Below are 144,179 nucleotides of genomic sequence, written 5' to 3'. Positions count from 1 at the left end.
TGAGCAAAAAGCTCAGAGTAAAGGTGTAGTGTTTATTTGCTTGAAAGAGAAAGCATCAGAAGACATTTGGCTTTAGGGCTCCAGAAAATAGCAGGAATGCATCTATGCCTTTTATGATTTGACCAGCTATTACCTGTGTGCCAATCCCAATGCCCGTGACTAGAGTTACGGTAATTCCTCCTCCTTAAACACTATGGAGCTCCACGGGATTACAAACAGAAGTGCTCGGGAGGACCAAATGCAACTCTGCCATGATCCTATGTGGGTTTTAATATCTCCTGCACGCAAGCATCCTTCCTGCTTATTCTGCATCTGAGGAAGCCTGCACCAGTCCAAAAGTCCTGGGGAAGCTAAATGGCCATCTAATACTACCGACATCCAGATCACATGGTCAATTCTTCCTCCACCATCCCTTGTTCCCCCTGCAAATGGATACACAACTTAAAATGTCAGGCAGTTGTTACACTTTTCCATGCTATTCAGATTTGTGGATGTGCAAATGCTTGAATGGGCATCTAGCTTAATAACTTAAATATGTAAAAAGATCAGTCTACCGTGCTATCTGTATGTTCCAGAGACAGCATCCATTATATCGAAATTTCTGAGGCATGATACTAAACATGTTTATTTCTAACAATTTGGACCTTTAAAAATTCTCTTAAGTTTTGTCTATAAATATGCTGAGGACATATTGCTTTGATTTCCATGGGATTTTTGTTATGTAGCCCTGAAAGCCAGGATATTAATGGTCTGTGCAACAATCAGAAAATACCAAAACATAATACTATACCATATAAAATAGCCGAAAAGATGATAAAATGCAATGAGAACCATTGCAGCAGAACACAGTGCTCCTTTCTCTGGGCCTTGTTCCCTTTAAGGATTTAGAAATACCAGAGGGAGTTTAGAGGAGAACAAAAGTGAAACAATAAACTCTCAGGGGCTGATACATGAATTGAAAGTACATATTGAACTATAAGTCCACGCTATACACATCAACAGCCAATATATGTGCACAAAGTATTTAGTTCCTATTCTCAAAAAAGGTCTTGCGACACATGTTTTTTAAAAGCCTGGTAGTCTGAAATGTGAAGAAGCAAATGTAAAAAATATTTATGTAAGCAAAACTGTATTGGACAAGAGACAACAACAGTTAGACAGCATACACAGCCTACAAATATTGTATGGGGCTGGAAGGAATTGTTTGTATTTTCTCATTTTCTGTAACAACAATGAGATTACTTTAAAAAAGATTTTTCACTTCTTTCATCAGATGATGTTTATAGCATTGAAAAACATGAAAATTGGAGAAAGGCAAACAATGCTGATTTGATGGTATTGAAAGGTAGTAAAACACATTAGTTCCCGTTGGCAGGGACCTACAGTGATCATCTAGTCCAAGTGCCTGATGGCTCCAGGGCTGACCAGAAGTTAAAGGCTGGGACGAAGGGCATGGTGCAAATGCCTCCTTTTAAGGCACTGACAGGCACGGGGCATCGCCCACCTCTCTAGGACGCCTGCTGCAGTGTCTGACCACCCTCTCGGTAAAGAAAGATTTCCCACTAGCAAGTCGGAACCTGCCCTGATGCAGCTTTGAACTCTCGCGTCCTGTTGCTGGATGCCAGGGAGAAGAGCTCAGCACCTCCCTCTCCACTTGCCCTCCTCAGGAAGCTGTAGGGAGCGATGAGGTCGCCCCTGAGCCGCCTTTTCTCCAAACCAGACAACGCAGTGTCCTCAGCCGCTTGGCATCCATCTGCCAAAGATGGGTCCTTTGCAAGCAGAGCAGGAGAAATGCCAGCGCCAAGGCTGGCTGTGGAAGAGCGGGAGGAAAGGCTGTGCTCGAGGGCAGCAGCATGGTGTCACGGTTCCCTGGCTGCTTTCCAGCCGGGCAGCCCGCCGCATGTGCTGGTGCCTGCCGTTGTCCCTCCCCAGGCGCGAGGCTTTGTGCTTCCCTTGCTGAACTCCTTGGGGCTCCTGGCTTGGCGGGGTCCGAGCCTAGGCTGCTGCAGAGAGCAGCACCAAGCCGTGACTGCAGGCAGGAGGAGGGCTTTGGGCGGCACCACAGGGAGGCTGCACGGGGCAGCGCAGGCTGGGAGGAGAGCAGAGCCGCGGGATGCGGGGGCAGAGGGTGCGGCGAGGAGGAGGCCAGGCGTGGGGTGATGAGCGGTGGGGCAGGGGCTGGCCCTGGAGACCTCCCCAGCTGGAAACCTCTGCCCCGGGACTGGCTGCAGAGATGCAGGTCTGGAGCTGGGCAGCACTTGCCTTCGGGGGGAACAACGAAATTGCACCTGTCACATCCAGCAGGTCCCCTCAGCATTAACATCCCACGCCTTCTTGCAAAAAAGCCCCGAAGGGCGAGGACAGCAACGCCAGCTGCGCTGTTAGTAACACTGAGAGTTTTTCTGCAGTTTTCACGCATTGATTTTATTTGGGTAATTGGACTGGGGGGGCCGGGAGCCCTTGAGGGCCGGCGCATGCCCCAGCTGGTGGCCCGTTCCTGGTTTGGCCATCCCCCGAGGCAGGCTTGGGGAGCCCTGTAGGGTCACCGACGTGGCCTGGGCCTCTTGTTGGCAGGAGAGGCCTTGGAGCTGCCGGTCGTCCTCTTCGGGGGTCGCCGTGGCCCCCCAGGGGAGCGTTGTCTGCCCCGGCTGGAAGCGGAGGGCCCGGGCAGAGCCTCCCCTGGCTCCTGCTGGGGCTCTCCTTGCTCCGCAGGGATGGCAATGGGAGCGGAGGGGTGGCTGCCGGGACCCTCACCAGCAGCAGCGGATGAGGTGCCGGGGAGCTCGTCCGCGCTGGATCTCGCAGGGCTGCTGGAGGGGGCTGGGCCGGGGGCGAGGGAGCGTCCTCGGGAGGCAGCGGGGCTGGGGGCACCCGCGGGGCTGCCCTCCCGCCCCCCGGCAGCACGGGCGTCCCGCCGGCGCGGCAGACGGTGGGCCTCTCTGCTGCGCCGTTGCACAGCGACACGTGCGCGCTGCTGCGCGAGCGTCGCTGTGCGGTCTTGGAGGGAGACCCCCAGCTCTGCATCCATCCCCTGGTTGGTCGGGATGCCCGCGGTGGTGTCCTCCACTGTGGCTGCCTCCAGCACCCTGCTGCCAAAGAGCTCCTCCTGCTCCTGATGGACCCAGTGCTGCAGGGTCTGGAAGAGCGTGAGGTTGTTCTGGAAAAGGTTGAGCCAGTTTGGGGGCTGGAAGACACCCACGGGACGCCTGGGCACCCCTTCTGCAGCCCACCGCTGGGGTGCTCCAGGGTGATGGAGGTTGTGGGCAGCTGGGTGTCTGGGAGCTCGTCCCGCCTGGCGGACGACGACTGGTGGTGTCACGGATGGCGTGATGACGTGCTCCTTGTAGTCGTCGTCTGCCCGCACCGAGTGCAAGATGGAGACGATCCTCCTCTTGCAGAGGGGGCACTCGGGCTTGCTCTCAGCCCACCGCAGGATGCACGGGTAGCAGAACCGGTGGAGGCACGGCGTCACAAAGCTGGCCTCCTCCCAGCTGCCCAGGCAGATGGGGCAGCGGTCCTCCAGCTCCGTGGCCATGCTCTCCACGTGCTGCGGTGGGCTGGGGGGAGCTGGGGGTGTCGTGCCGCTCCCTCTCACCAGCGCTGCAGCAGCGGGTGTCACGCTAGAAAAGGAAGAGAGGCCACAGTCGTTGGCTGGCCTGGGGAGGGGTGGAAGAAATGCCCAGGTCCCTCCAGAAGGAAGCCCTCCCAGCTCCCCAGGGTGACGTTTCCCCGCCCAGCTCACCTCTGCTGCTGCGAGCGCGACTGCTGGCTGCCCCACCTGCCTGAAGCTGGCAGGGCCAGGGAAAATCCTCCGACGGCTCTGGGGTCGGGCACTGAGAGCTGCAAGAAACAACTCCCCGAGAACGACACCAGCACCAAAGGCCTCGCTCAGCACTCCAAACCTCGCAAACTGCTCAGCCGGAGTGTGGGCACGAGCCGGCTGGCTGAGGCTCGGCGCCCGAATATAAGCAGTGAGGGACGCCTGGTCACAATCCATCGCTCGGGGATGTCACAGTCCATCGCTAGGTGACATCACGGTCTGTCTCTGGGGACGTCTCAGCCCATCCCTCGGTGACAACAGGGCTTAGCGCAGCGCCACTGCCCGCTCCGTCCCCCCAGCTCTTGTCTTGTGCTCGCCATCGGTGTTTGACGCCAGCCACCGAGGCGTCGGCCGTGTCTTCCCAGGGCCCCGTCAGGTCACTCTGGCCGTGGCAGACGTCTCCAGGCACACAGGGCAAGAGGGTTCACTGGGTAACACCTCGTGCCTCCCTGGGAGGCGGCAGGACAAAGTCCCACGGGCTCTCCCCACACCCCAGCGCTGCTGGCCAGCCCTCTGGGCTCCCCTGCTTCCTTCCGTGGGGGGTCACAGGCAGCACTTGGCTCGCTTTGGCAGGTTTCCTCCTCTCTTTCTCGCCTAGCCAAGGGCGCAAGGGTGATCCCCTCCGCTCAGCACCCATCAGGCCTCGTGCGGGCACTGGGTCCTCTCTGGGGTCCCGGAGACAGGTTGCCAAAGCAGAGGGGCTTAGGGGAGGCAAGGAGGGTCTGTGGGGCTGGGGCTGGTTCAGCACGGAGCAGAGAAGCCGTCGGGGCACCTCACAGCACAGCCCGGTGCCTGTGGGGAAGGCATCAAGGGGATGGGGACAGGCTCTTCGCAGCACTGCCTGGTGGGAGGGTGAGAGACCGTGGCATCTCCTGAAACTAGAGAGGGTCAGGCTGGCGATAAGGAAGAAGAACCAAAATGCCTGTGAGGATCATGAAGCACTGGAGTGGGCTGCCCGGAGAGGTTGTGGGACCCCTGCGCCTGGAAGTCTTCAAGACCTGAGTGGCCACAGCCCAGAGCACAACTGTCACAAGCCCGTGAAGGGATGCTCGCTGAAGTGCTGGAGGAGCAAGCGTTGCCAGTGGGAAATATCACAAAGGTTTCCACCTTTCATCAAAGGTGCAACAGCTTCTGGAAGGTTTTGGCTTTCTGGTTTCATTTTGTTCAGCAGCTTTCACAAACATTTATCTAGATTGGGGTACAATAGTTCAGTTGGAATGGACCTACAACGATCATCTAGTCCAACTGGCTGGTCAGTCCAGGGCTGACCAAAAGTTAAAGCCTGTTATGAAGGGCATTGTCCGAATGCCTCTTTTTAAAGTACTGACAAGCATGGGGCACCAACCACCTCTCGAGGAAGCTTGTTCCAGTGTTTGATCACCCTCTTGGTAAAAAAATGTTTCCGAATGTCAAAAGGCCAGTTCTTCACCCAGCACAGTGTGCGCCTCCCCATCTCACTGTTGGACAATTTGTCCAGAAAGATGCTGTGAGGGACAGTATCAAAAGCTTTGCTAAAATCCAGAAAAGCCACATCCACTGCCTTCCCTTCACCCACTAGGTGGGTGACCTTTTCATAGAAGGATATCAGACTAGTCAGACAGGCCTTTCCCTTTGTGAACCCATGCTGACTGTGCCTGATGATGGCATTGGCCTTGAGATGCCTTTCAGTGGCCCCCAGCAGGATCTTCTCCATCATTTTTCCAGGTAGTAAGTTTAGACTAACAGGTTTCTAGTTTCCTGGATCTTCTTCTAAATTGGAATAACTTTCGCTAGCTTCCAGTGAGTGAGGATCTCCCCAGACTCCGAAGACTTCTCGTAGATGATTGAGAAGGGTCCTGCCATCACATCTGCTAGCTCATTCAGTACTCCGGAATGAATCCCACCAGGTCCCATGGACTTAAGAATATTCAACTGATAGAGCTGGTCCCTTACAACTTCCGTGTCCACAAATGGCAAGTCACTGTTCCTGCAGTTGTGGTCCTTCAACTAGAGGACTGGACAGCCCAAGGTCTATCATTACTGTTAAGACTGAGGCAAAAAAAGCACTGAATGCTTCCACTTCTTCTGCACCTCTATTTGCCATGGGACCATCTTCAACAAGTAGGGGTCCTATATTTTCCTTGGATGTCCTCTTGCTATTAACATACTTCAAAAATCCTTTCTTGTTGTTGGGCACAACACTGGCCAGTTTCATCTGTCGTTGACGTTTGGCCTTTCGTGTCATCTCCCTGCATTTGTGAACCACATCTCTATGATCTTCCTGCGAAGCCTGACCTTGCTTCTGGAGATCATCCAATCTCTTTTTCCTCCTGAGTTCCAAGAGGAGTTCCCTGCTGAACCAAGCTGGTCTTCTGCCCTGCTTGCTTGACTTGCGACACAATGGGATGGCCTGCTCCTGTGCTTTCAAGCGGTGGTTCTTCAAGGCTGACCAGCACTCGTGGAGCTCTAAGTCCTCAAAGGCAGATTCCCAGGGGGCACTCTGAAGTAGGTCCCTGAGTAGCTTAAAGTTTGCTCCTTTGAAATACAGGGTAGTAACTCTGGTGAACTTTTTTCTCATTACACTGAAAATTTTAAACTCAACTATTTGTGATCACTGTGGCTAAGAGAGCTACCTACCAGCATATCTCCTATGAGTCTTTCTCTATTCACCAATGACAAGCCTAGGAGGGCACCTTTCCTAGTTGGCTTGCTGAGTACTTGCGACAAGAAATTATCTTCAACCAACTCCAGGAATTTCCCAGACTTGCTTTTAACAGCAGTATGGTATTCCCAGTCTGGGAAGTTGAAATGTCCCATAAGGACAAGGGCTACCAAGCCAGCGATTTCTCCTAATTGCCTGTAGAATAACTCATCAGTGCTAATGTTAACAGGTATGGAAGGGAGGTACAGTCTTTTGGTTTATGCATTAATCTACAGCAATTTTTAGATCAACAACAAATTTAACTGTAAATCCTGGCGACATAGTGTGAGATACATGGAAATTAAAAGAATGCCTTGTATCTGAGAGTCCACTATAGAATTTCCTATGTCTATACTGGGTCCCTGGTATGTGGTTTATGTAATATCTACGCAGTAGTCATAGTAGATGACATGCAGAGGGAACAATAACTAACTCATCTACAGTCTGAATTCTATATAAACCACTTTGTTTCATCAGAAGTTTCTCATCTTCTTAAGAAGTGCAGGATTATGGTTGAGAAGGAAACTGACTTCTCTACCTTAAAAAAAATGCTACAAACTCCTCATTTTATGTATTATGATCATGCTTGATGTGATCATACTTAACAGTTAAGTAGCATGTCAGATGATTGTACAAAAAGTCAGTTGGCTGTCAGAAGATTACTTTTTAAGTAGGATGTGATATAAAGAATTTGCGTAGTAAGAAAATCCTGAGAGCTTCCTGGAGCCTTATTATTACTATCTGTTACAATCTGTCCATGTGACAGTTGCTAATCTGATGCTTTCACTCACTAGCTTGGTTTCATGCAAGTCTGCATTGTTTGTTAACGTTTATTTTTCTTCTGATAATCCTGCTGACATAAAACTCATGCAATAATGCTCCTTACGGTAGATAAAGTTCATGTGTGGCCTCAAGAGATTACGGAGGGACTCCAGAGACTCCATGCCAGAGTCTCCTTTCTCTACACTATGTCTTTATAATGTAGCTGGAAGCAGATTTTTTTCCTAAAAGAGCTTTGGAGTGTATCATCACGGTAACAATAGCCTAAAATACTGCCACTGCTCAAGAGTGATTGCTGCATGTACCCCAATCATTGACTAAGATGTTTTTTCCCTCCTGTCGATTCCCATGGGCAGATCTCAGAAAGCTTCCTCCAGTACCAGCAGCGATCTAGTTGAAGCTGTTTCATTTTCCCATCCATTGCAGTTAGTTCAGATTCCAGATGCTCAAATTTTCCATAAGTTGCTGAAGCTATCTCCTAAAATAAGGAAATCACAGGGTCATTAGTTCAGTCCCATGAGCAACCCTTCACTAAAATCTCAAATTAGCCGAGGCCAGTTCTCTCGACTTCAGCATCCTTGTTCAGTTTGAAATGTTTCTTTCTTCAGTTACCTGCATCTTTATTGTGTTTATCTGTACCTCCTCAAAAAGCATTTATGGGTATCTAAGCATAAATGAGTAATCCTAATTAAGTTTAAAAAACGAAAATATTTAGAGCTGAGCATAAAGAAACTTGACTTCCTTGTTTACTCCTGACCTCCAGACTGTATCTCTCAATATCACTTTGAATACTATTATGTGTTCTTCTATACACAGAATGCTTTCCATCTAAATTTTTTCCTGACTCCTGTGTAGTGAGATAATCTCAATTCTGCTACCTTACTGTGGCTTTAATTTGGCATAAATTTTCCGGCAACATTGTATTACTTGATATTTACATCAGACGAAGGAAATGGGATCCAGCCTTCAAAAGGATCTCATTTTGTTATGGTAGAATCTTTTTGTGCAATGTAATAGGGGTGCTGGCAATGGGGAGAATGTAAAAAGACAAAGCAACAACAGTGTATTCTTCATCATATAACTGTGGTTTGATAGCTTGGGCCATATTTGTTATTTATTATACAAGTCTTTCTTTACAGAATGTGGTGTAATAACTAGCTTTCAGTACTATTTTCTTGGATTGTCTCTGTTAAATATTTTCTGCACCATTTCTGAAAATTCTTGGCTCCAAAAACTGTAGTTAATTATGTTGTAGTTACTTCGTAGGAAAAAAACCTTTTTGTTGCCACTTGAATCTTTTAGAACAGGAAGTAAAATGTGCTCCTTAGAGAGGTACTCCTTAGAGAGGTACTCAAGGGTTGGGACAAAAGGCTTCTTTTTTTTTTTTTTCCTGAAAACTGCATACACAAACTTTTTTTACTCACTCTCTTTCCAGTATCCCTGATTCAGCTGAAGCTACAGTCCTAAAATATCCACAGGGCAGTTGCCTGCATATGGCAAATGGTTCTTTTCCTGAACTGCAGCAGATTCTCTCATTGGAATTTCAATCAGGACCATTCATGGTTATTAAAGCACTTAGGTAAAGGAAAAAAGAAATAAAACTACAGATGCCAGTAGTTTTTATTTAAATTCAAGGATGACTAAAAGTCCAAGAGTAGTTTGCAACTCAGTAAAAAGATTACTAAATCTGAGATATGAAAAGCGGGACAGGTTACTGGAATATGAAATGCTTTTCTTGGAAATGATACAGTGTATGTGTTTGCCTATCTGTCTATTTATACCACGAAACATGACCCAAGCACATTTTTCCTGAGCAACATGTTAAGTGGTGCATGGGTTTTGAATACATATGTAATGGTGAAATACACTCAAAAGCTCCTATTAAGAACAGACTCAGTTTTCACTCAAAACTTGTCAAAAACCCTAAGGAAACAATAATGATAATCAATAAACAGGTTTGTATAACAAGTTTTGAACCTGAGTTGAAAAGAGGATGTTTTGCATATGGTGCTGAGTAATTTTTTTAACATTGAAAGTGCATTTCTATAGCACTCCAAGCTATTTTTTCACAGTTTGATGCAGAAGACGGTGTCTGTTCAAAACTTCTGCTAAATTTATGGCTTAGTACATTTCTGAAGCATTCACTAGAGAAATGGGAGCTCTTCTGTTCTTGTCTGAGACCATTTTACCACTCAAAGGTTATGGGAAAGAACATTAAAATGGGGTAAAGAGCAACAGAATATGCAATGAAATCAAAAGAATTTCTCTCAGTGTAGCTGATTAAGTACAGCATCAGGCAGAAAGTTAAGTAAACATACAGTCACAGAAAAAAAATCCTACACTGGGGGAAAGACTCCTTTCGTTCTTCTTATAAGAAGAATTGCTGGATGGCAAGTCTAATTCTCACAAGAACTTTGTTGCAAACTTCGTACTCAACATTTGGAGCTTATCCTGTCAAGCAGAAAGTACAACCACATGCAGCATGAGAGAAACATTTCAGTTTGTATGACAAATGTCACTTGAAAATGGGCTTTGCTTTTAATTTAGAACATTGTAAACACATCAGGAGAAACTAGTTTTGATCATTTGCCAAATATTGCACAAGTATTTAGCCTAATAAATAGCCTTCTATAACAGGAAGTGTACTGTATATTTTATGTATTCCCACAATTTTTAAGAGAAAGTCTCATCCCTTCTGTTTCACAGATGTTTCTAGAGAAAAAGAAAACTAGATAAAATAGCATATATTATTATCAAAAAAGCATTTCAATCATCAGCTAAAGATTTAGGGAACATTAAGAGTACATTATAAATAAGAGTACATTTTAATTAGAGGGTTTTGCTCACTGATTAGTCTTTCAGACCCCAGGTTAAAGTCATGCCTTACTGAATAAAATATGATGTATAGTTAAGAAAATAATCATAGGGTCTATCATCTCATTATTTTCATTGTGTAAATTACAAAGTAAGGCATATTCCAGCTGTTAGGAAAACTAACTGGTCTAGTTTCCTATGTCATTATTAAAGCATGTGGATCAGACCTACAAATGTACAACGTACCAAATATTCTGTCTCATGCTGCTGTTACCAAGGCTATGATATGCATCGAGATCTAAGGGTTTTGTTTGGTAAACTTTGCACTGGACTCTCCCTTTTGTATCCAAAATGTCGCAGGAAGGAAGCAAGCCCAAACAACCTCTACGCCTTTTAGGTGCGGCAAAAGCTTATGTTCCCTTACCATCCGGCTTGAAGGGCTGATAGTATGGAACAAGCAAAAATAGTTCCAAACATGGGAAGAATATTTCTACTTCTAACCCTCCAAATAAACTGCACGGGGGGTGGTGGTACATGTTAGATCAAGGAATGCATGATTATCTTTATTTCCGTTTTCACAGGAGAAAGATGTTCTGTGGTTAACAGAGGTGACTTCAACTAAATTCTGCAGCAACTTGGTGTGACTTTGGGGAAGGTACAGGACAGTATGCAGACTGCTCAGCAAGTCCTTGGAATCAGTTAGTAATAATGTTTTGGTGCAGATAGCGAAGTATGCAAATAGTGAAAGGGTCTTTAAAGTTGGATTCCAAGCAATGAGTTTGAGAATGTTGAGAGTGCAAAGTAAAGTGGATCAGAGTGACCACGACATGAGAGCTGATCACGTTTAAAAAGAGATGGAGCAATGTGAAATTAAATCAGCCGACTGAAAAAAATGCAGAAATCAGGAAGACGAGTCAAAGAAGTTCAGGAGAATTGGCAAAGAAGTGATACTAAGGATGCAAAGTAGGAGACGGGGAATGTAGGAAGGGAGCAATTTGCTTAATGATGGGTTTCACTGCCACCATGCATAAGCAAAAGATACAGAAGGTGGAAACTAGGTTCAGTTCTGTAAGCACATATGAAGGTCTGAGGTGGAAAATGAGTTAGATACATCAACGGGAACAAGAAGCATATATGCACATCAGCACTATAAGACTGAGAAGGGAATTGCTGCTCTGCTACAGGACAGAAAGGAGGAACTTATGATAGATAATGAAGACAAAATTTAAAGGTTTAATATTTTTGGATTTGCATTCTCTAACAAAGTTAATGCAAGCAGGTGGCCAAGACAATACTTGTACAGGACAGCGTAAGAATACTTCAGTGAGCTGGCTGCTTTCAAATTGGCAAAGAATTTCAACTTTGGATTCTTACAAAGTAAGGATTTGTGAGATTCTTGCTTAAATGATTATCCAAAGCTACCTCAGATATTGCAGTAGCTGTTCTTGAGCAATGGGGTGATGCTCTGGGAAAAAAAGAAATATATTGCTTCTTTCAAAAATGGGAGGCAAACTGAAAAATTATGGATCAATCTATCTGTAAACACTTGAAAGTTAGTGAGGAAACAGGTGAGAACAAACAGGAGTTCACCATGAACACACTAAGCTATCTTACTCTACCACAGGGGAACAGGCTGTGGGGCAGGGAAGAATAAATAGATAGTATATATCTTGACTGCTGTAAGGGTCTTCTGTCTCACATGACAAATGCACAGTAGGCTAGGGAAGTGTGGTCTAGATGAAATTGCTAAAACAGGGATGCAAAGCAGTAGTATGACAATACTTTGTGGTGAGTCAATAGTTTTTCATCACTAAACAAAAGCTAGACCAAGTGGGATTTTGCAGTAGCCCGTGCCTACTTTAATCTGTTAAATATTTCCATTAAAACTATGAAACTGTAATAATGTGTTTCTTAAACTTGCAGACAATTTGGAGCTGAAAGAGACTGTCTGTAAAGTGGAAGACAGGTTTAAGATTCAAAATGGAGAAAGGATGTGCAAGTGAATGGATGATATTCAACAGTAAATGCAAGATACTATATTCAGACAAGAATGTTCAATCCCACAATTGCATGATGAGCAGCAACTGGCTGACGACAGGCCTCCATGGGAGTGACTTGTGACTTGTAATGGATTACCAGTTGATCATAAGTTAACAAAATCATGCTGTTGCAAAAAAGCATATTGCAGCATATAAACAGGAGAACAGCTTACAAGATGCAGATAGAAATTCTGCATTATTAAGGCTTTGGGTGTTTTCAGTTTTGGACACTACCTTCAAGAAGAACATGAAGCAAAATCCAACCAATGGCAGCGAATCCAGAAACAGGCCATGAGAAGGAGCTCATCAAACACAGGACTTACAAGAAAGACTAGGAAAATTGCAATTAGTTAACCTAAAAAAGGAAAAGACTAAGGCATAATACAGACAAGAATCTTCACGTACATAAAATGTTGCTGCAAAGAATAAGGTAATTATTTATTGTCTATTCGAGACGGATAAGATGAGAAGTAATAGGCTTCAACAACAGTAAGAAAAATTAGAACTGGACATTGAGGAAAACTCGCAGAAAGGGTTGAAAAGCACTGGACCAGCACACTTTTGAAGGCTGTGAAGTCTGCATTGCTGGAAATTTTTAAGAGAACCTTAGATAAGGATCTGTCAGGATGTTATTTTGGGGGGGGAAGGGAATAAATAGGTCTATTCCTTGAGGCTCTTTTAGCCTGCCTTTGTGCAGTTCTGTAGTCTGTCTTGGCCCTAGTTTCTTATCTCCTTAACAAACCTTCTCTGCCTCAGAAATCGTTATGTATAAAAATTAACCAATATTTGCCATGTACTTGGGAATAGTGCTGATCGGATTGCTGTCTTATGAGTACAAAGAATCAATGTTTAGATAATCATCACGGAATTCATGTGCTTATCTATAGCTATACAAACCATGTGTGTCCCTACTTAGGAACATAGGCTCAGCTCTATGTGGATTTACCATTGCCAGCAATATCATAGAATCACGGAATATCTCAAGTTGGAAGGGACCCATAAGGATCATTGAGTCCAACTCCCTGCTCCTTGCAGGACTATCTAAAACTAAATCATATGACTAAAATACACGTAGTAGTGGAGGTGCTGCAGGAGTCACTGGTACGTAGAATAAGGAATCATATTCCCAGTCCTTACTAAGAGGGGGCAAGATGGTTGTATTATTTCAAGTCTGGCTTTCATTAGATGTTAGTGTTTTACTCTTCCCTCCATCTCCATTTCATCAAATCTTTTATTTTTTGCAGCTTATCACTATCATTACAAATAAAAGCTTATGGAGTGAAGTTTAATATAATTGGATGACACGTTTTCTTTTTACAACATTGAAAAATGCATATATAGCCATTACGATTTGCTCTGGATCGGACTTCAGCCACTATTGAAAACTTACTGTTCCCTAATAATACATGAAAATGTCACATAGTGGTTTAGCTACCTCTCCTCCCTGAGTGCTTTTTGAATTATGGTTCTGTTTAAGAAATATGTCTATTATAATCACACTTTTTGAAGGGACTATTTCGCTTATGAATTATTTTCATTATCTTTTAGAGTTGCTATCACATCTTGACCTGTATCCAATTCCTACCTAATTAAACACTTTACCAACTCATCAATTCCTTTTTGAAACGTCAGATTATTACTATTATTTTATTGCATAGCAACAAGAAACCAATTGGTAAGAAGACCCAATTGTCTCTTGAAAAAGCTTTAGCTCATTGGATCAAAATTTGCATACAGATCCAACTAGGAACTTGATTTAGTTAAAAAATGCAGATAAACAGAAGACTGTGATATTTCACATCTATAATGTGAAAAAGCTGTACAGTCCAACAAAGATGGTTTTGAAACTTATTAGCTAGGCTGTAGTAGTAAAAAATGTATGAATTACTTTTGGAAAATGTAATTCTTAAGAATAGGACTTTCTAATTCCTTTGACTATACATTAATTTCTTCTGAGCCTTTTCCTTAGTTTGATTTCAGACAATGAATCACAGACAGTACAGTTGGAAAAATCCAGTTAAGTCGCATCTATCATTAATGCAAAAGAACATATTCTTCACTAATTTTCCAGGCTAATCTAAAAATTGTCAAATTATTGGATTTTCAGTTCATACTGTAGTAATTCCTGTACTTGTTCTCATTGACACGGAAGTTTAAATAAAAGTTTTCTTTTTCTAACCGTACCATGTACCACCTTGAACATAGATCTGCCTAGACTCAGTACCTTTACTTTCCTTGTCACTTTTACATCTGTCACCCCTTTTCAGTTACCTTATCTGTTAAAGAGCACGGCTTTCTCAGAGTGAGGAACTGAAATTCTCCAAAAATAAGACCTTTTTGTGCACTCAGATTAAAGCAGTTAAAATCCATAGTCACCTTCAAATGCAAGGGATTGGAATTGCATTGTGTCTTTCTAGTAACACAGTTGATGAGAAAATACATCTAATTTAGCAGAAAGGCAGAGAAGGCAGAAGAAATATTCAGAATTCCGATTAAAATTATACACAAAAAACTAAGGAAACATTTTTTTCAGGATAAAATAAAGTGAAATCCTGGCCCTAATGTTGTTAAAAGGAATATGGCTATTGAGTTCAGTGGTACCAGGATTTTACTGTGTTTATCTTGAATCTTACTCAATACTTTTAAAGTTAATTTCATGTGAGGACACAGTGGAGGTCTCTTACTACTTTGTCATAGAGCTGAATGAATAAAAAGATTATCTTGCAAGAATTGTCCAACAATAATCCAATTTCAGTTGTCTGCTTTAATTTAAAACCCCAGATTAATAAATTTACAGTGTTCTGTAGTAAAAATTTCCAAGGTACATGAAAACTGAATGTGTTTTTCCTGTTTAGTTAGTTAAAAGATAGCTTTTTTTGCCAAAATTTGTTTTGTTGTTCATCTGCCAAGTCTTGTAAAAAGAGTTAGTTTCTTTGGAAATCTTTGGAAACTCCTAAGTGTATAAAATAAAAGAATTCAGTAGCATTATAGCATAACAAAAAATATACCCAGTAATGTTAAGGCATAACTGGGGAACTGAATTTGAGCTTGCTAGGAAACCATTTAAGGGAAAAAAGCATTAGCAAATGCATGTCATTTTGCTTGTGTAATTTGTCATTAAGAAGAGAAAAATAAATATGTAGGTCAGAGGTGAAAGTTTAATTTTACAAAAAGTCCTTTCCTGTATTTTTAGCACTTATTAGAAGGGAAAATTGCAGGTCTTACAATCTCTTTTGGAATTTTCCTGGGAGAGGATGAAAAAGTATCCACTCCTTTGTAATAACAGTCTTGCAGGGGTATTGGAATTGTTGAGATCAGACAGCATTTACTTCTTTCCACTGGACCTCATGGAAACCCTGTTACCTACGATTCCTGTACACAAAGTTTTCTCAGAGAGGCAGACTAAGGGAGACAACAAGGTCACCTACAAACTCCCTGAGAAATTTTACAAGTCATTTATGATTGACAAGCCCAGCATTGCAAAGAATTAATTGATCTTGCACTTTATTGCTTGAAAGCTTTTATGAGGTGGGTTTGGTCAACACAAATTGAAAGTTCGATTGAGTTTCCTAATTCTCTTCCCTTCATCCTTTTATGTCTCTCATATGGATAGCTATGCCACCTCAAAGCAAAAGATTTTTTCACATTTGTCTTTAAGCTCTTGCAAACTTTCCATGTGAGGACATGACCTGAACTGATGTTAATAAATCGTAGAATGTTATTCATATTTTTGAGAATCTTGCACAGCTATATGAATATCTTGTTACTTTAGAGCAGTTCATTGTTCCACTGAGGGGAAATAAGCAGCAATGTATAAAGACAGTGCTTTGTTTTGGTTGTTATAGTCACTATATACAAAATGTAGCTTAAAAACTGGTTTCGAACAGAATAGAAAAAAAAATTAAGATATTTGCATGTATTTAACTCCTGCTATGACACTGCTTCAATATTACCATATGGCACTACTTTTATCCAGAACATACCTGTTTTTTCATGTGGCTCATTTCTAAACTGTAGGCCCTCCAAGATGGAAATACTGCAACTTAGCCAGTTTGCATGACTTTTGATGGAAAGATGAAAAGTTAGCAAAAGGTACATCCTTGGCATTCCAGTGATGTCACTGATGAAGTGTAGTTCTCTGTAACAAGACATGCAGACGACACGTGAGGCTAGCTGGCATATCTTTCAAGACAATTAATTTCCTCCAAGGCTAATCTTAGAAATGACTGGGACATTCTAATTTAAACTTAGCCAAAGCCTGAGGCGTGCATTCAGCATGGCAAATCTTAGTCTGACTGGCTACATTCATCACAATTGTAAACTGTTTTGTGATGTGGGCAGGTGGACAAATGAAGGTGGCATCTGACTATAATATGAAATAGTTTTCTGCTTTTGCCCTTCACATACGGAAAAAAAGCAGTGGGTCTGGATGAATAGTTCTGTGCCAAAGCCAGCTTCCAAGTAGTTAAATGTCTCTGATCTATTCTGCATCCCACACACAAGTGTGTGGGGGAATGCTTGTAAATTTAATGAAGTGCTGACTGAAAGAAGTTTATGCCGGACTTCCAATTAGATACTAATAAGCTAACCTTAGGTAGCATAAACTCTTTCTTATTATGAAGATGGAATATGTTAGCTATAAGCAACCTCAGAGTGCCAACTTTATAAGATTGCCAAGACTTCTTTTTTTTTTTTTTTAAACAGAACAAGCTTTTCCTTTTAACATCTTGGCTCAATTCACTTTTTTTTTGAAGTCAGTGTGACCCTCCCCATTGATTCCAATGGGTTTTAGATTGGGCTTTTAGATGTGCAGCTGTTGCTAATACAGGGTAAGTATTCAAACACTGCACAAAACGAATACCAAGAAGTGGTTTATAAATTTATCTTGTACAATAATTTAACCCAGAGGATAGAACCGAGGACAAGAGGATATCTATTCTTTTCTCTTAGATCTCCCACATCATATGTAAATGGTGCTTCTCCACCTATTCAGGTCTAGTTGCATGCTCCAACTATCTCCTGGTTCCAAGTTTAGGCAAGATCTGGGCATATTTGTCCCTTTATTAGAAAGTGGACAGAATAGAAAGGGTCTACAATACGCTTCACCTGCATCTTTTATGAGGTCCACCTGTATGATACATCTTTAATGTAAGCACAGTGGCCTCTGTTATTCTGTACAAACAGTATATTTGTCAGTTTTCTCAGCCATGAAAAGTGAACTTTACTTCTGAATTCTTCAAGAAGTGAGCTGGGTACCATGACACAGAGCATTTCAACACCCAACTTTTATGACACCTAGTTGCTCTGCTGGGTTCTATAGGCTTCTGGAACCTACACGTCCACGAGAAAGGTGGACACTTGAGTGTGGGATATGCAAAAAGCAACATAAGCAGCAAACAATCTAAGCTAGCCAATAGGGAAATACTGAGGAAAACAATATATTTTAAAAATTTTATGTTATTCATAAGGCTCCTTAGTCCTATAATTATGAAAGAAATTGCTTTGCCACTCACCAGGATTTTTACAAATATATTTGGAAGGTTGCAGCACCTTTTGACATCTTTTTCCAAAAATTGCTCTGACTTCAAATCGTTATCATTAATCTGTTTCTTACCTTTGTTGCTTTTAATAACAGTGTAACAGCTGGCTACACTCTATACTGGGAATGGAAAAGTAACCCACTTGGTACCACTGAGCATCTTGTAAGTGCATTTTTTCTCCAAGATATACTGTATCTGACAAGTCTGACAGACCACATAATACAGCCAGCAAGAAGTTTTCAGTCAGCCCATGAAACTGAAGTCTCAGACACAGTAAAAATAACTAAAAAGATGCAAAATCTGACCTCAGAGAAATGTCACTTTGTGAACATGCCAAAATTAATTTGAATAAATCTTTAAATGGTACTTCAATTGATTTTTCCAGTAATGAACAAAGAGCATATGCACCATCTCTTAATTAAAACTTATTTATTTTCCTATTCTTTTCATTAAGAAAACCCACCTATCTTCACTTCTTGTTCACTATTGTGGCTATTTTGTGTACTTCTGTTTTGGTATATGTGATAGTTCAAGGTGTAAAAGTTTAAAAAGCTTAGTTTTATGATACACTTGTATATGTTTTTTATATATAACCCAAAAAACATCACTCTGTATTTGAAAGAGAAAATTTTAAAGGAGGATTTTCCTCCAACAGACTTAAATAATAAATCGCCTTACTCTTTGTATATCCCTGTGCACTTTTTCCTTTTAGCTTGTTACCTAAGCTTTGCTATTTGAACAATGGTTTTCTTCTTCTCTAGCCCCATTTTCTTTTTATATTTGATCCTGTCATGAAGTTCTAACTGCATTTGTGACATCAGTCATTTCCATGGCAACAGACTGACGCTTTAAACGTAGGATTATGATGAATTCAACACAGGATTGAGTAAAGGGAAAACAAGACTATGAGCAAGCAAGATTTTACTAGAGCACAACAGTGTTCTGCTAAAAGTATGGAGAAAGGAATATAATATACACTTCCACTTTTTAACATTATAGTTCTGCGTGATGGTCCATACATTGTGGTTATTTATTTCAGATGTTCACAATATTTGATGTAACATCTGTGGCACGCAGACGTTGCCAAAAGTTTCAGACATATTCATTAGTCTTGTTCTTATGTATCTAATGTAAGACACAGTGGGTTTTCATGACTACTGGCAGTTGTAAATAAGCTCAATAGAGGTAGTAGGCTCTCATCACCTCTGAAAAATCATGCTTAAAACCTTTCAGGTTGAACTCTGAAAAACTGGAACATAGGCAACTGTTGGGAAATATGGCTGTACATTAATTTGTCTTAGTAAGTTTATGTTAAGAAATGCCATAGGTTTAACATATTAAGAGTCATAAAAACACTTATTTAAAAAATACTTTTAGTCCAGCACAATCTAATTCATGTAATGAAAGAAATATCCTGTTTTCTGTAAATGACATTCCCTTTAGCTGAATTCTGTTATTATGAAGTGTTTTGAGTATAATGCAGACATACCACGGATGTGGATTTCTGTTGGTCAAATTCCTCTTTCACATTTTCCAGGCTAAAGGGCTACTGGTTGCATTAGAAATTTTACTAAAAATCTTATTCCAGGGTCAAAGCAGACCCTGCTAAGCAGTGACTTCTCCTCAGAGGTTCCATCTTGTTCCCACCTGATCCTATACTGCATAGCTCAACTGAAGCTATACTGACAAGGCTCTTATAGTCACTGAGGAACCAGATGCTGGAGTGATATCAAAACTACAAAGAAAACTACAAAAGCTTTATTCTATAGTTAAAGAAGCTATGGTATTCTATGTTTCTGTGCAGTGGCTACTGGAAGGATGATTGCCAATTTTAGTCTGGCTCTGCCCAAGATGCATGAATCCAAAGAAGTATGGCACGCCTCCTTTAAGCTTCACTGGCAGAAGGTGCAGGATGAGGGAGGAGAAAGATGCCAAGGATACGCCATATCTCTGTTGCAAGAAATATCAATCCTGAGGTCATAATTAGAGTCTGATTAATACATGGATTAACACCAAGAACTGTCCCAATATACCTAATTGTATTAAATATGTACTCCAGTGCTCACAGTTTACTAGCTCTTCTGAACACCTTGGGAATTTCTTTCACTAAGTAGTTTTAAAATACTGTTTCAGAACATGGAAAATCCCATTCTTGTTAATATTTTTACTTCTTCCACCTATTGTTAGACTGCATATACCACAGGAAAATGTTTGAAAGACTTCAGTGAAGAAGGAAAGCATATTCTTAACTTTTTTTCAGGTATACTGTTGAAACTGCACAAATGCTACAAAATTTCTGAGTGTTATGGGCCATTTCTTAAGTAGAAGACTGTGCCTAACATTGTGGCTTAGTCTTTGAAACCTAGTTTAGGTTTTTTTAAGTCTGCAACTTTATTGACATGCTTAGATACATAAACCTTTTTTTTGCCAGCTGGTGCCAGGGCTGATAAGACACAGTATATTGTGTTCTGCTCAGCAGATAAAACATACTTCACAGGGCATAAGGCAAGTGGAATATAGTTTCACCTTCCAGACATAAAGTGACATACACAAAAAAATGCTATCTAGAAAGAAAATGTTAACTATGACTCTGAAGACAGGTTAATTTTTGTAGATAATTTTTCTTTAATTGATGCTTAATTTTCACAAATTGCAAAAACTGCTTCCTAGATGAGATCCTCATTTTGAGGATCTACAAAAACATGTCTTTAAAGAATGTTAAGAAATCAGAAATCAGAAAATTGCTGTGTTGGAAACAGCTGTTTACTGGCATTGGTGAATAACTGTATTCAGTTTATGCCTAGGCACATAAAATACTAGCTACTTAGTACGCATTTTTCTTTTATTTTCACATACCAATTGCTCAGTTCGTTGTTCTTGATCTTAAGGGTCTTGCTTTCTTACATGGACAAATGACTTACACTGTGGTGTTTAAGTAGAAAAAAAGGTTATGATGAAACCATTTTGACAAAACATAAAGTTCTCAGCTTATGTAGATCCCAATTCATCTATTCTTGTATTGATGTGAAACATAAAGACTGTGATTATTTAACATTTTGCTCTGTCCTGGAAATTCGGGTCATAAGGTCATTCAGAATCTTTGACATTAGGAGAGTTCTTCTATATGACAGAATAAGCTTTCACTGAAAATGCTTATTCAGCTTATCAGACTGTCTTAACTGCATCAGTACGTAGAGTAAAGAATGCAGGAAAATACAGTTAAAGTTAGTTCGTAAAAGACAAGCTAGTCTAATGAAACTAATACAAGATCAAAAAAAGCCCCCAGTGTTTTCCCCATATGGCATGAAAATGAATGTGAGGCGTTTCTTAGAAAGAATGAAATATATTCAGTAGATCTTTGCACAACGTACTGTTAATAACAAAAGACTAAAAAGGAAAAGCAATGAACATAAATATGTTTTACATCATAACAGCTTCAAATTTATCTTCAGAGTGATTTGTGCATAATGCGTCATATTTTTCAAGCAGTAACTATGCAACTGATTTTCTTCAAAAATGCTGCAGCTTTTAGCAAAAAGGTAAATAATATCTTAAACCTTGCATATTACCTACAGTACATCCACTGTAAGCTCAGTTATTGCGTTTAGACATAAACGACCTTCAAAAAAAATTAGAGAAAGAAATTAGCTGAATAGAAGGGAAATGTACTTATGCCATTCAGAAATGTAATATACATCTTAACTCCTGGCTTGCTCATGAACAGTAAAGAATTACATCTCACAAAAACGGGCTATGAAGTGCTGTTGATTTTTCTACCATTTTTTATAATGTGAGCATAAAAGACCAGGTTTCTCTCAGCTCCTAGTAGGGACCTGGATTTAATGACAAATGTATTGCCTTTAAACAGTACAGAGTTTCTTGGTAAGTCCTTTCCACTAGAAATCACATTACATCAGGACAGACGCATTAAAATATTTTTCATCTCCTGATTGTAATGATGACAGTAATTTTTAATTTGTTTCATTGAGAGTTCTACTAAAATGTCCTTCATTACTTTAATTCAAAAACTTTTAAACAAAATGTTATTCAGATGAATTGCCCCTTTATTTCACCGAAAGCTAGTCTGGACAGAAACCCCACTCTCTCTGCATTTAGATATTGTTTTTATTAAGTTAGTAATTCTTTGTTCCAAAATGCTTCCTTCTCTGGGCTAATACTTCGTTCTATTTCATTCTGGTAGATAGCATAGATTGGACAGGATTGTTTTACTGCCTCCTTAGCAGCAGCCCAGATGATAGCTTTTTACCACACATAAAGCCACTCTGATAAAACTGGGAAATCCATTTTCTACTAGAATTTCATATCAACTATCCAAATGCCAGTTACATCAGTACTGTTCTACCTGGTTTCTGTGCTTCTTATGCATCTTTCACTGACCCCCCCTCCCATATAATATACGAGAGCGTGCCTTCTCAGTTGCCAAAGCAAAGATCCTCTAAGATACAGTTAACAATAAGGTTGGCTCTGGAGTTCTTCAGAAGGATACAAAGATGGAGGGGGAGTATTTCTTCATACAAAGGCTTGTCTAGAAGCCTGATCAGAAGAAAACAAATGATTTTAACCATCTTTACAAATAGCTGAACAGGGTACATTCACTGTAAGAATGTAAAGATGTTGCAGTTTGGTTGCAGTTTGCCTGAATGCATAGTTATTTAACTGAGTCGGTGAATGTCTGTTCTGCTGAGCGACTTTAAAAACACAAGAAAGCTTTCTAAAAGCTTTGGCGAAAGGAGACGTATCAGCATTCAAAGACTTGGAGTTGTAATTAGACACAAATATCTCAATTTTTAGGAATCTCCGCTGTTGGTCAATTCTCTGTTTCCACTATCTTTGCTTACATCTAGCCCCATAGAAATAAACACCTTTATTTCATGCCCTTTTGGGATAAACTGTGTGCCCTGCCCCAAAAGAAAACATTCTATATATTTTCTTTACTAAATACCTGCTCAATTCCTGTTATAAGTACCTAAGGCCCTTCTTAGGCTCTGATCTTCCAACATTACGTGGTTGTAGCTCTGTGGCAACTACCGCCAATTTACCCATGCAAGGGGCCTTGCTCAGCACGGTTATGTTCCTGTAATTGTTTTAGCATTCTGCCTTGTTTGTGATCCGCAGACAATTTGGTTGTTTCTACCTTCCATGTTTGGGAAGTAGGATTTTAAGAAGTCCCTTGTGTAATTGGCTCACATATGCCAGGCGCTTGTCCACTACATCAATCCAATGCAGGTGTCTCCATTTTCAAGCTGCAAGAGTATAAGCACAAATAAGTGGGGTTGACATGAATTCAAAGACAAAATCTGTCCTGTGCCCCGAGGCACAAGTGACATATAGGTATATTTTTCAACCACATGTGTTGGAACCAGGTAACAAGTGCCATGTAAGCAAACCTGTAAGCATACCTAAGTAGGCTGAGTTTAGTAAGAATAATTTCTGAAGAGAAAAAGAAAGCTGTAAAAACATCATCTATCTTAGCATTATAATCTCAAAGCTGCACTGAGCAGAAAGAAAATAGACAATCTAAGGAAACAGCTGCCTGCAAAACATATTGAATAGGCATGGTGCCAGAAAGGGAACATGCTGTGTGTGCTACATGCTTATTAATAATACGTAACAATGAGGGGCTTTTTTTCAGCAGTATCTGTTAAAAGAAGATCAAAAAGGCTTTAAAAAAAGTTAAAAATCAAGATTGGAAACGCAAGTGTGCTAACTGAATAACATAATAATCAGTAAAATTCTGCCATTAATAAAAAGCAACTATGTGAAAATGAGAAGAGACAAAAGCTCCTGGCGGGTGGCATTGAAATTGAAACAACCTTTATAAACCAACTTTGAGAACAGGTAGCTAATGGATCTCACTCTCAAATATCAACAGTCACTTTACAGAGACAACTAATTTCCAACTCGCAAGAAAGACAAGTGATTTAGTGTGAAAAGCCAAAACTGGGTGCTCCATTTTTCCCCTAAAATGTGTTCCCTTTTCACTTTAGTTATACATTGCCACTGATATGCTCATCCTGGGAAATAAAACTATTCGTTACATGTCATCTACATGCACAATGTAAGAAAATCAAAGCAACTTAGAACTAGGTGAGATTCTTTCTTGTCCTTATTCCTGCTTCATTGTACATACTGTCTGCACCTTTTCATTGTTACCTGTAAAGTCGCATATTAGTATAAATACACATGCAACTATATTTCTGCCTCATTTCAAATGTTTTATTAGTATTTTTAATAATACTAGATGCCTAACTGAACATCCACGAGTACTTTCACACTCCTTGATTTTAGGTACCTAATCTAGATCTTAAGTTTAGAGGCCACACTCCTCCATTATACTTAATTGAGTGAGATTGCTCCTCTAGCAAGTGAATCATGGCAGGCATGCCCTGCACAGAAGCATGTTGAATAATGTTCTGAAGTAACTTCTCTCCACTAACCATGTAGGCAGTCTCCCAATTCCTGCACCTACACACTGTGTTGCCTAAGCTGCAACAGTACTGCACCGAAAACACAGAAAAAGAAAAAAGACCCCCCCACCCCAAGCTCCAAATCCCCCTCCCTTCAGACTATATTTTCAAACAAAAGCCATGAGCAAAGCTAAAAAAGGGGCTGCACATCTCCCTTTTCAGTCTTAGTCCTGTACACTGTGAGAACCTGCAACCTGATGTCAATGGGCTATCCAGGGTAATTCCAAATGTAAAACTAATTAGTAGGAAACACCTTCAAGTTTTTTCCCTTGGATTAATTATGATTGACTGACCTTATTAAAAGTAACAGCTGAGTGCAGAGAATTGCTGAGCTATTCTCCATCTACGCTGGCTCTATTTTCATTCACGCTAACATTGCTTATCTGGGCATAAGGGAGGCTGAGTCAAGATTTATACAGTTGTGCTAAATCAATTTATTTTACCCATCACCACCAAGTATCAATATTTGGATTTCTGTGTGCAGCAGCAATCAGGTTACCAAGCAATGTCGTATGTTATTTAGGTAGTTACTTAACAGTTTTGTTCCAGTTGCTCCATTTTTTTTTCTGATTAAGATATATGTTTAAATAATAACCTGCATGTCAATATACTTTCCCTCTGTAGCTAAATGTGCTTTCCATGTACGACTTTGACTTTAAAGCTGTGTTGTTAGAACTAAACCACAGTGAAGAAAACAGGGAACAAGCAAATATGGAAAACTTTGCTTTCATCCAAGAGTCCTGATTCATACTTGAATGTCAGTGCAATGGGAGAAACTGACTATACAGTATTACAAAATGCACTGTAGTATTAAATTACCAAAATAAAACACACTTAAATGAGTAACATGCAGTTTTAAGCATTAATAGAGAAACACAGTTCAAAGAACAGAATGACCCACAATAGCAGGCATCCTTATGTCTCGTTGCCAAAAATTTAAAATTTTATTTAAAAAAAAAATTTACTCTGTAGACTGCAAAAAACCTTCAACAGCTTTAACTTTGTTATGTTACAATGATAGCTATATTACCACTCTTCACAACCATTCTGTTCTCAAAAAACACTAAAGAGGTCACTGGAAATAAAACTTTTTATCTGGGTGTAAACATTCCTTAGCAATGTAGGTGTGGGAAACTGCAGAAAAAGTGAATAGAAATCAAATTTTGTTTTCACTTCTTATGCTAAGAAAGTAAAATCAAACAGTGACGGTATGAAAGAAAATTGTACTTCTAAAGTTCTTTCAGCTTTAACCATGATTGTGGGTGTTTGTACAACAGATACGAGGCTATTGGGCGTGATTCCATACAGTGACCTCTGCTCAGGAAAGGGTTTGCTAGTCCTTGAGTCTGGGAACCATTGCAAATGACAGCTGTACAGGGACAACACGTCTGCCTTCAGCTTCAAGGCAACATTATGATACTGTATTGAATATACTTCTGCTTTTAATGTCTTTTTACCTTACCTTGTGTCTTTTAGAATAGTGCTGTCTCTCTGTTTCTATGGACATAATTGGGTATGATCTTTCAAAATTCGTTCTCATAAAATAAAATGTTCGACTGTGAACAAAATTTCCAGGGCAGGCATTCTTTATTCCTTTCTGCTGGAAAAGTCTTCAGCATACTGCAGGCACTACTGGAACAGGCTGTTAATCACAAGCTATAGTCCTGTTTAAACAGTAAAACATAATAAATGCAAGGCAATGGTCTGCCTGTTCCTCCCCCCCCCCCCCCCCCCCCATTTGCCCTTCATGGTGCTCTACAAGAACAAATAGGACATTTTTAGACTTTCATTTCTCCAGAAGGCAGGCAGTGGAGGAGCTGCTGAGCAACCGCACGAGGGAGAGGAATGCAGTAGCTAGTTTTCCCAAACAACAACCAAAATGGCTACATCTGAGCCTCTGCTCAGAAGCAGTACAGCTTTATCCCTCTGATTAAGTAACATTGAGTTTTGAAAACCGGGGGAGGGAGGGACTCAAAGGCATGTTTTCAATTCTCAAGGCCTAATTCTCTGAAGTAAATAAATGTGAAGAAGACAAACTTCACAGCTTTAGGAGCCTCATTACTGTTCTGGATTAACTGCAGCTATAGCAACCTTTCCCAAGTCCTGTGTAAGGAGTCAAGTGAACTTCTTTATTTATTTATTATCTAATACATACATATACTCTGGCCCAACCAAATGTTATGGTAGTGACACATGGATGGGTGAAATTCTACCGTACTTCTGAAAAAGGTCATAGTGGTCTTGTAACATGTGAATTTGCAACTAAAGATGGCAACCATTGCCTACCTCCACCCTTACTACTTATATCCTTTGACTCGCTTCATGCTGGTGGGCCTGTCAGTGTGCATGGAGGACAAGGAGACACCACCGCGGTGTTGCTTACACAACTAAAGCCAGATCTGAATACCAAGTCGTATCAATTTGATCCTTACTTTTGCAAAGCAACAGTAATTCCGAGTGCCCAAAAAGAGGAGGGCGGGTGAAGAGTGAGAGGGGAAACCAATGCAAGGAGCCTTTTATGCCAGCGCACATAACCAGGTGCTACCTGGTTCACGTTATTGACCGTACTTGCTTTGGTCAGCACTGAGGCCACCACCGGGCCTGGGCACGGCTGTGACACCTGAAAAGAAGGAAGAGCCGGCGAGTTCACCTGCATTCCTTCTGGCACCACCTCACGCAGCACAACAAAGCCGGAGCACGTTGCCTTTAAGATGGGATCTAGAGAAGTTCACCAGAAATAAACGTGCTGCACACCCTCCACCACTATCAAGGTCTCTCAAGAAAACTAACCAGCCATTTTTAACGGTGAGGAACTCTTCCGCGCCCCACTGTATTTCAAGCGGCGTGCGAAACCTCTCGGGTCTCTTCCGGCTAGCAGGTCTCCCCTCACCACCGGCACCAGCCAGAGCTGCCCCAGCCGCCCCCTCCCCGCGGCCCAGCCTGCAGCTGGCGACGTCCCAACGGCTGCCGGGCGGCCGTCGAGCGCGCGAACGGCGCGCGGGGTCCTCGCGCCTCAGCGGCAGCGGCACCGGCGCCGGCGGGCGGGGGGGAGGGGCGCGCTGGCGGCGGCCCGTGCGTGCCGCCGCCGGTCACGTGGGCGGCGGGCCCGGGGCCGGCGGTCGCGAGAGGCTGAGGCGGCGCTGGCGGCGCAGGCAGCAGCATGGCGGCGGCGCTGGGCGGCCTGGGCCTCCTGCAAGGCCGCGTCAGGCTGGCAGCCGCAGCCGCCGCGACCTCCTCCCTCGGCCGTCCCGGCCGCCGGGCGCCGGTGAGGGGAGGCGCCGCCGCCGCTTTCCCCTCGGCCGGGAGGAGCTACGGTTCCGAGGCGAAGGAAGAGGAGGAGCTGCGGGTCCGGTACCTGGATGACGAGCACAAAGGTAACGAGGGGAAGGCGGCGGCGCGGCGGCCCTCCCCCCGCTGCCCCGGCTCCGGCAGCGCCCGGGCCGCCGTGCCGGGGCGAGCCCTGTGGGGCGGCTGCCGCGGCGGGGCTGGGAGGGGGAGGTCCCGGGGCGAGCTGCCCGGCGGCGAGGGGCGGGAGGAGAGCGGCGGCTCCTCCTCCTCCTCCTCGGCACCTCGGCCGGAGGCTTCGTCGCAGGGTGCTGGGAACTGCCGGCATGGCAGCTGCAGAACTGCGTCAGCCTGGTCTCTCTTGGCTTTTCTCTTTCAGAGCGCTGCACTGGATGTACTGTGTGTGCGGGGTGCACCTTTCTGAGTTGGCATCTGTTGGCCACTTTAATGGGAGAAAATGAAGTTTAGCAGCAAACTGCTACAATCGTGCTGCTTCCCACACCTGTTGTGGGCTTGTGTGCAGGGGCAGACAAGGACACAGAAGTTGTATCGACGTTTTCTGTTCTGGAAAATGTGGCGTCAGCACTCTTGCTCATCTCATGCTGCTTTCCTAGTAACCATCTCGCCCTCCTCCTTGCTTTTAGTGCTGTCAACTGCTGCTGACCTTGTTCTACTCAACTATACCAAGAGCCTTGTTTTAACCCACCTGGTTAAACTATGAAAGAAAATCCGTGCTCCAGAGTGATCTGGAGCCAGTGCATCACAACATGGACACTCTGTACTTCCTCTTCTGGTTTGGTGCTCACCAGATTTTTGGAGGCGCTCTTCCTTTGGAGGTGTTTCACCTCCTTTGGTGTTTCTCACTTCCTTCCCATTTGGGTGCATCAGGGCTAGGAATGGTGGAGAAACAGTAAGTGCAAGCTCCATTCCTCAGGATTTATTTTTAGAGCCATGATGTTATACCTACTTTTACAGAGAGGGCCATACTGTGGAGCTCTATTCATCTGCAGCACATGAATCTCTTTGTGTGGATAGTATGTCTTGGAATAACCATATGTTGAGACGGACAATTCAGTTTATGTCTTTCAGCATGTTAACTCGGTTGTTTCAGACTTGCTGCAAATTCAGGCAAACGCTTGAATTGAGCGTGCATATGCATAGATTTGTATACATATATGGAGAGGTAACTTTAAAACTTCAAATTTTAGTATGAGGCTTAGAAGATGATTCTTTTTCAAAGGAAAACTGAAGTTCTGCTTTCTCCTGAGGGCAGGTTTTTCTGTCACTGTTAAGGGTCAGTAAAGCTTATGATGTAGTCTGATCCTGAAATCCACTTCTGGCTTAGTGATTGTTCTGTTCCCAACTCTTTCCAGTTCCTTTAAGGCGTACTTCTTTGGTCCTGTTATCTCATCCAACTGTGGAACTCGGAATTAGTTTTAAACATCTATTTTGGTTTTTTGTAAGGTTATTTTAAATTGAGGAAGAGGCAAGACCGGAGCAAAGAAGAGTTTGTAAAACGTTGGAGGAGTGGTTTTGCTTGTTTGTTTTGTGCTTTTCCAACAAGTGGTAGAAAACACTTGAGTACTACTGAAGATCATGATTTTCATTTCTGCTATTACACGACAAGCAATAGAACTAGGTACTGTGTTCCAGCTGTTGAATCAGCTAGGAATCATTGCTTTCATTGTGTTATGAAGGTGTTTCGTACTGTGTATCTATCCTAAGTTCATTGCTGAGTGTTTTTGATGCAGATACTGTAAGTTTGATTGTGCAGAAAATTGAACGAGGTTTTTGAATAAAAGGTGCAGAGATAGCTAAAGTTTTGCATGTCAGTAGCCCACCTTTTTTTTTTTCTGTTGAAAAAATCTTTCTGAAGTTGTTTTTTCTTTCCTTCTCAGAACATACATCTTTGTTAAATGTGTCAAAACATGGAGATGGCATTTGGAGTGTTAAATCAACTGTGGCTGTCATAAGGAAGGATTCAATCAATGTATTTTTAATTCATGAATTCTCTTCAGGAGAAGGGATTTTCTTTGCCTTTCAGATGGACATAGAAACAAATACTGTTTGTTAATGAAGGATAAGATCAAGGGTCTGGAAGTAAGCCAGAAGGAGACATAAGCTTCATATGCCTCCTTCAGCAGCACAAAGAGCAGACCACATTTCTGCGAAAGAAACATGTCTCTGCTTCCTCCCTGCGCTGCTACTGCACACCCTCCCCCTCGCCTTGTGTGTCAAGTTCAGCTGTCTTTATCTGCTTACACCACGTAATGCCCCTGCTGCATTAGGACGCTAACTCCATATAAGCTCTTGTGGTCTTTCTTGCTCTTCTCTAACCCTCTATTCCTTTTTTCACCAGTTCATGTTCTAGACCTTCCCAAGTGGGACCCTGGTACTGTTACCTCATCATGTTCTTCCATTACATACTTGACTACACACAGGGACAGACCCTGTCCATCTGACTACCTTTTACAGCACACACATGCTCATTTATGCAGTGATTATGCTCTTGTCCATGCCTAGTCTTTCCGTGCCACTTGGAGAAGGATGTATTGCCCAGGGGCTTTTATAGCTGAGGATGCTGGGGAAGCAGGAAAACTGACAGTAACTGCCTCATGTAGAGGCATATATCTTGTAGCTCTAGACAAATCTTTCCCTGCAGGCAAAGTAGCAAACTGTCCTGCTTCATAACACTTTCACCTGATTTGTATACCACAGTTTTTGGGAAGTTGTTAAACACAAACTGAAATGAGACTATATTTGGAAGGGCTAGTTATTGAAATTTTAATTCAAGGCTTTTCACCTTCCAAATTTGAACGGGAGTACAAAAGATGTGAGATTTTTGAAGAATGTGATTGTAAGATGCCTGTGTATTCTGAACAACATGTTGCAACTCGTGAAGCTTCTAGTATCAGTTTTCTTTGAGTATAAGTGAATGTCAGTGCATTAGTATTTTTCTAATTAAATACATATCTTTTACTTTATTTAAGATTCTATTTGATTATCACTAGGGCTGAAATATATTGCAACTATTGACATTTGAGAACTTGTAGCCAAGTTGCATTAGTGATCTCATTACAAATTTTAATGAACTTAGGACTTTTGCTCTTTAAGTTACAGATGGAATTAGGAGAAATATCTCTGTAGTCTTGACTCAAGTGTTGCAATGTCACTTGCTGGAATGTGATAGAAGTATTTGTAAAATTTAGATTTTACACTAGAATGACTCTTTGTGCTTATATTTTCCAGCTGGGTTTAGTTCAGTTAGAGTATATGAGACGGCTTTTTCTCCTCATCAGTTAGAATTTTGGCATACATAGAATGGGCAGAACAAATAGGGTCTCAGTTGAAGTTGCTTGTTCAGAGGTTGGAAACTCATAGCTAGCTGATAAATTGGAAAAGCTTTCCCTTCTTTTGGTCTCTTTAAATAAAGCAGGGTTGAGCAGAGGAGATCTACTAATTTAAGAAGTGCAGGAAGGATTTTTAAGTGGTGTTTAGAGATAAAAAAGGTGCAGATATGGGATTTTGAAAAGTGTTGGTGTTTTTTAAAAATACTGGCTAGTACACATCTGTATGATTTTGCACTTAAATGCCTCTTGATAAGGCACTCAATGGAAACCACCAGAATTGTGCATGATATACTGACCATAGGTTCTTGTTCTGCTTAAGAAACTATTTGAGAATAATAAACATCTTAGTCAGCTTGTGTGCCTTGGTTTATCTGAGTAGTTAAGTGAGACAAGCTTAAAAATAACTTAGCTCTCTTTGATCCTCCCTCCATTTTTCACGGCATAATTCAGATTATTATTTTTTATTTAGTTATGAAAAAGTACATTTGGATAGATCATTTGTGTGAGTGTGTATACTTAATATAAATAAATGTATTTCCGTAAGTACTTTTTATACAGATGTAGTGAATCTTCCTAACTCAGACAAAATTAATGATATGAGTGTAAAGACAGGATTTATTTGTACGTAACTGTTTAAATGTGTTTCTACCAAACATTGAGGATGAATATTTTTTGAAAACTAAAAAGTACAAGATAAAAATCATTATTTAAAGTAAGATTTCCTGTGTGCTGATAAAAACTGTAGCTAAACCATGATCTAATCACTTTACTTAAATTGGTCCACCCTGTTTTGTACAGTATAGAAAGAAATATAATATTCTCTCTCAGCAGTTTGAAGTAATGATAGCATCATATATTTTTGCTATCACTCTTAAAATAAAAGAACCTTTCAATATGAACTACTTATATGCAAATCCCAAATTTAGCGTACACTGTGAAATGGGGATGTTTCTGGGAATTTACAGCTATTTTGAAGCTATCTTTTGTATATGTATGTTATCTTTATCTCACTAAAGGATGTTTTTTATTTTTATTATATATGACTTTCATACAGGTTTCTCTTAAATATTAAGAATTATATCACAGGCATCTTTCTCTTTTGACAAAGGTGGCTTATAAGCAGGGAACATATTGTATGTTTGCATACGCTCTTCCTCTGATGGTTGGCTAGGCAAGTAGTACAGAAGGATATGACTGCTTATATTAGACAGCATTGGGAGTCATCCTAGTCCCTCGGAGAGCCTAGCTAATAGGATGAAAGTTAGGTTTTAATATGTGGATGTAATTTTTAATAGATGCACATTATTTGCTGAAGAGTGTTCTGAAATGATGTGGAGATGACTCCTAGGAAAAACTGTGAAATTAATATTGAGTTTAGCATTATGTGAATGCTTATTCCTTCTTAGTATATCTGCCACTTCTTTGACACCATACAGATACTGGAATTTTGTTATTATTTCTATGGTATTTATTGATGAATGTGACGATGACTTTGACTTTTTTTTTTTCTTTCACAAATAGATTTTTCAAACAATTTTTTTTTTTTTTGAAGATTTTGGAAAGCACACCTATATATGGGTGCTTTAGGAGGAATGAACCATGATTAAATGCTTCAAATGACGATGTAACAGGTATTTTAAAATACATAAAAATAATCAGGTTTTCTGTATGACTAACTATATTTGTCAGAATAGTTACCTGTATGGGAGTATTGTCTGAACGTTTTACGGGGGTTTTTTTTGTCTTTTTCTTTTCTTTATAATTGAGTTAGTGGGGCTCTGCAGTATTATATGAAGCCTGGTTATTCCTTTTTGCCCTGGCTAGGGAAATATATTGTATCTAAAATTGATACACTCATGTGACCAGGGGTTTAAATCTTGTTGAATATGCAAAACAGGGAAGACTTACTTTAAACAGTTTTTGCCAGGAGATTCTTGGGGTGGGCTGGGAAGGGGAGAAGGATTAAATTCTCTGCTGGAAATCAGGAAGTCTATTTTTTCAATTTCTGTTTTGTGACTTTGAGCAGGTAGTTTCATCTGTCTGTAGTTTGGTCTCTCATTAATACACTGGGAAAACTTCCCAAATCTTACTGCAGTATTTAAAAAACCTAAAAATTTGTTTTAAGGATGCCCAGGTACTATAGTAATGGCGTATTAGGACAAAACTGACTCAAACGAGAATGCAAGGAATGTCTTTTTGTATACATCACTGCAATATGTGGTTTTTCTCTTGTAAACCTTTTATGCTTTTCCTGTTGCAGTTCTTGCTTCATCTTTTTTCCTATTTAAGAAACAGAACAGCTGTGTGGGTGTCATCTGTATTTACCTCTTATTTTTCTGGAGAGGGAGGCAGAAGTGGTAGATTTATGACTTGATATGACACTGCTAAGAAGTATCAACTTGTATGATTTGTCTTCAAGGATCATCCCTTCGTAGGAAAAAATATTAAATGTGCTTTAATGTTAATTGGAACTTCCTTCTGAGTAAACCATTATTGGTGGCGGACCAGTCTTCGGGCTCTGATGGGAAGAAGAAAATTACAAGTGTAATTAAAAAGCGTCACTGCCATTGAAAAAAACATGCTTCTAGAAAGGACTTTATTTCCTAACTGTAGAACCGTTTGGGATGATAGCATCTGTAGTTTGTTGAAACATTGCATTTGCAGTGTGCCTTAGAGTTGAAAATCAAAGCCAGGTCAAGTGTCTTTTTTTTTTTTTTTTTTTTAATGTGTGGTGCTGCTTTTGCCTAATTGAACATGTGGAGTACTTGAATTTGGAGTAGTCCTCCTGAAGAATAAGTTGTGACTGTAGAAAAAAACCTCTACAGTCAGAAGCACTGCTTGAACATTGTCCCATTTGCTTAACAGAACATAAACAGGTTCCTATGTAAGTGCTGAATGAGGACCCTTGCAGGAGGTCCTAGATGAATATCTCCAACCATGGGGAGGAACGGGTGGGAATTTAGGCTTACAAAGCAAGGGAGTGAAGGTCATTTGGGTCAGGCACGCTCCTCTCCCCCTTTAGGAAGTAACTGTACATAGCAATGGATTGTTCCTTGGGAGCAAGCAAGAGGCATGTGTGCTCTCCTGCTTGGGTTTAACCATTTTTATTTGAATCTTGAGAGTGGTAGCTGGCGAATGGAGGACTTTGGTTCCAAATTGGTAGCTGCAGAAGGAGCAGGAGTGCTCTGTAATCTCATCTTGTGTGCATGCACGTGCACATACATGCAGGAGAGAGAAGAGGGAGGGGAGTGGGCTCAAGCACTAATAGGTCAGTCTTTTGGGAGGATGGGTTTCCCTGAAATAAAAGAAGTGGTATGTGCTGAGATGACAAGTGCCCTGTGGAGGCTATGAGAGCCAGATTACATATAGATTATATGTGCAAAGCTGAGTGGTGAAGTAGTAAATACCCAGGCGAATACCGAGTGTCTGGAATTTGTTTTTTCATCTTGTAGACTGATGGCAATATTGTGGGCATTTTTGTTTGAGATCGAGAGCTCCCTTTATGTCTTTCGTTCCTGATCCCTGTCATAGATGTTTGTCTTTCTCCCTTTACCCCTGCATTCTCCAAGTAAAAAAGAAAAAGTCTTGATTGATAAGACCTTACCAGACCTGGATCAACTTAATAGAACTGTGTGCTGGTGTTTAGAATTCAGGGAGTTCTAGTGTGTTCGGGAAGTAATTGTCTAAAAGATTGCTATAGGCTTGGTAAACTTAGACATTACCAAGATAAACTTTTCAGAATTTTCCTGTTTGATAATCATGCCTGTTAAGCTGAGGGGTGTGAAATGAGGACAAACAAACGGTGTTTCTGCTGCACCATTCAAACCAATGCACATGTAATCAGTCAGTGAGACAACTGGTCTCTAACTGGACTAAGGGAGCTGTGAATGTGTGATTAGAGCTGTGTACCAAGCACTGAGCGCAGTTTTTGTGTCTTAGGGGAGAATTTTTATATGATTTCTTTCTTTTAAAAAAAATCAGATTTCCCTTTGATAGCATTCTTTCTGTGTTTGTGACTTCCTTTTACCTGTTTCAGAGTTGCTAGTCTTAGCAGTGGTAGCACTTCTTGCTTTAAGAAGTCTCTGAAGGCAGGCTGTCTAAATGTGGAAACATATGCTTTACTGTTAAGTATCTTTCCTGATTGCATGTCAGCACTTCACACACAAACATAAAATTTGTGCATGCAATTGTGTAATTATACATTCAGCCTTTGTAAGCACTATTTCCATATGAAGGTGTTAGGGCCATATTTTTGTTCTTAAAATAAATGTAATTTCTCTTGAACATTTGAAATGTTTAACACTGGAAAATGTAAGTCAATTTATTTTCTTTCAAAAACTCAGTAGTTAAGTGATTACACTAACATTTTTGCTGCAGTCCTCAATGATGCTTTTTCTATAATTTCAAAATAGTAATTTACATAGATAATATTTTTACTACATTGTAACCATGATACATTTTTTCTTCCCCTCCAGGAATTGTGGTGCTTGGATTAAACAGATCTCATGCCAAGAATGCACTTAACAAAAATCTTTTAAAAATGGTAAGTGAAAATAATAGTTTTTAGTATAAAGGTGAAGTATTGGAATTAAGTACTTTAAAAAGTGTTTGGTTATTCCCCTTCCTCCTTTTCTCTGTAGATGTCAAAAGCTGTGGATGCTTTGAAATCTGATAAGAAAGTACGAACTGTTATATTCCGGAGTGAAGTCCCAGGGATATTCTGTGCTGGTATGCAAACTTAATTTTCCTGAGAAGCTGGAAATCTGTATCTAATATTGCACAAAAAAAAGCCCAGATTCCAAGGAAACATGTCTTTTGTATGTATTTATCTCAGTAGCAAAGAAAACATTTTTGTATTTTTTTTCCTCAATTGCTAACAAGAACAGAATATTGGTTTTATTCTTTCTGTGTCATAAAGTATTTCAAAATACGTAACAGATTATTCATGGTGGTGGAAAATTATTTAATTGAGCTCATAGAATGTCTTGCATGCAGTTCAGAATGAGGATCAAATAATGCTAGAGGCTATGTAGAAAGCTGTATCAAAACCATATTTTAAACACATTAAAATTAACTTTTAGCTAAAGAAACATACTTAGAATTAAAATTCATTATGAACGTGACTGTTACTGCAGACTGAATGTATTCTCAAATTAAAAAAAAATAAACAAAACCACACACCCCAACACGCATGTCAAGCAGTACATGTGTCCTGCCAAAGTCCTCAGGAAAACAAAAGCTCTCAACTACCAAACACTGGGAAACAGAATTTGTCAACATGTCAAAATCAATTGAAGCAACCGTGTCTTTTGTGATATCAAGTGAATAGTCTCCTTATTTTCAGATGTCACATCCAGTTCTTACTTTGTTCCAGTTTAATTTAAATCAGTCTGAAACTGAAAACAGAAGTCAGTCAGTTTCTTCTTTCTAATATACGAATAGAACTGTCAGGAAAGAGGAGGAGATCAGTTCCAAAATCTTTCTTTTCTTATCATTTATGCAGTCATTAAGCTTACTAGCCACACATAACATTATTAATTCAGTTTTAAATGCAAAATAGTTTTTCCAATTTTTACATATGTAACATACCTAAGTACTTTTAGTTGAGTTTAAAATTCTTTTTTGTCGCTTTTAATAAGTCTGTTTTCATCCAGATAGTTTGTCACTTATAATACTTGTGAAAAAATTGTCTTGAAAAAAGGAGTAATCAATCCAGCATTTACTAATACATGTCAATAGGTTAAATATGCATGTATTAATCAGCATATTTAATTTAAAAGTTGTATCTTGTTTTCAAACAACAAGTTTTAAAGATCAGTAACTAATAATATTCTTCAGGGAAAGAAAAGTTCAAAAGCTGTGGTTTCGAAACTGATGAAGAATGCAGCATCAGAGCAACACATGCAAATGGAGTTTCGAGTTAGATCTTATGTACTTCATATAAAAAGGTGGCCATTAGTTGAGATTTTTTATCGACTTTTTTACTAATTTTTTAATTTAACATTTATGAATTTTATGGTAGTGTTGTATAGTAAGTATGAGAGCAGAAATATGGATTTTGGGGGAGAGGATCTCAGGTATGCTATTAGTATTGTATTTATGAGCTCCAGGTACTGCTCCAGTATTCTTTGTTGGCTGACTTTGCAGAGTTGTTTTGACATTAAGATTTACAGTAGACATTGTTGCCTGTTTGGCTAAAAAAAGGCAACTTAGAGTATGTATACACAGCTGGCTGTAGACAAGATGTGAGGATGTTTACGTGTGGACATTAGGAAGGGAAATTAGCCCTGAAAAGAGGAGTGTGAAAGACGAGGGCTGGATAGCTATATCCAGATCTTAAACCAGGGAGTAGACCACACGTCTGTAATTTTTAAAAAAGTGACAGGTAAAAGGAGGGTCCTAAGAAGGGAAACTCTTGCAGCTGAACCAGTGAAATAAAGGGTGTTCCAACAGTGGTAACTGAAATTCAGGGTGAACCAGAAGACTTGAGGCAGAGTTTGTCAATGAAAATAGGTGGAAAGAGCTCAGTGGCTGGATGGATTGCTTCTATAGGTGACTTTAAGGGGTGCCTGTAAAGAGAATGAAACTAGAGAGAGCATAGCAGGACATGGAGAAAACAGGTAGAGGCTAAAGGAAGTAGGATGAAGGGAGGAACATATTGGATGTAACAAGGCATTTTCTGGAGAGGACAGGAAATTCAGTAGAATAGAAGAAAGTGTTTTCAAACTTAAATGTTAAAGGACAGCGTCTTGTTTCAAGAACACTTAATTTCCCTAAAAAAATGCAAGGATCATCTTGTGAAATGTTGCCACATTTTCGTATGTGCTATAGTGGAATTCAATTAGGCTAAACTTTGAATGTTGGTTTTATTTTTTGTATTTCCTCAGTTATGTTTCTTGCTTGCATGTGTGGGAATGTATGTTTTTAAAAATACATTTTTTATGATGATTTTTGGACATCTGATGTTTTACAGATTGAGAAACTTTGTCCTAGAATGTAATTCCCTTTTATGTGTGGAAAGAAATCCAAGATCGTTAAATCTTGCCATTCCTCAGCTATCAACAAAAAAATCTGTGAAAGCCACAAGTCAAGTGCCTTGTTTTCCTTCTAAGGGCTAGTCCACAAAACATGACATCCAACTGTTTTTCACAAAATGACAGTGTGGGTGATTGAAAGATTTAAACTCTGTTGGTGACTGATGTGGATTTGAGTATGATTCCAAATTATGGAATTTTCACATGGTGGAATGAGAGGGGAGGAAAAGAAAAAAGGAATTGCATTAAGGAATATAGAGATGTGCCAGCAATCGTACCCTTTCATTTCTGCATAAAGATTCGCTTTGAATCTTTTACTACTGTTTTCTTTGTATCTTTCTTCTTACACTGTATACATCCATGGGTGCAGAAAGTTCCTCATGAATGCTCTAGTGCTGATCAAAAGGGCACCTAGAAGTCAAAGAAGAGCTTGCCTGGGGTTAAGGATGCATTATGTCTGTGAGGCCTTCTTGTGCTTCCATCAGAAGTGCTCTGGCTCTGAGTCGCTTCTTGGCCCCTTTCTTTTGCTGTCTAAAACCAAATAAATAAAATATTGGCCTTTCTGGAGTGAACATGTGTGACCAGTCCTCAGCGAGGTAAGCCTACACTGTGTGCCTGCCCAGTTCTACAGTCAAGGCAGGTGAGTCTGTGCAGGAGTTTTTTTATTTCCCGGCAGTGTTCCATCGTCGAGGAAGGCGCAGTCTGTGCATGGGATAAGGCAGGTGTCCCATGGGTAAAAAGTCTGTGATCAAGTAATTAAGAGCTATGCTTTGTTCACACAAGGGGCTGAATTCATAGAATCATTAAGGTTGGAAAAGACCCTTAAGATCATCGAGTCCAACCATTAAATTATATTTACATAGCCAGTTTGAATAGCTTCGTTTTTCATTATTAATGTAATTTTAACATGTATATTAGTGATATTGCTCGGGTAGTTTTGTGAGCAGATTTTCAGGATTTTCCATCTTCAAAAAATCTCTGCAAGTGTAAGTGTGTGCATAGTACTGTTGGGAGATATGGTACCGTGAGGAAGGGAGGAAGGACTGTCTGCAAGTCGTTGCAAAACCTTATTTTGGAGTGACAGTGTATTCTGTGAGACAATCTTACAGCTTCTTCTGATCTTAACTACATGAGATCTGAAAAAAGTTAAAATAAAATCCATTCTCCAAAAGCTATTTTTTTTAGTTTTCAGATAGCATTCAATAATGTGTGTGGTCCAAAGAGCTGAACAACCTAATGTTGCACCTTAAAGCTTTTGTTACTCAGGTTCCTAAGCCTTTGAATAAGAGGCAAAATAATATTTATAGAACTATAGAATTCTATATTTACAGAATTTTACTTTTGGAAATGTCATTTTGGCAAGCTGAAGTGTGCTGCATGATTCCGAGTCTTCTCCTTTCCTCCCCCCCCCGCCGTTTGTTTGGTGACATGAAATGGCAATTATGTTATATTTTGCAATGACAAACTGTGGATATTTGAGATCAGGTAATAGTCTTTTCTTTTTAAACAGTTTTATTTGTTGATGGTTACAGTAATTAAAGAAACAGACTCCTTTTATATTATTTTCTTTCCCCCTTTCCACCTGCTGTTTCTTGTAGTGTTGTTTCCCTTAGGGCTGTCATGTTCCTCGAGCCCTCTTTTCATGTCCTGTCAAGAAGGAACTAGTAAGTGTTTTAAAAAAAAAATTTTTCCTCGTGTGTTTGTCTCAGGCAGTAACTTACTGGCCCATAGTCTGTTGGTTCAGTTTACAGCTCATACTAATAAAACCCAATGCTACTGTTTTACGGTTCAGAGTAGTTACTGTTTTATTTTCCTCCCTCTTGTGCCTGGCCAACCAGGTTAGTTGCTTAACTCTGACTGTCCCAGTCCAATCAGAGATTATTTCTTTCCTAAAAGTCCACATGTGAGTTGTTGTCAATTTCCCTGCATCCATCCACCCTCTGATACACAGAAAAATTCTGCCATCTCATAGGGGAGGAGAATGAAATGCTGTGATTCCCTAGAGGAACAGACCACTTCTGGATTTTTTTTTTTTTTTTGCATGGGAGAGTTAGAAGGAGAGCTTCCAGGGGCAGGAACCTCTAACTTCTTGAGATTTTTTTGGTGACTGTGTTTAGAGTATAATTGTTAAGAACAGGCTCTTCAGTATTGCTTCTCCAAAGTGAACTGCACTAATTGAAATAGAGGTTGTGAGATTGATGAGTTATTTGTTTTGTATATGTGTGCACACAAAGAGAGCTTTGGGGCAATTTTGAGTTGACAGATTTGAAAAAATGTTGTTCTTTGGAGACCTTATTTCAGAAGTCTTTGAGACATATCAGAATATGGATAGTTAACTTATTTTTTTGTTGCTACTGGCTTTCAAGACAGTTTAAAAAATTTGGGTATTGGAGATCTTTCAAACTGCTTTGACCTAAAAGTCACTGCAGCTTGGCCAATAAAGGCCCCTCTTCGAAAAGCAAAAGTAATCCTTCTACCAGCAAAAATTAATCATTTGGGTCTGCGGTGTGAGTAAAGCCAACCCAAATGCTTTTCCTATTGGCATAACTTGTCTACATCAGAATTTTGTTTCCAGCACAGCTGAACTGGCTGTATGGTGTGTGGTTCCCGGCTGCCATTTCCAGCTGGTGTAGTTTTTCTGGCAAAAGTTGATGAAGCAGACAAACCCGGTAGAGCGGATCCTTGAAGACTTCTTTGTTTATGAGGTTTTGGTGTAGACTCAAGTGCTAAAAGGAGGAAAGGAGTTTCATACTAGCTCTCAAATTCTTGATCTACTCTTATCTTTGTAGAACTAGCAAGAGTGATAGGGAAGTATTACTGTGGATGTAGTCTCGTTTTTTCCTCTGTCTCTCTTAAGCAGGTAAGGAGAGAGGGTGTATTTTCCTAGAGCATATTTTGGTCCTCCAGATTCCAGCTCCTGCACAGGAACTGAGAAGAGAGTTCATGTATGACTCCATTGTTCCCTTCTGAGGATTCAGGTCATACATGAAAATATTTTAGTGTCTTCTGAGTATTTTTGTTGCTGTACATACATTTCATTGCCCAAAGTAAATGCCTTCAGAGATAAATTGTAGCTAGGTTCTTTCCTCTTTTTTTCATTCCTTACTTTCACTAAGGTTCAGATTCAAACTTACGCAAGCTGCTTGTAGACTACTAGGCTCAATGGCAGTTACATTTCCCCTAGAGCAACGTGAGTTATGTGAAAACTGGCAGGGTGCTCAGCCGTGTGACAGCTATGTCTTCGGAGAGTGTGCATAGTAATCTGTTGAGTTTGGAATCTACAGCTTGCATTTGTCCAACATCGGTTATTTTACGTCTTAGTTTTGTCTCTGGAAGAACTAATAGCTGTCATGATTTTCTGGAGTGCGTGCTGAACAACTGAGCCGATAAAAAGTGCAGGTAGGATTGTGGTTTGAACCCCTAGTCTATACAGAAAAAAATCCCAATAAGAAAAACTGGTTTAAATGTCTTTCTTTTGGAAGTACCTCAGTCAGACAACTCCAAATGCTCCTCTACCTTCTGCCCTGAGGAGGCTTACTGAATTTCAGAAGAAATGGGAGTGACTGTGAGAGCTATCTCACTATCTTTCTCACTCTCCAACTCTGGTTTTAATTGGCAATAAATTAAATTTATCTTTCCTAAGTTGAGTCTGTTTTGCCTGTGGTGGTAACTAGTGAGCGATCTCCCTGTCCTTATCTTGACCTGTGAACTTTTCATTGTATTTTCTCTCCCATCCTACTGAGGAGGGGAAGTGAGAAAGCGGCTTGGTGGGCACCTGACAGACAGCCAAAGTTAACTTACCACATCCAGTTATTATGGATTTTCCAAAATAAGACTGAGGCAAGACCTTTATTCTTGAGGAGCTATGAAATTGAGGATGTACTTGTTATATAAAGTCTCAGAGGAATGTGGGTAAAAAATGCACCAAATAAAAGTAGTCAGGAAGCTTTCTCTCCAGTTGAGTGAGTAGTGACCAGTACCGTGTAATTAGTACTGTACGGAAGCTAAAGTGGATTCACTTCAACAGAAGAGACTAAATCTGTAGCTGCTTGGTTCTTTCTTCCATCCCTTACTTGAGATGCAAGATTCTTTTCATCAGGCTTGTGCAAGACATTTGTTTCGATGTCTCTCTCTTCCTACATTGTGTGCTCTAAACACTTGTCTATGAAATATTGTGTGACCCTCTCCTCTAGTTTTTAAGCTCTCTAACAACAACTTTAGTTTAGTTACTCCTTTAGTGCCAAGAACAATTTATAAAAACATTATATTTCTGTCTAAGAGAGACTCCATTTTTCCACTGATTGAAGACTGTTTGAATTGAAAGTACTTTCAACGACAGTGTACTTCTCTCCTGTATCAAAGTTTTTCATAGGCTCTAGTGGAAGTAGAGACAACTTTATTCATAGCTAGTATTACCACAGCATAAGACTTAAAAAAAAGTTTCTGGTAATTGGTTGTATTCAGCTGGGATGCTAGTTGTGGATATTTCCATGCAATTTTTCTTCCTTTTTTGGTCTTGAATGAGCTGTACACCATAGCTCACTGTGATTTGTGAGCATGAAGCTGGTGAATAACAAATTGAAGATCAGGCCATTAGTGAAAGATAAATTATGAAAGCTAGCTAGAGAGCCATCTTTTTAGCAGTATTTTTCCTTAATTTATGTAATTTTGACATTTGCCTTTCAAAGCTGATGAAACAGAACATCTGACCATTCCTTCTCTTGGGTGGCTTGTGACATCTGATTCAAAAATGGAAATGTACAAGGTTCATTTATCCCAATAATATAAGCATTCTTCTTTATCCTTCCCCATTAGAATTGAAGCCATCTTGGACTTGAGATCCATGCTATTACTTAAGATTTACCTAAAAAAAAAAAAAAATCTGTCTGAATCGGTCCTCGTCCTCTAGTTATGTGATGATTCTTGCCAAGCAGGATAAACTTGGCCTTTTTGAGTTCCCTTCCTACATCTAGTTTACGCTAAGTTGAGAGAAAATTTTGGAAAAGAGAGGGTTTGAGCCTAACTTCAGACCTAAGACTTTTATAACCAAATCACTGAATGTCTTTTCATTAATGAGAATAAATATAACCATATAGCTTGTGAATAAGCAAATTTAACAGGATCCTGAACAGTTGGAGTTGTGCGGTTTTGTGAGATGTTTGAAACTGGCGCAATGCTCAAGATCTTTTGGATGGTTACGGAAATGATACAGAAGTCTCCTGAGCAGAAATTTGTAGTGACTTGGTGTGCAAACCTGACACAAGCAGGAGCTGTGGAAAATCATCTTCAGGTGTGTCCCAGAATTTAAATGAAAGTAACATCTTGTCAAGATGGTTATGAAGCAGTGGAAGACACCTCACTTGAATACCTAGAACAGTGAAATGTGCATGCAGACCTTACTTAAAGTCCTATAATGAATTTTCAAATAGCGAAGTCTTTTCTGGAGTGGATTTTACCAGAATAGACCAAATTAAAATGGAAAAGATGGCAGGTGGATGCAAAACATTTTATATTGGGAAAACTGTGTTCTGCAGTGAATATCCTTAGGTAGTTGGACAATTTGTTTTCCCAGTTCCTTTTATAAAGAGACTCTGCTTTCTGGATATAAAATATATCCAAATTTTTATTTCAATATTTAGAGAATAATCAGAAATAGTTTTGCTTTTTATTTGTCATCTTTTTTTAATATGCTTCTCTAAGGTTTGATCCACAGATGTCTTTGGTGATGTAACTGGCTTATTGGAGCTTGTATGGATTGGAAATGCATCTTCAATAGCTATATTATGTATCTACTGCAACTGCAATGCATTTAATTTTGGTTTTAAAAAAGGGTTCTGTAGTATTTCGATCAGGTTTATACAAACCCACTTTTGCTAGGTTACCTGTGTAGATGACTTCCTGCATTTCATATGCTTGTTACAGTTGGATTTGACTTTTGGAATATAGTCCGTGTGGCACTGCTCAGGATTGCTTAGAAGTTGTGTTGAACTTTGTGTACAGCTACTCGCTTAAATGCATCACCTGCCACCCCCCTTTTCTATCCTGTATCATTGAAACTTGTAATTAGATGACTATCGGAGTACATGACAGCATGTAAGAAATTTTTATAATTACCTGTGTGTGTAATGCAGAGATGTGCAGATGAACTTGACTATGGTAAAAAAGACTTAACTGGAAACTTGCATAACCATCATAAGACCAGTTCTGGTGTGTGTGTATTGAAGTCTGAGGACTGCAAGATTCAGTGCTGCTGAAGTCTTTGATTTGGTAGGGTAGACTAGTGGAGAGGATGCTGTATCTGAACAGTCTTTTTTTCCGTGGAAGGGACCAGAGTCGTCTTGGTATGCTTGAGATTCTCCTGTTCAGGAAAATCCTTAATGTGGCATAATTGCCATCTTTAAGCAAGCTATAGGCTCTGTAGGTTCCTCCAGGTGTATTAGACCTAGATAACTGTTGATTTAATATCTAAAGCTACAGGAATATCTCTGCAGTCTTCACTGGCTCTTTGAAGTCACAGGGCAGTTCAGGTGGGTATTTTGAAGTATTTGAATTGTTTCAGCTGTGGTTGACCTATGTGCTAACAAATGCTTTGAGTACTAGTGGTCTTACCTTAAAAACTTGTACTGGGCATGGCTGGGGTGGAGTTAATTTTCTTTATAGCAGCCCTTATGGTGCTGTGTTTTAAATTGGTGACCAAAACAGTGTTGGTAAGACACCAGTGTTTTAGCTGTCACTGAACAGTGCTTGCAAAGCATCAAGGCACACTCTGCCAGTGAGTTAGCAGAGGGTGGACAAGATGCTGGGAGGGGACACAGCTGGCACAGCTGACTTGAATTGAACAAGGGAATACTCCATAGCGTATGACACTGTGCTCAGCAGTAAAACTGGGGAGAAGTTTTTGCGAAGTAGACCTTGCTCAGCACTGGTGAGGCATTAGTCTGCTGGTGGTGGATGATTGCTTTTGCATCGTTTGTTCTCTTTTTTTTTTGCCCCCTGTACTTATTAAAACCCACGAGGTTTCCCCCCCCACTCCCCCCTTTGCTTTTGCCATTCTGTTTCTCATCTCTATCCTGCTCGTGGGGAATGAGCATGCAACTGGGTCAGGGCTTACCTGCCAGCTGGAGTCAAACCCAGTACAAAACTATAGTTTTTGCATGACAACAGCAATGAAATCTTGAGTCATTAGCTGGGGTAGCTCCAAAAATGTCCTGTATGGTAATGAATATCAACATTACTATAATATTACCATACTCCTTTTTGACTTTGCTCATGGGGTGCTTGAAGTCACTTTAAGCCTGTTCCAACAGGTGTTGCAGCCCTGGAGGGGTATTCTTTTTTCCAGTTCTATTTTCAGAGTGCAGTGGTGAACTCTAAGAACTCAGTACTTAGGGAGGTGCTCTTAGCTATTTTTAGTCCAAAAGTATCTTCAGCGCTATTCAGGTAGAAGCACAGGTTTTGGAAAAAGATTCTTTCTGTACTTCTAGCCCTTCATGGCTGGCAGTTTGTGCAGACTTTGAGAGATGCCTTATGGGGTGGTTATTCTCACTGCTTTACCTGTGGACAGTTGCCGTTTTCTACTGGAGTCTGGAACTGCAGCGCCTCAGAGTTAGGTATCAGATTACCAGTTTGAGATGTATTCCTAAATTACAAAATGTTGTTTGACTGTCTTCATAGGCCTGCATCAGTGATGTGCTTTTGCTTTAAGTCTTTCATTTCAAATCTTAGGATGGAGAAAAAGTTCTCTATATGTGAGAGTGAAGATATTTAATTTATTTTTTTCAAATCTCTTAAAAGCCAGGTTGGTATCCTAACCTGCATTAAGACAATTCAATAACTTTATCTGTCTTTCCAAGCTGCTTGTACATCTCTGTAATAAATACATTTTAGATTCCCAAGACAGCCTTGCGTATTTTGAAATGGAATTTTATTTTTTGCACAGAAAACACAGAGGACTTTATTGGACAGAATTCTGTCTTTTAGTAATATCAAGTTCTTCATAGTTTGGTGATGATAACAGGTCAGTAGGGGTGCTGAGCAATTTGGTTGACTCTGACATGATACCAGACCCATTTTAACAGGATTATGAAAGAGGGTGGCTATTTTAGTTCATGTAATTCTCACTCTTTTCATCATCTTCAAATCCTGGTTAAAAGAAAGCAATCAAATCTTTATTATGTGTAAATTCCATGTCTGTCATAGACTCTCCTACGTCTTCTTAAAAACTGCAAGCTTAGTTTCAGATGTTGGCTAGAGCTTTTGCTACGGTTTCAGGGCATGCATATGGATCAGTTTTTTGTCAGAAGTTACAGTCACTTGTCTAAGCTCCATATAAAATGGTTAAAAACTATGGTTTTAAAGTGGCTAAAACCAGGTGAAGATCACTTTAACGGAAAGATACAGATTATCGATTAGGCCTGTTAATACTAAATTGATAAGGATAACTTTCAGCTAGGCCTCTGCTACCCAGGACACCAGTGGTAAATGCATTTGTGCTTAGATGAGGAGCTTAATTCTTTTCAACTTGTATTACGTACCTGTGAACTTTTGACTTTGCACCGTGGTGTCTTAAGGTCCAGATCTCTTTTGTAAGTATTAAGTCAAATTGAGTAGTCACCTCCATTTGAAATACTCGTGTCATGTGTGTGGGTATTTGACATCTTGATTTGTGAAGAAAGGCTGCTGGTTTTCTTCACAATTCTCTGAGGCAGGTTGTCACAGTGCACTGTATGAGCTAACTAATCCTTTACTCTGGTGTACTAAGTGCCTATGGCACCTGGTTTCTTTATTGGTGAGGGAACTGAGCCTGCTTTGCCATTTATATCCTTAGCTGAGAAAACCTGCTGGCAAAAATAATCTGATCTCATGTGCTTGGTGGTAATGTGTGCTGGAAATAGAATACATGTGCACAACACATGGCAAAAATAGTTATTGCATGGTAAAGAATTATTTTCCACTTGCTCTTGAAAAGAATAAAATGATCATGTAGCAGAGGTTTTTATATTTATATGAATCTATGGCATTTTCATCTTAAGACAATTTACAACAGCTAGTTTCATATCTGCTTCCTTCTGTAATGGCATAGAATAACACACAATGCAATTATGTGTATGTGTGCCACAAATATGAAGAAAAACTTCCAATAATTACAAATTTTTTCTTTCTATTCTCTTGTCTTTGCCTGCCGCTTACACTGGTTTCCTTTAAGGACACCTTTGTTGTAGGTTTACCGCAGTAAAAGACACTTTTTGCTGCATCTAGATTGAATGTGCGGCTCTTGAAAGCTAGAGGAGAAGAAAAAATTGAATCCACATAAATGTAGCATAGAGTTGCTTATATATTCACAGTTATAATATGTTCATGCAGTGACCTAAGAAAAAGTGGACACCTGGCCATAGTGAAAATGGTATGAAACTTGTATGTAGTTTAGTTTTTCTATATGCAGTCAATGGACATTTGTTTTGTACCTTTCAAAATGTTTTCCTTTGTAAAAGTAATATAGGTAATATGAAAATGAGGAGATTTTGAAATTTCTCTGTAGATCATTCTGTCCTTGTAAAATTTTTACTTTTTTTGCTATTTAAGTGCTGATCCCATATATATGTTTTAACAAATAGCAATATATGTGTGCTTCCATTTTTACAGACCAGGCAACTCTTCTATTGTCTTTCACCAAAAAAAATTTAAACGATAAGTAAGAGAAATGCTGTGACTCTTAGTCAGATCTTGCCTGTTTTATACAAAATACAGTCCCCCAAAAGCTATGTAATGATAAAAAGGTGCAGATATGTAGTTGTCTACAACGTCCATCAGTATTTTCCACCTTAATGTCAGTAGTTTATGTTAATAGTGAAGCAGCAGGGATTTGTAGGTTATAAGAAATACAGGTCTAAAATAGTCTCTTGTTGATATTTTAACATTTCTTTGTGGAGTTCCTGTCACCAGCTGGAACTTACTGACTGCATGTGGATGGACATGGTTTTTAAGTGATTGAGCTCTGGGCTCAAATACCACCAATCTGTATAATTTGTTAAGCCCCTCCAGATGGCAGGTAATATTCCAGTGTTGGATCTCCTTTCCTTTACTTTCTTTCTCTGAAGCAATTTGCTGACAAGTCTATTGGATGGTCTTTTAAAAATAGAAGAGATCAAATATCTTTGAAGTATTTTAAAATAAGAAGTCCTTAGAAAATAGAATTGAGCTTGCAACATTTGTGCTGAAAAGATCTTCAACGAGTGGGAAATTTTGCTATTTGCAAGCGTTTTCATTTATTTTTCTGAGCCTGCCTTTAGGGACACTGGGAGTAAGGGGAAGTACTGCTTGTGAGCTGCTTAACTTGGTGCTTATGAGAAGTAGAATTGCAGCTGCTGTTTCCCTGTCTGACTTTTGTGTGAACAAAGCATAATTAAGAGATGTTCCTGCTCATGGCTCAAATGCTTACTAGTCCTTGCTTTTCACGCAGTACTGTGTGGAATGGCAAGACTTTGGCCTTGAGCGCTGGCTCAGTATTAATATGAGCCAGAGATGTTTGTGCAGGAATGCCAGCCATTTTAATGCATTTTTTTTTGGAGTTCAAGATTTAAGCTTTCTGAATAGACTTAAAGTGGCCAAAGCTGAGCTCCATATCTTTAACCTTGAAGGCTTTTCTTCTCCTATTTGAGTTTTCCCACAGAAGTCCTTGTTCTCAGCTGCTATAGCTTGAAAAGGTTCCCAGTCAAACTCAGTAGTCACCTCATCTAATCTTTTTAAGGCTATTACTTCAAACCTTTCCTCAAGTTTGTTTGTGGTTTGCTGTATGCAGGCAATGATCATCTTGTAATTGGGAGGCAATAAGTCATGATTATTGCTACAGATACTCTTCCCAAGGTGTGTTTGTTTTCATAGAGTACACATATTATTTACCTCCTGCTTTAACTCTTCCACTGAAAGTATCACTTGCTGCGTAGCTGCACAAAATCCACTGTCATTGAATCTTGACCTGTTGGAAGTTTCCAGCTAGTACGCCAATATGACTAATACTGATCATTGAGGGGGAAAAAAAAAAGTGGCTAAAGAGATACTGGGTGATGCCTTTCAAATCAAGGGATGGGATGGAGAGTAATGAAAATGAAGAAAAAGGCTTTCACCCATGCCTTCATCTACGTTCAGGTGATGCAACAGTTCAAGTTGTGTTTTTTCTCAGGAAGAACTCCTTCTTTCTTTAATAGGATTTATGGCTGAATACTGACTTCAGGACTTCTTTAGAAGAGATTCTGACTTTCTCTTTTTTACCACATAACACACTTCCTCCTTTTCTATTTACAGGTCATAAAACTGGGTGTGCTGTTAGTTAACTATTTTTGTAATTATTACTAATCAAAATAGATAAACCCAGCAGTATCAATTCCTTTTAACGTTAAAAAAAATATGTACAGTGGTCACATATATGGTATATGCAAACGATTTGAGTCAGTCATCTGTAATAGTGCAATGAAGGATGTCTATTTTTTTCTGACAATTTACTAGAAATCAAAGTGGAACAAACAGCAGGTTGCTCAAAATTTTGGGTGTGTTCATATTTCTTTTGAGTTGAAAGGCTTAGGACTATTTACTGAGAATGTTCAGTCTGAATGTCACTATTCATTTAAGGTTAAAGAAGAAAGATGAAGAATCTTACCACTAGCAAGTTTTAGGAATGCCTGCTTCTTAATCAGAAAATAGAAAACTGTGTGTCACTTGTCATTATACTATTAGCAGACTCACGGCAAAGCTATTGCAATCGGTACAAATGAGATGTGGTGCTACATTAATGCTATTTTTTTCAGTAGTAGTGCTGTTAAAATATCCATACATTTTTATTCTATTGGGTAAATTACTTTTAGTTCTTTATTTAAAAACCAAGAACTCTGGTGCTGATCTCTTCAGAGGATTTTCTTATGGAAAGTGTAGAATAAATAGAAATCAGAATTAATGATTCCACCATTAGTTTGGAGCTAAATAGTAGGGTAAAAAATGCAGCTTTTATGGTTGTGTAATTTGAACTATGTTATTCTGAATAAGAATTCAGTTATGGTTCATTACCAAGAAAGTAAATGCACATCATGTTATAGGCATGATGTAGAAGTTCTCTTAGTGAAGGTTGAATTTGAAAATGGAAAGTGGTTTGAGGAACTTGGGTGTTCAGACTACCAGAATGACTGGATTAAAGAAGTACTTCTGTAATGCTTATTGTGGAAATAACATAGAAATACAAGTGGTGTAGGAAGTAGCTTTGAATTTTTTTTTGTTTGTTTTCAAAAAGCTCTGTATTGAATAATAATTGCAACATACATTGCTTTTTATTAAATGTTGATATTTATCATTACCATGATGTGAGGTGTAAACTCATGGTCTTGCCATGTTTTAAGTAGCTGGGCTGTTGTATGAGGGATTATTTGAAGATTGGGACAAACAGATTTGTCATGATTTGGTTGCTTTAGAGGTCTATATTTGTGGTTCCTAGCCACTTACTAGGTCACCTTCACTGCTGCCACCACTGTCTTCTCCTGGATCTTCTCCACTGGTTCTATATCTGTCTTGAGAGTCAAGGATGATGCAGGCTCCATGCCTGTCTCCTGCTAGTCCTAATTACTTAGCCTGACAGAGGTCACTAGAAGTGAAGCATAGCACAGAATCAAAGTTATTATTGTCTTAACTTACTGTTTGGAAATGGGTAACTGTCCTGTTTTTGTACCTTTCCACCAGTACTGGTCTCTTTCATGTGCCATGGAGGAAACTAGAGGAAGCCCTGTTGTGATAGTTACACAGTGTTTTGGCTTCATAAGAGGATGCTAGGAACTAGGAAGTGACCAAGGCATTTGTTGGATGATGGAAGTGTCACAAAGAAAACGGATTGGTGTTTGGGAAAAAATTGGCTTTGTTTTTAAGAGGTGAGATTAGGATCCTTATAATGATGCTTTTTTTTTCCCTTCTGCAAGTGAAGATGAATTCAGGAAAGGCATGTGAGGTATAACCTGCTTTTTTTGTGGCAGAAAAAGTTAACAGGAGGAATATTATTGGGTGCTTCTAAATTTAGAGCTGGACAGACAGGATGGAAAAAGAGCCAGCTGACTTTAATCTATATCTGGTCTGAGTTTGCATAGGCATTGAAAAGGGATTGTAGAACTTTGTATACAAAAGTTAGGGTCATTTGTATTCAGGGTTCCTGGATTTGAGGAGGAAACCTGTCTGAATTAGCAGCTTGGCCTTTAAGAAAGCCTTGGGATTCAAAAGCTTAAAAGAAAAAAAAAAAAAGTAAAAAAAACCCCAAAATTTGTACTTTCTGAAATATCCCATTTATGGGAACTGATTTAGCAGTTAGTGCTTTAAATAAGCTGATCTGGGTGTAAATTATTGCAAGATATGAGATAACCTATAGCAGTGGAACTACGAGACTGCCATCTTACCAGAGGGAACGCTCAGGACTGGCATCCTGCCAAAGGCTCAAATATACAGGAATTGCAGACATTTTGTTTGTTCTTCACAGTTTGATGATTCTCGGGAACTTTTCTGTGACACAGAGGTGATATATGCAAAAAGTGCAGATATCCAAGTCATGCTAATTATGACAGCAAATCTTACATGGAAGAATATGAATATCAGTTTTGACTTAAAAATCATATATCCACATTTAGAGAACTTCAGGAATATGAAGTCCTGCATAAAAAATAAATAATTTTATTTAAATTACTTCCTTATGTAGGAAATGTACATAGCATCCTTCATGCCAAACTGTTTTTCCCTTGACTAAAATGGCTGCAGCCAACATCCTTCTCATATTGTTTTGAAATTTAGAGTACACCTTGCTTTTTATCAAAGTTACATGTAAATGTATTTTTCTTTGCACTCAGTTCAGGTGGTGTGTGCAGAAAATTGTGTCTATACCAGTATGCAACAGGATTCATGGTTGCTGTCAATAAAACAAATGATTACTAGAAAAAGTAGGTGGTTACTGTTAAGTTATGAAAGGTGAATTATGAAGTCTGCTGCTTTAAAAACCTTGGAATAACTGTATCTTGTGAAATAGTTTCTTAGACGAAATGTTATTTAACAGGCAATTATGAAAAATGTATCATAACCTCCTTAATATATTTGTGTAATAGTACCAAAGACTGAGATATAACCCAGTTAGGTAGGCATAGGGCCAAAGTCTGTGTTTTTAGCTAGTGTCCTGTTTGTTTATAGCTCTTTGGGGCTTCAGAGCCAGCTTTTAAATGTATTAATTCACTCTTAAGGCTGGGCCCCATGGTAATGTACTGATTTTAGTTTTTTGGTTCCTTATACATTACCTATTAAAATTTCTTCCTAATGATCATAAGTGTGTGTACCCTTACTTACATTCATTTCAATTCATTCTAGATCTTTGTAGTGTGCTGACTTCCTAAGAATTTTGTGCATCTGCAATATTGAGTTCTGAATACTTACATATAGCTTTTGGAGTTCTCCATTCCTTTTTATATGAGAAGATTTTCAGCACTTGCTTAATATTTTGTGGTATGTTACTGACTTGTTTACGGTTTTGGTTTTTGTTTCCTACCTAATTTGTTTAAATTGCTAAAGAGTGATTTTTTTTTTTTTTTCCCCAAATCCCAGTATGAAATGAACTAAAATACAGAGATCCAAGTCATACTTGCCATGTAAAAGTGGTGATCATGTCTGTTTAATTTCAAATTAAAAAATAAATATCATGGCAAAATTTGAGTATGAGAAGATATGAGAGTTTGGATTGAACTGTGTGGAGACTGAGACTAAATGTCATGGGATTCCTTCCTCATTGAAAAGTTTTGAGGTACTCTATGGCATAGGCTAAGTTAATGTGACTCTTATATTTTTATCTATCCTTAAGGAATAAGAAAACAAAAAAAAAGTTATTCAAAGCCATGTTTTGCCAACAATACATTGTTCTCTAAGAGGTTAATCTTTGAGGAAATAATCTTTTAATTTAAATTTTACCTGTTACATGAACATGTTTGATTTAAAGTTTAAAATATGAAATCTCAGAGAACAGAAAGGCAGAGAGTAAGTTGTACTGCTTTGTGAGTAAGATCTTTCTTTTAAGTAGTCCTCATAAAAAAAAAAGCTGATCCTCAGAAGCAAATTGCTAGTAGTTCTTTGCTTATAGGTAATATTTTTTCCATTTCTCTTTATCCTTAACTTTCAGATCTCTCATACCTCACAACTAAAAACCATGATGCTTGATGAAATGATGTTTAATTTCTTAATGTTCTGAATTAGTATCTGAGTTACAAATATTGATAGAGTCAATTTGAACATAAAATTTTGCAAATATTTAGAAACACACTGGAGCATATTCAGTACATTGTAAGTTTATTTTCTGTGTTCTGTAGCTTTTAAAGATTTAGATTTGAACATTCCCTTTTATTCTTAAAAAAAAAATTTAAAAAACTTTCTTCCTGTCTTTCAATCTCTCAAGTATCCATGATATATTTTTGGAGGAGTTGTTTATTCACCTTACTCTTGGAAAATGGGGCAGACTCAAACACAAAGATATTGGTCAGGTACGCAAAGATATGCTTAGGATGGAAGAAACTCAGCTGGAGCTCAAACTAGCAAAAGGTGTCAAGAATAACAAGAAAAACTCCTGTAGGTATGTTAGTACCACGCAGAAGTTCAAGGAAAATGTAGGTCCACTGCTGCATGGGACTGGCAGCTTAGTTATGAATGACACAGAAAATGCAGAACTGCTCCATTTTCTCTTTGCCTTGGTCTTCATGGGAAAGGCTAGCTCCCGAGTCTCTGTGCCAAGAAGCGACACCGAAGTAAACCGCAAATCACTGACAGTAGAGGAGGACTGAGTTAAAGTCCATCTGTACCGGTTGGACACATACACGTGAACAGGATCTGATGGGATGCAACTGAGTTGGTGCACTGCAGAGCCACCATCTATATTTGAGAGGTTGCTGAAGACCTAAGGGACTGGAAAAAGGCAAATATTACACCCATCTGCAAAAAGGAAGATTTGGGAAACTACAGACCAGTCAGTCTCACTTCAGTCTCCAGGGAAATTGTGGAACAATTGTTTGTGGAAGCTCCTTTCCAGGCACATGAAAGACAAGAAAGTGGCTGGGAAAACCCAACTCAGATTTACCAAGGGTAAATTATACTTTACCAGCCTGATTACTTTCTGTGATGAAACCATCCACTCAGTGGATGAGAGAAGAGTTATGGATGCTGTCTACCTTGACTTTAACAAGACATTTGACATGTTCTCCCCTAGCATCCCTGTAGACAAGTTGGTAAGGTACAGTCTGGACATATAGGCCGTGCAATGTGGCTCACCTCCCAAGATCAAAAGATGATGTGATGTTAATGGCTTAAAGTCAAACTGTCAGCTGGTCACAAGTGGAGCTCCTTGAGGGTCAATGCTGGGTCTGGTAGTACTATTCAGTATCTTAGTAAATGTTTGAATGGTAGAATTGAAACCTCACTGAGTTTACAGATGACTTCAGAGTGGAAGGAGAGGGAGTTATGTGGGAAGGAGGAGCCGCCATTCAGAGAGAGCTTGACAGGCTGGAAAGCTGGGCCAACAAGAATTGTATGAGATTAACAAAGATAGATATCAAGTCCTGCACCTGGAATAGATTAATCTTAAGGGGCAGAACAGTCTGGGGACTGACTGGCTGGGGTGTAGATCTGCTGCAAAGAACCCGGGGGTTCTGAGGGACAGCAAGCTTAACGTGAGCTAGGAGTGTACCATGGCAGTGAAGGAGGCAAACAAGTGTCCTGGACTGCATCAGGAAGAGAACCATCAGCAGATCAAGGCATGTGCTTATTCTACTCAGCACTTAGTAGGCCAGCAGAAGGTGATCAGAGGGTTGGAGATTGCTGAGGGGGGAGAGATAACTGGTCTTCCTGTGACTGGTAGATACAGAGAAAAGTACTCTTATTTGCAAGGATGTATACAGTGACAGAAGAAGAGGCAATGGGCACAAGTTGTTTTAGGAGAATTCTGTCCAGACAAAATAAATAAATTCTTCATTGTGAGAAGATTAATTAAGAATTAAACATAGGAATGGTTTTCCCTGAGAAGTGGTGGAATCTCCTTTGCCAGCAGTATTAAGACTTGAAAAGACCGTGGGTAACTTAATCTAGGGCTGTGCATTTGACAGAAGGTCAGATCAGGTGATCTCCAGATATTTCTTCCAGTCTAGAATTTTCTGTTGTTCTGTCAAATAGGTGATAATCTTTTTTGTTGCTTTGTGAAAGATGGTCCAGACTAGTTAATTAATATTTATGAAGCATTCTGTCTGTTCTTAATTGATCAGACTCGACTCATTTTTATTCAAGAATACAATCAGTAGTAGCTCTAATGGGTAGTGATTGATGATCTGAGTACCCTGGGTCTCGCTGGGCTGGGAGGTGCAGTAGAATTCTTACTGGAATGCGTGCATATTTTGTCTGCAAAGCATAAAACGTTTTTTCTTTCACACAGGCAAGAGATTTCAGTAATGGTTGACTTTGTACTGTGATTTGTCAAGCGTATAGCTTTACACATGGAAAAATGGTAGTTGAAAGCAAAATAAAAATCATTAATCTACACAGTGACATTATCATCAAATTTAAATTAAGCTTTTGTGTTTTAAAGAAATTTTAAGGATATTAACTTGAAGTACGTATCTGTCAGCAAAATAATATTCAGAATTTATTTATTACTGTGGTGTATATATTTAACAAACACTAATTCAATTTAAACAAAGTTTTGCTCTCCTTAGACTTAACACTAAATAAATATCTTTGTTTCATGAGGTATTGCAATTTCTGTTCAAAATTGGGAATTAAGTTGTCCTGAATAGATTTCAGGATGTAAAAGCTTTATTTCTGAAATTCTTGGAAATTTGGAGAAAAAAATTGTTGGTAAATCTTTGCAAGTTTGAACTTAAGTTGGCTATGGTGTTGTCCTCAAATATGTATGTACAGCTCCTTTTTAGGGTGTTCCAGACCTCATAAAAATTGATTGGGGTTCTGCTAATGATTTCAGCTAAACTTAGATTTCTTGCAATGGCTTCTCTAGGAAATGCACACATCTGCCTTTGAAGAAAGATTTTACATGTACCCTAATGGGTGGGGTTTTTTTGTTTGGTTTTGGTTTTTTTAGTAGTTATAAGTTAATCTATAATGAATATCAAAGTTGGCCATTTGCCTCAGTATTTTAGTTCAGTATCTTGTCTATTTTTCTTTGTGGAGAAGGAGGGGTATTAAATCACAGTCTGCTTAATTACTTTGTGTGGGAATAAGCTGTGGGTACGTAGCAGTTCTTAATCTTTTAATTGGTGAGGTAGTGCATGTTTCATACTCTTTGTTGAAAGCATTTTAAGTTTCCTTCATAAATTCCTTAACCTGTTTCATTGGGTTATTAAATGTATTAGACCTGGTGCCTCTGTGCTTTGCAGTTTTCAGTGTTCTTAGTACTTGCCAACAAGATACAGAAGAATTGGACAGAGTATGCAAAAGGCTATCTTTTGACACTCTCGGATGTCACTTCCTTATTGAAATTTTGGTGTGCTGACAGAATTCAGTTCAAACCCAGAGAGGTTTACCAACAATTTTTTTCTCCAAATTTCCAAGAATTTCAGAAATAAAGCTTTTACATCCTGAAATCTGTTCAGGACAACTTAATTCCCAATTTTGAACAGAAACTGCAATACCTCATGAAACAAATACAATTATTTAGAGATAGTGTTAAGTCTAAGGCGAGCAAAACTTTGTTTAAATTGAATTAGTGTTTGTTAAATATATACACCACAGTAATAAGTAGAGTTCTGAATATTATTTTGCTGACAGATACGTACTTCAAGTTAATATCCTTAAAATTCCTTTAAAAAAGCCACAAAAGCATAATTCAAATTTGATGATAATGTCACTGTGTAGATTAATGATTTTTATTTTGCTTTCAACTACCATTTTTCTGTGTTTAGCAAGATCAAAGGGCAAGCTCAAAATAACATTCCTGTGGTAAGAATTTAATACTTCATTATACCTCATTTGAGGCCTGTGCATGTGTCACTTCCTTTCGTCTTCTCAGACAAAAGTCACTTTGGGCACCTTTCGACACCTGGTAGAATAACTTCACTGTTTAATTTTGGTGTGCCAGGTTTCCAAAAGACTTATTTTTTAATAAAAATATTTATTGAGTAAAGTTAAAATTTTAAGTATGGTGTATAAAACATTAAATTTTATGCCTTTTAGTTTACAGCTTTTGTGGTGTCTTTGGGAAGTATATGTTAAAGTGTAGTATAGAACAGTACTGTACAAGAAAATTTATAGGCATTTATGGTATTTGGAAAGTGAGGCTTATACAAAGATGTTGGAACAGATCTTTCAAACACAACACTTAGCTTTTCAACAGTATATAAATTCTGTTTAGAAAGTGTGTGAAAACATCCAAGTAAGGCAAGAGGCATGGGGTCAGAGTAATCACTGTAAAACTTAGTTTCTTTTGGTGTGTTCTCTAAGTTAAATAGCCGTCCTTGTCATATAGAAGTGTAGGTGGAAAAATTCTGGTGAATAACAGCAATATGCCTATCTCGCTGGACTGCCCTTGGCTTTCTCAAATAAACATTTTTTCTGGCATCATTGTGAAATGCAAGTCAGGCACATGCTGCAAAAACTGTCTGGACTGACAGTGTACAACAGCCAACCATTGAGTAGCCAAATGTTTAAAAACATGCAAAGAGAGTTAATTGAGTACATCAGGGTTCTTATGGGAAGTAATGTAAAAAATTACTAACCTTTCTATGTTCTTCTGGTATGGGGGGGGGGGATAAGAAAGTGATGGATCAAAAGCAAACAGATTTTCTTTTGGATGGACAAACCTCAGTAGAAGTGTAGGTAGTATTTAAAACAGCATGCGTTTTCCTCACAGTAGTTTCAAGGGTTGATTTGCAAATACCAGTTTATGTACTTGCTGCTCAGCAGACCTCCAAAAGTCTGCTGTTTGTACTGGTGTCTTGCAAACAGGACTGTTCATTGGAAGCCTGCAGGGAATTTCTCTCCTACCGGTTTGCTTCGTAAATTTGGAAGTGATGATTCTGTGAATTAAGTTGTTTCAAGAAGAGTTTCTTTACAAGTGGAGAGTACCTGTCTTAATCCTAATGTAGCTATAGGAGGAGATGGCTGATTGCACTGTCAATGTAGTCTTTCACTGTTGCACTTCTCTTTTGTCCTGTACTAACAGCTCGTAATCTGAAAATGGCACTACATAGTCTTTAAAAGGGAGTTCATAAAGTGCTGGGAGCAGAGACGTGAGAAATGGGGAGCATGACCCCTAGAATCCCAGTTAGTTTTGACTAGCTTTTGCTGTATTTCTGAGTGGATGAGATTTGATCAGTGGGACAAAGCATTGAGACACCAGAAAGCATAATACAGAGAAAACAGTGATTCATGCTTCAGTACAAACCGGATGGATGTGGGGACATAATTACAGTGTACAGTCAAATCTGCAGCAGTTAGTTTGCCTCAGCTCACTGGTAGCTCAGGTTTCCCCTTTCTTACATCTTTGGGTAGAAGGGCTTAGAGACCTCTGCATTCAGTGTGGTGTAGAGTCACGGACCCACAGTACAGCCTCTGGAGTCTGTTGGGAGTGGATGTGGGGAAGCAGATAGGCCAAACGTGTCCGCAGATTTCAGCCGTGGCCCATGGGAAAGTTGCAGAGGTTCGTTCTGTGAGAGTTTTTGTGGTTTGAGAAGCTTGGCTACTTTGTTGCTCTCAGCAGTTGAGCAAATACTATTTTCAGATACTTTAAAGTAGTAAACTTGAGGTGAGAGGAGCGATCTTTGATTTCGGTGGCTGAGAGAGAAGTCATCTGTGGTTGAACCTGCACTCTCCTTCATGCTTGTCTTCAGAAACTTAACCTTTCTTACTTCTGACTTGAGAACAGATTTCGAAGAAACATGTGAATAGTTCTCTGCTATATGGGTCAAGGAATTCTTCAAGATTTCTTTGATCAGTGGTTAAATCTTGTAACAGGAACAAAAGTATTAAGTTGGTGGCAGTTCTATCTCCTGTGAACCAGAGGATGCCAAGGCGTGTGTTCTGTTGGAGTGCAATGAATGGTTTCTCTTCTCTTGGAAAAAGCTTCAGTTACTATTATTATGCTTTGGAGGACTAAAATAGGAAAGAGTTAGGAAAAGAACTTTTTCCATTTCCTTGACAGTTATGAGGGAGAAATACTTAAAAAGGGAAATGTAAGATTACAGAAGTTGGTTAAGGCGCTAAGATTGGCTATTGTGCTAGAAATTTTTTTACAGTACTCAAAAAAATTAAATTGGCAGCTACCTTTTAATCCATTCTCGCAAAAGTTTGTGCTGAAAATTTAATAGATTTCTGTAAATATCTTCAATGAAATGTATATTCTAAAAGAAGGAAGAAGTCTGCAGTTTGTATATGTTTTGTTTTAGAAGGGCTGTTTTTTTTTTCGTTTGAGTCCATTTTTTTAATGAGTCTGAATAAATTAAAACCTAAAAATTGCCTTAGTCTTATCTTGACATTAGATTTTCTTAACAGTAATACTAGAGGTATTTTCTAGGTTCAGTGCCTCTCTTTTGAAGTTTTCTTTATGTATTTTTCAAGGGTATGCCCAGTGAGCAGGACTTCAGTGTGTGGAAGATTTGAGTCAGATTGCACAGCCATGCAGTTCTCTTGTTCATAAAGCTCACAGTTTCTTGTTGTTCTTGTATAGGCAATGATTTGGACAAAGTTGTAGAAGCCAAGACATTAACTGATACCACAGAAATGATATTTTTTCATTTGCACACTTGCTGATAAAACTTTTAAAGCAGGTTTTATCATCAAGTTTTATGAAGCTTCTTTTAGCTACAGAACCTTATACCTGAATGCATTTGTGAAAGTTGCTTGCAGTTTTGTATGGTTTAGAGTTCTGTCTAGATTTATGGATGCAAATTTTGTTTGCTTTTCAGGTTCCTGGCAAGATTTCTGTATGCATTGATTGTGAATTAGTAAGGTAGCAATTGCAATTTTGCTGCAATGCAGACTTGACCACAGCAATTCCTGTTTTATACTGCCTGCTCAACTGGCCTGTCATACAGTCTTCCATTGGGGCATCTGCTAGAAGGTTGTTTGGAAGCTTTTGGCAAGATGTCTGATAGTGTAAATTAAATTTGACATTATTTAGTGGGAAACATGCAAATGCAGTCAGGACTGATGCTTCATTGTTTTTATATTGATGTGTAGAAGGAGAAGAAGAGTCTTAGTGAAATTTGCTGTGGTGGAAGAAGAAGGGGACATGTAGAGCTGCTTTAGTCGGAATGTTACCTTAAAACAGCAGCTGGATGTTTATCAGAAAATGTCAGATTGAGATACTGATTTTCACAGACATAGACTACAGTTATGAATTTCAGCTAATGCTGTCAACAAAAGTATGTCTAGAACTGTATTTGATTAAGAGCATGCATAAAACTGTTTTTTGCATTGGTTATATGCCTTGTTTAGCCTTTTCAGACACGTGCCAAGAGACTAACTTAATAGGTTCACTTTTGCCAAATGGAAAAAATACACACTAAGTTGCAGTGGGAATGTTGCACTTTGGGGAATAAATACGTATATGCAGATTTTGTCTTTTTCATGTATTATTCCTCTCTAAGAAAGATGGGCTTCCTATCCTACTCTGTATTTAGGTATTAGTATTATTACTATCTGTTTCTCTTTTTGTTCACACATTCATGAGAGAAAATGTTGGTTTTTCATATCAGTGAATTTTTAAAAACACATTTTTGTAAACATCTCTAGTTACAGGGTGCTTTTTAAACAGAATTATTTTCATATATTCATGAAGAAATAGATTAAGAAGTTCAGGTTTTAGCATTTTTTGGAAGAACAAAAAATACAGTGTGTAACTTATTCAAAAATACGTTTCAGTAAAGTGAGCTGAAAAATGGTATTAAGTCCACTGTAGATTTTTTTATTTAGATAAATGTAGTCAGTTAATGTAAAAACATGCACCCTAGGTATTTATGATCTACCAATAAAAGAATAACAAGCACAATATGAAAACCACATATTTATCAGACTTTGTGACACAGTTGGGAAAACAGAAGTATATTTCAGATGAAATGTTAGCATAAATGCTATTGTTCATAAACTTTTAATATGAGAAGAAAAAATGTCACTGGAAAGTATATCCAGTGAAAATCTGGTGGTGGGTAATTTGATTTTTGTTTTTGTTTTTCTTTGATAAATAGTCCATGTTTTCCTTGAAATCTGTGGAAAATGAATGTGAACAATTTGAACTCTCTTTGTGTCGAAGTAGACTTACATTTTTTTGGAATACAGGAATATTTTACTTCTGAAAACGTATTTGCAGTACTGTTTACAGCTTGCTAACATGTATGTGAAATGTCACTTACAGGTGCTGACCTTAAAGAAAGAGCAAAAATGCACTCAAGTGAAGTTGGTTCTTTTGTCTCAAAAGCAAGAGCAACTATTAATGAAATGGGTATGTAACCTCTCCCTTGAACAGTGTTATTTTGACTGTAACCTGAGAAGGGTTAGAGCAGACGAATGACATAAACGCGCTTGGTTAATTCTTGAAAGGTATTATGATATCGACAACTATTTATATTGATACATACGAATCACGGTGCATTACTTCTTTTAAATGTTCCTAATCAAGTTGGACTTTTTTTTTTTTAGAATGCTAGAAAAAGCTAAATCTCAACTGAAATAGAGGTGATTTGCCCCGCTGTTTTTATAAAGGATGGATTGTTCTGTGACATCCAAGTACTTTAGAATTTAATTTTTACTATTGCATTCACATGGTTGGTATAACTAATACAGTCTTTAATACATTTTAGAAACATGTTAAACATCAGCTATTGATAGAAAGTTAGCTACTAAGGCCTTCTAAAATTTTGTTTAATATGCACTTGTTCTGATGTAGTAAAACCTGTTAATAGTTTGGGATTTTAATTGACTTGTACCAGTTTTTAAGGTTAGTAATTTCTCTGTAAATTTTACATTATGAATTCACCATCAGATCATTATGTTCCCACATCTCTGCTGATCAGTTTTAATATGATTGTTTTTCAACAGGGCATTGCCATTATGTTTTGTCAAAAAGACAAGTCAAGTGTACTAAGTTTGAATCAATTAATTCTATACATTTGATTTATATATGCAACCTATTTTTTCACTTGAGATTTTGGTACAAAACTCTGAGGAATAAATTGTTTCTCAGAGAATGTTTTCAGATGCATTTCCTTAATAACATTGGGTCAGATCTTGGTTTGGCAGAATGTTATGAATGGAAACCGCTACGTTTTTGCAGTGCAAATTTTTTTGCACTGCAAATTTGCAGCGTTATCTAAAAAGTTTTCAGTGGATCATTAGGCTAACAGTGAGTTACCTGAAGTTTAAGAAACCAGTATGAGTGCTTCCATTCATCGATCTCGTTTCTTTCTCAAGAAAGAAGCGCGACATTGTGAGTAAGTGAAATTAATATTTGAGAATCTAAGTCACTGAAGTACCTAGATAGGAAGGTTTGTGAAGGGATGTAGTAACAGCAATTAGACGTGCTGCAGGTTGGGAAAAAAAAAAAAAAGAATTTGAATGTAGGCCTTACCTGATACTGTAACAAAACTTTTTGCTTAGGTAGGGTGTCTCTCTCCCCTCCCCCTTCTTCCCCCTTTTCTCCCCCTTCTCCCTTCCTCTCTCCCTCACTCCTTTCTCCCTCCCTTCCTCCATTTTGCCATTTCTGCTTTAGAGCACTAAATGAAACAGTCACTAGAAGGTTCTTTAATGGTTACATGATATTTGGCCATCTCCCAGTTCATTTTTTTTCAAGGCTTTTTTACAGGATTAGAGAAGAATATTGAGATATCACTTCTAATGTTATTGGTCAATTTTCACATCATGTATGTTTGGACGTGTGTACTATATAAGTAGCTTTTATTTTTCGGTAACATGATGTGTTCCCACTATATACGTATTTGAGACATTGTTTTTGAACACATTATGCCAGCAGTAGATGTACTTACAGGATGGATCTAACATTTTTGTGAAGGGTCTTTGCAGAGCAATTTAAAATGTGGTTCCCTACATCAGGAACTGGTAGAGAATATAAAAAAGTGGATTTTATAAATGAGATTAGATTAGATGGGTGCACAAGGCGTCATGTTGTGTGATGCATTTAGGAATAGAAGTGAACATTAATTTTGTAGCATGTCAGAGGTTCTCAGTTCTTCTTTTGTTCTTCTGAAGAAATGATCCGGCATTACAGAACGTAATTTTTGTAGAACTAGTGGGACATTATATTTGCATTTGATTACTGCAATGAATCTGTGTATGGAAAATAATGATATTTTTCCTGCCCAGCAACAACCAGAATGTTGTGACATGGTTAAAGAGGGGAAACAGTTTTCAAATTATTATTTGCCACTGCAGAATGCTATATAGCCAGGGAACAATATTTCCAATCTTCCACTTTGTTCTTTTCCTATCCAAGTTTAATGCTGTAATCTCATTTAAAATGTGTTCTGCTTTCTGCTTTTCAGAAATAGGTCATGTTTTGATAACTGTGTTTGTGTTCAGATGTGTGACCTAGTAAGGAGATGCTTCTTTTCAACAATATTTTCAGAAAAAAGACCATTAAGTTATCTTTGTAGACAGAATACACAAAAGGTTAATTACCTCTTGAACAACTGGATAAACTTAGCCTTTTAGAATTGACATGCTTTGGCTTTCTTTAGTTCCTGTCAATTTCATTACATTTAAAATCCTTACGCTAGTGGTTTTATAAAAAGCTGTAATATCATTTTGGAATACAGCTACAGAAGAGAATTTTCTGGAAATTAAAAACATACTGCACTTGTTTTTATGGGATTAATTTATAACTTTTTGCTAAATTTGGGTGAAGTATTAAGACTGCAGTAAATATCACTGGGTATAAAAATAAGCACTTAAAAAAAGAGCTGAAAAAATTGTAGCCGTTAGTTGCAGTTCTTAGAGCTTTAAGTTGAGGGGGAAAAAAATCAAAACAGCCTCTATTTTTAGCAGTGGTCGCTTTTGCTAAAATTATACCAGAGTTGTGGGGGTTTGTTTGTTTGTTTGTTTGTTTTTCTTTTGTGTTTTTTTCTTTTTTAATAGTAGGAATTGTAAGACTACTTGTCCATTACTATAGTTTGCCTGAAGGCTCTTCGTTACTGATGTAAGGCTGACTTTACCCTCAAAAAACTAGCAGATAAAAGTATTAATATATCTCTTGCAACCATGCACAAGAAAACAGGCCTGACTAAATGAAATCAAATGTTACTGACTCCCAGGAACCTTGTTTTTTGACGGTTTGGGGCAGAGCGGGGGAAGCCATCATTGTGGGTCACATCTTCAGCGTGTATTTTATGGTATGATTCCCATTAAGTCCATGTTGTTCTTTATACTGGCTGTGGCGTCTGGGCTGTGATATTGCTATTGTGTATATGTTATCTGTTGGGATTTCAATTGCAAAACAAACTGAGGCTGCGTATGGAGCTGAATGTAATAACCACTCTCCTCCAGAAAAACACCTTGTTTAACAGAAAGAAAAAGTGAAGCTGCAGAAGGAATTTGAACTCAGCAAATACTTGAAATTACTCAGAGTGACGTTTGGCCCCAACCTCTAATAAGTGAGAAACACTATTGGTTAGCAAAGCTCTTCCAAAGAACATAGGTTAAGTACCTAAATCCCACAAATGGGGAAAAAAAAAATTGAACACTGACTTTTTTTGGTTACTTCTTAAAATCAAAGTTAAAGTGTGGTGAGGCTTGATTTTTATGTCGCATTCCGAGGCAAAACACCTTACTCGTGGCCTGATGGAACCTAGATCTGAACGAAGCTAAGGAAGACATTTTTGATAAAATACTAATTTTACTTGTTTTCTGTTGGACATGTGTCATTCTAAGAAACCTTATAGTGCGTTGTTTAAGATATCTGATTAGTTTTGATGCATAAGTTGTGATATAACTTTAGTAAGTAATGATATTTAGTAACTTTGTTTTGACATAATTTTCACAGATGTGATTAGTTTTGACATAGTCCAATTTGAATGAGATCATCCTGAATGAAAGCACCTTGTGGTCAGTTACTTGCCTTTGTTATTTTATTGCATGCTTTTTATTTTATTCAAAGCAGATACAACTCTATATTTACAGATTTTTATTTTTCCCCTCCTTAGCAATTTTCTGTCATTCTGGCTTCTCTCAGTCATCACCAAACTTTTAATTTACCTAAAAGAGTGCTCTTGTTCATCCTTCAGGAGAACAGTCTCTCCTCCAAAAGGTTCCCTGTTTGACTATTGAAGATCATGCCTCCTTGGAAATTCTTAGGTTATGCCACATTATATGCTACAGATTGTTTTTGGAGGCAAGCTGTCAAAACTTGATCTCAGAGGTCCCAAGAGTGGGATCAGGATTATGTAAGTTTCACTTGATTTCTGGTCTGCTGACTGCCACCCCACGTTCCCATTGTAAAGTGTCAAAAATAGGCAAGAGTGATCATTGAAGAGGTCAATGCAGTGCCTTATTTTACTAATTCGGTTTCTGGGGCTTCTGTGGAGCTTTGGTTAACATTAAAAATCCTGGTTTAGTAATGAACATTCCAGACCTGATTACTACTCTGAGAAGCGACGGCTTATGTAACATTGACCAAATCCATCTGTGTTTGCAGGAGTTAAATTTGGGCAGCAAAGATGGAGTGCCTTAGTTTGGAAATCCAGTGAGAAGAACTGTGGGTTTCTCTCTTAGGAAAGAGCAGATACAGGCTATAACTTGAAAAAGCATTCACTGGGAAGTTGAATGAAATATCACAGGTAGCCATCAAATTTGAAAAAGGACAAATTTACAGCTAGCAGTGCCATGCTTAACAGCCATCCTTAGGCATCATGGTCTCCCTACGTTGCTGACACTGTGAAAGGAAGATTTTGGCACAATATTTCTCTTGTTGTGTTATGTTGTTGCCTGTTCAGTTAAGTGTAGGGCGTAGCTAACGCAGTCCAAGACTGCTAGCATTCTGAATGCGTTGCTGAGCTCTTGGTTGTTTTCCAGTAGTAGATTTACTGCTTCTCTTAACATTGAATTAATTTAAGATACCCTTTGACTATGTATTGTCTGTTTCCTAAATAGACAGTACTGTCCTTACAGAGCTGAAATTATGGGCTTTGTCAAATTGCATTGGATTGTTTTTAATTAAAAAACACAATGCTAAACTCTGTACCATTATAGAGGCAATGAATGCAACATTAAACTTCTCTACCAAGATGTTTAATAGCTATTTATATGACAGCATTGCTTTCACAATTGCTAATACACTTTTTTCCCCATAATAACTTTCTAAAAGCTGTTATAAAAAAAGATGCAGAAATGGAGGACCTGAATATTAGGATGCGCTGATTGTCTTTCCTTATAGATCTGAAGATTAGGGACAGAGGTGGCTTTGCATTGCTGATTCATTGCTTTGATCCCTGTCACTGCTGTACAGCCTTGACAAAAATTAACATAGCCTCAGCTGTAGTTTAGTTTTCCTTCGGGTAGTAATTCCAAATGCAGTTCTGTGAGGAAAAGAGACTGTGCTCTGGACATGGCTCTTTAATTTTCCTCCCACAAAAAGTAACTGTACCAAAAGAAGGGTGCTACTTGCTTAAACGGTTTATTGAGATCAACGTAACCAGTTTGCACATTGACTATTAAAACAGGCCTCCAGTATGACTTGCTGTCCAAGGCTTCTGTTCCGTCTCTAGGGAGCCACATTGTGTATGTTTGATGAGATGGGAAACTGTACCCTTTCCTTGCCCTGTTCAGGTTTGAAATTGCATGTTTCAGTCCCTGAATGAGAAGCAATAGTTTGCTAGCTCTTTTTGCTTTGCCTGTCTCAGTCTCTGGCTCTGTTCCTAGAACCAATTGGTATTCAAAGGGCAGCAACTCATGGCATGGTACTGAAAGTATTATACTGCTCTCCTATCAAAGAAATCCTGAGGTCATTGCTTGGGCCCAGCATTAGGCTTTGACTTCAGAATAGCATGTTCAAGTCTTGTATCGAACACGGCTTTTGCCTAAGTATGCACTGCTTTGATGATGTCACTGAGCTAGTTTATTAAAAAAAATTTCTTTATGCTTACTGTGAAACATTAGGGAGTGTTCCCGCTGTAGTATTCAGTGAATGAGCTGACTGAAACTATTACTTAATATGTTAAGATAGTTTAGAAATAAAGATATTTTAGCGCTAGACTGGGGAATGTAGGTATATGGAATACTGCTGAAAATAGATACAGGAGAAAAATTCTAGAAATGTTCAGCTAAAATGGTTACAGTCTGTGGGATTTTCTTTGTATTGTGTCAAACAAGAATGCTACTGGTACTAGAGTATGTGTTATCTTCATACTGTAAATCAAACAATCAGACAATAAAAAAATGAAAAACTTGTCCCATTGGATTTCTTAATTATGAGAGATTATAGTTGTGCTGTTGTTTGAATTTTATTTTGCGTGCTCTCTGAGAAAGAAAGAAAACTTACATAGAAGTAGAATGTAAAAATGTAACTGAAATAATTTATCCTTGGCATTATCCTTTTGTTTTGTGAATTCAGTGCTTGAATATGTGCTGTGCTATTTGTGTGAGTAAGAAGCTCTTAAATGTACTTACTAAAGATAAGAAATATAAGAAATAATTTTCATTTTTCTTATATCCAAAGTTTTTCTTCATTTGCACAGAAAGTATATTCTGTCATCTAGGGTTTACTTCATTATTGTTTTACTGAGGGCAGAATAAGACTACAAGAAGAAACATTAGTAAATGTGAAGAAACTGAGGAATCTGTTTATCAAACTGAAGTGTATCACTGAAGATGAATGAAATATCCAAACTATTTTATATAGTACAAGAAGAGAATCATGTGGGAGTTGGCTACAGAAGACTATAGCTAAAGAGTTTGATTAAAGCACCTCTTTCATTTATAGTTTCCCATCTTTTGCTCCTATGATCAAGAATATAAACACACTGTCCCTGTTACCTGTCAATAATAAAGTACCAAATAGAAAATTTTGAAATTAAGAACATAATATTCCTATATTAACTATTTTTTTGTCAATTCAGAATTATTTTTTTCTAGGTCATTTATAAGAGTGAGTGAGCACTGGAGGAAACTGGGAAATCAATGGGATTGAGGGGAGTGCCTTAAGAAAACCCTTTAGCTACTGTCATACTAAAAGGAAGATAACTTTACTAATATCTTTTGCTTAATGATCAACTGTAAGCAATGTGCAGTAACCATTTTCATTAAAAAGCAAAATTTCTTTACAAGTACTAAAAATTTTTTTTATGCAGCTCTTTCTTGCTACTGATTGTCTGCCTGAACTTTGAAGGTATTAAAGCAAAGATAATAATGTTCAAATAAATCTATCAACAGTAGCAGTCCATTAAGCTTCTTATCCGACGCACAGGAATTAGAGGGTAGCTGAAAGCCTTTCACAGTTGTAACTAGCAAATGTATGGAAAAGAATTGCATGTATCCAAATGCACATGTAGACTGTTCAGACTTAGAAGTGTGGTCATGTTTTTGCAGATGGAGATATATTTAAAACATATGTAAATATATAAATTACTTTGGGTAACCACTTTTGCATTCTTTTTGCAATTATACAGGTAAAGCTTTGTAGCATTTCATTACTTGCCTTGCACAAAAACGGTTTGACCCATCTTCTTTGACTTCAAGTTCACATGGGAAGATTTCACAGTCTCTCTTAGCCACTTTCATATGTTGCTACATACATTGGTTGGTTTTCATAGTGTTACAGAATGGATGAAAGTGCTTGTTGAGGTATTTGGTTTCTGTTAGCTTTTTTCCCCATAGAAAGGCCTTTTTTTGATGGCGGTGCTTGCAATTGTAAATGCAAGCAAACTATTGTAGTCACTGGCCTGATAACAGATTTTACAAGGCAAGGTAAATGCCTGAAACACAACTGACATTGCCCTTTCAGTGCAAAGTTCATATGCCATCTTAATGTTATTATTGTTCTTCAGGAAAAGATCCCAAAAGATGAAATCAAGATATAGTTTTGTGTTGCAATTATTTTTCTGATTTCCTATGACATAAATTAACTTATGTGAAAGTGTAATTTTGTGATTAAAGTGTTCCTAATGTAAAGAATATTTCAGTTATCATAATTGCCCAGGAACTACCTCTGTGTGCCACTCGAGGTGCATAGTTTATGCCTGCTATTTTTTGAAGGGAAAAAAAATCTTAATTTTATACTCAAGCAACGTCACCAAGACAGATAAAAAATTTGGGTAGTGAACAGGTGGAAGAGAAGTCTATTCTGAGTTACAAGATATGAATATTTAGGTATAAACTTAATTTTTTAAAAAAACAAATTAAAAATCCATTCCCAGCTATTATAGCACGCTAGGATGTAGTTTTAAATAATCACTAATGCTGATTAAAAATTACTATTTACATCTGTGGCCTTTTGAAAACTCTCTCCTAACTTAAAACCAGAAGACCTGCAGATTTGGGTTAGTAAAGAAACTCTATAAAGTAACAGATCTCGAACCTTTCTTTCAACATTGTGGGTATAGGAATCAGCCCATAGACTTGCAGTATTATGTGGTTTTAAGCTATTGTTAGCTGAAATATTCACTGAAGGTAAATAGGATGTAAATAAGTACATTGTTTTATAATAATAAACCCCAAATTTATAATTCTTTATTTGACATTTTCACTCTATGATGCAACTTCTGTTTCTTCTTTCTTCCTTTCCTAATGGCTAACCCATCAATTATGGAATCTACAAATATGTGTTTAGTTGTGTGTAGACATTTTTGGGGCATGTGACCATTCTTTTTATTAATTTGAAGGCTCAATTGTTGTTACTACTTTTAAATAAATGTACTGAGAAACAGAGGGGGAGCTTTCTTATCTGTAAATTAAAATTTGTCCTTGGGAAGGTGCTGGAACAACTAATCCTGGAAACTACTTCTGGGCACATGAAGGACAAGAAAGTCATCAGGTGTAGTCAGCATGGGTTCACAAAAGGGAAATTGTGCTTGACCAGCCTTATAACCTATGATGAAATGACTGGTTTGGTAGATGAGGGAAGAGCAGTGGATATTGTCTACCTTGACTTCAGGAAGGCTTTTGACACTGTCTTGTGTAAGGTTCTCATAAAGGAACTGATGAGTATAGACTGGATGAGCAGATAGTGAACTGGATTGAAAATTGGCTGAACAGACAGGTCCGGAGGCTGGTCATCAGCAGCATGAAGTCTCCTTGGAGGCCACTAGCCAGCAGTGTGTACCCCAGTGGCCAATACTGGGTTCAGTCCTATTCAACAACATTAATGATCTGGATGATGGGATGGAGTGTACCCTCAGCAAGTTTGCTGATGATATAAAAGCGGTGGGGGTGGTTGATGCTCCAGAGGGTTGTGCTGTCATTCAGAGGGACCTCAGCAAGCTGGAGAAATAGGCTGACAGGAACCTCATTAAGTTCAACAAAGGAAAGTGCAAAGTCTGGCACATGGGAGAAACATCCCCATACACCAGTACATGATGGGAGCTAATGATCTGGAAAGCCACTTTGCAGAAAAGGCCCTGTGGGTCTTGGTACACACCAAGTTGAACATGAAACAGCACTGTGCCCTTGTGGCAAAGAACGCCAATGGTATCCTGGTCTGCATTAGGAGGAATGTTGCCAGTAGGTAGAGGGAGGTGATCTTTCCCCTCTCCTCAGCACCAGTGAGGCTGTTGCTGGAGTACTGTGCCCAGTTCTGGGCTCCCCAGTACAGGAGAGAGATGGAGCTACTGGAGAGAGTCCAGCGAAGGGCTATGAAGATGATGAATGGGCTGGAGCATCTCTCCTATGAGGAAAGGCTGAGCAAGCTAGGACTGTTCAACCTGGAGAAGAGAAGGCTCAGGAGGTGATCTCATCAATATATATAAATACCTAAAGGGGAAGGTGCTAAGAAGATGAAGCTAGGCTATTTCCAGTGGTGTTCAGTGACAGGACCAGAGGCAATGGGCACAAACTGGAACACGGGAGGTTCCTCCTAAACATCAGGAGACACTTTTTTACTGAGAGGGTGACTGAGCACTGGCACAGATTACCCAAGGAGGTTGTGGAGTCTCCCTCCTTGGCGATCTTCAAAAGCCATCTGGACATGAGCTTGAGCAGCTTGCTCTAGGTGACACTGCGTGAGCAGGGGAGTTGGACAAGGTGACCTCCAGAGGTCTCTTCCAACCTCAAACATGCTGTGATATAAAGGTTTCTCATGTGCTGCAGGCATATGTAGGCAGATATTTGCCACACTTTCTTAATCTGCTTGAGTTAGATAATGAATTGTGGAACTTTTTATTTATCCCTCAATTTATAGCATACTTTCCTCCAGTAATCCATGTAGTACTCACAGTACGCAGGATATTTTTAGACAATTCATCCTCCTTGCTTTATGTTTTATGAAATCCAGTATTCAAAAGGAAAAATGAGCTGCTAGAAATGCCCCCTCTTGCTTGTCCCTGTAAGCTGTGCACTAATCAACATTATTTGTCAAATAATCAGAAATGCACATGTGGAATAAATAGCTTGGACAATCTATTTCTCCATTCTGTGGGAAGTCAGTTGTGCTGTCATGTAAATTTTAATTCTCTTGCTACTTCTGTCTTAGTTGGAGACTCACAGTTTTTGAGGGAAATAGAGTACTCTCACTACTTTCTTTTCAGTCAGTACTAGGAAACAAGAATTCTTAGACCATTGGCTGGCTCTTGATAATTAAAGACAAGTCAGGCTTATGAATCTGGTTCAGTAGGTGCTAGAGGTAGTCACCAGCTTCTGAATTTACATCTGAATAACTGTTCTTTCCGAAGATTAATTGCCAGAGGTCACTGAAGTAAGAAGAGAGATGAACAATAAGGACTTTTTTCACCATTGTCCAGGTACAGGAGGACAACAGAGGAATACTGAGGGGACTTAGGGTGACTGTCTTTCATTTTAGTGTTTCATATCAAATGCTTGAAAAGGAACGCTTTGAAGTGGGGCTTCATTTGAATGTTCCTAAATACCAAATTCTGACTGCTATGGTTAGTTGAATTGAAAATACTTGTCCTAATCTGTAAAAGAGTATTTCAAAAATAGAAGTTAATTATGTCTAAGGGACCATATATAATTTGTGCATTGTTAGGGATTGAATGGGCTTCCATGGAGTTTTCTGATTCATGGGAATCATGAGCTGCAACTGTTGCTGCGTGTGCAGACCTTTTACTTTAAGAGAAACTGAATTCGAAGACTGCTGGACTTCCAGTTCTTTATTGAAGGCTCCTATATTCTAGCTATAGGAAGGAATACTACAGGTGTTCTTCAGGTTGATTGTTTGAAACTGCTATCAAGCTGCAAGTATGGTTCTCATAGAAAGCTCATTGGCATGTAAACAGCCTAGATCTCAAAATTTTGTGCCTAGCTTGAGAGTGTTTCTTCTTTTTTGTATGAATATGTGATACAGTTGCCAACAGAAAATACTACAGGTATAAATTTACTTAGCAAGCAAGGAAGCCACTCTTAGGAGATTGGTCTCTTTGGATTTGATACATTCTAAATCAGTAACTCTTTTTTTCTAGGTGTCATGTATTTTAAGTTACTCAATCTGGACAAGTTGATGTAGGTTGACCAGGCACACAAATCACAGAATGTGGAATTCTGGATAACCATGTTATTCTTCCGCTTCCTATTTCAGGAACTCTCAGTAAGGGACTAGTAATAGTGATAGGTCTTCCTTTGAGCCCTTGGACACTGTCTGAAGAATGTTTTTATTGTCTGTTATGTAAAATCTACTGTATATAATGTTTCATAAAGGCAAGACTACTTTCATGTATAAATTGTTGCCCTTTTATTTTTACTGTAATTATTTATTAATTCTTCATACTTCTTCCTTCCTTATTCCTCAGTATCTGTGGAAGGTAGATTTTTCCTAGCTGATCAGACCATTTCATTGTCAGTCAATAGTGAGAAGGTGACATTGTGCAGGAATAGAAACAGGCTGCTTGATAGTTACTAAGAAAATATTAAGTGTAATTCAGTTTCCTCTCAGATACTGCTTTACATATCTGTAATTTTATAAGAACTTTTTAAAATGAATTAGTCAGAGGACTAAATAGTCACATATGATTCAGGTCGATAGAATCCAGGCAACTTCTACTTTCTAGTTGGGGAATGTCAGTGTCCACAATATATGAATCAGCTGTGTGGGCTTTGTGACACACATCTGAGAAACTGTTTCTTGGTTGAATCCTCCAGACCTGGTGCCTGTATTCATATACTGGTCTTTCATTCATCATATAATCATCTCTAAGCAGAAAGGAAATCCCCTGTTAGTCACCAGCAGTGGACATCATGTGGAAAGTCACTTAAAGATGAAATAACAATTACCTGCTTCAAAACAGTTGTGTTTCTTTGAGATTGCTTCCTACACATTACATGTGGTTTTATGTGCTTAAATGCAAAGTCCTCCTCCTGTGACATTCTGTACTGGTGACAAAATTGTGGGAGAGCTTAGCTTACTCTACTCTTTATGTCTTTCAGTAATGGAGAGTCACAGGAAAGCAGGAGGCATCCCAAGACTACAAGATGTTGCTGGTCAGGCTAATCTAAAACTACCTGTAACATATATATTTACCAGGAATATATTTCTGAAGTTGAGCTGAAGATCTGCAGTTACTACAGAGTAGGAAACAGGCCCACTTCTTTATATTGCTGTATATCATCTTTTCTAACTTTTGTTTGAGCTTTTTGTAGTTTATTGGACTTAACTAGCTGTATCATGTTATTATGTTTAGTTTTTCTTATTGAAGTTCTTTGCCTGCCATTAATTTCTTAGTTCTTCAGTTTACCTGTTGGTCACTCCACCTGTATCATGTCTTGAATGGCCAGTAAATATACTTTTATACAGGTTGCATCACCTTCTGTCCTAACAGATTATTCCTCAAATAACTTAATAAAAAATTATTTTGAATTCCTTGTTATGTCTGTCTTCTCTTCAGATGGTCCAAACTGTTTCTGCTCCTATGATCTCGAATATAGAAATGCGTTTTTATCTTATATTTGTCTCTGTTGCTGACTTAGCATTAGCATATGCTGAAATGGGCCCTTCTTTTTCTTTACTGTATTTAGAACCTTCCTTTTCTGTAATATCATTAAACATTGATGTTATATTAGGACATGAGTATTGGCTTTCTAATTCCTTTTGTGGACTTTACTATGCAGCTCATGATTGCACATTGATAAACCTATATCGGATCTAGAATCTAGCACTAATGATTAGTAGTACAACAATTGCCTGAAATTTATATCTGTTACTTACAGCATGACAAAAATGTGGAATGTTCAGGAATAAAACCACTGGGCGTCTTGTTAAAGCTTTAAATAGTTTTTTTTCTACGACTCATAGCAAATGAGCCTTGCCATGTAGAATCATTGTGGAGGTTGACCTGTCTATTTACATAACTTATTGTTCTTAAAATTTGAGTGCATACAACTCAGTTAAGTCGACAAGGCATGATTTGTCAAACATCATCTCTGGTTTTGTTATGAGCTGACCAATTTTGGCAGTTGTATTAAGGTTATGCAGATAAACATGAACAAGTGCCTCTTGTGCTACAAAATATTAATATTCCAAGAAGCCTTACCCTTGGTAGTAAGTTCTAGTGACTTAGAAACTCCGTTTACAATCTAGAGCAATTGCCAGTTTATTTCTGTGTTGCTTTTTCTGATGCTTCACAAGAACATGTTAAAAGGATTAATTTCTTCAATTCTTTTGATAGGTATGCACAGAGCTATTGTAAATAATTTGTATTTTGCCTTTCCTTCATTGTCAACTTCCACATCAGGTGATCCTTTAAAATTAATATCCTTGGGAAGTGATGATTCTAATATATGGTATCAAACTGCTTTTTCTGCCTTTGAATTAGGAATTTTAGTATTTCTTGATAGGAATGCTGGCTGTAATTCTTGAAACCAAGCTGTTTTATAATACTGTTTCTGTAAGTTTCATTTCCGTGTGTAATAGTGTACTTGAATTGTAGCATAGCTAAATCTGGAAGTTACTTATCATAGAGAAAGTGGTCTGCCTTGCAGTACTGCAGAAATTGTGTAAATAGTGCTCCAGATACTGTTTGCTAGTCTCTGAGAAATGGAACATACTTGGAGGCAAACTGCTAGAAACTACAGTTAATAATGGCCATGCCTTTGTGTTCAGGCAAATTATTTTGCATTTACCTATGGCAAAGGCAGGTTCCTTTAAGAGAAATGCTAGCTGTGTCAGCCTTGAACTTGGATTGCAAGACTGTTTGGCAAATTGGTTATGGTGACAGGGTTATGAGTTTCAGTCGGCAGCTTGGCCCTGCTGGAAAGGAGAGTTGCCTTCACTTCTTGTCTTCCCATATAACTAAGAAAAAATAGAGAAAGAGCAGATTTTACTCCTTTTCCTCTGTCTCATATGCCTTCTATGATAGAGGGCAAATATAATGGATATCTTGGGCTCTTTTAAGTGACTCCAAGTGCTTGATGTTGCAGACAGTAATCAGTAGTCTCTTTTGACACTGGAATTGATTCAGATAATCACTTTCAGTTGTGATCTAAACCAGCAACCAAGGGACTTTGACTTAAAGCGTCCTGTTGTAATTTTGAAAAGCATTGGTAAATTTTTGTTCTTTTCTTAAAGGCAATTGGATTTTCATTAGTTGTTAATCATAAAAGGATGTCGATTTGCAGCTAAAAATAGCCTTTCATTTAATTTGATATTTTGTTTTGTTACCCAGTGAGACACTACCTGTTTGTATACAGATTTATTCATGCTGATATACATTTAATTGATTTTTTTTAAAAAAATGAAGTTATCTGAAGTGTGTCTGTCAGACAGGAAAAAGGTAAGCTAGGTAGCACAACTTCTAAATTTAGAACTAACTAGTTCACTAAAGAAAGGAAGTATTATTTGTAATTAATACATTAAATTAATCATTTTTGGTCACATTACCCGTCTAGATTTTAAAAGGAGAGAACATTCTCTCACACCTCATTTTCATTTATATTTTGGCAGCAGATATTTTTCTTTTTCAATTTCTAACTAAGACTGAATGAACTGATCATTGAATTCAAGTAGATGAAACATTACAACAAATAAAATATTGTTGTAACATCTGCAAAAAACCTGTTGTTGTCAAGAGTTGGTTTAACATTTCAACAGGCTGTACACCCAAGTGTTCAGCTAATGAATTGCTTTTGGCTATCTTTGAAACTTCAGTAGCACAAATGTACTACTAAAATATTGAGTATAGTTTAAAATTATTGATAGCTTGTGGTAAATGTTATGTGAAATATAATTAAAGCTCTAATGTACAAGTTTATTTCTCAAGTAAAAAATACATTTTTTCATCAAACTTCTTCAAGTTTGTGGTGAAGAGGGAAAAAGAGAACTTAAACTTGTTGGAGGTGAAGAGTAGTACTTTAAGCTGAATGTTTAAATGACTTCCCTGTGTCGGAACACTGATGATAAATACAAACCATGCCATGGTCACACAGGCCTCTGGAGCCCTGCTACCTGTCATGTGTACTGGCAGCATGTGCATCTGTTTATCAGACCGAAAACTTTCCCACATTCCATTAAGCTGTTAGCTGCTGCTTTACAGGAGAAAAGGGGCAATAGTGGTGGCCACACCACATCTGGGAATATTAAGACACAGAGAGCTTACAGCTGTGCTAGCATCACAGATGATTATGATAAGACATCTGTATTTCAACTAGGACTGTTGGCATATGTGCCTTTTTAAGTATTCCTGTTTTATTATTTGCCTAGCTCTGCTATGTATGCTTTTGGAGTTTGCTATTCAGATTTTTGTCAAAAGTGAGCAGAAGCTAGAGAAAAAGGCTTGCAAACCTATTCAGCCACAGAGTGATTAGAGGGAGGGTCAATTTTTTCGTCCTTTAGACCCACTTTGTTTTATGAAACTTTTTTCACATAGTATGACTGTACTTTGAACAAAATGTAAGGAAATGGTGTTTCTGAGATGTTCTTTATGAGGCTAGTATTAATTGGTACTTTCTTTTTCAGCCAATCTGCCTGTACCTACTATTGCTGCAATAGACGGAACTGCATTAGGTGGTGGCCTAGAACTTGCGTTAGCCTGTGATATAAGAGTGGCAGGTAGGTCTGAGTCCTGTTTATAGAACATAGGATTAATAGTGTTGCAGATGACTTGAGTAATCGTTGTTTTGGCAACAATCTTATAAAACTTATTTTGTATTTGATGTTGTTCATAACCAATGATTTAGCAGAAACCTGTCTTAAGTACTTGCTAATGTTTAATTTCAAATAACTTACCACTGATAGCTGGATTGGTTTTGTTATATGTTCTATTTTATTCAGATGACCTTCATTTTATCAGTATTGCCAGAAGGGTTACGTAGTTGTTTTGATATTTTATTTAGTAATTAAAGTATTCTCCCCTTCTGTATTTGAAATGTTATAGATGGAGATTAGTTTTTATCTAAACACGTTGCAGGGAAAAAGCAAAAGTTGTTGGTGAGAGTATTATTACAGAAGCAATTAAGCTGTTACAAAAGAAAAGTGACGACAGCACTTGAAAAGAGGAACCTTGACCTATCCAGCTGTCAGAACTGTAAAGCCATTTGTTGGAAAGTAAATGGAAACTTGGTCACGAACAGTTGCCAGTAACTTAAGGTATATAAAGATGTTTGACCCCTAGAGAATTCATAATAATCAGATACAGAATTCTACCCCATTTTAAGATGTTAAATAATAACAGTGTTTTTCTTTTAGTATTTTACATTTTGCAAGCAAGTCTCTGTTACCCACTGTAATTGCTTACTTGCTATGTGAAAATTAATAAGGTACAGAACTTGCCTTGATGGGAGTAGTTGGATCTTTTACTAAAGGCAGATCAGTTGAATCTATTTAAAGATTTTCCTAAACAAATGCTTTTTAAGTGATTTATTGTTCTTTACGGAGAAAATGTAATAAAATAACAACCTTGTAAAGTATTACATATTTTGCAAGCTTTTTTCCTATAGGTTATAGTAAGAACTCATTTACATTCTGCTTTTTAGCCTCTTCTGCTAAAATGGGCCTAGTTGAAACAAAGCTGGCAATCATTCCAGGTGCAGGTATGAATGTTTTGCTTTTGTTACCATGGATAATTGAATAACACCTGCGCTTGATATTTGATTTTTGGATTGTTGTTTATGAATTTCTGCTTATTTTTATATTTCTATTAAGGATCATGGCATGTTTTAAAGCTTATTGCTCATATGACTTACCAAAAATTAATAAAAAAGTGTATTTCTCATTTTTAGGGAGTGGCACTTTTATATTATGTTTTTAATCAAAATCTTCATTAACTGAGTCAGTATTGAGTGGTTCTGTAAATGACACTTGATGTGTTGATCTGAAGGCTGAATAATTTTGCTAAGGATCAGACTAGGAAAAAAGATAATTAAGAAAAGAGTTAACTATCAGTGTACAAAATTGGTAATTTAAATAATGATCCACTTCTACATAACGCCTGGTACTTTAGGATTGAAATTCTGTTTTCATGCTGCTTGTAAATTGGTTGTAAAGAGTTTAAAAACTGAAAGTATAGCTGTGAATAGATCTTTTGTCTTAACAAAATTTTTTGAAGTTTTTTCTATTTGGAAGGCCAGTTGACTGACTTTTCCTGGATTCAAAGTGAATGGAAGTTATATAATGAATAATGTTTGAGGAGGTCTTTGTGTTGTGAACCCTTTTGTTCCTTTTGAACTACCATAATGGGAGCACTGGTATGAACCTTGTGTAAGAAACTATCCCATCCTATCACTAATCTAATCAATTATGATACAGTTTCAAATGATCTATTATTATGGTTATTGTTGGGTTGTGATTTCAGTCAATACTTTCTCCCTGTCTCTTTTTCTCTGTGGTCAGAGCTACATTTTACATAAGGAAAACTGAGTTATGATGCCTGGTCTCTTTTTAGCGGTGGAAAAAGATAACAATGTAGATGATTTTAAGGTTATATTTCCTTCTGGTAGTGTTGTCATAAAATAATGTGCATTGACAGTAAGTCCTAGTGAAGAAAAAGACAGAAAATAATATTGTTTATCTTTGTTGGCAATTTTTTTCCCCTTTGTCCTCCCACTCCACCCTCTCCTAAGGAATTCTTCAGGACAGTATTGGAGACATACTCTCCAGTTCAAGAAATTCAGGTCAAGTTCTCTATATATTCTCAGTATACAACTTAGTTAGGTTGTCTCATGTTTCCTTGTCTTCAATTAATTATAGATGTTTCAATCTTCTAACGCTTTCACCTTAAAATGCTGGGTGACTGACTCATAATGAGTTTCATTCAGAATGTTTTATTGCTATTCAAAGACTGAGGTTTGAAAAATCCTTCCCCCCCCATCTGAAAATAATGATTTGGGCATATGTCTTCAGCTCCTTAAAAACATGACAGATTTCACCATGCTACAATGCCTTTTAAAATGTTTTGGGGTATGTTCAGTGATTAATTTTTTCCCTATTCCTATCAGCCTTTCTGAGGACTATTTTTGCTGAGCGTATTCAAGTTTATCACAGCTTTTTCCTGATTAGCCTGTATTTGCACCAATCCTGTTGAGCAATGACAATGTTTCAGCCCTTTTTGGCTTCTGTCATCCAAATAGTAACTGATCGTGCTTTGTATCATCAGAAAGTGAAGAATGAGTGAAGGAATTTTGCATATATCATTTAGGCAGAGAAGCCAAGTATGCCCACTTGAACCGTAGACTTCAGGGGTTAATGGAGTATTTTCTTGTAGAGCTTGCTTCAAGCTGCTCTGAGCCCAAGTAGGACTGGGCAGCGGAGCTGAAAAGAGAGCTGTAGCCATTTAGAGGCCTCAATAGGTTTCTGCTGCCATCTAGTACATACGAAACACTGACAAAACGTGTTGCTTCTTCGAAGAGGTCCCTACAGCATGGCAAGCTACTACCATTTTTATTCTGCTCCATCAGTGGCCACAAGTATGTGATAGATGTAAAGATTTTAACTTGGGTGATAATTAACATGGGTGTTTGAGGCTGTATGAAAAACTTTTTTATTTTCTGTTGGCTTTTTTTAAAACCCCAGGAAGTTACACTTAAAAAGCTATGTTAGAAGAATGTTACCAGAATTTAATAGTATTAAAATATAGATTCAGGGCAGATCAGCTATGACATTTTGGACCTTGTTGTATGTTATGTTTTATTCCATTCTATTTTGAAATGCGGTCATCAAAAGACCCAGTCAGCTGCTGTCTAGTGACCGATGAGTTTTAACATAAATTTCCCAGGTGCGAGAAATTTTGCTTTTGAATACGCACAGAAGTACTGCAAGCTTCTAAAGGCTAAGGTGGAGCACCAGTTAGCTGAATCCTGGTTAATATACCAAAATGAATTGTTCCTTTTAAGTCTGCTGAGGTTTACAAGCAGGTAGGCATTTGTAGAGCATGCCATATCTGTGGTAGCATGTTGAGTCTCCTCAGAAAATTCATCCCTGGCAGACAGCAGAGCAAGACCCAGTGGGGTGACAGCAGTGCCTCCTTTTATACAATAGCTTTGTGCACAGACCAGCTGCTCAGGTTGTGAGGGAGAAGGATTGGTTCTTCTGCCTTTGGAAATTTAAATCTAGCTCTCTCCACTATGAAAAAAGCCTTTGCTGCCAGACTATGAGCTAGGGAAAGTAGAAAATCTTTCCGTTTTTCCTTTTGAGTACATCCCACTGTCTAGTAAGGAAGTCAAGATTCAGAGAACTAGAGGAAGTGTGTAAAGGAGAGAAAATGGCTTGGTAACTCGGTGCTGGGGAAGTTACCTGAGAATGAATATTGATGATTTTTGTTTTCTAAAGGAAGTCTGCCAGTCACTACTGATTGCACAAGTGGTCTTATGCCATCACAACAGGCATATATATCAGACTATTTTATCTATTCATCCCCTCTTTTCCTCACTTTTCTTCCCTATGAACTTGGGGTCTCTTGGCCAGTTGTGGTCTAGTTTCACTACAGGGCAGTGGTTGCAAAAAAAGACAGTCCCTAGAATTTTATTAGAAGTAAGTGTCCAGACGAAGGGAAAATTTTATTGTCCTCAGATGAAAAGTTTCAGCATGAACTAACCTATTCTTGGGAATGAAAGAATGGGTGCAGGAGGGAGGCGTTGTGGATGTCCTAGCTGTGGAAAATGTTTCGGTCAGAATACTCCTCTCACTGGACAGCACTAAGTTCGTATGAGACAGAATTTTGTGGGAAACCAGACTTTATTAGCTCTGCAGTTTAAGGAGATGCTTGTTATCAGCCAGAGTGGCTTTTCTCAAAGCCGTTCATTGCTAAAAGGAGTTGATTTTTTTGGATCTCTTCATCAAAAAGCTGTTTAAACAATTTGTTTTCTGTGTAACACTGTAGTCTGTACTAGAACTCAGTATAATGTAGGAAGAGTCTTTTTTTTACACAAAAATCATGTTCCTTCTCTTTGTTGTTATTTCCCAAACTGAAGTAAAAAGAAAGCAAATCTCTTTCATTAATTGAATCTGGTTTCTGTTGTCTTTCTACTTGCAAAGGAAGCGTTTCACAGTGACAAGTTTCTCCTTAGCTGAAAATTGTCTTTTCGAGCATTTGCATCTAAAGTCCTTTGTTTTTCTGCTTTGGAACTTTTTAAAGTTATCTCCAGCCATGATTTATTTCTGTTGTTTATCTCTAGACTTTCACAATGGATGTCATACTGGGCCTACAACTGATAGATGATGCCTTGTTGGCAGATCTGCTTTTATTTGTTAGTATCTTATTTGTATACCACTCAGTAATAGATCTGTTATGAGAAGATAAAAATGCTTATAAACAACGTACATAAACTTTCTTACTCTGTTAATAGAATGACATATGATTGGTTGGACAAGGGAAAATATTCTGTGATAATAAGTAGGAAAGACAGGTGTATATATAAAAAATAATTTGTGTTTTCTTTATGCAGTTTTTTTGCATGAAAATTTTATGTGTAAAACTGAAGTACTGGTGTACATCAACAATCATGTTTCTACAAAAAAGACAAAATGAAATAATGGAACTTCATTGAAATTAATACACTTGTGTCAGCAGATAATTCGATCCAGCTAGATTAAAAGTATAGATACGGGCCTGCATACTTACAGCTGTCACTCCTTTTTTTTTGTTTTATTTATGAAGACATTTTAATTAGCAAGGCTTCGTTCAACTCATCAAGATGAATTTTGCCTTTGTTCTTCCCTGCTCCTCCCAAAAACCCCACTACTTCATTACTGAGCTGTCTTCGGCTGTTTAATGGTAAAATAAAAACCCAGCACATAATCCCTGGGATCATGCTTTCCTTGACAGCATTCAGTTTAAAAGCATATTTTACCAAGAAGGCTTAAAAAATCCCCCCAAAACCCCAAACCACTCCCCCTAAATCCCCCTCTGTTAAATCTTTAAAAAAGTCTTTCTAAATAAGTTATATCTTCTTTCTGCATCTTAAAGTTACTTTGAACTCTTTTTTCCAAAGGTGAAACAGAAGCTTTGTTACATAGCAGGCTGGACTGTTTTTTGTCTCTAAAATATATAGTAAGGGAGAGATTTAATGGCAGCATTTCTGTGTTCTCCTCTTTCTACTTTGGTAACAGTATTGTTTTGACTTTTTCTAAACTTTAAAATGTGTTTGGGGAAGTTATGGTACTTGTAGATTGTAAGATTCTAAAAGATGACGGGAACACACTGAAAAATTAGTTTTCTTTGCAGAGGAAAAAAACAAATGTAAGAATGAAAACTGGATTTAGGTGATCATTCTATATTTTCGTTATCTCTTAAAAGTATTTGTCGTTTGCTTTTAAAAACAACATGAAGGTCTCTGTTACAGGATTTATTTTAAAGCTGAAAAAAATATTCTATTTTAGATGAGAAGGATGTCAAGGGAATTTCCAGATGTGAAAAACGCATATAGAATGTGATCTTGCTAACAGCAGTAGTTGTACAATTCAGCCAAGTGTAAAGATTAAATAAAATGTCAGACATTTCAAGTTGAAATCTGGCACACCTTACAATATATTGTTAGCATATTCTTTAGATTTCTGTACTTGAGTTCGAACTGTAATAGGAATAATTGCATTTGACATACTGAAAAAATTGAAGTGTCAACATTTGTTGTAGTGTCTGAGGTAGGACTTAAAGGCTTCTGCACATTTAGTGTCATTTTTCTGCACATAGGTACTACTTGATAGTGCATCATTGCAGAGATATTTAGAAAGGAAAATGTGCTTATTTTGGGTAGCTTTATACATCTTGCCTGAGTAATCCTGTATCTCTCCATCCCATCATTATTCCTGCCCTCACTAGCATACTCTTGTAGTCTCCTTTACTTTTTCCATAAAGTCTCCCTAGTTCTTACATACGGGATTTTTTCTCATTACATAAGGACACCAATTGAATCCTCTTACCTTTTTAAAGTTCAGCTCTTAGTCCTGTGACAACTGACTGACTGATTGGGAAAAAAACCCAAAGTGAAATAGTTAGCTTTGAATTTTTTTTTTTTTTTTTCCCCAGTTAGTCCTTAAACTCTCTTGTGACTTCTCTTACTCCTCCATTTTCTTTATCCCAGTCTTGTGTCAGATTTTTAATATTGTAAAGTTCCCAAATTAAATAATGGTAGAATACAGTTTGAAATAAGCTCCTGAATCAACATCTTCAGCATTTCATTGATATTGTTCTTAAAAATTTATTTACTGTGGAGCGACCAAGAAGATGCACTTTCTTCTTCTGCCTCCCTTACAATTAAGAAAAACTTTTTTTTTTTTTTTTTTTTACTGAGGTCTAACAGTGACTGCTGAGCATTTACAATCCTGTGATGATTTGAAACAGCCAAAACCCTAGATGAATTTCTCTAAGAACATTTATCTACTTTTTCTTCAATCATCTGAAGTCTAGATAGCTTTATTTGCATTTTAATATTTTGTAATGTTTATTTTATGCATCGTGTTAAATAAATGGCCTGAAGTAAAAAACTGCTAATAGTGTAGAAAACAGATGTTTGAACATCCACTCTTTTCTCAAAGTAATTAAACACAATATATAGAATGTTACTAGAGGGAGGTAAATTGGTTCTGCTTCTGTAAGTTAGGGAGAATTGTGGTTCGTACATTTTCCTTTTCTTAAACAAAACTAGGCTGATTTTCATCAAGTGACTCATTTTTTCCCTGGCTTTATGATCAGTTGTAATGGTGATGATGTTGAGGCAAAACTTCAAAATGTCACGCAATACTAATGCTGCAAAATCTCCATACAAAAACCTAATGTTTTGCAAATTTTATTTACAGTCTCTATATAAACAGAATACTTTGCAAGTAGTGGCAATGTACAGCAGAAGATGATAGGAGAACTCCATGTCATCAGAACTATCCCCTATATCTACATGAAGCATACAGTACTTATATTTGCAGAGTGATCCACAGAACAATCTGTGCTTTTCCCTTTGCATGCTAGCAAGAGAACACTTTCCAGAACCATATTAAAAACACAACTAGTACTTTGTACCGAAAAAGGAGGTATCCAAGGCTATCATCAGTGTCCCAGTGACTGCAATTGTGTAAAATGTTTTTTTGAAATGTCAAGTTCAGTGTAGGAAATTGACCACTTTGACGTTCTAGTTGTTTCTGCTAGCAGAGATTGCAGAATATTTCTTCCTGACCTAAATTTGGAGATGTCTTGTTTACAAAGCAGAATTAACAATCAGACGTTTGAGAAATTTCAGTACCATAAGGAGCAGCACTGCATCCCCAACACACTGTGTCTAGTTGAAGTTAGTCCTTTGATGCTGCAGAGGAAGAAGGAAATAAAACAAGGACGAAAGAAAGCCCCAGAAGCCAAGTTGAACATAAGAGGAAGTGTAAGAGGAGAGAAAGGGAATTTTCTTGGTCTTGGAAAGCAAAGCATGGAAGGTCTGAGATTAGTATAATATCCCTGTGGACAAATCAAACCGTAGCAACAATGATTGAATGTTCTTTAGACCTTCGTCATGTCTTGGAGGTATAAAAACATTGTTCTTTATATCAAGATTGAATTTTGGAGTACTGTTTTTATTAAAATTCATTCTTACAACCTGAGCAATGTTACCAATTGTTTTCCTCATTCTCATAGGTGTGTAAGTACATTTGCTTTCATCAGTTTGAAAATTGTTTTGTGAGATTGATAGACTGCTCATTTTTGAATGACAGCCAGAAAAATGAAAAAAATGTAACAAACGGTTTGGTTTCTTCCATCCTCCTTAAATCATGTGGATTTAAGTCCTGTTCAGGTACTGTTTCAGCGAGCATGCGTTGTACTACCACATTTGTATCTTTTCCAGACCATTTCTGTGCCATTGGTAGCTAAAGAATGAAGCTTTTAAAAGGAAGCAAAGCAGAACTTTGCTTTTGAAATTTGTTTTTGTCACCGTATATAGAATAGTATGACACTGAATAGAACTATGGTTTAGGCAGACTGTAACACTATGAATGGAATTCACAGTAGGTTTCATAGCATAGATCCTAAGGAGGATATATTCACTTGGGGTACTCAAGTGAAAAGGACATGGAGAGAATAAAGTAAGTGGAGAAAAGAATGATCTAAAATGCTGCTAGGTAAAGAACCCTTTGTTTTTCCAAAGCCAATTTAAAATTATCTGTATACACACTTGCAACTAATCAGGTAAATGAGTTATGTATTCACTCATAAGGATCCATCAGAACTCATGAATGCCTTTGATGAAATGATTTTCCCCTTGCACAATGTTTGGAATTAATTTTAAAAGTTATACGAAGTCTAATGTACTTTGTACAAGACCACCCTTTTTTACTTTGTAAAAGATCACCCTTTTCATCCCCAAACGTGTCCTGAAACCAGCACCTGGTGTCTATCTCAAGCCCTCTTGTCCACTCAAAATCATGATAAAAACTTCCGATTGCACACTTTGGTGTAGTTTTTGTATTATTTTCTTTCAACTTCTCATTTTTAAGCTTATGCAAAAGCAAAAGGAAGATTGAGTAATAATAACCAATGTTTCTGCAGAAAGGTGGGGCATGAGGAAAATAAAAATTTGCTTCATATGGAAAATACAGTTGCATAAAATTTTCTCTTAAAAATTGGCTTACTGAAGGTTTTTTTGGAAATTAAAAAAATTGCATTTTGGAAATAAGTATTAGACAAATCAAACTCAGCATCTGCTGACTTCTCTTACCTCTCCTGGTGGACTAGGAGCTAAAACAAATATCCTGAGCTTCAAAGTTCTAGGCTCAGCTTCTTCCATAGTCAGCATCTCTGAATTTTAAGGTTCTCCACCTTCTTGTCTGGTTACCTTTTCCACATTCCTCTGTTGAGGAGACTTATTGCTACTTCAGCTCATTGTCAGAGATTAAGTATTGTCTCAATAGTGTCTTTTCTTCCTGTGGCTTCACTTACACTCTCTATTTGGCAAACTAATAAAACTTTCTCTCTACTCTTTCTATCTCTATGGTAACACAAGTGGTAAGGAGAACTAACTCCTTAGGGAGTGTTAGGAAAGGCAGAGAAAATAGGCAGGTGAACGTAAGAGTCTAGTGTAGAAAATTATTAACCTTAAAGAATCAGTGATAAATGAAGATGAAAATGCATGCGCCAGTCAATCTGGGTTGGGAATTTATTTTCTAATTTCTTGAGGTGGCCATGGAAAAATCAAATCTTATCTCTTAGTGACAGAAACAAGCAGAAATCTATCATTACCAGCTATCAGTATGTGTGTATGAAAAACATACCAGGACAGTGGAAGACAGCAAAATAAAAGAAGTGAAGAAGATTATTCATACCATGTAGGCAATTTTGGAAGTCTTAATTGCTGTGCATCACTCCTGTCTCTCTGCATTGACAACTCAGGAAACATAAACTCCTTATTTTAGTTCTTGGTTTGTCCCTGAATAAGATGTGTAAAAAAGGTGATGAAAATATTCCTTGTAGTGTTAAGAAGCTTATTAATCTGCATAGTGATAGACATAATACAAGATGATGAAGATGAGACATTGGATGCTAACGTATGTAGCTGATAATATTACATATCACTTGGTAGTTTTCAGTAGTTTTTTAGAAGTGATAACCAAATGTGATTTTCAGTTGCAGAAGCTGAGATAAAAAGTATGTGTAAAAGACCTGCATGATTCTCACAGGTGAGAAAAGCAACATTCATACATAGGAATCAAACAGCTCATAAGCTGCTCTTTTAAGTGGTTTTAAGTGACTCAGCTTCTGTGGCTTATCCCCCCTCCCTGCCCTTGCCCTTGATTGTTTTTAAGTCTGCATTTTGACAGAACCTAGCTATGATACTGCCACAATCTGTATGTATATTTGGGATGGAGTCTGCAAGAAACCTTAGATCTGTACGAAGAGATTGTGTAAAGAAGCAGAGACAGAAGGTGCAAGAGAGAAAGAGAAGACATGCATGCTGATCAGGAGGTTACTGACAGAGAAGCAAGACGGGTTGGAGGTGTAAACCTGAGGACTTAAGAAGTTTTTAATAAATGAGAAGAAACAAATAAGATGCTAAAACTTCCCTATTGATTCTCTTAAGGAAATGGTTTATTAAGAAGAAAATAATCAGTATGGGCTTTAGAAACATGTCCATGTATCTAGTGTTTTTGTTCTGTTTGTTTTTTTTCCCAGATACTCCCACAGCATTTTTGAAATTTAAATGATGGGTATGTCCTTCCAAAGCTTAGTTACAAGTCTTTATGTCATTATTTGGTCAAAATTTCCATTGACATCAGTGTTTGCCACAGTAAAGACTACAAAAACCATGATCATCCTTTAGGATTTGTTTCAGTAGTAGCAAATCCAGAGGGAATCTGGAGGAAAAAAGAAAACACAAAATTCTAAGGATATTAAATGAGCAGTGTGTTTCTGTCTTTTAAATTCTAGACCTTTTGTGCAAATCATTGCGCAAGTGACCCTTGCTGCTCATAGCACACAGAGAAGAGTTGCAGTTTAGTCATTGGCATGTGTTAGTAAGGACTTGTGTAAGCAGGGATTGCTGGGTGAAATTAATGCATTGCATTACTTATGTCACGTTCAATTCTGGCTTATAAGAATGTTGTGGGATTTTTAGCAGTGCAAGAATAGTTTTCTTATAGTATTTCAGTTTACCTTCTGCACTTCACTGGGCTAGTGAATGGAAAGCAATTTACAGGAAGCAACAGGCTTTGGAAAAATGAAAAGAAGACGATGAAATATCTTCTACTGTTATTCTTATTAAGATTCCCCTCTTCACTACGTCTCCATCTCAATATAGATGTTACTGGGGGCGAAGAATTGGGAGTGGGGCTCTGGAGTACCAGCTGGAGTGTATAAATGGGGGCTAGTATAGACGCAACAATGCTTGGTAAGTTCCTAAAAATTATGTCGACAGCTGTTAAGCTCATCCATACTCAGTGTGTTTTTTGAAGAGAAGCCAAGGAATTTTTAATCAAGGAAGATTACTGAGCAGATTACTGTGTGCTGAATATTTAAAAATAGACTTACTTTTATTAGTAAAAACTCTTTGTTTAAGCCTGAAGTGTTACATTTTTCACTGAAAATGCAAAGGCTGCTTTGATTTAAAACAGTATTAAATTATTATGAATGAGATGGAAAGAGATAATGAGATGGAAAGAAGATAATATTTATTCCATTTAATCGGAATGTTCTATAGGAATGTCAGTGTGAGTAATGTAAGTGCATTTTAACTTTAAACTTTAATGGATCTCAGACTGTGGCATTTTTGGGGGAGAGAGGATTTTCAGTGACCTGTTAGACTGGAAAATGTCTGATTTAAAGAAAATTCTCTACGGAATGTTTTTGTGTGAAGTTATTTTGGTAATCTGCTCTCATAGGACCAATTGCTAGTCTTTTCCCACCCTAATGAAACTAGGTCACTAGTTTTTGGCACTCATCCAAGTTGTGAGATTTATTTGGTGTTCAAGCATACCGTCTAGAAATAGTGATGCAATGTCAGCAAGGCCACTTTTCATTTCATGAACATAATTTCCAATGCCCTGGAATTAATTTATTCACTGACCTGTTAATAACTGCAATCTGTCACTGGCTTACAGAGGCAGAGGAAGTGTCTGGAAATAGTCACGGTCACCCTACCAGGTGATTAGTTACAGGATCTGTTCAATGTAACATTTTTTGGTTTTGATCATGTAGAAGAGTCTGACTGTTAATGAAAACAAACCAGCAACTTAATCAAAAGGAAAATACTTGTAATTAGTAAATATTGGAGAGAGATAAATGATTTGAAGTGGTTGTTTTGCACCACATTATACTGTCATATATCTGAGAAATAGTCTGGTTACCTTTGAAAAAATACAGGAATTCAGCATGTGTAGATGATATATAATTGTTTGAAAAAGCACATTATGGTATTACTGTTGTTAAATAAAAGGAAAATTAGTCATTTGAAGTTACTGGTGTTCCAGGCTTATTCTCCACCCCCCACCCTCCCACCCCCAATGTTTTTGTTAAAATCAGGATTGTCTTTTGCCACAGGCACGGCAGGCAGTCGCTCGGGGCAGTAGATTGCTCTGGATAGCAAAATAGCTGTTAGCCTTTTTCTACTTGGCATGTGCCAGAGCCCTGGAGAGTCAAGCTCATGCTGCCATTGAGGGAGAAGGGTTCAGGGGTCAGAAAACATTTCTTGCTATGCAGTGTCACAGCTGGCTGTTCCTAGCAATGCTGCTGTTATTTTCAATGTTTCTGTTTCTGCTGTAGAGAGGCAGCAAACCTAGCTCTAAAGGGATCCCTCCCCTGTTCTGCATCCTAGCTCTGAGCCTTTTACCTTACTTTAGATCTGAATGTGTCTTCTTTTCCTCATTTACCATTCCCCATGGTACAAGCTGCACAGCATCCTGGCCCTTAATCCACTGTCTAGAAAAATTAAATTTTGCCTATAGCAGTACACTGGCTCTCGTTAAAGTATCAGGTGCCATCACTACATGTAGTAAACCCTACTCTTGAGTATATAAGGGAAAAGGCTTTTCTAGACTTGTACAAAACTGATCTTTGGGCACAGAATAAAGCTTAATAATGAGAAAGGTTTTTTGTGCTTTTGGGTTTTTTTGGGATCTAATTTAATACAGTTCAGGAGCTTCTGAGTTAGGGTGCTTCATGTGATATTAAAGATACTAAAATTTCTGACGAAACTTCCAGCAGAGCTCAGTGCTGATCTACTATCGCTGCCATCGCAATCATGGAAAGAATTGCTACTTTTTTTGGTCTCAGGTTTCATCATCAGCAGTGTTTTTCTTGAAGTTTTAGTTTCAGAAGGCAACTTGTGGCCTGGACTTCCATGGTTGAGCAATGGTAGTTGAAAACATGGCCCTTCTTCATAATGTTTCGGAAAGTCAGTGTAAGTGAATGGCTACATTTATTTCTAATCTGATTTTCTGGGAGTCTTGCTTAAATGTTTTCCAGTATTTGAGGGTGGAAAAACACTAGAAATCTTTTTAGCAGTAACTTGCAGGTTGAAACTGAATACTTTTGAAAATTCCAGCTTTATACAGTGTATCTGAACTCTTCAGAGGGGCCAAACACTATTTTGGGGTGAAGTTGGGATGTCCATAGAATTATCATCCTACACCTCTTCAGTGCTAGAAGAGACTCTTGCTAAAACCAGTATTTTCTAATGGAGACTTGTATAAAAGGCTGTAGCTTCTCTATACTCCTCTGTTTAGTGATATTTACCTTTGATCAGGCTGCTAGCTATATGATTCTCCTGTATGGAACAAGAAAAGGTCTGGCTGCTTTGTGTAATATCCAGTCTTTCAGTGTATAGAATGCTAGCAGATTTTGATGACTTGGCCCGTTGCATCTTTTGATGTCTTCTTTGTTTTCAAATTCTTTCAAGTGACACAGTACATTAAGCCGTTCTCTGTTCACTACATCTGCTGACTGTCCCCCAAAGTCTTTGTAATAAAAAAGAGAATAAAAACAAAGTAAATTCCTGGTGAGTCATTTTCTAATATGTAATAAAACAGAAAACTGGGGATGAACACTATAGAACAACAGTCTGATCTAGTAAATTACATAGAAGCGGAACATACTTGTTTTTTCATCCAGGCAAACCAAATGAAAATGATTTGGATACATCTTGCAGTGTTTCAGACACATGAGTGTTTTTCTTTAAAACATGCTATTGAAGTCTTTTTAGTTGTATTCATTTCTAAATTACTTATAAGGAAATCCCATTAATATTTTATGATGTTCTTATGCTATTCTATTATTAGTACATAGTGTGATCATGATTCAGACAGTTTTGGTTTTTTGTTTTTTTTTTTGTCCCATTTTTATGTTTCAGCATGAAATAAAGAAATGTTTGGTGGCTTTCTAAACTCATAGCTGTTTTGGGACATTGAAACTAACATGTTTGGAAGATCCCTCAGCCTGAATCACTAGTTCACTTATATTGTAGGAAGCATAAAATATGGCAGTTTAACAATCTAGACATTCATGTGAATGTTGTTCTTGAAAATTTCAGTGTTCTAGAGGTTCACTGTTTTTTGGCATTACTGTGGCACTTTTTTTTTTTCCATTTTGCTGAGCTTAACATCTGCTTTATTGACTGTTCAAAATGAATTTCTGACACTTTTGCCAAAGGTTTGCACTTACCAAGAACATAAGCTAAGTGCAGTTTTCCTCTTCTGTCGTTAAGTTACTTTTTTCCCCTGTTTTTACTGGGGAAAGTTCTTTGGAAAATATCTCTCTTGGCTGTCTGTTTTCTTGTAAAGGGTCAGCAGGTGATACTCCTCCCAGCAGAGCTGGAATAAAAGTAGGTCTTATAGAAAGTAGGTGAATGATAACCAATTAAAAATCTTGAAAGTGTTCATAGCTTTGAACATTTTATGTATGGAATTTTCACTCTACACTGTAGGACTTTATTTTTATAAGTCTCACCTCCAAAATCATCAAGCCATTGTCAGATGCCTAAATCTCAAATACAGCTAAAATTTCAGTGAATTCACATGTCTGCTAAACAGAAGGAAAAATTAAAACATCTGTCAAGTCACTTTTTCTAGCATATATGAATGAATGAGGCGCTAGGTGGATATTAGCTGAGTCAGATGAAAAATTTTTGTGGTAAATTCATCTTACAGTACGGCCTTCCCAACCATTTTTCTTGTAGTGGAAACGTGGGAAAAGTTGTCCTATTAGGAAAGATCAGTGAAGGGTAGCTACTTCAATTAGAAAGCTGATATTTTCTGTACATTTTCTACCACCCTTTTTCTGGAAGAGCCTCAGAGTGCTACCACACCTGGATTCAAACATAGGCAAGCTTAAACTCCAGTTTCTTTCTGTGTACGCTGTGAAATGGTAGGACAATTCTGAACTCAGACGTCCAGGCACTAGGTATTCATTGTCAAAACAGAGGCACACAGTAGCACAAGGACACAAGTGTTTCCGAGTTGCCATATCTTGAAGCGGGATCCAACCTTTCTCTTCAGGCAGTTCCTAGAAGGCTGTTCTTGCAAGCAGAAGGCAGCATGTGGGATTCAGTTCTCTAAACATGGTATCCTGTGCCCTGGGGTGTCTGGCGGGGGCTCTGGTTACTTTTGTGTTCTCACTCTCAGTGCAGGAGTTGTAGATACGCTGTGAGGTCCAAAATGCTTTTGATACCTAGGTGTAGTGGGTTGAATCCCATGCATAATGTCAGTGTTACGTGGCTTCAAGCACGGAAGGTTTTAAGGACAATTTTTTGTAAAGTATGGAACATAAGAGCATAGTGCAAGTTGCTGTGTTTACATTCTTTCAGATGGATCTACCTGCTTTTTTGTTTGGTTGGGTTTTTTGTTTTGAACCAGAACTTTTTTTTTTTTTTTTTTTACTTAGAAGGGAGAGGCAATTTACAATTATATGCATGTCATTTGTGTTGGTAACAAACTCATGCAGATGTAACAACTGTGAATAAATATAGCAAGTGATTATGTGGCCATTTGTGTAGGCAATACCAACACTTCACAGACTGTCCTAACAACATGAAACACTGTAATGTGACTGAAATGTACAGAAGTACAACATAGCTCTGTACATAGCCATCATAAATATGGCAAAGAAAATCTGAGAGGGAAAAAAGTGTACTTCAGAAATAAAATTTAATAAGTGTAAGTTGCATGGGCTTAGCCAGTAATTTCCATTGAATTCTTATATATAAAAGCTCACATATAAAATTAGAGCAACTCCTTTATAAGTCATAAAATCAGAATAAATGTTCATATTTTCATTCTTATTTTTTGAGTATAAACTTTGCTTTCCAGTTCAGTCTTCATTTTAGACAAAATTAAAAATAAAAAAAAAAAGTCAAAAAAGTTGATACAGAATTGACTGCTGTCAGTATGGAAGAGAAATGTGATAATTTGAAGACCAAATGCTCTTCGCTGTAATAATTCTGCCTGAAAAGTAGGTGGTAGCTATTGATCTTTTATTGAAATTCCTGAAGTTTGACACTAGATTAATGTACTAATTGCCATGAGTTTGACAATATGAGCAAGGCAATAGATAGCTTGTACGTTAAATTTCTTTCAACTGAAGGAATTAATAGACAGTTTTAATGCAGATATATTGGGCTACCTGTTCCTACGGGACTGGACCCATAGTAGTGAAAGATTTCTTGCTGCTTCTCCAAGATTTGCTATTAGAGGCAGAAATAGAGTGACTGAATTTTGATATTTTAGTTGTTCATAAGGATGTTATGCCTAGCCAGCTTTATAACTACTGCAGGTGATCAAAAGTCTTTATGCTGCATATTTAAAAGTGCCAGCTATCTTTCTGGATATCATCTCTTCAACAGAATAGTAGGTCACCCAGAGCATAGCACTTTATAGAACTTTATTCAATCTTGAAGTGGAAAATAGAGAGGAAGAGAGTAACACTGGGAATACAAAAATAATAGCACATGCAGCATAGGAAGCAACTAATGTTGTCATTGCTCATTGTTCATATGGGAAAAAAAAAAGCCTCTGTGAAATAGGAAGCACTTACCATAGCCTTGGAAGTGTCGAAGGTCCAAATAGTGGAAAAGGCTAGTATGTTGTCTGTTCTGAGCTCATCACACTTCTCCATTTTAAAATGAGTCAAAACCCAGGTAAATTCTTTCCACGTTCTGTAAAAGATGTGTCCTAAATTAGAGTATGGAGTGTAACATATTGTAACTACAGATTTTCTGATTCTCTTGAATACCCTGCAATACATATGTAATGTCTCTAGGCAAGACTGTTTTCTTTTGTTCCCGATCTAGGCAAGACCGTTTTCTTTTGTTCCCGATGAGATGACTATACTCTTTACTTTGGCCTTTACTATAAGTTTATCTTTACAATCCTTTCTTATTGGAAACCTAAATTTAGTTTGGTATGCTTCAACGTCTGCAAAGACAACATTCTATATGATTCTCTACTGCTAGAGAAGAGATGATTATAGATAAGGGAACAAATGATAGTCACAAAAAGTCTCTATCATTTCCTTTTAAATAAAAACACCCAACACCACCTGACCCCCCCCGCCCCCGCCAGCTGAAGAGACAATTCTCTTTCTGGTGGGCAGCATAAAATAATTGTTAGACTTTTATCTGTTTCAGGTTTGTCAGGTGACATACATTTTAGGAGGTTTGTTGTAGATGTCCATTAGCTCATCCTGTCATCCAGGAGCCAGCTACTGCATAAGAAAAATCTGGTCTTCAGAATTCCTTGATCTGGACGTGGTCCTGGGCAACCTGGACCCTTCTTGAGCAGGAGTGTTGGACAGGATGATCTCCAGAGGTCCCTTCCAACTTCAGTCATTCAGTGATTCTGTGATTTTGGCAGTTGGATGAAGTGTCAGAAGACAGTGAAAACCATGTTCTTATTTTTTTACTTCTCAGAATCAGGGTAAAGTGAGCTTGCATGTTGTAAGCACAAGTACTATCACAACGTAAAGAAACATGTTAAATGTGTATGTGAGTCTAAATCTGGTTTGTTTTTTTTTCCTTCCTCCCTGCCCCCTGCATAGAAAAAGGAAGTAGTACTTTCAGAGTAGACCAACAAAATGACAGCTGGTGAAGTATGATGGGTCAATGGAAAAATCGTTGACTTCCCTGAAAACACTGTTTGTAGAACAAAATATTATTGCAGTCTCATGCTATTTTTCTAATTTGTTATCTTTTTCATTCTCTGGTTTCCTGATGTTGTAGGACTTCAGATTGTCACCTCTGACAAAACTTCTACTTCATAAGTTTCATTGCATGTATGAGTTGTAGTTTAGTCTGTTAAAGAAAAGTGGTTTAGTCTTTTAAACAAGGGTGTTTTATGATTTGTACCTTCTTTCTTCTTACTTTGTGTGGTATGAATAGTAAACTCACTTTCATATTCTTTTATTGATGGTAATGGGCTTGGTTCAGAACTTTAGTTGTAGTCCTGCTTAACCAAGCGTAAGGTATGTAAGGTAAGTGTGCAGTTACTGGGTTGGTGCCAAAGGGAGTTTGCCTTAGGCTGTCACATCAGGAAGCCAGCTTGACTAACAGAAAGGAAAGTGGAATTATCCTTACAAGTAAGTGTAGAATAATAGTGAAATGGTAGTACTGCTATGGTTAAGGTTGAGATGAATTTGCCGGTTCAGTTGCAGATTTTTTCCATGCTCTAAAAGCAAAATGTATTCTGAGATTGTCTTAAAAGTGGCGGTTTCTTACTGAAGATGAGACTATTGTGAACAGTCACATTTAGGGAGCAAGAGATTCACAAGGTACAGTGATTCTTGGCCCAGTGGGTGGCAGGAAAGAAGGTATAAAAGGAACAGGGAGATACCCTAGTACCATGTCCAGTTCTGATTTGGGGATGTGTGAGGATATACATTTAAGGATCAAATTGTTCCAGTACTTAATTTCAAAGTTTATCACCAAACTGGAGAGGCTTGGGTAATGCCAAGAAGCATTCTGAGATTGGTGGTCTATTTCTAGAGTCATAGCTTTTGTATGTGGCTGAGGAAATGTTTATCTGAGCTGAACATTAGTATACTCTAGCATGTCTGATGTCAATGACCAGGTTGCATTGGTGTGTTTGTTCCAGGTTTTGCTGGCTCACATTGGGTTGTTTGTTCTAGGTTTTGTTCCTAAATAAGACCAAACACTGAGTAAGAATCTTGCTTTCAGCAGTCTTATGCATATGGCTAGTGCCTCTACAGATGCAAAGAATATATGGAATGATCTTGACTAAAAGGTTATCTTTTGAAAATAATACTGAGGGAATTGCTTTTTTGGAGATTGAGGAAAAAAATTGGAGGCTTTTTTAGTTTTATTTGTTTATTCTTGTAGAGGGTGTAGTTCACCTGTTGCAGAGTTTTTTGCTGAAAAATTATAACTGAAGTCCATTCGGAATGCCTAAATAAACAGATGTGAAAAAAAACTAACGCAATTGTCAAATTTTCTTTGCTTAAAGGAATTATATTCTCTTATTTATATGCACATAGTCTAATTCTGTCAGGGACAGTGTTACTGTTAGGGATTTACATAAACACATCGATAAGCACTTAGCTTAGGGGAAGTGGATTTGCGAAATCGTAGATCATAATTTCTCTGTTTGGTTATGTGGGTTTTTCTCATGGAGAGAAATGAATGCTCATTATTATAATAAGCATTTCTAGTATTCCTGTAGCATCTTTATCAGATTACAGGTGTCCGAAAGAGTAAATCTAGATAATATTTTTCAGGGAATGTTTAGTGCACAGCTCAATAGTAGATTAGGTAATAGAATCATCAAGTACAGACCAAGTTAAGAGTTTGGTTGGCTGACTACATGACCAAACATGACTTTTGATATCTATTGAAAAAGAGGTCTGGCAGTTTCCTCTGCTGTGTACATGCTCTTTACTGTCCCTTTCATCTGCAAAATAGTGATGCCCACTAAAATTGAAGTAATTTCTGGGGAAAAGTTGAGATTATGTTGATTTTACTTCCTGGTACTTCCTTGATATTTAGAGATTAAATAGGTGAACATAGTATCTTTCAAGGATTTCAGCTGTGAGAAGTTAGCTTTAGCAAAGTATGGTGACATAGTTATTTTTTTAAATAATTATAGGTTGTGAAAAGTGAATTGTACTGTTGAAGAATTTGAAAGTTTGTTTTGCATAAAAGATGCTATTGATTTATTTTCAGTCTTCAGATATGTGTGAAGTATAATATGAGTAGGGATATTTTTGCCTATTTTTGCAAATATAAAATAACTCCAGACTAATCTGCACTACTGCAAAAGTAGGATATTGGGACATAAACTATCTGCAGTGTAGCTCATTGATTTTTGAGTGTCTGATTAAAGTAAATTACATCAATCACTGGGGTGGCAATGTAGAAATATGGAAGTGGTGTCATAGTAGTAATAATTTCCATAATGAAAAAGTCAGCTTTAAGAATGTGTGTAGGAGGAAAATGTTTTCCAAGAACTAACTACATTTGAATATCATTTCATCTAAATAGAACACACCTCCCTATGACTGGTATTTTCATTTTTAGTAATCATTGACATTCTTTGTCAGAAGTTGTTTGTGATTCTGTCTTTTGAACATTGGCCTGCTAAGTTTTATTTCTGTATACAAAAAATTAAAAATAATATGCCTTATTCTGCTTTTCATTATGTCCTATGATAAGTCAAATATTTTCAGCACTTGTTTGTCAGTTATTTTCATGGTTAGTCTGGGGATTATTTCTACCTTGTCTTTCACTGTGATTTACTAAGCTCTTTTAATGGTGAAAAGGGCTGGTTTGCACATTTCTTCGTATCCCAATCAAGTATGTGGCTGATTTAATATGACAGCTAAGTCAAAAAGCAAAACATTAAAATTTACTACTTTTAAACACAAGTCAGAATTAAGCAAGGTACTCACTTCTACAAAATAACTTTCTTAAGGTGTTAGGAATTTTTTTTTTTTAAATGACTGATTTATTGTATTAAAGACAGAATAATTTGAAAAAGATACAAACCTTTCTACTTCAGTAAGTCGTTCTTTTACAATGTGTGGTTAAGGAAAATCCAGATTGATTCAATAATGTGTCATACTCTGTGTATCTTTTGTGAGGAAATCAGATGTTGAATATGAAACTAGGTGGAATCTGGCTTCATAGAGTCGGTAAACTTAATGTAGTATTGTTGCAAAGGCTATTTCATAATGCTCTGCCATCGTACCTGTAGTCTAACAGTATAGAAGCAGAAAGTATCCAATGAAATAGTACATCGGTTTGAGAATCCTACATTTTGGGGAAAATGCAGAAGCTTGTTAGAAGCCCTCTACTTATTTAATTATTCTAGCTCAAGTTTGTGTTTACAACACAAACTTGATGGAACTGTATGATGTTAGTTAGATGATGGAAGTGTATGATGTTAGTTAGATGATGGAAGTGTATGATGTTAGTTAGATGATGGAAGTGTACTTCTAGTGTTCTACTTTCAGTCTTCTTAGAAAGCAAACATCTTAAGCTTCATTTTAATTTGTCAGCGGAACTTTGCAGATAAGATAATTGAGGAGAAATATCCCTAATATAAAGTCCATAATGTTTGTCTGTGCTTGGTATCACTGAAATTTTGATTGCTTAAACTTGCACTGTGATGGTAGGCAAATATGAATGATTCCAAATAATTAGAGTGGAATTTCACACAACTAAGGACTCTACCATAATTTTCCTGGAACTGAGATTTTAATGAACTACGTAACCTAGGTTAAATTCATACAAGCTGATACCATAGTTGTTGCTGTGAATATTTTCATGAATCCAACCAAATTTAGACTTATGAGGTAACTAAGTAAAGAAAAACACGTAATATTATGGTGAATCTAAATAATTTTAATGGTTTGATACTTATGTCTACTGTAACTTCAGCTGTTCCGTAACTTAGGGTCATGCCCTAAAAGGCATGTCTCTTTCTACAGACTGTTGCTTACTGTACTTGCTCCTTTGAATTCCTTTAAGTAGAGATGATGAACAGTAGTTCAGTGAATGCTTAGTGAAAGCACAGGAGAGAGAGAATTACTTCAAGTGTATAAAGGTGGTTTGTGCATAAAAAAAATGTAATATATTGTGATTTAGTTAGAGATAATATTCACTTTGAAGGACAGATAACTGGAGTATGTTGCAAAATCTTAAATATTTTTCTTTGGTATGTAGAAGTTTAATTTATAATGCCTCTGGATAAAATTAGATCTTGCTGCTCACTTGGACTTGGTATTCTGCAACAGCTCATCTAATATTCTAAGTGTGAGAAAAGGATGGGGTTGAAGGGATTGGTACTATACCCAAAACATTTTTATTAATTGTAAATGTAAAAATTCACACTTTACAATAACTTTTATTTTCAGCATGTGCAGAGCGTTGCATGCATGCATACACTCATGTTTTTAGGTGAATGGTAATTCCGTAGGTGCTTTAAGACTGATTTGGTTTTTCTATTCTATTTTTTAACTTGTATTTTTTTGGATCAATTTAACATAATTCCAACTTAATTTTTTTAATTTTAGAAACAGTTTGTGAAACTTTTGAAAAATCTAGAAGATGATGACACTAAAATTCTTATTAAGTGTTTTGGAAAACAGTAAGTTACATGAGGTATCTGGTTGCTAAGAAAGAAAGTAGAATTCAGTGAACAAGGACCTTTAGCCACTAGAACCAGCTTCCATTTGACAATGAAGAAGCTGAAATAATGATTTTTTTCCAGTTCTTGACAATTAAACATTCTAAAAGATTAGTGAAGTGTCTGTTTTGACTAGCGCTGAGTGATATTTGTATTTCTTGAAATGTTTACCTGTTAAAATTTCAAAACAAAAATAGATGCAAAAGTGTTACTGGTGTTTGTTAAATATCCTTCTTTGTCTTTTTTCCTTTTCCTTTTTTTAGGACTACCAACTGTAATAAAAGTATTTGCTGTCATTGCATGCAGGATGCTAGTAGTGGTATTTCCCATTGGTATGGCATGCAGGTTGTTAGTTTTCATTTGAGCTGCAATAAATATTCATGCTGCTAATCACTGCTCTTAAGGCGGTGATGTTACTATTTCACATTAACTTCAGGATTGAGAAGTTTTATTCAATGTTTGACGATATGAGGGAGGAACAGCTGACTGGTCTCAACAGTTATCAACTGTTATCTCAACAGTTATCTCAGCTGAGCACCACAGTTAGCTCACAACAGTTATCACATTGAAAAGGTAAAATATGAACTCTTGAAGAGCATCAGTGAAGAAGCTCAAAGGGATTTACAGTCATCTCAGAAAAAACGGAAAGTGTTTTCTCACATTGCAGAAGATCTAACAGGTGAAAACTTGTTCCTTAAAATGGAGGAGCTGAAAAAATCATTGTAAAGCTTCTGAAAAATGAGACGTTGTCAGTGTCGTGGTCATCAGTGGAACATAGCCCGTGTGATTGTGTAACTTGAATAGCTCTCACTTCAAGCCCAGTTTCTTTTCATCTTCAGATTCAAAAAAAGGCAGAGGTCTTTTAGTGACTGTGACAGAATGAGAAGTGAAAACACAAACTGTAGTTGGTAAGAGAAACTTGTCATATGATGGTGAGATGGTCTTCAGCATTGTATGTGCTAAAGCAATATGAAGGTGTGATTAATTACCATGCTGGGATATCCTTCCAGGTACATTTAATTTTGTGTATATAGGCTTATTAACCCAGAAGTAAAGAGCTGTAAGAGATCATGAAAAAAACCCACCATGGCCATGGATTGTGGTGGGTTGTTTGCAGTTGTCAAGCGGTAGAAAATTGGGAAGGATTAACTGTTATTGTAATATAAATAATTAAGAATGAGTATAAATCAGAGAGAAAATATATATTAAAATATTTTAAATGTTGCAATTAGTTTTGCATTTGCTTATACACAACATTACTCAACTGTAGCATGAGTTTTGTCTGCAGAAAAGTCCAGACTGTATATTATCAGAAGCCATGTGCACACAAATGTGAAGAGACGAATGTGAAAGGAACTGTTCTGAGTTTGTCTCAATGCAGGATCCAGCCATTCCGGCAGTCTTCCATCCACTGTGGGGATTACACAAAGCAATGAGCCAATTTTAAGGTTCTAACGGGATGATGTCTTAATTTTGAACATCTGACACTCCTGAGGATGACTAGGAGCTTTTTATGAAAGCTGGAGTAGGGTAGAAATAGCCAAATTGGTTTTGTTTTGCACCATGAAATGGGGAATTTAAACAGAAATACAGAAGTAAAATGCACTGTGGCTGGAAAACAGCTGAATTAATAAACTGAAATGACAATGTATCATACCAATTTAATTTATCAAAATAGCACATCTTTTAGGAAACTACTTCAGCATTTAAGTGTACACATAAGGTGGTCATTTCAGGACTTCCGTTTAGATTTCTACTAAATATCGTTTGTGTTAGAGCACTTCTTCTTTGACCCTAACATTCTTCTGTATGTCAAGCCTTCTGGCCAGTTAAGGATTTGTATCATACTTTAATCCTTCTTTTATGGAGGAGCTCATGTGGAGTAGTTTCTTAGACGTTTAGAAAATGTCTATTATATGAATCACATTGTCTCTGTGGAATAAAAGCTGGTTGAACTGTGGTCTACATCAGCCTCCTGTTTTACAGTCATATGAATCAGTGTTTGGGTGTTATATTATTCATACCATGAAGCTGGTGCAGTAGAATTAGGCTGTTATGTTCCATGTTGGAAAAAAAATTACGTATTTGTACCTGGACAATTGGTCTGCAATGATGTAATGGAAGGCAGTTTGTTAATTTGCCATTTACTTTAAAGTTCATTAACTCACTCCAATTTTGAATGTGATTTAAAAAAAAAAAAAAAAAACAAACACCTCAAACCCAGTTTATTTTTATGTCGTAGTTTATCGCTGTGATATTTAAAGTGATTTAAAGGAAGTTTCCAATTGTTTTTACATTGAAAAAAAAAAAAAGGCAGGCTTTCTTCTGATAACTGCAAAGCTAACACACTAAGAATAGAACTAAGAATTGAGAGGATTTGCTAGAATCTGTAATAATAAAAAGGTCCTTTTAAAAATATTTGGTATCATTCCTTTGTACTGTTGTAGCACACAAATACTCTGGTTATGGAGGAGAAGCCTGTTTAAGGCAAGGTGCAAATAGGAGCAAAGTGATTGTTCCTGATGGAAAATACAGTATAAGCGTAAGTATAAATATAGAAAAGATGCAATATATCGTTTCAAAATATAAGGAAACCATGAGACCACATTATTTGGTGTGATAGGTAAAGCTTTTAGTATACTCATGATGTAGTCTCTTTAGTTTTCCTTAGGGATCAGAGTAAAGAAAAATTTAAGGCTGGATTTGAAGAGGATAGTGAATGTCTCCAGAAGACTACTTTCCAGCAGGAGGTCTATCAGGGAAGAAGACACAAAGGTGCTTATTTCACAACATGAGAAGTGAATGGTGGAGGCTGGCATTACTGCTATAGTTCAAAGACCAGATTCAGTCTTTCAGTACTGAATGAGACTTCATGGATAGGATGAAATGGAAAACCTAAAGCATTACACTGATATTTTTACTCAACAGAAGCAGAGTTGAGTCAAGAAAAGATGCAGAGAGAGGGATGGCAAGATCAGAAACACAGAGTCGAGACACTGTCTTTGATGTTTAGGGAATGAAGTTTTTGCTGAAGTTTCATCCTTATATTCTGATCAACAAAGGTGTGAAGGCTAATCGTATACGTCATAATCTAAACCCATTGTATCTTTCAGCAGGACTAACAAAGACTGCCATTGGCATTCCCAACATATTCTGGGTGGATAAAAAAATAACATTTCTTCAATACTCTCACACTTTGCTTGTGATCTTTATGACAGACATTTTTTGATTTGAAGAATAGTTGATTGATGCTGCAAATGAAGCTGAGTGGGGATACACTATGGAAATAAACAAGGTTTTCAACTGGCAAAGGAATTGTAGGAAGCCTGTAGAGGAAATAAGAGTACGCTTGATTAAATGCAGCGTGAATTGTGGATCTCTCATGTATACTTTCCATTGATTGAGATGATTGTACAAACCATTTCAAGGCCTCCTTGTTTTTCTCGCTGATCCCTTAATGATTCCCTTAAGCACAGGTGGAGGTGTTGTTAGAACTCTTTTATTCCTGACATATTCTTAGGTTCACACTTTCATAGGCTACTCTTGTTTTCTCTATATTAAAACAATAAGAAAATTTTACACCAGACAGAATAAAAAATGCATTGTTATTGAATCTGAAATAGGCTAAACTTTTGTGAGTTTGTTAATTCTTTCATCTCTCGATATTCACACAGTCTAAAAATCCTCAACAGTTGATTGCACCACAGACAAGTTTAAGAATTGTTTGAAGTCAATAAGCTCAAATTTAAACTTTCAAGTACAAGGGTGAATAGAAGCTATAGTTTTCCACATATGATTCTCCAGCTTACAGGTGGGGCTTATTTGAGCAAGTGAGGCTTTAGAACCAAAGAGCTTGTATTTCCTACCCTAAAGGTCTGTGTAGCCCCATGTCTTGTCTCCCACAGGGCAAATGTATATAAATGATACCTCACTTTATTACTTTCTCAGTCTCAGTGTTTTTTTGATTAGGGATTTTCTGAGCTGGATGAAGTTTATATATTTTTAATAACTCTCCGTAGATTTTCCTTCCATGAATTTGTCGGATCTTTCCTCCCCTTAAGCCCCTGCTTTGTTACAAGCTTTGTTCAGTACTTGTAGCACTGAGCTGATTTTGCACAGAGGGATCTGTAGATTCTAATGCAACAGTGACCTTATAGTTAAGTAAGTGATGTTCACATGATCTAAGTACCTTTTTTTTAAAAATGACCATTACATCATTAGCAGTGTCTGCAACTGTGGATTCTCTGAGCAGTAAGGGAAGTGGAAGTGCTGACAAAACTCATGTATTGTCTTGATTTTCTGCTCCCTCGGTCCTTGCTCCTTAGCTCACTCACACTAGCTAATTTGAGTCTCTGTGTTACCTGACAAAGAACAGTTGCTTTGTTGCTTGCAAGTTCTGGTGACCTAGCCATGATGCACTTTTTCCTGATGTGGTTGGTTAAACAATTTAAATAGTTACTTGGAAGGGTGTCAGCATATTACAAGCAGCTGTGCTGAGAGAAGAGATTACTGCTTACTGTCCTACTCTCAGCTGCCTGTCTTGCCCTCCTGCCAGAAGTCATCACTCATTTAGGTCTGCTTACAGAACAGCTTGTGCAAACTCTTCTTTATTTTAGTCAAAATAAAAGGGCTAGCAAAGAGCTACGATTTAAGCCATCCAGGCTGATTATGACTAAAGCAGGCTCAGGGAATCTGATTCTGAGTCCAGGGATCAGTTGCAAAGCAACCTCACCGGTGGTTAAGGAGAAGCAATAACCTCTTTTACTGGTACAGCTGGACCTGTCTGATTGACTAAGGCTAATATCATATGAGATGAACTTCCCTTGTGTGTTCTAGAATGACAGAATAACTTAGGTTGGACAGGTGCTTTAGAGGCCATATGCTCCAGTCCCCTGTTGAAGTTAGGCCAGGTTGCTCAGGGCCTTGTCTTGCCAAGTTTTGTATGTCTTCAAGGTTAGTTATTCCTCAGCCTCTCTGACCACCCTCCTTGTGAAGATTGTTTCCTTCTATTTTATTAGAATGTCACTTGCTGCAACTTGTGCCTTTTGCTTCTGAGTCTTTTGCTGTGCATCTCTGAGATGAATCATAGAATCACAGAATCATTTAGGTTGGAAAAGACCTTCAGGATCATCAAATCCAACTGTTAACCTAGCACTGCTAAGTCCACCACTAAACTATGCCCCTAAGCATCGCATCTACCCGTCTTTTAAATACCTCCAGGGATGGAGACTCAGCCACTTCCCTGGGCAGCCTGTTCCAGTGCCTGACTGCCCTTTCAGTGAAGAAATATTTCCTAATATCCAACCTAAGCCTCCCCTGGTGCAACTTGAGACCATTTCCTCTAGTCCTATGACTTGTTACTTGGAGAAGAGACTGACCTACAGAGTTGGTCTTTGTCTTTTCTGTAACTACCCTTTAACTAATTGAGGATAATAACAAGGACACTGTAGTAGACTGTCAAAAACTTCCTAAATTTGTGGTAAATTACAGTCTTTGCTCTCCCCTCATCTGTTGAGTCAACCGTCTCACCATTAGGTTGGTCAGACACTGCCTCTCGTGTGAACACAAATGACTTCCAGGGAGATTTGCACTGTAGTCTTCCCGTAGACTTAGGTGAGGCTGGATGGCGTGTAGTTCCTTGGATCCTCTTTCTTGAAGAAGGGTCTGACATTTGCCTTTTTCTAGTCTTCACATCAGGTACTTTACTTGATTGCTGTGACCTTCCAAAGAAGAGACCTGTATCACAGTGACATTAACTAGCTTCCTTAGCACCCTTGGATGCATCCAGTCTTGTCCCTTGAGACTTGCCAATGTCCAGTGTGCTCATCTGGTCCCTGACCCAGTCATCCTCCACTGTGCGCAGTAGTTCAGGCCCGCAGACACTACCATGAGGCTCAGGAACCCTGGTCGGCCTGAGAGCAGGCCTTGACAATAAAGAGCAAGGCAGAGAAGGCATTGAATAATATTTCAGCCTTTCTGTGTCCTTTGTCATACCTTTCCATGTCATTTGTTGCTTGGTCTCATGCCTTATTCACCAGGGACCCACACACTTACCTTGGTCGATTTTTGGTGCCAATATACTGTCGTGGTTTAACCCCAGCCAGCAACTAAGCACCACGCAGCCACTCGCTCACTACCCCCCGGTGGGATGGGGGAGAAAATCAGAAGGTTAAAAGGGAGAAAACTCGTGGGTTGAGATAAGAGCAGTTTAATAATTGAAGTAAAATATGTTAGAACAGTTAAATAAGCAAAGCAAAAACCGTGCACGCAAACAAAGCAAAGCAAGGAATTCATTCCCTACTTCCCATTGTCAGGCAGGTGTTCAGCCATCTCCAGGAAAGCAGGGATCCATCACGCGTAACGGTTACTTGGGAAGACAAACGCCATCATACCCCATGTCCCCCTTTCCTTCTTCTTCCCCCAGCTTATATACTGAGCATGACGCCATGCAGTATGGCATAGCCCTTGGGCCAGTCTGGGTCAGCACCCCCCCCCCCCCCCCCGGGGCTGTCCCCCCTCCCAGCTTCTTGTGCCCCCGGCAGAGCAGGGGGAGCTGAAAAGTCCTTGACCAGTGTGAGCACCACTTAGCACCGATTTAGCAACAGCTTAGCACTACTTAGCAAGAACCAAAGCATCAGTGTATCATCCACATTGTTCTCATCCTAAACCCAAAACACAGCCCCATACCGGCTACCAAGACGAAAATTAACTCTATCCCAGCTGAAACCAGGACACAGACTTACGGAAGCTCTTCTTGTTCCCCTCCAGCTCCAGCTCCTACTTCTGTTTGTGCTCACGTGGGTGATATTTCTGTACTCCTCTTCAGTAGCCTGTTCCCACTTCTACCTTACATACACTTTCTAACATTCTGGGTTTTTTCTCGTTTTCCTTTGAGATGTTGTATTTATTGCCTTCATATTTGCAGAGAGAATTTATCATGAGGCTTTCTGCATGCCCAGTTTTTTTCCTCAACGACTGCTGCTGGAATTTCATCTGCTTCAGAAATACCTGGCTTCAAGCAAATAGACCTGAAGTCGCTGCTCATGAGTAATTGAATATGTTCGATGATTACAGCTCCTGCTGTCTCAAGCGGGAATGTGGTACTAGAAATATGTTTTACCTGTTATGTTGTAAAATACTAGAGCTAGAGTGCAGTCCAGAACCGTATAACAGTTGTCAATTTGTATAGAAGAGTGTACAGTAAAATGAGATTAACCTTTTTCTGTTTTTAGAGTGATTATTTCTATGATTCTGTGATTCTATGATTTCTGTTTAGTCTGTTCATAAAATGCACAAAGGCAGTTGTTAAGACAAGTCTCATTGTTCAAACAGTATGAGTGGCATTCAAGTGTTTCAAGTGTGTATTTAAGCAGTTTTCCTTTTCTTTTTTTTTTTTTTTTATTTGAGACATTCCGTTAAAAATAGGCAGCTCTGAATACCTGGCTTGTAGCTAACTTTAAAAAAAAAAAAAATACCAGTCAATCATTCTGTGATGAGTAAACTTATTTTTAACAGCAATTCAGAGAATTATAAAAGTTGCAGTTAATATCCTTGTTATAGTGGCTTTATTAGCAAATGTGTATTTAATTTTATTTCATTGAAAGAAATTTATAAAATGTTGCACTGTTCATGAAGAGTTATTTTATGGCAATAAAATGCAGAAAGCTTAATTACAGCAGTCTGTAGATGTAATGGGTATGTGTTTAACACAGTTCAGGCCTTGCTAACTAGTTTAATGGGCTGATCAGAATTCTCTCCTAATGTTATTGTGTTTGCAGCACTTATCATGTACAATAATTTTGTATTTTTCATTTTGTATGGTGTATGAAAACATACAGAGCTTTTTTTTTGCCAGTGTCTTAAATGAGGGAACTCTAGTGGTTTTTAAATGAGGAGTTTAACTGCATCCAAAGCCATTTAATCATACCCTTCCTAAAAAGAACTCTTTTCTTAATATTGTCTTATGAGATGATGACTTGTCTGAAAAGACAAATTGTTCTCTTGGTATAAAGCAGTTTAGAAGGCACAGATATTAGCTTTCAAACGATTTTATATAACAGTGTACAGACATATAGGATGTTCAGTGACAGTTTCAGGCTTTATGTGATGAAGTAAAATGAGTTTAAACTCTGTTGACTTCATGTTGAATAAAGTGAAATTTTAGCTTTGATCTTCAGGGATGGAACTTAAGACATGTATGATGACTCAGTTGTGGTTCAGAGTATGACGGTTTTAGTAACTTGTTGGATGGTGCTACATCTTGAGAAGTCTGTAGGAATAAATGAAACAACTTTTGTGTTGTAGCTGCAGTTTAGGTAGTTCATGTTTTAATTACTGTCCTTACCCTTATAATCAGCCCAAATTGACAAATATTATATTTTTTTATTAAAAGCAACTGCATTATGTTTTGAGGGTTTTAAAATATATGCTCTTTCTCTAATCTAGTTAAAGCATATGTGTGTTAGACTAATTATTGAAATCCCTTCCCGATGATCTTTAGCTGGTAAAGGAACAAAACATAGTCATGGTGTAATTATTATAACAAATTGCATTTGATATGTAACCAGAAAAAAAGAACAACCTCAGTATGCTGTTGTCATTCTGCGGCTTCTGGTTGAACCTAAAATGTAATTATTCATACACCAGTCAAAAGCCTCTTCCAGTAGATTCTTTTTGAAGTACTGCAACAATCTCTTTTTGGCAAGTTAGCTTTAGAGATGAAATAACAAAGACACCGGTGGCCAAAATTTTACTATTCAGTTCCCCTGTCAGTGACTTCTGAATTAGGAGATAAATGAATGATAAAATACTGGCATCTGCCTCTATGAAATTCCAATTGGTGTTTCAGCATTGGCTGTCCTGACGCTTGTGAAAACCTATCCATTTTTTATTCAGTTTCATCTGTGAGTTATAAGAATAATTTTAGAAGTTACATTCAGAGATATAAAATATACTGCAGCAAGGATTGTAATGACCAGGAGAAAAGTCTTGGACAGGTAGAGGATGCAAATAATATACAGCTATCTGAAACATCCTCTCAGTTTTTTATTTTCTGTAGAAACTACTTTTACATGTGTAGTAGATGAATGTATGCGGTATGTCTATTATAAATCTTAGAGGTATGTGCACTATCTCTGATGAAATTGATACTGTTGGTATTTAAAAGAAGTCATAGCAGAATATAATATAAATTACTGCAAGTTCTTAAATGAATTTAACATATTTTAATTAAAATTACCTAATTCAATATACTGTGAGATAGTATTATCAAAAGCAGAAAGTGCTGTGTAACCAGCTAGTAGGAAAACTGATTTCTTAAGTAGCACAAGTCAAAAGAGTATTTCTTCAGTGAAAGAATTTCAAAGTGGGATGATTGTGTGGAGAGTCATGATGTTTCAGAATTAAAATTAGGATTTCAGAAGTTATCTATGGGAATAGAAAAACTGCAGCAAGTTTATCAGAGACTGAAAACCGGTACTGGATCAGATGCATCAAGCTTTTAGCCTCAGCACAACTCGAGTCCTGAATCCTCAAGGCTTCTGACCCACACATTGGCCCAGACAAGCTCTCAGTTTTGTGGCTTAAGTACCCTGACCTACGCTGTGCCTCTAAGGGACTCCCTCCTGTGCAACCAGTGCTGAGCTCTGAGATGAGCCATAACGTACAAGGCTGCTGTGAGAAAAAGTGATGAATTCCTAAGCAGAATTAGACTGAAATGTAGCATACCATCAAAGATGCTAGTCCAGAGGTAGGATTTTTCCCTTTCTTTTTTTCCTTTTTTTCTTTCTTTTTTCCTCTTTTTTTTCTTCTTTTTTTTTTTTTTTTTTCCTGAGATGAGAATGAATACCCACCATGATTTGTTCAGGTGTCCTAGCTGCTTGACTAAGACTTTTCCTTCTAAAGTCTACATCCTTCTTAAATTCATAGTACAGCCTGTAAGATTTCTTCGCTCTGCAGCAGGGAGTTTGGATAAATTTGGTACCTCAGCCATGACAAGCCTAAAAATCATATGCCAAGGCTTTGCAGAGGAGTGGATTTCGGAGGCCTTGGTTCAGTCTTGTCATCAATATATGACTTGATAGGAGACTAGGAAGGCTCCAGGGTGCTAACTGAATTGTCACTGGGGGCTTTTGTCTCACTCGGGTGTACGAAACTAGACTTAGAAGATGCAAGGTAAACTTCATATCCAAAACCAAGAGAGAATTGTGAAAAGTGTTCCAGAGACTCTGTGTTTCAAAATGCATATATTTCAAAACAGAGGAATTTTCAAAATGTTCTCTAATGAAGTGTCAACAGAAGCTAAAAGTTTGAAGAGAAAGCATTTGACATGCAGGAGGGTATTGGAGCGTTTAAAAGCATGCAGATGGATGACATTTTATCATCAAACTGTGTTACTGCAGATTGTACTGAATAGGAAAACACACTTTGTATAACTTGTTCTGGAAGATATTTAGTATCTCCTGTTAACATGTATCACTATGCCCAAAGTTATCTTGAGCTTGCCCTTTTAAGTTTCTATTTCCATTCACTTTAATAATAAAATAACTGGAAAGCCCCCAGTGCTGACAAATTCTATGACACATACAGAATTTAAGCATGAAAGGTCATCATAACCAGTAGATAACATGTTTTTAACATAAATGTATGGCAAGATTGTACTAGTGTCTTGATATATTTAAGTATGACGTTAGCATATGTTATTTTTGTCTTGAATCAGAGTGCAAAGTTTTGGAGCGTATCATTACATCTCAGCTTCAGAAATGAAAGTGAAACGCTTAGATGGACACAAATCTATATATGTTAAAGTGCGAACCTTTCTACATTAAGGTTTTTGAGGAAACTCTCTAAGGGGCTACCTGTTCTGCTCAGGAGACGGGATTGCCTATTACAGTCAGGATTTGTTGACATATTTTCAGTTTTTCAGTTGGAATTTCTTTATTTTCCATTTGAGGACTTCTATGTTATTTGTGATCTGTAACGTCCACATTTTGAAGCAGACTGTCACTATTCTTTGAATAAGACCCATGATGCTGTCAAGGAGAGGATATGATAAAAAGTTGGTCTTTATTGTTTTAATGCAAAGCTTCAATTTGGGCAAATTACTAAGGCAAGTAATTGATTTGAATATAGGGTATCAACTGATTTTCTTGAGATATAGATCTATACAACTCTGACATCTCATGTCATACACCGATGAACTTTGCAGATTCAAGGGATAATAGCCCTTAACAAGTACAAACCTAATGTTACATTTCTCTGTGTAATGTTCACTAATTTGCTTTAAACACAAGCTACCATTTGTGTATGAATAACAACAAAAATGATAATTTCCTCTTGGCACAAAGAACTTCAGAAAGCTCTGTACAAACCTAATTGTTAATGCTATGTTAAGGTTACTTAAATATGTGTATATGCATAATGTGTGTATATATTATATATTTGATGCAGCTGTGGTTTTCTAAGTTTGGAAATAAAACGTCATATAGTTAGAAAACAGAGCAGACTTTTATAATGTTTAGATTGTGCTGGTGTTTCAAAATACATTTTAAAAAGTACACTGCAACTGAAATAATCTTCTGTTTAACTTCTAATGAATTAAAGAAATAGTTATTATTCACTTTGTTTTAACTTTCTCTATTTGAAAGTATCAGAATGATATAATTAAATGATTATATTTGAGTTGAGGTGTTTCACAGAGTAGGGCATGACACTGTCTCTGGTTGCAGTGCTGTGTGATGAAGAGAGAATGATGTGGTTCAGTTTCTCCTCTATGAAAAAGAAGGTGGATTATTGCAAGAAGCAATACTGTGGGTAACGGTATGATAGAGGACTGCTATATAAGGAAGCAAAAACACAAAGAGCAGTTTGAGTGGACTTTGCCTCTCTCTGGATGCTTTAAGATATTCACAGGAGGACATGAGATTGCTTGGGAAACTTTGCGCTTGCTTGCATTCAAGTACAAATTAATGTCATTCAGAGCCTTCTGTGTCACTTTCTGTCCTCCAGAATTTTCCCTTCCTGCAGTTTCTTTCCCTAAAGAAGAAGAGGCCTCAGTTAGTTTTTCCCCCAAAATCTTAAAAGTGATCAAGCATGTTATGGACTGATTACTTGTCAGATTTCATTTTTGAGAAGTAAGCTTGAATATATTTTATTCCGATGTCTACTGAGAAAATTAGCTATATTAATAAAAAAATTTGCAGTAGATTTAGAAATTAGTTTTAATGTTTTACATCAAAATGTAGCAGAAGTAAGTATTTACAGCTTATTTCCTATACCCTTGAAAACACCAGGTTGTAATGGAAATGATGACAAAAGTTCTTCCAGATAATGAGGCTGATAACGTCACTGTAGAGGCTTTTAAGCAGTGTAAGCCCATCTACTGGGAATCAATGCCATTCTTTTAAATATTTAATATAGCTTCCATTATGAACTGAGCATTTGTAGGTTAGGGTTTGTGTCTAAGCACTTATTTTTTTTAACTAAAAATAAATATGAAATAATCTTATAAATCTGTGATCAATACAAATAAAATGTAGCAGTTTAATTTCCAGAAGAAAGCAGCAATGTGATTGATATAGTGTTTCAAGAATTTGGGTAGTAAGCCTAAAAAAAATTCTTCAGGCAGGACTTGTTCAAAATTATATCCTGCCACATCATAACATGCAGCAAATAAGAAGCTAAAAAAAAAAAAAAAAAAAAAAAAAAAAGAAAAAAAAAGAAATAATAATAATAAAAAAGCAATAACCAGCAAACCAGAATAAAATGCTGAGAAGGATTGCTAAGTTTCAGCAGAGCACTCTGAGTTAATAAGGTCTCAGTTCATTTCATCTAGATTTCATTGTTGTGGTTTCATTGAAATAAAGTCTGGTTTTTGCTATCTGTCTTGAGATGCAAGATACAAGAGATGAGGGCATTGTTTTACTGCTTATTGTTTAAAAAAGTAATGTGGTTACTATCTATTTAGGAATAAAAACATTTGGGAGCTATTCTGAGTTAGAAGGAAAACTATATGATCATATTTCACACACTATTTAATGTAAACATTGTATTTCTTTTATGCAGTTCGGGGTTTATGTTCTAACATTTCAAATAGGGTTTAGTTAAGTAAAAATAAACTCCAGCAGAAAATGTGGTTTTCAAGGTAAACTTGCATTGTAGTTCATACAGTGCAGTAATCAATGGTGCAAGTGTGAAGATCTTCACTTGTAAACATCCTCTTTTGATGGTGTTTATGTCAGATTTCTTTTGTGTTTTGTGTCTCTGTGGCCTTACAGGTTAGCATATGTAAGCTGATTTGAGGAAAAAGAAATAGAGTCCAGGTGAGATAGTGGGCTGTTCAGAATTCCCCTTTGACTAACAGGTATAGTGAAATTCAGCTGGAGTGAGCTTCACTTCACCACAAACGATGGTATGAGTGTTTTGGCATTGCTTGACACTCTGGAGTGGCTTTCATTGTAGTACAGATAGGGTTAACAGGTATTTTCAGTAGATAATGTTGTGTATTACAGAATGTAGAACCTGACCTTACACAGAAGCGTATGGAGCATGGCTTTTCCTGTGTTTTCCTGACATCTGAATAGTTTTCAGAGGCTTGATAACTCAGGTTGTTCCGCTTCTAGAAAAGTGGCTACTGAGGACATGTGGCTAAATTGTATATGAATATTCAGTCCAGCACCAGCTGTGCTGGGTTCATTGGACATGACCAAACTAACTTTACTGTCAAAGTGCACTGATTCTGAGGCACTGGTTTTGCTGTACATGTGCAAAACTGTACATGTGTGATTCATCTGACCAGGATTGTCATAGATTTCAGCATTTGAAATCTGCCAGGGCTACATGTATCTGAGGCTTCATTTAATCATAGAATCATAGAATGCTTTGGGATGGAAGGGACCTTTAAAGGTCATCTAGTTCCTCTCCCCTGCAATTGGCAGGGACATCTTCAACTAGATCAGGTTGCTCAGAGCAACCTGGCCTTGAACGTTTCCAAGGATGGGGCATCTACCACCTCTCTGGGCAATCTGTTCCAGTGTTTCTCCACCCTCACCGTGAAAAATTTTTTTCATGTGTTTAGTCTAAATCCACCCTCTTTTAGTTTAAAACCATTACCCCTTGTCCTGTTGCAGCTGGCCTTGCTAAAAAGACTATCCCCTTCTTTTTTGTAGGCCCCCTTTTAAGTACTGAAAGGCTGCAATAAGGTCTCCCCACAGCCTTCTCTTCTCCAGGATGAACAACGCCAGTTCTTTCAGCCTTTCCTCATAGTAGAGGTGTTCCATCCCTCTGATGATTTTTGTGTCCCTCCTCTGACCTGCTCCAACATGTCCATGTCCTTCCTGTGCTGACAACTGCAGAGCTGGACACAGTGCTCCAGGTGGGGTCTGACCAGAGCAGAGCAGAAGGGCAGAATCTCCTCCCTCGACCTGCTGGCCACACTTCTTTTGATGCAGCCCCAGATACGGTTGGCTTTCTGGGCTGTGAGAGCACATTGCCAGCTCATGTCCAGTTTTTCACCTATTAGTACCCCTAAGTCCTTCTCCTCAGGGCTGTTTTCAACCCCTACATCCCTCAGCCCGTACTGATACCAGGGATTGCCCTGATCCAGGTGCAGGACCTTGCACTTGGCCTTGTTGAACCTCATGAGGTTCACATGGGCCTGCTTGTCCAGGTCCCTCCGGATGGCATCCTGTCCCTCAGGCGTGTCAACTGTACCACTCAGCTTAGTGTCATCTGCAGACTTGCTGAGGGTGCACTCGATCCCACTACGTCAATGATGAAGATATTAAACAGTACTGGTCCCAATATGGACCTCTGAGGGACACTACTTGTCACCAATCTCCATCTGGGCATTGAGCTGTTGACCGGTACCCTCTGGATGCAATGATCCAGCCAATTCCCTATCCACCAAACAGTCCATCCATCAAAGTTCTTGCCTGGTGCAGGAGGTGTGTCTCCTCTGTGACCGCCCCCTCCCAGGTGCCCTTGCATAATAGGTACGAGGCTCTGCAAGTGGAACCGAACAGTGACAAGGACGATGGTTCATCTAGCTTGGAGGTGTCACCGAGGTTAAGTCGGCCTACACCCTGCATCAAAACCGCTTCCATAAAGAAAAAAAGACAGGTCATTGTCATAGGAGACTCTCTTCTGAGGGGAGCAGAAGGCTGAATATGCAGACCGGACCCACTTCTTAGGGGAGTCTGCTGCCTGCCTGGGACCCAGGTTAAAGATGTGAAGAGAAAGCTTCCTACCCTGGTACAGCCCTCAGATTACTACCCATTATTGGTTTTTCAGGTAGGCAGTGAGGAAGTTGCAACTAGAAGTCCAAAGGCAATCAAGAGAGGCTTCAGGGCCTTGGGACAACTGGTTAAGGGATCAGAAGCACAAGTAGTGTTCTTTGCTATCCTTCCAGTTGCAGGGAATGATGAAGGAAGAAGTAGGAAGAGCCAGCAGATCAATACCTGGCTCTGAGCCTGGTGTCACCAGCAGGATTTTGCACTTTTTGATCATGAGTAGGTCTACACAACACCAGGCCTGCTGGTGACAGATGGTGTACACCTGTCTTAAAGGGGGAAAAGGATCCTAGCACAGGAGTCAGTAGGGCTCATTGAAAGAATCATAGAATCGTTGAGGTTGGAAAAGACCCTTGAGATCATCAAGTCCAACCGTTAACCTAGCACTGCCAAGTCCACCACTAAACCATGTCCTAAGCACCACATCTACTCGTCTTTTAAATACCTCCAGGGATGGAGACGCAACCACTTCCCTGGGCAGCCTGTTCCAATGCCTGACTGCCCTCTCAGTGAAGAAGTTTTTCCTAATATTCAACCTCAACCTCCCCCGGCACAGCTTGAAGCAGTTTCTTTTAAAAGAGCTTTGAACTAGATTTGAAGGGGGAAAGGGATAAAACGAAGCTCGCTAGAGATAAACCTGGGGGCAGCATGCTATTGTCTGAGGGACAGTGTGCTAGCGAGGTCCTTCGGTCTGCCATTTCAGTGGAGGTAGGGGATGGAGATCCATGCGGCAGCATGGAAGTGCCTGAAAATGGTCACATAGGAATTAGGGCTTCTCCCCCCCAAAAAGGTGGTGGGATCAATAGCCCAACCGAAGTGTATCTGTGCCAATGCACACAGCATGGGCAACCAACAGGAGGAGCTGGAAGCCATTGTGCAGCAGGAAAACTATGACATAGTTGCCATCACAGAAACATGGTGGGATGACTCGCACAACTGGAGTGCTGCAATGGATGCCTATAAACTCTTCAGAAGGGGTAGACAAGGAAGGAGGCAATGGGGTAGCCCTGTATGTTAGGGAATGTTTTGATTATCTGGAGCTTAACGATGGTAATGATAGGGTTGAGTGTTCATGGGTAGGAATCGGGGGAAAGGCCAACAAGGCAAATGTTGTGGTGGGAGTCTGTTGTAGACCACCCAACCAAGATGAAGAAGCATAGGAAATATTCTATAAGCAGCTGGCAGAAGTCTCACAGTTGTTAACCCTTGTTCTTGTGGGGGACCTCAATTTACCAGATGTCTGCTGGAAATACAGTACAGCAGAGAGAAAACAGTCTGGGAAGTTCCTGGAGCGTGCGGAAGATAACTTCCTGATGCAGCTGCTGAGGGAGCCAGCTAGCGAAGGTGCCCCACTGGACCTGTTGTTTGTGAACAGAGAAGGACTTGTGGGTGATGTGATGGTTGGAGGCCGTCTCGGGCATAGCAGTCATGAAATGATAGAGTTTTCGATTCTTGGAGAAGTAAGGAGGGGGTCAGCAGAACTGCCACCTTGGACTTCTGGAGAGCAGACTTTGGCCAGTTTAGGAGCCTGGTTGACAGAGTCCCTTGGGAGGTGGTCCTGAAGGGCAAAGGAGTCCAGGAAGCGCAGGAGCAGGCTGTCCCCATGTGCCGAAAGATGAGCCAGCAGGGGAGAAGACCACCCTGGCTGAACAGAGAACTTCCGCTGGAACTCAGGAAAAAAAGGAGAGCTTACGACCTTTGGAGGAAGGAGCAGGTGACTCAGGAGAACTACAAGGATGTCATGAGGTTATGCAGGGAGAAAATTAGGAGAGCCAGAGCCCAAATGGGACTTAATCTGTCTACTGCCATAAAAGACAATAAAAAATGTTTCTACAAATACATTAGCAACAAAAGGAGGGCTAAGGAGAATCTCCATCCTTTACTGGATGTGGGGGGAAACATAGTGACAAAGGATGAGGAAGAGGCTGAGGTACTTAATGTCTTCTTTGCCTCAGTCTTAAATAGTCAGACCAGTTGTTCTCCAGGTACCCAGCCCCCTGAGCTGGAAGACAGGGATGGGAAGCAGAATGAAGCCCGTATAATCCAAGGGGAAATGGTCAGCGACCTGCTACACTGCTTAGACACACACCAGTCTATGGGGCCAGATGGGATCCACCCAAGGGTACTGAGGGAGCTGGTGGAAGTGCTCACCAAGCCACTTTCCATCATCTGTCAGCAGTCCTGGCTAACGGGGGAGGTCCCAGTTGACTGGAGGTTAGCAAATGTGACACCCATCTACAAGAAGGGCCAGAAGGAGGACCCGGGGAACTACAGGCCTGTCAGCCTGACCTCAGTGCTGGGGAAAGTTGTGGAGCAGATCGTCCCGAGTGCCATCATGCAGCACGTACAGGACAGCCAGGGGATCAGGCCCAGTCAGCATGGGTTCATGAAAGGCAAGTCCTGCTTGGCTAAGCTGGTCTCCTTCTATGACAAGGTGACCCACTTAGTGGATGAGGGAAAGGCTGTGGATGTTGTCTACCTGGACTTTAGTAAAGCCTTTGACAAGGTTTCCCACAGCATTCTCCTGGAGAAACTGGCCACTTCTGGCTTGGACAGGCATACACTTTGCTGGGTAAAAAACTGGCTGGATGGCTGAGCCCAAAGAGTTGTGGTGAATGGAGTTAAATCCAGCTGGCAGCTGGTCACAAGTGGTGTTCCCCAGGGCTCAGTACTGGGGCCAGTTCTGTTTAATATCTTTATCAATTATCTGAACAAGGGAATCGAGTGCCCCCTCTCAAAGTTTGCAGATGACACGAAGTTGGGCTGGAATGTTGATCTGCTGGAGGGTAGGAAGGAATCTGGTACAAAGGGATCTGGACAGGCTGGATTGATGGGCCAAGGCCAATTGTATGAGATTCAACAAGGCTAAGTGCCAGGTCCTGCACTTGGGTCACAACAACCCCATGCAGCGCTGCAGGCTGGGGGAGGAGTGCCTGGAGAGCTGCCTGGCGGAAAAGGACCTGGGGGTGTTGGTTGACAGCTGGCTGAATATGAGCCAGCAGTGTGCTCAGGTGGCCAAGAAGGCCAATGGCATCCTGGCTTGTATCAGAAACAGCGTGGCCAGCAGGACCAGGGAAGTGATCGTCCCCCCTGTACTCAGTGCTGGTGAGGCCGCATCTCGAGTACTGTGTTCAGTTTTGGGCCCCTCACTACAAGGAGGATGTTGTGGTACTGGAGCGTGTCCAAAGAAGGGCAACGAAGCTGGTGAATGGTCTAGAGCACAAGTCTTATGAGGAGTGGCTGAGGGAGCTGGGGTTGTTTAGTCTGGAGAAGAGGAGGCTGCGGAGAGACCTTATCACTCGCTACAACTGCCTGAAAAGAGGTTGTAGCGAGGTGGGGGTCACTCTCTTTTCCCAAGTAACAAGCCATAGGACAAGAGGAAACGGCCTCGAGTTGTGCCAGGGGAGGTTTAGATTGGATGTTACCTTCACCTAACTGCCATGACTTTTCAAATATCATGGAGAGTGGCTTGGCAACTACATCAGCCAGTTCCTTCAGGACTCTGGGATGCATGTCGTCAAGTCCTGTAGAGTTATGTATGTTCAGGTTCCTCAGGTGGTCATGAACCTGATCTTCTCTTACAGTGGGAGGGACTTTGCTTCCCCCAGTCCCTGTCTTGAGGTCCATCCACTCGAGAGGTGTGGGAAGACAGGTTGCCAGTGAAGACTGAGGCAAAAAAGTTGTTGAGTCTTCCACATGCTGTTTATAGATTTTTCTGGAGCTTCCTAATGACCTTTGTTTGTTCAGACCTGAGCAGTATTTTCCTTGTATTGAGACGCTGAAGTCAGGCTCCAAGGGCAGAAATCTTACGCCTTTTCCTGTGCTCTCGGCAATCCTGCTGCAGTGCCCACCGTATCACAGCGTATGGGTGGCTGTGGAGCACCCCAGCACCTTGTGGAGATTCACAGCTCATACAGAGTGTGAGGAAGGAGGACACAACTCAGGACTTGTTTAGCAGGAAACTGGAAGGAAGCAGAACTGGAGAAGAATGTGGATTTGAGAGGAGTTGCATTAGTTTTTTAGGTGGAAAAAATTGGTAGGTGATCCTGGAACTGAAAGGACAAGGCGTTAAGGAACCAATAGCTAAGGAGGAACTGAGAAAAGCCTGGTCAAGAGCCATAACTCTGGGGAGGGGACTGGGGCTGACCAGTTAACGACCAAATGGGAAAAAGGGCAGGGCACAGTTTGAGTGTCCAAACGGACAGATGGTACATGAAAAAATGATGTTTGGATAGGGACATATCAGAAATGACTGCGCCCACTAAAACGCAGTCCCTTACAGAGCTGGGAATGGAGCCAGTGTTTTTCAAAGGCTTATCTGTGGTGGAAGAGGGAGGTAATTTTAAAATTTATTTGTTTAAAATATTAGTTAAGCTATGTTACTTCCTGTTTGGACACAAATAGTTCTAAGTTAAAATGGACTTAGCTTGATTTATTTTAATTCATTTTCAAATTGAACTTTCTTACTTCAATATAAATCAGTCTAATATTTCAGAACGCTCAAGTACAGGCATCATGCAATTGCATTACTCCTCTGTCATCAGCTGTCCCAACTGCAGCATGCACTGCGCTCTACATGGTATCTGATGTAGAAATTCTAGTAGTAGGAAAATTCTACTGTTATCTTTTAGCATTAGAGAAATCCAGTACCTTGCAGCTGAAGGTAATATACCTTATATGGTTCCTCAAAAAGTATACCTCATATGGTTCCTTATATCAATCCTCAAAAAAAAGGAGCAGGGGCAACACCTAGGAGATTACACAGAGGTATGTAAAATATATTTTGGAAGAATGTGATTGAAAAGTGAAGCACTCAAAAATTAGCTACTATTTATGCAATCTTGCACAAAACTGCACAATTCAGCTTGCAAAGTTTTAAGCCAGCTCTTTGTATCTGTGCATTATTCTGTATATTCTTTCATTTCATGGGCATGTATACTGGTGCAGTTCATAATGAGATTTTTTAAAGACTGAAGCTGGGCCAAATATATTGTGTGGATTGTAAATGACATGTTCCACAGACATTGCTACCAATGTCAAGCCAAATTTAACTCTGTATTCCAAAGCAGGGATGTTAGAGGCCCTTTTTTTTTAAATACAAGCAAAACACATTTTTCCACGAGTTTCATTCTTAGGTACAGCTGAACTGTTTTGGCTGAATTAAAAAAATACCACATGAACAGCCTAGCAATATGAACTGCTTGCGGGTCAATACTTATAAAGGGAAGAGCAATTAAAAAACTTGAGCAATTATACTCAATTAAAAATAACACTTTATATTGGGAAATTTTATGTGATATTAATAAAGGTGATACTACCAGCACTACCTGTAAATAGAGATATAAATGCATCATATTGCTAAGATTCTTTAAACTCAGGATTAATTTTTATATGGATTTTAACTTTTTTAGCGTTTAAGAAAAAGTAGGCCTGTGATAATCTGCTTACCCTACTATATCATACAAAGGAAACTAATATGGATGCGAAATGATAACTGATTACACAATAGTGTAAAGTACAAGATCATTAGATGATACAATAGAAGATGAAAAATATAATGCAGAGAATTCACAGAATTCCATATTTGTTTTTGAATCCCTAATTTACATTAAAAAATTACATTGTACTTGAAGTAGCTAAAGTAGATGAACAGTCCATTTTATCTTCTTGACCAGAGGAGTGTGAGTGGTCAGGATAACCTGATATGGATGTGAGGAAGCATGACAACAGGGAAGATTATTAAGTATAATCCCAACAATAATAGTAGGTACTATGGTAATGTGAACAAGATATTATAATTTCCTGAAATTGAGGAGATGGGTGAAATACAGTCAGAACTCCCTTTGGTATTCTCTTCACACAGAAGCTTAGAAATTTTTTATTAAATATTAATAACAACATAAAAGACCTTTGGTCTTATTTTCATTTTAATTAGGCAGGATATATATGCCATTCACTTTGAAGCCTAATGCTACTCCTTTGTATTAACTTGCAGGGGGTACTAGAAAATTGAACCAAGTAGCGTTTAGCTATTTCTCCTCCTGCCATGAAATAATTAACATCTACTCTTTTGCAGACTCTCTTAGTATTACCTGATCCCCATATACAGGTTTCATATTGACTTCTAGAGTTCGAGCGGTATGGTGTGAAATGCTGCCTCAGCCCATTTCTTATAAATCACCAGAACTCAGGAAAGTTATTAACCTTCAACTTAAACTGCTGAACCTACAAGGAAAGCTTAATCTCATAATGAAATCAGATTGGGGAGACAAAATGGACAATAATTTCAGGAGGGAAACAAACTTGTATATAATATACTGAACCCATTTTGTTTTGTGGTGAACAATAAAGGCAACTGAAAAACCTAAGAACTTAATGGTAGCTGGTATGGCTAAAAAAAAAATAGGAAGTTTTCTGACACATAAAGCTGAGGCAGGAATTAGTAAGAAGGAAATGAAGAAAACTTAGAAGAAATCAATTATGTGAAGCCTGTGGGTTTCCAGACTCTTGGCCAGCTGTCTACCCAACCTGCCTACCTCTTACATAGGTTTCCCACTCCACATCTAAAGCCTAAGAGACATCTTAAATGGGGCCTTGGAGCTTCTGATCGAGCAGCCGGGCACCCTGGGGCCTCTGTTGGGAGAACCTTGAAGAGCTGCCAGACTCCTTGGCCAGCTTTTTCCTCTAGCTAATGGCCTTGGGCATCCATTTTGGCCAGAGCTTGGTATACTTTAGCCAACTGGCCAGGTAGCCTAGTGTTTCTTAATTATTAGACCTTAACATATTTTGCTTGGTCAGTCTACCACAGAGCTATAAGCTTGCCAATCCCGCAGTCTGTGGGACTGGACACTCCTCATGGCTAAGCGTCCTCAGACTGAAGAGTCTGGTGGACTTAAATGAGTTATGCACGTTAACTGACAGGAAACAGAGCTGCTTTCAGAGGAAACCCACCTGTGTTCCACTCAATGAAAACAAGTGTGTTTACACTGAATACTTCAGTTACTGATGAATTCACGTTTTCCAATGATTATCACAAAAGCTGTAACAATTTTGACTGTCATTATAATGACCCATGACTGAAATTGTCTCCTTTGTACGTATGCATTATGAAACGTGATAAATTGCATCATCACATTTTTTCATTGATACCCTCCTCCACAGAATAGATGGTCCTTCTTTAATCAGCTAGTACTCAACATTTTGTATATTTTGTCTCCCCATTGCGTAAAATGAACATCATTCCCTATGTCCTGTATGTTTTTCAGCCTTGTCCTGGGGACATGATTACTCATTTTTCTGTATAAAAGTACATGAAGGTGATAATACCTCATCTTGCAGGAGTGTTAGGGAAATAAATTTCAGTAGTATCTGTGAGTCGCCTATGCTGTGGTGACGTTAAAAAGTTTATTTTTTCCAAAACTCCTGTGAAGTGAAGGAGTATAAATAGTTTTGTTTTATCAGCAAGGTAAAAATCCAGCAAACAATAGCTTCCTTCATCTCCTGATTGTCCTTCATTTTTAGAGTAAGTGTTAAGTGGTTAACAAAAACATTAATCTCTACCTTTCCCTTTTTTCCTTTTTCAAACAAAATCACATTAGTCTGGTTGCGATACACTGAGATACTTTTCCTGTGTAGTTTGTAAATTTTAACAGGTGTAATCAGGTTTGTAAAGTTAGAAACTTCCACATCTGCTGTAACACATCATCTTAGGTTCCACCCCTCTGCTATTAGAAAAGCCAATTGAGCCTGTTACATAGTGGTTACCAGACTTGGACTAGTAATGACCACAGAAGTTGCAAAACAGTTTCTGATGTATCTCACTTCCCTTGTTCTCAGATATGCATGTAATGTGTTAGAGCTAACTGAAAATATTAAACCTATTTCATACTGCTAGAGCAGTTGGTTTGAATTTGAAAATGTTCACATTCAATCAAAAGAAATCCCTGTCTTTGCACGTGGGAAGCTGTAAGGGTATTAGCTGTTACTAAGGAGGAGGAAACAGGTAGAAGGAATGCTTTTATTAGTGCTTACAGGTTTTTGCCTTTTTTGTGTCAATAAATAAATTAAAACAGCAACCCCCCCAACTACTCAGTTATGAATATTACAAGTGGATACTTTCTGTGTTTAAGAAGTATTATTACTCAAGAGTTTTGAGGCATAGAAGGTCAAAAATACTAGACTTAGCTTTTGTTTCTGCTAAATAATTAAATTTAATTACTCAAGGGTTTTTAGGCACAGAAGATAAAAAATATTAGTCTTTTGTTTCTACTAAAAAGAATAAGCAAAACCAATAGATTATGTGAAAAAGATAATAAAACTTATTTCTTCTAGAGGTTCAGTAACTGAATTTAGGATACTCATGTACAATACAGTCGTGGATCATTTATACTGTAATGTATAAAAGGCAAACTGTAATATTTGAATTATATTGTATGGTTGCCATCATGGCACTATAGAACACTGATGGGTTTCTTGGAAAACACAACTAACCCAACTCCTGAACTCTCAATAAGGATAGTGTAAAGGATGAGTGAAACATCTGACACTCCTCTGAAGTTGAAGCACAGCTTTCTAATTTACTATGGCCCCATTTTCAGCTGCCACAGGGTTGAAGACCCTGAAGTAAGTAGGATCTATGTATCAGGCCAAGGTAATGCAAAAACCTAAATCCATTCTACTTATGGTCAACATTAAATTTGAAGCAAATGAAAAATATATCCTTCATATGGTTATGAATAGTGTAACTTGGTTTTTAATTGAATCGTTTACCTATTTTGAGGTCCATCATTACTGAGCAATAGTACAGCGTCTAATTATTTCCATTTCATATTCATTTATGACTATTATGTAAGAAAGAAAAACGGCTTCCAAACTCATAATGAATTCACTCTATGTCTGGTATTTTTCTTCCATTTCCAGAAACTTCAACCAATGAAATGGCAATTGTGTAGTCTGCCTTAAAAGAACAGCTGCACAAGTTAGTTCACCACAAAACAAGTTGGACAAAATGATTTATGAAGTACTGTTTCCTTAATTATTTCACAAAACCTCTTTGGCTCTGGAGACTTACTTGAGCCAACTATTACAAATCCCTGAATTTCAGAAATAGTAGATTCCTGTCCTTCCTTCTTTACCTCCATTTTTCATCATGTATTTTCAGTTTATAACCAAGAATGACTTTTTCCCCCTGATTCTCAGCCACAACTGAAAACAAGCTTATAGGAAAAATTGATCCCAAAGCTATTAATCCTTTGTAGCTTTATACTAACAACTCTGTATTAATGGTCTTAAATTTTAATACGAATCTGAGATCTGAGAAGCCAGTGTTAATCAGATGACTGAGTTAATCTGAGTTTTCTCTTGACAGCTAATTCTTACTGTAGAAGTTTTGTGAAATTGTAAAGAAGATAGGAACACAGGGTGCAAAGTACTTGACATAGTACATAGAGTACATATAGACATGAGTGTTTTAAGCAAAAAACCACAGAATTCAGTCTCTCAGAGGCCTACCCTGATGCATTTTTTTAACATTCTTTTGCATCTGGGCATCAAGAAATATGAATGACTACGCTGAAATTTAAATTATCCAAACTAAGAGAGGATGAAGGAAGTTAGTTTAATTTTGACCTTTTAGCTCAATATGCCGGTATCATTAATACCTGCCAGAAGGAATGGCTGTTTGTTAGTTCATTAGGAACGGAGTGAGATTCTTCTTTTAGCTTGGGACTATGAAGTGCTTATAATAAGCTTCTTGGCTTTCTTGATTACGCAGAATGATAAAACATATTTATTGGCGTGGCAGAATTTGGGTGGTCCCAAGAATTTTTTCTAGGTGTTTCTAGAAAAGAACAAAGCTAAAGAAAGCCTTCATTTGCCCCGTTTCTGGGAAATGTGGTGATGATCTTGCCACAAAAAGAAGAAATTCAGGAGCTTTGCACAGGGTTACTGGAAACTCTGCTTCCAATTACAGTCATCTGTTCCAGCTCCCTGCAACTGCAGGCTTACTCCCTGCACTTGATTTCCCAGTGTTTTTTCCTTAGAAGAGTTCTTTCTCCCCATACTTGGTCTTCCTTTATGTGTGCCTTGAGCATCAGCTATATGTAGTTTATACTTGCAGAAAATATTTCTTTATTCTTTGGGGATGAAGTAGTTGTCCCTTTCCCATCCAGCATGTTTGCATGAAACCACCCCTGTTCTCATATTTAGGGAGCTAAAATGATCTAATACAGAATATTGTGGGGAATCATGACTGTGTTCAGTCTAATAAGCAGGGGGAAGTTGTCTGGGAGATTTGAACCTACCAGCTTGAGCTCACAGGTGTGCACCTAGCCCTCTGTCCCATTATGAACCTGTAAGGAGAGGATGTACGTATTACCAGGGCTGGGGGATGATCAGTGCAAAACAGTTACAGTTGCTGCTGCTGAACGATACTCCACATGTAGAGTGCGAGTAGCATGTAAGATCACCATTACATTAATGGTCTCATTTTTATTGATGGTATTTTATTTTTATCAGTTCAAAAAACTAGCGGTTTCTTTGCCACAAATTCTCGCTGGTATGAAATAGTACATGGGTTGAGTATAAGCAGCAGACTGAAGAAGAGGGATAAATTATTTTCTTTAATATGACATTTTTAGGCGTAGGTAGGACTATTAAAAAAGTCGAAGGTTCAGTTCAGTAGCTGAACTAAATTATCAATCAAAGTCAAGTGGTAAAATCCAAATGTTTTGTTTCAGATTAAATACAATATTTTGTTTCACCAGAAAAGATGTTTTGGGCTTTTATAAAACTCCAAGGAAATAGAGATGCATGAACAAGCAACCAGATGAGAGAGTCTGAGATAGCAATGATGTAGACTGTCTCAAATCATATTTAGGTTTTATAACATAAAAAGCATAAGGGCCATGCTAGCACATTGCAAGCTTATCTTGCTTTTGGTGTTCCATTGGATATCTCCACAGAACACCTGCAGCTTGCTGTGTGGCCTTATATTATACGTGCATGGTGAGATACCTCTGTTTGGTTAGGCTTAACAACAGAGGTGTGATAAAGGCTTTCAATTTCTGAGCTGTTTCAGTGGTCCACTTGCAAGAAGAATAAATGTTACAACCAAGGTGGGCTGGGGAAGAGGGCTGCCAGTTCTTAGGGTGAAACACATCTTTTAAAAATGAGAGAGAGATGAGAATTCTGTTAAAAAATACCATTTTTTCTGAGAAAGAAAGAGAAGAAGAGACTGAGGCCAAGAAGGTGATGTGGGTTTATGCTTGCTCACCAAATTCCTAGCCTTGCAGGCAAATGGAATCTACAAGGGGTTTCCTTCAGCATGTCTACTCTTTTTCTAAAGATTCCATGATTCTCTTCAGATTTCAAGAGTAAAGTGTCCTTTATTAAAGAAATTCTTTTTTTTAGTTTCTTACTCATACACCATGTATTCTCTGAAGGACTTATACAGAAATAGAACTGTTGAAGTCTCCAGGCTCCAGTAAAATGTTCTAAACTGTTGTGGATTTGGGAGAGCTCTAGCACTGACTCTTTAATCCAGCAGGTGAATTGCTGCCAGAGAAGGGTCAAAGGATCTGCATGGAGGTGTGCCTTGAGAGATCCAGAACTGGGAGCAGCAACCAGGCTGTAGCTGCACCTAGAAGCACAAAGGGTTCAGCAGCTAGGACTTCTCACATCAGAATGGTCCTGCCTGCAGAGCAGGATGAGGCCAGCTAGTGAGAAGTGTGTGGTGCTCCCTATCTTGTTGATCCTTAGCATTTGTTATCAAGTATTCTTAATGATTTATTTTAATTAAAAGATATTTATATTTTTTTTAATAAGTGCAGTGTTTCCGTCTACTATCCTAGCTCTTGCTGCTGATACAGATTCATTTCTTCATTACCTCCTGCATATATAGCCCCAAATGTCTCTCTTCCTGGAATTTGGATATAGGATGTAAGGAAAATAAAATTAATATCTAATTTCTTTGATCCTTAAAGCTGTGAAGGTCCACGAAAGCTAACTCATCTGTGCATGACTAGGTGATAGAAGAATCTAATTAGCACTAGGTTTTCCATCTATAGGGAGAGACTTGCCATTGCATACAGCTGTTTTGTATTGCATGTTATAAACAGTGACTTCTCTTCTGTATTGCTATGTCACAGCAGCAGGTGAGAGGAATATAAAAGGTGTTTTCTTAATGTAATTCCTTTCCTTAGTGTTGTAACAGTCTGACAGCTACAGCCTGGGAATAATCACTTATTTTATCTCTTTCTTTGTTCATTTCCTGTCAGCTATAGGCTTTGGGGTTTTTTTGAGGAATTACAAATTGACTAGAAGGTGATGGAAGAGCTATAGTTTTCTGTTAAGGAAAAACATCTGAGTAATCCCAAACAATAAAATGTTAAAATACCAGTTTGCACTTATTGAAGTAGGTCCACTGTTGCACAGGAACTGCCCTAGTAGAAAATCTATCTCATATATATTTAAAGTTGTTATATACCTTTACACAGAATTATATGCATATTAAAGTGAAAATTTTTATTTAATTTGGACTGTAATGTTTTTAAAAACTCTGATTCTCAAAATGTTAACAATGTGAATTAAACGAGATAGTACTTATTAGTGAGGGAAGAAGAGTCGTTTTAAATGAACTATCTGTTGTCTGGCCTTTTAATAGTAGTGTAACTCAAAACAATATGCCGGTCCTACCCACCCTCTCTCAGTTGATCCTGAACAGCAATATATGGAAACTGGGGTCAGTCAAAAGTAGTAAAGAGATCTGATTTCCTGATAAGGACATGAAAAAATAAGCAATTTGGATCTTTTTCCTGTTCCTTTTGTTTATGTTGAATTTGTAACCTTTCAGTCTTTGAATACCTGGTTTTTTGTGTAGTCTGGAGGGTATCTGCTGCTCAGTATAGCTGAGTGGTGACTGAATCATATTTGTGTAGTGAATAAAGTTTTCTGTAGAGCCTGTAAAGGATGATCCTGGCTTTGGAAAAGGAGCTTCTCTCCCAGCCTGTGTCATAGGCTTCTAACCTGGAATGTTCAGATAACTTAAACTGCAGTTTCTGAGGTCTCAGTCCACTGATCTTAGTATTTTGATAGCCAGTCCAGAGGTATTGAGCATGAAAACCTGAAGCTGAAGTCACTAAGGCTGCTTTTGTCTCTGAAAAAAACTTGTCTTTCATTGTTTCAGGCTAGGCATGCAAATATCCATGTGATCAAAAGTAGGACATGGAGAATATTCTGTAAATTAGGCTGAATGTATGTTTATATTTACACTTGTGATGAATTTATTTTAATTGTTAATTTCTAATACAAGTTTTAATTATTCTTGAAGATAGGTAGTATACTTACAGGGAATAGCAAATAGTTTAACATTCAGAATACTAGTTAACATGCACAAATAAAAATAACATTGCAATTATTCATGTGACTTACAGAACTTTTAATAACATCAGTGATTATTTCTTCACATATCAACTATTACTGTAAAATAACAAATAGAAGGATCAGTCTGGGAGGTAAAAAGAATAGAATAGCATTCTGGCACTCATAGATAGCGCTACAAAATCTAAAAAATCAAGCTGAAAAAGTTAGGAGTGTTTCTGAGTATCAGACTTGGTATCTCAAAATTAAGTTCTGATTTACTGAAGAGTTTGCTTTTTTGCATTGCAGATTGTTAGATTAATGCATGCCAGCTTTGAACGATTTGTACGGTAAAATCTTACAAACTTTATGTTGTAGCCTAGCTACTAGGCTAGGTGCAGTGTAGCTGTAGTGTATGGCTGCCTCATCTGGGAGGACATTCTACTCAAGGTGACAAATATGCTTCATATGTACGAGTTCATTTTAGATATATTTAACAGTAGAGAGGGCTCTTGGCTTTCTTGGGATTTCACAGCTGAACCAGGCGGGGTTGTGTCCTACAATCTCATTGGCTTTGCTGTTTTCCCTGGGCTCCCATTCTGTTAGCCACCGATTCTCCTTTCTTCAGTGCTACTAAAGTCAGAGAATTTCAGGGATGAATAATTTCAGAGGTAAATTCTTAAAAAAACATTACTTTGGAACAGTTGAAAGAAGAATAATTTGATAGTAGTCATGATGGGAGAAAGAATAGGGTTAGGAATAGGAATTGGTGTGAGGGGTTAGTAGAGTGATGGATTTCTTTTCTGTATGGAAGAATCAAATGGTAGATTTCCAAAAGGAGAACACTGAAGTGAGGAAAGCATTCAAGTCACTTCCTCATAAGCACTGAATTCTTCACATTTAAGAGTCTGGGTTTTGCTTTGCTTGCTGTTTCTTTATTTCAATTCTGTCCATTAAAAACTAAAGTAATTGTACCAATCTGGGACTGTGATCTCATTCAAAATATAAATAAAAATAGGATACTACTGTGGTAATTGATTTTTCTGTATTACACTTTCCCTGAGTAATGATGATAGTTTTTCTCATGTCTCTTTTTTTTTTGCCCTGATTTTCACATGAATCGAATTTTAGCTGTCATAGTCAATCCAAAACTGTAAGAATATGGACTATAAGATTATTTATTTAAAATACAAGTTAAATAAAAGTTTTTACCTAATATTACTCATAAAGCCCACATGATTTGTAAAGTATGATCATACAGAGCAGCACTGGTCTAAGCCTCCTACCTGTTGTTACAGCTGAGTAATGACTTCATAAATGTGTGGGTGTAAATTTGAAACTGGAAAATGCCTTCTCTTGGGCAGTTAATTTCTATCTGCAGCAAGATGAGTTACGTTTTAGTGTGTATGTACGTTTGAATTTTGTTTAAGTTCACTTTCCGTCATTGCATTCCCAAATGACAGTAAGACCAAGTTCCTATCTGGAGTAATAGGAAGGCATGTGGCCTTACTGAATATCTGTGTGTGCTCATGCTTGTTGCATTTGTTTACATTTAAGTAAAAGCTAATAAGTGGATTAACAGCCTTAGGCATTTCTCTTTTCTTCCTCAAATAATTTCAGTTTAAAAAAAAATAAGGCAGATTGTCAGTGCGTGCATTGCTAATACCATGAGTCCTGGGAGCCCACAGGTGGGTAGTGCAGATCTGTGCTTGTCAAGCGGTGTTTAGTCTGACAGTGGAGTCCGTGCAGTTGGTTGCAGCATGCCTGTGAAGGAAATGTGGAGTAAGCTCCTTGCACCAGATGCAGAATCCCTTTTGAAGTGGAGCCCATTTTGTAAAAATCAGGTTCCAGATACATTTTTTGGTTCCATTCATTTCATGTATGCAGTCGTCTGCTGGGAAACCATTTTCTATCTTTCTCAATCTACAAGAGGATTACTTATTTTGAAAATAAATTAGTTTTTCTAAATTACCTGACGATTTCATCTTTCCGTACAAAAGCTGTGATTATTTAACTGCTACTGAATTCTGAAAGTGTATTTACACTTCCTCTCATGCATCATAAGTGTTCGTACATCTTCAAGCCAAGTACTACATTCTTCTGATTCAGGCTGCCACCTTCAAGCCACCCACACGTGGCGGTTTGGTATATTCTAGGAGTTTTTCAGATAGGTTTTTAAATAACCAATCCACAGACGCAGATGAATAAAACAGATTGTGAAAATTAAGGACTGATTTGCAAATTAAGTTGGCAGTTTTGGTGCTGGGGTTTTGCCACTGCCGCACTGGCGTAGGTAGCAGGGCATAGCGTAGGCAGCTGCCTCTTTGACCTTGGGTAGGGTTGTGTCTGACGTTCCTGCAGGGCTTTCTTCGGCTTGACTGGCAAGCCAGACTTCCATGAGCCCTTTTGGCAGTCTACTATGAAATCTCACTCAAACAACTTCTCAGTCATCACAGACCCCTGGGCAACCTCTGAGTCAGCCTCAGGCCACTGTCTCAGGCTTTGCTTAGGTCTCCAGTCTTCTTCCAAACAACGACTTATATGGCCACACATGAGAGCGGCCTCGCCTACCGCCTGCTCTTCATCAGCTCAGTGCTTTTTTCCCCTTGCAGAGATAATGTTTTGTTTCTTTTCTTCTCCATCCTGTTTTCACCCTGTCGCTTGCATCTTCGTTGATGTCTTTCCCCGTCTAAGCTGTTTTCAGTTGTTAGTCAGTTATCCAGTTTGTGCCGGTGAAGGGCTCTTCATGTTTTCTTCTGTGAAAGGATTTGGGATGTCTGAGCCCATAAAGATTTATACCTGGATTTAAGTTAGCTAAAACATGTACAACTCAGCAGGATCAAGGCCTAATCTGAAAAATAATCTGGTGGAAACTTGGTGTTAAATACTGTCTAGGTAGAGTGTTTAGGCTTTTAGAGTGTTTAATATTTTGAAAATTGCTTAGCTTAGCAATGGATGGCAGGTACTTTAAAAGTGGAAAATGTGTTTGTTACATAGACTTTTAAAATATGACTTACATGACTGAAAAGGATTACATTAAAATAATTTATCCATGTTCATTTATTTATAGCCCATATTGTTAAAGATTCGGTGCTACGAACAGCAGGTTTATGCGTTCTGTATTTCTATGAGTTTCAATGAAAAGGAGAAACATCTACTCCTTACAGCTTTCTGCAAAAGAATCACAAGGATACACTTGAGCCATTTCTTGACTGACTTGAATAATTAGAAAGTTTGTGGCTGACAGACTTTGGTTTCACCATTGTTTATTAATAAAATATTAGAAATGCACAATAGTCTTTAAAAAAAGAAATTTAGAAACTTGTCAGTTAAATGAATCTAACATGAATCAAAGCTCGTGATAGAAAGGATAGGATAGAAAGACTCATTTTTACTTGACTTAATAAACAGGATTATTACTGAATTAAAGTTTGGATTTTTTGTCAGAACAAGATTTTTTTCAATATGTTTTGACAGAGCCTTCAGCTATGAGAAACTACTGACTGTAGATATTCTCTGCCAGAATGATGAATCTATTTCCAGTAAGCTAGTTGCTTCATCTTGTTGGATATACTCTTGGGAATTTATCACGTAATTCCCTTAATCCAAACCAGTTGTGTACATATTTTGTAATTGATGAATTACTGACAGTAAATAAATATTCATACAAAATCAACTATTCGTTAAAGAAAAAAAAATACCGTTTAACAATTTTCATAGCAGAACTTAGCAGTCTTGTATTTACTGTGTCTTTTCACATGAACTGGAGTGTCATCTGAAACTGCTGTTTACAATTATTACAACATTGAATATATACCATCTCAGATAAGAACACATTTACATTGCAACTGTATGTCAAATACTTTTATCAACACAGTGAGTAATCCCAGATCACTAGTCCTTGAAATAACATGTCATTAAATTTGTGAAGATGAAACAACTATTCTTCCATCAAATTCTGCTCTACATTTAGATGAAATGCCTTGGTTAAGTAATGTCTTTGAAGACTGGGTGTTACTTCCTTTAGCTCTGATTGTAGTTGGCAGGCATTATATGTTCTTTGTGTATTACCAAAACAGAACATCTATCTGCAGCGTACTCTCTGTCTTTTCTTCATAAATGGATGTAACTTTGGTGTGTTGGACATATTTTGGTGTGTTGTTTGCATTTGATTAATTGGGTCTTACTGCTTTTGTGTGTGCATATATCTTATTCCTACTACTGAATATATATGATTGATGCACTGAACTGTTGGCTTCTGTTCTGTGAATATTAATCAAAGAATATGCTCCTCTGCTTAATGGCTTTGCAGTGTAGGAGGCAGCCAAACAACATAGACTATAGTCTGCTTTTTTTGCTCTTTAATCATTATTGTGTAAGACACTGGCAAGAACACTTTTTTTCATCTATAAACACTATTTCATGCTTAAACATATCCATTGTTTGGTCAAAGTTATGAAATATCATTGCTCAATTAAATTTTGTTTTCAACATTTCCTGGTAAAAGCAGTAATAGAAGAGATAGATAAAACAGTAAAGGAAGGGGAGATAATTAAGTAGAAAAAAATACTACGCATAGCAAGCAAGGAAGAAGCAGAAGATGTGGAGTCAGTAAATTCAGCCTCATATGGTTTCAGGTCTTATGATTTGGACAAATAGTTTTTTTTAATCAAAAGGCAAACCTGATGTTTTCTAGATTCCATTACTGTGGTGAAAGGGATAATTTATGACTGAACTATTCTTAAAGAGAATCAGGGTAGACATCTGCTATGTTCTGTTATACACTTAAAATGTGTATAAGGATAGATGTTGATTAAGGTGTGGCAGCTTTTTTGGGTGAGAAATTCGAAAGACATGTTCAGTATTTAGAACAAAAAAGCCAGTAAATGTTTCTTTGTGGTGATGGTTGTACAGCTCAGTATCAGAAGCAGCAAGCTTCTTGAAAACACAGCTCACATTTTTATGGCATGTAGTTCTGATATAAAGGTTGATGGCTACAGCCTTAGTCATTCTCTGCGAGTCTCACCAGTGAGACAGCCAAGACTAATAGGAAGGCCTAGGCTTCAGGGTTTGTAGTATTTTACAAAGGATTTTGTTTTAGCCCTCCTTTCATAAAAATGCCCTAGAGTAGGGACTTTCTCTAAATTATACTGTTAGCAAAATTCTCCCCCTAGCACTATCACTGGCTTAGCTGTACAACTAGCATAATTAGCAGAGTTTATTGAACAGGAGTTCCTCTTGCTGTTGCCTGTTGGCCTTGACCATTAGGACAGCCTTGCTAAAATCCTCTCAGAGTGGAAGGACAATAGAGAATATCACATTGTTTGTATTTACTAATGTTGTTGTTATACAAATTTTATTTTAACTATTATGAGTGTAAGGATTTTTTTATTTCCTCCAGTTTCAGTTTTTTTTTTTTTTTAATCTCAATTTTTGTTACAGATCATCACTTTGTAATATTCTAGAAATGCATAATGCAGAAAATCCCCAAACCTTCTGCATTTTTGTATGATGTAATGTGTTCAAAGGCTTTCATGGAAAGGAATACAGTAGTACTGAAGCTTGTGATTCATAAAAAGCAATAGTTGAAAGCTGAATCATTGAATGACAAAAACTTTTTGTTTCCAGTCAGTGTATTTGTCTCAGAGATGTATTTAAAGTATTCTCAGGAAACATCAGTAAGAGAACTGAACAGCTTCAATAAAATACTGGCTTAATCCACCATTATGTAGTGGAAATTAATCTATTTTATGTTAGTTGAACATTTATCCAATGTTGTGCCACTTCCCTTTTAACACCTCCTATAAGTATTCCTCTTGCATATATACATGTATTTATATCTGGATATATTAGCACACTCTTGCAGAAATAGCTATTTGGAAAGACATTTTAACTTACAGACTGTCTATACAAATTGAATATTTGTTTCAGATCCATGTAAAAACGGTAGACCTTGTATATTTTCAAAATCCTTTCTCCTGGATAAAGGCCATTTCCACTGTTTCATACAAACATCTGCTTCTGTGATTTGAGTCTGCTTCTTCAGTTTTGATAATGATTATTCCCACATTCTCATTGTTTGTCAATTCTGGAAAGTTAATTGTTAGTCCAACTAAGCAATCTTCATGTCTGGTTAATGTAGTAACTGCTTATTGACCTTCTGAAAATGCTGACCTGCCAAAGAAATTTTTAACGTAGTAAGAAAAGCTAACTAAATTTAGGTGCCTTTCTCTGCTGATCGACACCTGCTATTGTCCTTCTCTAGTTTTTGTAATCCAGCTTTAAGATTTCAACAATAATACGGAAGTAAGAAGAGACAAACCCATGGCTTTTTAAAGACCTTGTCTAGTGGTTTTAGTTTAGTTTACATACAAATTTTTATTGTCCCTAACATATGCAAATTTTAGCATGGACTACAGTCTTGTTAGAGTAGATATTCTTTTTCAGTATAGTTCTTCAACAGTGTTCATATTGTGGTGATTAATATCATAAAAATATACAGATCGTTAAAAAGAAGCAGAGTTTTTGAATATGGTAATTACTGGCAAGTAGTTTTCCTTCAGCTTTTGGCTGATATGAATAAGGTGACTTGTCTGAAATTGAACAGAATCTCTATTAATATTACCTCTTTTCAGTTATTTACATGTCTTTCTAAGAAACAGAGCAATTGATTTAATTTTAGATGTAGTTTCAGAACTGAAGAAGGCATTTAGGGATGCCTTTTATGATAGTTTAATTTCTGTATGTCCATATAATTGTTTAGGGAATTAAAAATGAAAATATTTGAACTGAACAAGGCATCTACATTTGTGGTATAAGTGGATGGGAAACTAATACTTGCATTTTCTCTTTTTCAAAACTTTAGGGGGGACACAGAGATTACCTCGCACAATTGGAGTGTCTTTGGCAAAAGAACTAATCTTCTCTGCACGTATTGTAGATGGTGAGGAAGCAAAATCAATAGGATTGATTAGCCATGTGGTAGAACAGAATGAAGCAGGGGATGCTGCGTACAGAAGAGCATTAGCTCTGGCAAGAGAATTTTTACCTCAGGTAAAACAAATAATCTTGATTTTAGTTTTTAGTTTTTACCAAACATTAAAACTGAAAAAGAACCAGCTGTATTAAGAAAAGTTGTCGTGACGTTATGTATTAAAAAGCCATTTTAGTTATGTGGAGAGCAATCAGAAGTTTTCTTTCTCGTGGATTGAGTGGTGTTATTTGGTAATTATTTCATAGTGAAGGAAAAACACTCTGTCAGTCTTCATACTGTCATGATATGGTCTGTGTTTGTATTGCGTATTTTGGCTTTCAAGTTGTAAACAAAAAAATAGTGTAAGGGGCTTCTTTTTTGGAGAGCAATTATCTCAATAGGTTATTCTGTTGCTGTTGAACACTTCAGAAGAGAGGCAAAAAAGTCCATATGGAAGTGGATGTATGTCAATGTAACTCCTATTTTGAAAACATACAGCTAAATGTAATTTCAGTATTAAAGCAAAACCCATTTACTAGTGGAAAGTTTGCTTTCTCTCCTTTGTGTATAAGCTTGATGAAAGAATCATACTCTTATTATCATTCATTCTAAGTGACATCCAATCTCTGTCTTTCATAAAAGAATTGAAATGGGATTTGCTGAATTCCTGTGCTTTAGAACTTGAAAATATTAGTAAGAAGTTTAAGTATGACCTTTACAGGAGTCTGTGTTAGCTGATTGCTACCTGTTCTTCTGTTGCCATAGACTGCAAGCTGGTTGTTCAGAGTAGGAATGTGAGTTTGGAGCTTTTGATAAACCTGCTTTTCAAGTGAAGGGTCCCAGGTAGCAAATCCATAGGAAGCAGAAGAAGAAAATAATTAGTAAACCACTTTATTGGATCACAAGTGTAACAGATAAAATTTTTCATTGAAAACTGAAAGTGTTACAGATTAAATATGGCATTTAACATTGGTTATTTGTGTCTTGAACACCCTCCTAGAAAGACAAACGTAAAAAATAAAAGTATTAACATACAGTGATTCTGGAAGGTTGATCTGTAGTTACAACTTAGCACTGGAGCCAGCCCAAAAGCATTTGGCTTTTCCCAAAGCAGCAGGCCAGTGCTCTAAAGCAATGTCTGAATACTCAGAAGCTGATGCGGATGGATAGGCACAGGACTGAGACAATTCCCAAAGATGTCTCACTGTTCTGCGGCACACTGGAGGAGGAGGGTGGAAATCCCTCTGCTCGTGGGGGACCTCAGTCACTCATGGAAGAGTGTCATCACTTGACCAGACTTGAAGCTGCATCAGTTCATTTTATTTCATTATCACATCTTTTCATGTGTCTCTGTTGTGTGGTAATAGGAACATAACATTGACCTTGCGAAGGCCTATAATGATGTCTCTTAAGGTGGCCATTCTGAGCCTTGTTTTGAAGGGAATTGAGCAAGCTTGACAAAAGTGGACGTGCTCAGCATCTTTGAAACATAAACCAAACAGACTCCTTTAATTAGATTATTTTGAAAACAGTATACTTTCACTTTTTCTCAACATTGAAACTATCAGTTTGGAAGCAAATGTCTACTATAATGATGTAATTTAGGGTATTTGACCTATTTATTGTAAATTTAATAGAAATCCAAAGTCAAGAAGGTCCCAGTATAAAACCATTGATGTGCAGACTCTTCACTGCATAATCTTGTAGATTTTAATGATATGTAAATAAGCTTTTTCTTTCATTTTAGGGACCAGTAGCAATGAGAGTTGCAAAACTGGCCATCAATCAGGGAATGGAGGTAAGGATCTGCACTTTCCGTAAGAGTATGCAGAAGTCAGGCTGGTGACAGGTCTACTGTGATTTTTTTTCCAAGATTGTTTTTAGTTTCGCAGGGTATAGTCTTTCAAAACCTATTTGGTCAAAACAAAGACAAAATGCAATTTTTTTATGTCTCAGACTCCTGAGACTAGAGTTGATGCTGATTTCCATAACGAAGCTTAGTAACCTCATGTCTGTCCAGGAGTAATGCACTCTGCTAATTATTAATACTAGAAAGTAAACGTAAACTACTATGAACAAGTTGTATTTCAAATGCTGGGCAGGAAAAACCTCAAAGTCTTACTCTGTCAAGTCTGTCAGTGCTCTCAGTGTTTAGTAACTAATAAAAGTAAAGCCAAAAGGCATGTTATTTATTTTTAATAGTTTAATAGAGGTTATTGTTAAAATTATATCTGGAGTCTGATTTCATATTTGATTCTGATTGCCTCTCCTTCTTGAACACTACTGACCTAGCTCTAGGGCTTGTTAAAATCCAGCCCTGAACACGTCTGGACATGTGTTTTACTTTAGGCTTGTGAATCATCTTGCTGAGCTCAGCAGGACTATTCATATTTAAAGTTAAGCACATGCAAGCTCTGCACCAGGACACCTTATAGCTCAACCTGGGACAAGGGAAAGGGGATCACACCACATGCAACATCTGAATCCAAGAAGACAAATTTAAGAATGGTCCTTTTTTTCTTAAAGTCTCAAAAGCAACCAGTGATATAATTGAGTTCAGGAAAGCGTACCGCCAGTAAGTTTTGGCCTCAGAAACAAACTCTAACTCAAATGCTGTTGTGCAAAGAGTATGTTTGTTATGTTTCCACAGCAAGTAATGATGGAATTCAAGATTTATTTCAGTGGTACCCAGGCTTCAAAATGCTACAAGCTAAATTATCTAGCTACCAGGTATAGTGGACTGAAAGGTCAAAATCATGATGTTTATAGAATTGGGACAATAGGGTTAGAAGGACTCTGAATGATCACCTAGTTCAATCTGGAGGCCCTGAGACAAGATCTACTGTATCAAACCAATCAAGCCAAATGTTTATTCAAGCTGTTGTTACAAACCTTCCATGGCAGAGGTTCCATGTCTTCCTTTGGTAATCTATCCTATAGTTTGTACCCCCTTGACAGATTGCTTGTGGTGCATAGTCAACAGTCCTTTCAGTGGCCATGTGGAGGGCTGGTAAGTTCTGCAGCAGCTGATGCTTAAGACAGGCATAGAAGTAGTGAGAGGAAAATTCAGCCTTTTCAGCTGTTCAGACCAGCTCACAAAGAAAAAAAAGTTATTAAAACTAGGTAATGATGCAGGATGGACATTGGCTTCTTTTTTTATTTTAAATCCCTTTAAACTTGAATTTATGTTTATTTTGTGGCATAGCATCATGTTCTTATATTTCATTTTGAAGATAACTTGTTTCAGAACAATTTTTAAATGATCATGCAGTACATTAAATCTTTTCCCCTGTAGTAAATGAAATGATTACAAATGTGCTAGTAGCTAATGGTTTTTAGTCCAGATGATTTGTAGTGAAGAACATACATTGTTTTGACAGTGTATTACATACCAATTGTATTGCCAAATAAGGAAACTGTTACAGAACTACTAACCACTCTCACCACATGGCAGTGTAGCATTTCTATGTTAAAGCAGTGTAGAAGAACTTTGCGGAAGTATTTTAGTATGTGGCATATAGAAACGCAGTATTTAAGTTAGCTGTCAGGAAACAATATATAGTAAGAATACAAAAATATGCTTTTAAAAAAACTTTGTGTTCTTTTCCTCAGGTCGACTTAGTAACAGGTTTAGCAATTGAAGAAGCTTGTTATGCTCAGGTATGTAACTATGATTACACAAAAAACCCAGAAAACAGGCTTTGTTGGTGCCTGTTACGAAACATGCAGAAATTCAACTAGAAATTGCTGTACGATTTCTTCTACAAATATTTTGGCATGGTGTTTAGACCTTGCTTCTACTTAGGCTGTTTTTGTAAGGAATTTAAGGAAAGAGGTGTAGTTTAGGACATAAACATCTCCCTTCCAAGACTGTTAGGGTGAAGGCAGTGAAGCACTACCAGCCATGTACCTAGCCAGTCATACACTGCCATGCACCTAGTCCCAGAACTGCCTTGCTTTTGCTTTGTTTTGGTTTGACATGAAATAACATGAAGGGCACTTCACTAACATGTGCCACTAATGGCATATGTGCTAACCAACAGAAAATTGAGACAAACCTCTCTGCCAGCGAAACATGGGAATGATGTATTTGAGTTCGTATGTTCTTGGACTTTGAGACAAGTTTTTGATCATGGTAATAGAAGCATCAGCATTAGATGGTTATTTGAAACAGATGATGATCTGATTAATAACCTACGCCACTCCCTCCACCCCCCCAGAAAACCCACCAAAAACTCAAAGACAAACCCTAAAGAGTTTCTCACAGTTATCTGTTTGGAGAAGAGATACTCCTCCCAAATCATTTCTCAGCCTTATATTGTGCCTTCGAAGTGTATGATACTTTCCTGTATCTGACTAGACATTTTAGTTTTCATTTTCCTGCTGTATTATATGTTGCATGTTGGATGCATTGAAGAACTATGATTTGTATGCAAATATTTTTCTTGGTATTGTTGTTGGTGTCAACAATGAATTGTTGTTCTGCTCATTGCAGACTATTCCAACAAAAGATAGAATTGAAGGCCTTCTTGCATTTAAGGAGAAGAGACCTCCTCGTTACAAGGGAGAATAAAAGAAGCTGATGCCTTTAAAATACAGTGGGATAAAAGTACTACTATAAGGACCATTAAGGTGCACTTTGCATCCGCACCTGGAATATCACAACCACCAAAGTAAAAGCAAATCATACTGATGTTAGATTTTGAATGTGTCCATACTTGTACTGGGCCTAGATAGAAATGTGTGTCAACTCATGCTCATTACAGTTTCTGAAGGTTGATCTGTGTATTGGCAAGGTCACAGGTTCATGCAGCATTTTTAAAATTTCATATATATGAAACGTACCATTCCACAATTGAAAAAGCTCTGTAAATTCTTTATATAGACCGAACCTATATGTGATGTTAAGTATAAATCTGCTGTATCATTTTATCGAAACAAAAGCAACTACTGAACACCAAAAATAAGAAATTATACAAAATATGCATTAAAATGATTGTGTATATCAGTTAGAATTATATTTGAGTATTCTACCTGAATATGTCCATTATTAATAAAGCTAAGGGAAATGAAAAGGATTATTGTTTGGAAAATGTTAAGCTTTATTTATCTGACTTACACTATTCTAAGTAAAAGAAATTAACTTTAGCACATAATGGCATCCTTTTGATGAAGTCATTGCCATTATATTCATATAATTGTATTAAATGAAGACATTTTTGAGGCCAGCCTTTAATTGTGCATTCTTGTATGTTAAACCTGGCTTTGTCTTGCATTCTTCCAACATATCATCTGATCAGCCTGTCTGCTGTGGAGGAACTTTATTTCACTTGCCCCAGTTATTTTAAATTTTTGATGATGGTATTAAAGGTTGTTGTGCAGGGATGTGACTAATGGGCTGTTAAAGAAACTAGAATTCTCTTAATCTCCAGAATATTCCTTTTTCAGGTCCTAATAATGTATATTTATATACAATGGGGATGATACTGAAATGTTCTTTATTCTGTGGCAGCCTCAGGGTTCTTTTCATACATTGCAAGAGAAATCCAGTAGGTTAGAAGGTGAGAAAACTGTTGATTCATACTGTATATTTGCTGTGGATGTGGCATATACAGCAAATGCCTGGAAATAACCTCTTCGAAAGTATTTTTGTTAACTTGACTGGAAAATAAACATGGCTTAGCAGTCAGAGGCTGTCTTTTTATATGAAAACAAATTTCCTCGTGTTTGGTTACCATTGGCTCACAAAACTTGTGCATGCTCTGCTGTTTCTGCAACATTAACTATGGTCACTGTCCATATCTATGATGATAAAGCAGCTGATCAACATGAAATGACAAGAACTCATTTAAATTCATATTTAGACATATCATTACATGTAAATTGTTTATAACTGGTAGAGCACACTTTGTTGACTGGTAAACTTGCTGAGTCGATCATTTCATGCATGATAATTTGCAAATAAAGTACCAGTGCTTGTTTTGATAGTCATATAAAGCCTAGAGGGTCATTTTCTCGTGTTTTTGAAATGCTAACATGTCATTTTCATTTTTACTGAGTAGGAAATAATTATGTTAATAGGAGAAAAAATATTAAGTCTATGCTGACGGGTTTCTGTTTAATAACTTTGATATACAGTCTGGTTATTGAGCTGCCTCTGTTTTTCTAACAAGCGCTGATTAAGTAGCTTCTGTGAATGTCTATTTAAAAAAAAATCTAATAACTTTAAATACTGTGGCATAAGACTGTGTAGATTCATGCCTTTAACTAGTAGTTTTGATCTCAGAAAATAATTTTGCTGTCACAGTGGTATCTCCATTCCTTTTCTCAATAGAAGACACTGTCATATCATAGCAATTTGAATCCCTTCTTTGAAGTCAACAGTTTGAATATTATTACAAAGTGAGTACCAGTAGGACAACTTTTAAAGGTACTTTCTAGTGATGTTGAAATAGTTGTAAAGGAACAATATTTTAGCAAAAGATGTGTTAACCGCTTACTGTCTCTGTTATTAAGTGACATGTTGTGATGGCTGCAGTGCTCGTGATCAATAGCAATATTAGAATTCTGCTTCCGCAAGAGGATGATTCGTAACAGAAATGCTCTTATAAAGGCTGTCTTTTCCTTACGGAAGTTATGATCTCATTCAACTGCTCAGGCTCAGCTCTTTCAGTTCCTGGTAAAGCCGTGCTTTTCTCCACGATACCTGATGGGTGAGTGAGCCCTGGTCCTCACTGGTTTCCTGAAAGGTTGTCTCGTGGTCTCTAGGCATAAGCAGCTTTTTTTCCTGCTCCGAATGAGCTCAAGTGGATGGTGAGTTCTTCTGCACTTCTCCACTGAGTTGGATATTGAAAAGTTATAATACAGGTAAGTCTGTTACCTTCAGCTGATTACCTCTCAATGGTGTAAGTGCAAGTTCAGCTTACTCTCAGTTTCATGCAGAAATTAATGTGTGACCTTATATAACACATATCATTTTAGCCTTTAATCTATGAAAGCATTTGTGTTTTCAGTGTTATTGAAGTAACTCACATTCTTACTACTTTTCCTAAATTTCTGGATAAAGTTTTCAGAATTGTCTGGATGGCTTAAGTCAGCTCAGTGCCTTTGAGTATCTCACCTGCTATGAAGAAATATGGTGTTTTATTTATTCTAAGGTTGTATAATGATACAGTTAAGAGCACTTGGAGGATGTTGTTCCATGGAACATATCTATGAGATTTGCAGAGCCATTTGTGCCAAATTGTTGAAATTCTGTCAGTCTACGTGCAATTACTCATGGTCCTACACCAAGTTTCATATCCGTGCTTTTCTAGAGTGGTTTTTAACCAGCTACATTCAGAATAGTAAACATCAGTGTGTATTATTTGTAGCTGTGTCATATTTTCCTCAGTCATTGCTCTTTGATGCATTTAACCATCATCAGATTTGTTGAACAGAACAAAAAATAACGGGTCTCTCAAACACAGGAGAGGTCAGAATATCGTGCTACTTGGAATCTGGCTTTGGGAGACTTAGGGAGTAGAGTAAGGGGTTTGGTACTAGTGTCTCTTCACATACCAAAACCAACTCATAGATGCAACGTGAAAAGAGTGATTGAAACATCTTAATTTATCACCAACTTAGTGTTTGTTTCATTGCTTTTCCGTGCAAGCAAATCCCTGAAAAGGTGTCTATTGAGATTAGAGAGAGGATTTATTTACAATTTAAAAAAATTGTAATTGAAAACCATTGGTATTTTGTGTGGTGTACGTTGAACAAGATGTGCTTTCATATCTCATTTGTGGGATTTTAGCCTTGTTCTTGCACCTGATGACACTGCTGAAAAGCCATAGGGCTTCATTGTCTAGTGAGGCTGATACAGTCAGTGTACTCAAGGTGTGATAATGATTGTGACGATGCGGTTATTTTAAGATGTTCTTTTTCTGCACACTTTTAGAGAGACAACTATCTCCAAAAATGAGAAAAAGGAGAATAATTGCAAACAGATAAACCAAAAGGAGAGATGTGTTCAGCTAAAGGTAATGGAATTCCTCTTGTGTATTTTAAGACATTACAAAGACTAGTTTTTCTGTTTGTGCTGTTTTGTTCTGTTGGCTTTTGTTTTATCTGAGTCTGGAGTTCGGACACCAAGGTGCAGGGAACATTTTTAAGAAATTGTATAGGTTGTTTTCACTGTAAGAACATTGATATTTTCTAAGCAAAGTTAGGAAAGTTTTAAAAATTTTCCTAAAAGGGTTTTGAAAGATGTAATCAGAAATTACCATGTTATCACCAAAGATTAGGTAACATATCTTTTTTATTATAGTTTTAAATCATGTTCAGTTTCAGCCTTGGAACAGAGTTGAATAGAAGTTTCCTTAGTTACACAGAATGTGCTGTGTTTATGCAATGTATTCAATATGCATTATAATATATATGTGTGTATACTGACATGTCATATGCATGCATATGTATGTGTATGTGCATATGCATATATGTACATATAAATAAAATTCTTCAGACTGTCAGATGAGACCAAACCCCCTTAGGATGTGATAGTGCTATTCTGCTCCAGGAAGTTTTGAATTTGTTTGTGCAAGAGCACTACCAGCAAAAACCTTGAACCCCACACAGCATGTACCATGACTGCTACAAGTGGCCATCCTTAGAGTGTGGAAGTTCTGTAACACAGAAATTCTGCCGCAGAAGCAGCAGTCAAGTAGCGAGGGGACACATGTATGTCACCGTGTATCTCGTTGTGCACATCTGTTAGTTCAAGGCTAGAATGAACTAGCAGAAGTCAAAGTGAGTTCTAAGTTTCAACAAAGGTGTGGCATCCAGATAGCACATTCCTCCCAGTCCTATAGTATCGTTTGCTTCTGCAGTTTAGACAGGTCTACAGCAATCATGAGCAGCTCATTAATCAACAACTGTCGTAGATTATAAGATCAGTCTCCACCCCCCTTAAATAAGTCTAGACTTAGATTTCATCTTCAAATTTTATCTAGTAGATAATTCTTCCAAGGACACTCATTCACATGGGAAGAAATATGAAGTATGTTAAAAGAATTTATTA

The 144,179-nt window shown here is 38.1% G+C and overlaps 1 protein-coding gene across 1 annotated transcript; it reads left to right on the top strand.

Moving 5' to 3' along the window:
- The first annotated feature begins 27,315 nt into the window (after positions 1-27,315).
- On the top strand, positions 27,316-141,118 carry AUH (AU RNA binding methylglutaconyl-CoA hydratase). The gene is made up of 10 exons (XM_082337089.1): positions 27,316-27,535; positions 35,272-35,339; positions 35,437-35,524; positions 61,229-61,315; positions 76,934-77,026; positions 77,950-78,006; positions 135,014-135,201; positions 136,869-136,919; positions 138,734-138,781; positions 139,617-141,118. The coding sequence occupies exons 1-10, from the start codon at positions 27,322-27,324 to the stop codon at positions 139,692-139,694; spliced, it is 972 nt and encodes a 323-aa protein (XP_082193215.1). The 5' UTR covers positions 27,316-27,321; the 3' UTR covers positions 139,695-141,118.
- Positions 141,119-144,179: the final 3,061 nt, after the last annotated feature.

The sequence above is a fragment of the Platalea leucorodia genome (assembly GCF_965183815.1).
Source record: "Platalea leucorodia genome assembly, chromosome: Z".
In the NCBI taxonomy this organism is placed as follows: Eukaryota; Metazoa; Chordata; class Aves; order Pelecaniformes; family Threskiornithidae; genus Platalea; species Platalea leucorodia.
This window is presented reverse-complemented; position numbering and strand designations above follow the sequence as displayed.

Bases quoted from the DNA above. Each gene is read 5' to 3' on its own strand.
- AUH (XM_082337089.1), top strand. From the start codon at position 27,322: ATGGCGGCGGCGCTGGGCGGCCTGGGCCTCCTGCAAGGCCGCGTCAGG. The intron at 61,316-76,933 runs GTATGTAACCTC...TTTCTTTTTCAG, and splicing joins AGCAACTATTAATGAAATGG to CCAATCTGCCTGTACCTACT. The intron at 136,920-138,733 runs GTAAGGATCTGC...TCTTTTCCTCAG, and splicing joins CCATCAATCAGGGAATGGAG to GTCGACTTAGTAACAGGTTT.